The sequence below is a fragment of the Myotis nattereri genome (genome assembly GCF_964212035.1).
Source record: "Myotis nattereri genome assembly, chromosome: 19".
Taxonomy (NCBI): Eukaryota; Metazoa; Chordata; class Mammalia; order Chiroptera; family Vespertilionidae; genus Myotis; species Myotis nattereri.
In genome coordinates this window covers 25,797,619-25,934,360 of record NC_138095.1, presented here as the reverse complement: position 1 = coordinate 25,934,360, position 136,742 = coordinate 25,797,619, and the positions used below count along the sequence as shown (strand labels likewise).

Genomic DNA, 136,742 nt, shown 5'->3' with positions numbered 1-136,742 from the left:
GTAACCACTACCCCTTTAGCAGGGACCTGGGTCCCCCTGGATTGGGGGCAGGCTGCTTGCAGTCTGGGTCTGTGGAATGAAGGAATTGAACTAGCTGGTACCTAAAGCTCTGTCCCGGCTCACTTCCTGTGAACCCACGATCTGATTTACCACAGTCTGTTTGTCGACCACCTGGGGTCCGATGGGCCTGGTGAGCCTGCCACGGGTGAGGGGCTCTGCAGGGATTCCTAGGGATTTCTAGGAAAGCTCTCTGAGTTTCTGGGAGGCTACCAGGGACTGGTTCTGAGGCCCAGGCCCCATCTTGGAGCGCTTCTGTGGTTGGGGATACGGCCTGCAGGCTCAGTGCATTTGACCTCACTGCCCAAGGTCATGCATTACATCCCGTTGGCAGAGAAAGGCCTATCGGGGTTCCAGGGGGCAATTTCTAAGCACATAAAAGGGCAAATGTGGGCCAGAGCACTCCCCCGAGAGGAGCCATTCCAGGGATGGTAAACTGGGCCCGCTGGCTTGTCCATTTGACCAGCACAACGTTTATTAAAAAGTTTGGACTGGTTACTAAACATTTAAATATGGGAGGTTTTCCAGATTCCTAGATGCTCGTGGAAAACGGGAAGACCTGACAATACGGGGCCCATACTCCCAGGGCGGCGACAGGCCGGACTCTGGCTGCCAACTTCCTCAGCCCCCGGATGCCCACCTCACCAGGTGACCCTGGGCCCTGGAGGCCCTGGAGTTTGAGACCTCGATCTAGGGCGGCTCTGTCATTTTACGGGTGAGGAGGGTGAGGAAACGGAATCCTAGAGAGAGGAAGAGAGGTGCAGACGGGAGATCCCAGCTAGTTTCCAGGGTGCAATGGGCAGAAAACCGGGGTTCCTGTGCCTGCGGTGAAGGCTGAGAGCCACCCTGTGCCAGGAGTGCCCCCTGGGCCGGTACCTCCAGAATCCCCTGTAACCTGCCACTCCACCCACTCCCTCCCTCCTCCTTCCTTTCCTCTCCCCCTCCTCACCCACTGCTTCTCTCCCTTCCCCCACCCTCCCCTTCTCCATCCCAGCCCCACCCCCACCCCCAAGGGCTTGGGGATCACCTGGCACTACAGTATGCTACTTGCTTACTCAGAAAGGCCCAGCTGCCAGAAAAAAAAATACCCTGGGCCTTTCTTCTTCTCCTTCTTCTTTTTAAATGTTTTTGTATTGATTTCAGAGAGGAAGGGAGAGGGAGAGAGAAATAGAAACATCAATGATGAGAAAGAATCATGGATCGGCTGCCTCCTGCACGCCCCACACTGGGTAACAAGCCACAACCCAGGCCTGTGCCCTGACCGGGAATCGAACCGTGACCTCCTGGTTCATAGGTCGACGCTCAGCCACTGAGCCACACCGGCCAGGCCGAAAATGATTTTTTTAAATGTATCCGTTCAACAAATATTTATGAGTGCCATGCTGGGCAATGGAGACTCTGTGGGGACCAGAGAGTCGTCCCCACTGTCAAGGGAGAAAGGACAATAAGAGGAAATTATTGCCTCGAGGAGCAGTGGTGCTGGAGCTGCTGTGAGGAGGAAGGGGAAGCTTAGGGCACTCCTGGAAACAGCAGAAGGACCCAGCGACTCAGGGTGTCCAGCAGCCTCGCTGAGGAAGCCGCGTTTAAACAGAGACCAATCCGTACTTTGGAAATAGACTTGAGCTCTTGTCAGATCCTCTCTTGTGAGTTGCTTGCTTATGTCCTTTACACACTTTTTCCCTTTAAAAATATTTTTTAAATGGAGGTGAAATTCACATAACATGAAATTCGCCTCGTTAATTTAAGCGTTTTAAAGTGTAAAATTCAGTGGCATGTAGTACATTCACAATATTGTGCAGCAGGGAGTTCTCTTTCAGAAATTAATTTATTCTAACAATTTCGACCTCACAAAATGTTTTAAAAGCAGTAAAACAAATACCCTGCTTTTTGGGGTGTTTATTTTTTAGTATCTTTAAGAATTCTTTCTATGTTAAGGATGTTGACTCGTTCGCTGTCAAATGTGGCCACTTTTTTTGCGGTTGGCCATTTGCCTTTCGTGTGTGTGTGTATGAGAGAGAGAGAGAGAGAGAGAGAGAGAGAGAGAGAGAGAGAGAGGTATGATTTATCATCTGCCATGTTTCCTGCCCCCACGCCACCAGTGGCACCTTAACTCTCCTTCAGTGAATCAGGAACAAAAAAGAAAACCCTCATCGATGTGCATGTAGAAAATATAAAACAACTGCATACGAGAATTTTTTCTTCTTTTTTTTTTGCTGATTAACTGAACGAGTGAAGGGCCTGCTGGCAACACAGAAGCAGGAAACATGGCCCATGATAAAGCATGAGCCACAGCGTCCCTGTCAGCCCTCGGAGACCGCAGCCCGCACTGGCGGCGATAACCGGGTTGGGGTTGGCAGGGTAACCCTGAGCCTCTGCTCTTGCCGGAGCCTTGATGACACTCCAAGAGCTGGGCCTCCAGAACAGGCGGAGGATTGGCACAGTCTCCCGTCACAAAGGAAACAAACGCAATTTCAAGAAACAAAGGAGGCTCAGGGGTCGGTGGGAAGAGCCTGGCGATGGGAGTCGGGGAGGCCTGTGCCTCCACCCTCCACTGTGCAGGCGTGGATGACCCCCTACCGTCCCAGTTACCCGACCTCTAGAAAGGGGGCAATGATCCTACCCCCCAAGAAAGGTTGGGGGGCACTAAGTAAACCTCTGGCACAGCTCACCCAGAGCTCCGCTGTCAGCAAGGGGCAGAGCTGGGCCCTGAACTCATGTCTCTCTGGCTCCAAAGACTCAGCTCTGCCTCTGCACGAGGAGCCAGGACTGCTCAACGAATGAGCTTGTCACTCCTGTTAGGAAGCCGAATACTGCCCAGCATTGAAGAGCGTCAGGAGCAAGCCTGGTAAAGGCCAGTGGGGTGTTTGCTGTTGTGTGGCAGACACGAGGGTACCCCTCTCTCGTGCTTCCCTCCATCACCAACCACCTCCAGCTGGGTCCCTGGCTCCTGGCCAATCACTCCACAAAGCCGGGCAGCCTGGGCTGGTGGGAGGCCCCAGGAGCAGGCCAAGATCCAGGTGCCACCCTGTCTGTCATTCACAGGCTCTGGGCCGTGCCTTTCCTTTCCTCACCTGGCGATGCCTCAGTTTCCTCGCCTATAAAATGAGGATCCCGGATAGGGTGTTTCTAGGAACGCAGCGGATAAACCAAGGACGCTCTTAGGACCATGGCTGGCACGGTGTTCAAAAAAATGTCCACGTCTTGTCAATGCTCTTGGGGAACTTTGAGTGGTGTTGGAAGGACAATCCGATGTTACGAGACAAGACTATGAAGCAGAATAGAAGACAGGACCCAATTCAGTTAAAAACAAAACCATTCTACGCATGTAGACAGGGGAAAGGACCAGAAGGACATGTCCGCAGTGCTTAGCTATCGGTGGTGAACTCACAAAGGAATCTTTTCCTTTGTGTTTTCATGTATTTTCTGCAATGCACTTGTACAATCAAGAAAAGTAAATTAATATTGAATTATGTTGCATACCTGAAACTAAAATAATGCTGTATGTCAATTATACCTCAATAAAAAAGAGAGAGAGAGAAAAGCAAACAAAAGCTCTGAGAGCTGAGAGGAGCTACCATTTGGATCTGGGCTGCTGGGGGGAGGGGGGGGTGGGGGTATGGCCTAGAAGTGGGATGTGAGTGGGGCCTTCAGTGATGGCAGACTTTGAAGAACTGGGGAGCGGAGCCAGGGGAAGCCTTTTTATTTCTTTGGGGTTTTTTTTTTTTTTTGTAATTTTATTTATTTTTAAAATATATGTCTATTTTAAAAAATATTTTTCTTGATTTCAGAGAGGAAGGGATAGGGAGAGAGAGAGAAACATCAATGATGAGAGAGAATCATTGATTGGCTGCCTCCTGCACGCACCACAATGGGGATCAAGCCTGCAACCTGGGCATATGGCCTGACTGGGAATCGAACCGAGACACTCAACCACTGAGCCACACCAGCCGGGCCTCTGTTTTGTGTCTGTCTCCTCCCCTAGACTGTGGACTCCTTGAGGGCATGGTCCATGGCCTAGCTTGTTCACTGCTGTATTCCTAACAACTAAAACAAAACAAAAACCTCAAAAAAACCTGTTGCCTAGTATGTGCTCAATAAATATGGATCTGGCGACTGAATAACCTTGACAGCTCCTCTTAGGCTGGGAGACAAGGATGTTGTCCAGCTGGTACACTGCCAAAAGGGAGGTGCGTGGTTTCCATGACAACAGAAGAGAGCCAGCCAGGCCAGCAGCAGGAGACAGACACAGGAATTGGGAGCTCTGCCTCTTTTCAAGGTGCAGCCTGGACATGGAGAACATTGTGGTGGGCTTTTTCAACAGGTGTTGAGGGGAAAAGGAACTTCATAAATATGGTTAACTCAGTTGATCACTGGTCAGGTGTGTCAACTCAGGCAGGTAGTTGGATCTTTGATGGGGGGTGAAAGGCTCTTAGTAGATGGAAAGCCAGAAACTCAGGAAAGTTTGGTTCTAGTCTGGACCCTGCTGTGTGACCTTAGACAAGTTACTTAATCTCTCTGGGCCTCAGCATGTTCATTCATAAAATGGGAGGTTTAACAAGCTCTAAAATTACTTATACAAAGACCTGTGTGGTAGGAATGTAAAATGGTTACAGCTGCTGTTTTCAACAGTTTGATGACTTCTCAAAAAGTTAAACCTAGCATTATCATACAACCCAGCAATTCCACTTATAGGTATATACCCAAGAGAATTGAAAACAGGTAAACCAATACTTGTACTCGAATATTCATAGCAGCACTATTCACAATAGCCAAAAGGCCATGAATGGATGAATAAAGAAAAGGTGGTACCCATACAATAGAATTCAGCCCTATAAAGAAATGAAGTACTGATACCTCAAAAAAGTTACACAAAGTAAAAGAAGCCAGACTCAAAAGCTCAAATATTGCATGATTCCATTTATATTAAATATCTAGAGCAGATAAACCCTTAGAGACAGAATGCAGACTGGTGGTTGCAGGGGCTGGAGGGAGGATTGGGGAGTGACTGCCAAATGAGTACGCAATTTTTTCTTTTCGTTTGGGTTAACAAAAATGTTGTGGAACTTGATAGAGGTATTGCTTGCACCATATTGTGAATGTAATATGTGCTACTGAATTACACCCTAAAATGGTTACATTTTATGTAAATTTCACTTCAATTACAAAAAAAAAATGTCCTTTAAGAATGCCCTGAAGCCTGAAGTTATAGAATGGAATTCTGGGAGCCTCAGAGATGGGCAAGACTGAAGGTCAACTCATGGATGAAGTTGAGAGATCATTACAGTCCTGTACAATTATGCTGCCAAGATGACATGCAGCGGGAATATGAATTTGCAGAACTGGAGTGTGGATTTGTCTCTGGCTGCATCGCCATGGTGGCATCCTAGGCCGTTCAAATTCCCTCAGCCTCAGGCCTCCTATCTGCAAAATGGGGCTGATGCCTCTCCCCTTTTCCTCAGAGCACTGTGCACCTATCTTCATAGGGTGAATGAACCCTGTGGGGTGAAGCCAGTCACAGCACCTTTTTCTACCAGGGATGGAGCCTGCAACTGGGCATGTGCCTGACCAGGAATGAACCAACCTTCTGGTGCGCAGGAGGGACGCCTAACCAACTGGGCCACACTGGCCAGGGCTGGCACCCTTTTCTAAGCACAGCAGATTGAGAGCTATTCTTCCTTCCAGGAGGAGCCAGTAAGTAGGCTCAGAAGCCACTGGTAAGGCAGGGGCATGCTCAGGTTAACCGGTTGGATTACTGTCTGGCCTTGGGCAAGTCACTCATTTCCATTTCTTTAGCGGTAGAATGGAAAGAGCTATGTCCAGCTTAGAGAGAGGATGTGCGCAGAGCAATAGGCACTCAATAATGAAATCCCTTTCATCTTTTTCTGTGGCTGCTCCCAGCAGCACTCTGGAACACAAAAAAACTGCCCAAGAACCCACCCAAGAATCTCCGAGCTCTGGCTCAGGGAAGTTAAGGCTAGCCTGAGGTGACACAGCACGTTTTGGCTTAGAACAAACACAAATAGTCTGGCTCCGGGTCTAGGAATTTTCCTCAAGTTTCTAAGTTTCTTTTTTTTTTTTTCTCTCCAACAGTCTTTTAGCACCAGCTACGCCCTAGGAAGGTCCTAATTCATCCAGCCCAGAATTAGCTGCGGTGCAAAGACCCTCGAATCCTCACTTCCTGAGACAGGTGCTGCCATAGCCGGTGTACACATTAGGAAAACTGTTTAACCGAGGGGCTCAGAGAGGCCATCTGACCGGCGCCAGACCACCTAACCGGAGAGCGGAGTCTCGAATTCGAACTCGGGTCCTCCCGCGGCGCCACTAGCGGAAGCCCCCAAAGCTCGCGTGGCTTGGCGCAGGGCAGGCTGGCGGCGGTTGGAATCCCGAGTGGAGTTGGAAGCCGGGCCCGCTCATTTGCATGCTAATCCCCAGAATGCTTCCCCTCCCCTTCTCCTCCCCCGCCATCCCCCCTCCGCTTCTCTTAATGGAAGCGCTCAGTTTGGAGTTTGGAACCGTGGAAAGTTTGGAACACACACTTCGCTCCTTCTTTGCAACTGTGGGAACTTCCCGCCCGCACACGCGGTGCCTGCAGCTCAGAGCTCCAAGCCGGGCGGCCCCACGGCGGTCGCGTTTCTCCGGCAGCAAACCTCGGTGTCCAACCCGCGTGCGGCATCCTCCTCGGGCCAAACGGGGACAAAGCGCCCAGGCCTGCCCGCGGGGCCTATGGCCCGAGCGCCCCGGGGGCGCTGGGGATGCTCCGGCCTCAATAGGCCGAAGGGAGCGCCCCAGACCCTCCAGTACCCTCACTTTCCGGGGGACAGTGCTGGGGCGCGCGGATCCCTGCTCCGTCCATCGCCCTGGCATCTATATTGTTGCCTCCCTGAGCTGTTGACTCTCCGCTCCCCGGGCACAAGGCTCGGCGTGGGGTTTGGGGGAGAGGCTGGACGATGGCCTCTTCTCCCAGCTCCCGGACGCTCAGCCCCTTCGGGTCGGTCGGTGCGCGGGGTGCAGAAGCGGCTCGGGAGGTTCGGCCTGCCCCCAGCCAGGACCCCGGGCTCTCTTTAGGGTTGGGAGCGGAAAGGCGACTTCTGGGCATTTCGCGCATCAAAGGTGGGCTCTGAAGGGTAGCCGAAGCCCGTTTCCCTTACTGGTGCACATCGAAAGCTAGGGCTGGGGGCCCAGATCTGCACCCCTCAGTCCCCCTTCCCCCACCGGTCCGCACGCAGCCACTTTCGGCGGGGAGGGAGGGGCAGTGGGACCTGGTTTGCTGGCTCGGCGCTTCGTTTGCATTGGTCCGGGGGGGGGGCTGAGACTGCAGCCCCTAGCCCCGCGGGTGGGGTGGGGAGGCGGGGGCCGGACGGGGGCTCAGCTGCGCTAGCATTGGCGGAGCTGGAGAATGGGGGGGGGGGCAGGAAGCGGGGGAGCGGAGCCGCGGGGGGGTTGTATAAATAGGGAAGGGGGACGTGCATCCTCGCTGGGTGAGGGGGGGGCGCTCGGCACAAAGAAAGTGGAAAGTTTGCAGCGCGGGGCGGCCGGTGCCAGGAATCCGGGCGCGCACGTGCAGGGCCGGGGGCGCCGGAGACCCCCCACACCAAGCTCGCCTTTTCTTTTTTTTCCTGCAAGCGAGAAGGGGGGGTGTTGTTGGTATCGCCCCCTCCTTCTCCTCCCCCCAGGGGTGAAAGTGCAAGAGGAAGTGCAGCCGCTGCCATCTTTCCTCCGCTCCGAACACACGGAGCCCGGGGCCGCAGCTCGCCGCCGCCTTCGCCGGGCCCGGGGAAGGGCCCACCCTGCCGCCGCCGCCGCCCGCCCGCTCCAGCCTTCGCCGCCGCCTCCGCCCGCCAGGCTTCGGAACCCAGCCCGTGCTGCCGCCCGAGTGCGCGCCCTGCCGCCGCCGCCGCCGCCTTCGCCTTTTGTTTCCTCTGCTCCGGCGCCCCCGCCCCGGCTCGCGCTTTGCAGGGGACGCAGCGCGCGCCCCCAGCGGGCCCGGGAAAAGCCGCGGCGCGCGCGCGCCTGCGCGGCAGACCCCTCCTCCTCCCCACGCGCGCGCCCCTGTTGGCTGCGCGCCGGCGCCGCCTGGCGGGCGGGAGGGGAGGTGGCAGGCGAGTTTGCAGGAGGGGCGCACCTCTTTGCTCTGTTACCCCCGGAGGTAGACCACGAAGGGGAGGCGGGCGGGCGGAGAGGAGAGAGGAGCGCGCGATCCAGCAGGGGTAGGGGCCGCTATGTGGGGGGTGGTGCGCCCTGCGGTCTAGACAGTACGATCCGGGCAGGGGGCGTGTGCGCTCGGCGCACCTGCGAGACTACAGAGCCCGGGGCCGGCACGTGTGGGGAGTGTAGACACGTCCGCTGCGCCCCTCTTGTTCCTGCCTAGGGGAAGGGAAAGGGGCGGGCAAGCGCCGCGGCCGGGTGTGTGGGGAGGGGGCGGCGGACATGGAGCGGGTGAACGACGCTTCCTGCGGCCCGTCGGGCTGCTACACCTACCAGGTGAGCAGGCACAGCACCGAGATGTTGCACAACCTGAACCAGCAGCGCAAAAACGGCGGGCGCTTCTGCGACGTGCTCCTGCGGGTGGGAGACGAGAGCTTCCCTGCGCACCGCGCCGTGCTGGCCGCCTGCAGCGAGTACTTTGAGTCGGTGTTCAGCGCCCAGTTGGGCGATGGCGGAACTGCGGACGGGGGTCCCGCTGACGTGGGGGGCGCAGCGGCGGCCCCGGGCGGCGGGGCTGGGGGCAGCCGGGAGCTGGAGATGCACACCATCAGCTCCAAGGTGTTCGGGGACATCCTGGACTTCGCCTACACTTCTCGCATCGTGGTTCGCCTGGAGAGCTTCCCCGAGCTCATGACGGCTGCCAAGTTCCTGCTGATGAGGTCGGTCATTGAGATCTGCCAGGAAGTCATCAAACAGTCCAATGTGCAGATCCTGGTGCCCCCTGCCCGGGCTGACATCATGCTCTTTCGTCCCCCTGGGACCTCAGACTTGGGCTTCCCTTTGGACATGACCAACGGGGCAGCCTTGGCAGCCAACAGCAATGGCATTGCAGGCAGCATGCAGCCCGAGGAGGAGGCAGCTCGGGCAGCTGGAGCAGCCATTGCCAGCCAAGCCTCCTTGCCTGTGTTACCTGGGGTGGACCGCTTGCCCATGGTGGCTGGACCCCTGTCCCCCCAACTGCTGACATCCCCATTCCCCAATGTGGCATCCAGTGCCCCTCCCCTGACTGGCAAACGAGGCCGGGGCCGCCCAAGGAAGGCCAACCTGCTGGACTCAATGTTCGGGTCTCCAGGGGGCCTGAGGGAGGCAGGCATCCTTCCATGTGGCCTGTGCGGGAAGGTGTTCACTGATGCCAACCGGCTCCGGCAGCACGAGGCCCAGCACGGTGTCACCAGCCTCCAGCTGGGCTACATCGACCTTCCTCCTCCCAGGCTGGGTGAGAATGGGCTACCCATCTCGGAGGACCCGGATGGACCCAGAAAGAGGAGCCGGACCAGGAAGCAGGTGGCCTGTGAAATCTGCGGCAAGATCTTCCGTGATGTGTACCATCTCAATCGGCACAAGCTTTCCCACTCGGGGGAGAAGCCCTATTCCTGCCCTGTGTGTGGGCTGAGGTTCAAGAGAAAAGATCGCATGTCCTACCATGTGCGGTCCCACGACGGGTCTGTGGGCAAGCCCTACATCTGCCAGAGCTGTGGGAAAGGCTTCTCCAGGTGAGAAATGGCACCCTCCCTCCATGACCTGTCTATTTCTGACCCATGGGGTAGCTCCTTGCCAAGATCTGGGAGGGTGGGGGTCACTTGACCTTACAGAGGCCTGCCTGGTTTGGGGAGTGTTTTAACGGCCCTGCTTTTAAGATGGTGCGGCCAAGGAGCTTTCTCTTCCCCAGGGAAGTTCTCTGGCACTAGGCATGCCCTACTGTCTCTCTTCCTTGGGGTCTGGTGGGAAGGGGCCCGGATTCCTCAGGCCACAGCCCCTGGGCCTCACCATTCTTCTCCCCGGGCTCCCTTTGTGTTTCCGGCACCAGGCGTGGGGCCCCCTCTGGGGGCGGGAGGCTGGGCTCCTCCAGCGACTTTCCCCGCTTGAATGGCTGCCGGGGGAGACGCTGAAACAGAAACAAGTGTATGTCAGACTCCTGACGCTGCTGTGCCACCATCTCCCCCAGCGCACAGCACAGCGCTGGCGACCATAGATCAGTGAACTCCAGCTTTGCCCCTCACAGCCCCCTGGGCACACAGCTTGGCACCCAGAGTCTCTTCCTAACACCGAAATCTTTGATCAGCTCTGATCGGGTGGCTCCCAAGCCTCGCTGACCCCACAGGTCCCCTTTATGATCTCAGGACATAGAGGAAGGGGCAGGATGGGTCTTAGATGCACTTTTTAGTGGTCCTGAGAGGGAACTGAGGACTTGTCTGGGAGCGGAGGGTTGTTTTGTTCCTCCTCTGAAGAGAATATCCAGAATAAAAGGCTGGTTTTAACTTGCCTGGATACTAAGGACCTTGTGTGTGGAACCCAGGGATGGAGAACTCCCTCAAAGGGGCCCCAATCAGGAACCAGTCTTACCGGTCAGGCAACCCCTGCCCACCTGCTCTGGCGGGCATCTGGCTTACCAGCCCAGCTGGGGACTTAAGGCTCCATCCCTTGGCCTCTGGGGACTGAATTCCATCTGGGTGGCATTCATTGGCTGCCACGGCGGGAGAGGCTGGGGGAGGGGAAGACTGAGTTTCTAAGGGGCTTTAGTCTGGACAATGAATCACACATACCCCCTCCCGGAAAGGCTGCAGCAAGGCAGCTTGCCTCATTCTAAAGCCACCTCCTCAGGGTCCTGGAAATCATTGAGCTTCTGTGGGGGAGGGAGGTGGGTAGGCAAGGTCAGAGACAAACACTCACTTCCCTTCCCTCCAGAGAGGCCTGGGCCTGTGGAGCCAGAGCAGGGTAGTGAGGCTGTCTTTGTCATGCTGGGGGGCGGGGGTGGGGGGAAGAGGGAAGGGCGTGCTCTCCATCAGGGTTCGGGCAGGGTTGGGGGGTCTGGCCAGTTTGGCCAAGAGTGCAGCCCCCTTTTCTGAGGTCTGATTTTAAAGTCTGTCTTGGTTCTCTCTCTTCCAGGCCTGATCACTTGAATGGACATATCAAGCAGGTGCACACTTCTGAGCGGCCTCACAAGTGTCAGGTAGGGGTCGGGCCAGGGCAGCGCTGGGCTGCGAGAGAATGCTGCTGTTCCCACAGGCCGGCCACGAGCCAGCTGACGCGCGTGCTGGGCCGCTGACTGACCACCGCTTGGCACACCTCCTCCTCTGTCCCTCCACCCTCCGTCTGCTCTTCTTTGTTCTTCCCCTTGGCCCCCTCCCGCCACGGCTGACGGCCCCTCCTTCCTGGTTGTTGGGTCCTGGTTCCCACCCTGTCTCCTGTGTTGCTTAGCTTCCCTTTCCTGGTGTTGGCCAGCTCTGTGGATGGTGGGCCACATGGCACACGTGTTGCCCTGGGGGCACTGGCACCCCACTGGGCCTGGCTTCTGGTTCTCAGCAGTGTACAGAGGCCACTCAGCAGTGTACAGAGGCCACATGGGGAGGGGGGTTGGAAAGGGCTCCTGGCGGTCCAGCCAGCAACGCTTCCCCTTGTCTGTCAGGCAGCCCGACCCAAGTTGGAGTCCCCAGAGGTCGGCAAGGGGGGGGAGGGTGGGCGGTCTGATCTCCAAGCACTGGCACCCGTTTCAGCCTCCTGAGGACTGGAGAGCACGGTGGTTTCCTCTCCTGTGAGTGAGCTCTTTGCGCAGCAGTCGGTAGGGAGGGCCGGGCGAGGTTCTCACCCTCGGTTTGTCTGCTTGAGTAATACCTAGGGGCCCTTGGCACCCAGAAACTTGAGTGTCCTCTCTTGGCCACTGAGCATTCCTGTGTAGATGGAAAACATGCCTCTCTCTTCTTGGTTACCTCCCCTCTCCTGTGCCAAGTCCCCGCCATCTGAGGGGGCTCCGAGTTGTGGGGTGTTTACTGCAACCTCTGGGGGGTAGCCCGCTTCTCTTCATCCTGTTGGTGGCAAGGAGGGAGGGCTCAGGGAGACCTGCAGTGAGGGGTGGACGTGTGGCAGGCAGGCCAAAGGGCCCCCGGGGCCAGCGCGGATGGTGTTCACATAGCGAGGCGAGGTGGCCTCCCCGGAGGACGCTAACCCGGGTGGGGCTGCTGGGGTCCATCTGTGCCTGGTTGCCTTCTCTCTGTCTCTCATCTTCTCATCACAGAGCACATTCGGACTCTCCCAGGTAGTGTGCTGAGAGCCTGGCAGAGTAGGAGGAGCCCAGCGGGCAGTGGGGCCGAGCCCGGTGGCCTGGGGGGGTAACCTGCACTCTCTGCCCTTTTTCCAGGTGTGGGTTGGGAGCAGCAGCGGCCTGCCGCCCCTGGAATCTCTTCCTAGCGACCTGCCATCATGGGACTTTGCCCAGCCTGCTTTGTGGAGGTCGTCCCATTCGGTTCCTGACACCGCCTTTTCCCTTTCTCTAAAAAAATCCTTCCCAGCCCTCGAAAACCTGGGCCCAGCACACTCCAGCAACGCTCTCTTCTGCCCAGCCCCTCCGGGATATCTGCGGCAGGGCTGGGCCGCCCCCGAGGGCAGCCGGGCCTTTCCCCAGTGGCCTGTGGGCTAGCCTGGCCTCCCGGAGAGGGTTTTCGGTGGAGGGACCGGGAGCGGCGGTTGCTCTGAGACCCTTGCTTTTGGAGAGGCCAGCAGAGTGGTTCCCACCCACCACTCCTGGCTCCTCCCAGGGTGGCCTGGAGTCTTTCCCAGCTCAGGGACCCCAGATGGGACAGCAAGAAGCTCCTTGGTCCCCACCCACTCAGGCTCAGGTCCCCCTGGAGGTCCCTCCTTGCCTGGATGATGGTGGAGGTTGGTGCATTCCTGAGTACTAAGCCACTGGCTTCTGTGCTTCCCCTCCGCCTGGCATCACCTCCCCTAAGGCAGGAAGGGGTTTTCTAGAATGGGGCCTGGCCACCCCTCCCCCGACCCTGGGAGTGAATGCCCCTCCAGAGGAGACGCTGGTGCCACTCCAGCTGGGTCATCCCCCGCTGCCCTGCGCTTCCCTTCCCCCAAGACAGGTCCTGCTTTCATTTCTGGCTAGTGAATTAGACTTTTGTGTTTTCGAGGTTTATTAGCAGGTCTGCTCAGGAACTAGACTAACCAGTAGCTTTGTATTGGGTCACCCCAGCATATGGCTTTGGGGCTGATAAAGCAGATGTATGTAGACGCCCCCTCTCGGGTCCTGTTGGTGTGCCCTTTAGCCCCTGCGGGCTCCGTGGGGTAACAGGAGTGATGATAAAAGTTTTAATTCTAACATTTGAGGCTTTGTGTGTTTTGTCCTTGGTTTGTGTCATAACACTGACATCATTGTCCCTGGGTGTCCACGCCCTCTCAACCAGCCCTCGGGCAGACCTGCTGGCCCTGCCTCCAGTCCATAGCCAGAACTCCTCTACCGGTGACCCAGCAGGTAAAGGCATGCTGGCTCTCATGTGCGGGGCTGGCCCGTCAGGTGTGCCTGGGCTTGGTTAACCAGCAGGGGCATCTGTTTTGCATGGAGTATATTCTAAAAGCCTCAGAGGTGACTATCGCTCTCTGGGAGTTGGTTCTTTGGGCCCCTGGCAAAGCTGGGCATGTACCTCGCAGCCCCTCCTGATGCCACAGAGGACGGAGAGCCAGTTACCAAGGCTGGGCCACAGCTTGAGTGAAAGGGCTAGCCAAATGTCAGGGCATGAACCCTCAGGTTGGCAGTGACACACAAGTCGCCTCAGGGCTGGGCCTGAGAGTCCTTAACTGGCGGCATCTCTCAGTGCCGTGGGCTAGGACATTTCCCCCTTGGAGCTCAGCCTAAGTGGAGAGGCTAGAGCAGCTGAGAAATCTCCCATTGCTTCCAGTGGCCCCACTTCTCAGGGGCTAGTCGGGGGGCTTAGTCTGGAGGGGTAGCTTGTTAGAGAAGGAATGCTAGAGGTGGGAATAAGGGAGCTGAGCCCGGAAGAAGGCGCCAGCAAGGCCTCTGGTGCCAGGCCTCCATGCATTGCCCATAGCCTTCCCCAGGGCTGTGGAGAGGTTGCTTGGGACATCCCCTGAGGCTGGCCAACTTCAAAGCCACCCGAGGTCAGGTGTGATTAGTTCCTGGTACCATTGGGCTCTCTTTCTGAGCTGCTCCACCCTTGGGAAGAACAGCATTGGGAAGTCTGGGATAGGGAGAACCTGGGGGTGGGTGGGGAAGTGAGCATGTCTGGGGCTCAGTGTGGAGTGGTGATGAGCAGACGTAACCCAAGCTCAGGTTGGCTGGGCTGGGAGCTGGCATTTGTCCTTAGCAATAGCAGGCTGCCTAAGTACAGGGCGGCCGTTCCAAGCACCACCGGCAGTCAATGGCTCACTGCAGGCTCACTCTTGTCCCATCAGGGTCCCTCTCCTCCCTGTCTCCTGGAAGGGAAATGCCTTTCTCTGGAGTTGCCCCCGCATGGAGGTTCTGGGTGATCCCCTCTTTGATATGTCTCCCCTCAGCCACTGGCATCTGTCCCTCCTCTCCTGGTTCATGTGACCAGCCTCTTTATGTCCTGTATTCTCTGAACTTCTGGCAGGTGTAGACTCAGACTCACACACTTTCAAGATTCCCCCAGAAAACTTTGGGGACTCGGCCAAGAAGGGTCAACTCTGGCGCAGAAAAGCCAACAATCGCTCCAGTTTGGCTTTGTCACACGGTGAAAGTTTTTGTTGTGCTTTGTGTCTTTTTCCCAGCAGCAGATTTACATTCCTAATGATGTTTGCCCAGGCTGAAGTTAGCCTTCATTCCTGGAGAGATCATCAATGGAGGATGGGTGGGGGAGCCGGCCTGGTCTGAGATTTTAATTTTGCTTAGCTAATCCTCCAGCTGGATAATCCACTTGTGGATAATTGAGGTTTGGCGGTCCATTATCTTTAGCCAGCAAAGTATGACAAGCAGTGCTTTAAGGGACAGGTCCCAAAAGAAGGCTGGCGAGAGAAACAAGGCATCTCTTTCATACCCGTCTAGTGGCACCCTCTCCCGGGGAACGCGGGAGACAGTCCTGAATGCGCGCTTTCAGCTGCACGTTCTCACACCTGGGCCATGTGTGGTTCCTTTGAGTTCCGAGGCACAGGCCACACGCCTCTCATCATTGCAGGGGTGGTGGGTAGGTGACTGCGGATAAATCGACAGGTGCGCCCTCCGGAGGGTGTTGACAGCAGCCCTTGCTCTGGTTCACAGGCCGGGGGGCCAGGTGGAGATTCAGTCTCTCTCCCCCGAACTCTGGCCTGTAATTGGGTCTAGCGGTCGCGGAACGAGGCGGGGCCCACCTGTGGCCATGAGACCAAGCACCCATGATGCTTTCTGAGGCACCTAAGTGTTCGAGTTTCCCTGCACAGTCCTGTCACCTCTTCCTGTCAGGGGAGCCCTGGCCACCAAATACACGGTGTTAAAAAGTCTCGGCACCTTTCACTGACCAGAAGCGACCTCTACTGAGCCTAGAGATGGTGAGAGCACAGGCTCGGGTGGCTCACAGGCCAACTGTCCCGTGTCCTCTCAGGGCCTCCGTCTGCACCGCAGGACATCAGGGAAGACAGGGACCCCGGGGCAGCCGGCGGGATCGGTAGGGTACTGGGCTGGCGTGGCAGGGTGTTCAGACCGCTGCTTTCTCTAGTAGCCGAATGTGCTTTGGGCAAATCACTTTCTAAACTCAGGTTTCTCATTTGTCAAACGAATAAACTCAATATATAAAACAAATAAAAGCGGTCTTTTGTTAGTATACATTGTTCTGTTCAGATTTGTTACGTTTACTTAAAAGATAATGAGAACAGCAAGGCCTGTCCTGATGCACAGACACTGGGGATTGGGAGCAGCCATGGCGTTCGGCCTGCGCAGGATCACGTGGGTTTGCTTCTTGCTTTTGGTTGGACAGTAAGGAGATAGATAACTGTACTTGTGCAGTAAGGAAATGGGTGCGTGTATGTGATGACTGCACTGCTCACTTACCTTAAGGATCTCAGGATATGCTTCTGTTAAACAGACACAGTAGGAGCAAGTTAGCAGGGTAGCAGGTCTTCAGTGGGTTAACGTTCGATCTGTAATGCTCTTAAAGGGGCAGGCTGCTTTTTCTTGAAGTTCTACAACAGTAAACATACACAGAGAAATGAGAGACTCGACTAGGACCCCGGGAACACTTCCATAGAATCAAAATAGCCGGAGAGTCACCGGACTGAACTCTCCTGAGGACTTTCCTGACATTCCGTGGCCCCCAAGGCCCGTGCAAGCCCCAGCTGAGGAAAGGGTGCTGGGGGGAGATCAGGGACTGAGGCTGAGTCAGGTTCCAGACACAGGAAATGCCCGGGGCCTGGGCCTGCCCTCCCCGGTGCGGGTGCTGACCCTTATCACCTGAGTCATCTGCCCCTGGGACCTGGCCATGAGTTGGTGGTCACGGCACAACTTTCTGTGACCGCACTCTTGGGAGGTGATAACACAGCCTCCCCCGGAAGGCTGCTGTAAGGATGGACCTGGTGAGATAAGTGCCTCTAAAAGACTAAGCGTGGTGCCCGCCTGGCACGGAGTGAGTGCCCGATCAATGTAGGGTAGCATCACCTTCCTTGTTCTTACCAGCACTTCCCCAACTTAACATTTCACAAATGCTCCCAAAGCCTCTGGCCCGCCTTCTCTCTGCTCTTTCTCCTGTTAGCAGCATGGACGCTATCATGTTAGGGGCTGCTTTTTCAATACAGACTCGCGAGAATATGGGAGTAATCTATGGGCTTTGTCCTGCCTTTCCTTTTCCTTTCCCTGTGGCCAAGACGAACAGTCACTTTTGAATAAAGGGAATAAATGGAATTCTTTGTATAAAGCAACTAGGGAAACCCAGGATGGAGAACAGGAAGACTGGTCTGTTTATATGCCAGGAACTCTTGTGTAAATTCCCTTACAGTCAATGCATCTGAATGTTTACGAATGAACAAATGCATCATCTTCGTTTTGTAGGGGAGCATAGTGTGCCGTGCTGTGGTAGTCATGGGAACCAGGAATCCAACGCCAGTGTCCCGTGTGGGCAATGAGAGCAGCGGGCTGGCCTGTGGGGGAGAAAGCCTAGGCCGTGTTCTAAAGCTCTCTGAACAAGGAGTCGAATGCGTCGGCCAGAAGGGGTTTTGTTTCGCGGCGCGCTCGGTGAGGAGTCAGGCGTGGCATGCCAGCTTTCCCCTCATCCCGTTTTCCTTTCTGCCCGCAGACCTGCAACGCTTCCTTTGCCACCCGAGACCGTCTGCGCTCCCACCTGGCCTGTCATGAGGACAAAGTGCCCTGCCAGGTGTGCGGGAAGTACCTGCGGGCGGCGTACATGGCGGACCACCTGAAGAAGCACAGCGAGGGGCCCAGCAACTTCTGCAGCATCTGTAACCGAGGTAATCTCCCTGCGGTCCCCTCACTTCCAGAGGCGGGGCCTGAGCTCGTGTGGGCGGCTGGGGGCTCTGGACCACCCCGCCTCAGACTCCATCCTGCGCACGGCCGGCCTTCCCTTCCCACTGAGTGATAAACGGTCCTCGCCCAGCTAGCTGCTTGCCACCCCTTTCGTCCCAAGAGACTTAGGATGTTTGGAATGGGAGTTCCCAAGAGATCAGCAAGTGGGAACAGGACGGGTGTTGTTCCCAAGCTTTGCCCGGAACATCTGCTGCTCAGGTGGCAGGATGGGTGCAGTTGGAGAGACCACGGAAGTGTGGATGTTGGTGAGAGAGTCACTAGACCCCACGGGGGAGAAAAAGGGTTCCTGCTTGAGAGCTTGGCTGGCTGATTCCCTGGCATGTGGAATTCAGCAGCCAGGGGAGGAGGAAGTTGAGTCTAGCGATGGATAAGGATCAGAAAAGAAACTCTGTATGTAGCACAAATGATCAGAAGAAAGCCCAAACCCAGGTAGATTGTGGCCTTGACCAGAAAGGAGCGTGGAAGGTGTTCTGAGCAGGGGAGCGCGCTTGCTGCTGAGGTGGGCCGAGGCGGTTCTGGCTCTGGCCCGGGTGTTGTGTTGGTGAAGTCAGGCCTGTCCTGGGTCTGAGCTTCTGCCAGGGCTTGTCCGTCAGCAGTTGGAAGGGCTGAGGTTTGTGTTTTGCACGCGCAGTGTCAGTGGAGGAGGCTGGCGCCACGTCTCTGCTGGAGGAGGTTGGGCAGCTGCCGGTAGTGGGTGTGAGGATGCTTCTGCACGGTGTGCTGGCTCTGGCCGGGTGTGGACTCTGCTGGGAGTCCCGTATCCTGGGACACCCTTGTCTTGATGCTTCTGGAAGTGTTGGGTGTGGCTTAGTGGATTGAGTCCTAAACCAGGAATCAGGGGGGCCTAGGGTTTAAATCCCAGCCGCTTCCACCTCACCCCTCTTACCTCCTCTAAACGTCAGTTTCTTCATCTCTTAAATGGGGTAAGGACACCCCCCCCCCGCTTGTCCACCTCACAGGGATGTTGTGAGGATCCCGGCACAGAAAGTAGATGGAAGTTAACTGTACCCCACAAGGTGCTGCACACGTGGGAGGCCCCATTCTTACACTTCGTAACTGTTAGGAAAAACGTGCGGACACCCTGGCTTGGACAAAGCAAAACAAACATCCCTGCAGCCCTTGGCTGGAATCTCTGGGTGCTGTGCTATCTCCGTGCGCCCCGAGGTCGCTGGTGGGGGAGACTGCGGACAGCTGGGTGTTCCTGCTGCCCCTCCCTGAGACTGCACACTTGGGGTTCGCCTGAAGGCCACTGGGTGTCACTGTCTGCATCACCAAGAAACCTGCAGGAGGTGGTAATAAAAGCTGCTTAAGCATCTGTCCTATTTTCTGACATGTCAACAGAGCCCTTCTGGCAGGAATTTCCCCCGGGTAGCAGGCGGTGGGGTTGTGCATACAGGGAATTATCGGGGTGTAGCTGACCATCTTGACCATGGCTGCCCCAGCTCTAGAAAGTTTTCTGTCTTGTTTCATCCTAATCTGGCTTCCTAACAGCACCCCCAAATAACGCTAAACCTGCCACCACATGCCATCCTCTGGCCTTCTGTCAAGTTTTCAAGGTTGCAGTTCTCAGCCTCAGAACTGCGGTCAGAGCCCAGAAGCAGGAACCAACCGGAGTGGAGAAAGATGCTAATGAGGAAACCCAGAAAGCCTCGCCCGGATTGCAGAGTGGGGTGAGGATGGTGGGAGATCCAGGGCCACAGCCCGTGGGGGCTCAGCTCCCCAGGAAAGAAGAGCTGAGAGCAGCAGGGAACAGCAGGGCAAGTTGGCCCAGTTACAAGACAGCTGATGTGGCAAAGCCAACAACTATTGTCCGTGGGGAACTGTTTTTCCTGGGGCTGGGAAAGGCCTTGGGCAGCAGCCCGCAGGCTCCGTGACTGGGATGGAGACAACGGAAGAGTAAAAGCAGAGGCCACCTTATCTCAGAGAAGACAAGACTACATCTGGATCATAAGCTAAACAGCTTTGGGTCAGTCAGAGCAGGAAGTCCCATTCTTCTAAGAAGATAAAAGAGGGCTCTAGTTCAGCTTACCCTGGGTACTCAGAAGGAAGAGAAGAGAATTTCACTTTATGAGAAGAGAAGGAACAGGATTCTACCTCTGGACTCATTTCTTGGGCAGAAAAAGAAAGAGACCCCAACAGGGGAAAAAAAAAAAAGGAAAGAACACCAAAGAGGAAGGCAGTTTTTCCAGGAAGAAAATGCCACCAAAGACATCAAGGCACCGGAATCAGAATGCAGAGAGTCTGGGTCATCTTTTGCCCTGCCCGCCACCTGCCACCAAGGCTGTGAATTCAGGGAGGAGCTGAACCAATAAGTGGATGTTCTTAACTCTATAAGGGTTTGAGCAAAGGCTAATGTCCAGCCAGCTGGTCAGATGGTTGAGATTGGATCAAATGAATTTCCAAATGCCCTCTGACATGCTTCAATCCCAATAAGTCTTTTTTTTTTTAATTGATTCCAGAGAGAGGTGGGGGGGAGGGAGGGAGGGAGAGAGAGAGAAAGAGAGAGAAACATCAATTGGTTGCCTCCCACATGCGTCCTAACCAGGGATCAAACCTGCAACCCTTGGAGCATGGGACAGTGCTCCCACTAACTGCACCACACTTGCCAAGGCCCAACAAGTCTTAAGCAGTCAATTTAACTACTAATGGATCTGCCATTTTCAGTCTTTGCCTGTGAAGGATGGAAAGATTAGAGGCAGCCTGGCTGCTCTAGTCCCACACTTGAGCACATGACCTTGTCTTTGTCCTAGAGACCTATCAAGATGAGGGTCAGACCTTCTGGAGAGGAAGATAATTTGTAGTGGGAAGATGGTGAGAAAAGTTTGTTCCCTCCTTTTCAAGTTGAGGATATCAGTTAAGTTGATCAGTGGGAGGGAGAAAAGGATCCAGTAGGTCACCATAGTTTTCTACCTTTCTTTTAAAATTTCTGTAGCAGGTTCTTTGTGTATATGCATATGTTCCAATGTGAGGAAGAGGGGCTGCTTATTGAGAATGTGCCTCTGACAGAGACAACATCTGGTCTCCAACATCACTGCTTAAAAGGTAGAGGAAGTCTTCTCCCCAAAGGTGGGCGTATAGGTTGTTACCAATGCCAGTCTTGGGCGCAGATGGCCTGCCATTCTCTGAGCTGACACAAACCAACTAGTGCCCCCATCTGGCACCGCTCAGTTGAGCGTGGCCTCACCAAGGTTTGGACAAGGAGAAAGCGACCCCTGCGTGGATGGGAAACTTGCAAAGAAAGGATTTGCTTCTGGAGTGTGAAATGCAACGCGACAGACAAGGAAACGCACTGGAGGAGCAGGGTAGCCCTTTGGCAATGAAATCTTCATCTCTAGAATGCGAGGGAGGGCGGCTTGGTGGTTGTAGTGGAGTCACGTGTGTGCTCAGTGTCTCCATCCTTCTGGTGCCTGGATCCAGCCGCCTTGTTGGTTCTTGGTTAATCAGAGGTGAATGGGCAGGTGAGTTCAGAATTCCAACTAAATGTTTCTGACTTAAAAGATGTTTTCTTCTCAGAAACTCAGCTTCTGTTTTAGCTCAACAGTTGGCTGCTGAGTTGCTCTGTGTTTAAATTCTGGGCTTCACGTGGCAGCTGTAGATCCACTCCTCGCACCCTGCCATGTGGTTCTGCTATAGATAGTGCTGTCTGCAGCCGGGGAAAGTCAAGAGGACCCAGCCATGTGTTACTCAGCCCGTTTTTCAGGAAAAATAAGCAAGTTCTCATTGAGCATCTGCTGGATTCCCCTGGTACATAGCTCTTTCCAGAAGGAGTGACTATACTAATTCCTGGTGCCCCTTCCTTCCTTTCCCCTCCCCTTTCATTGCCGTGGACCTGCCTGGGGACACCACACCACTGCAGAGGCCTCACCAGGGATGAAAAACAAAGAAAAAATTTCCCTTCTACAGTGGCGGCATCGTATCATCAGAAAGTCCCTGATATCTATGCTGTGCTGAGTAGGGGGCTGAGATCCTCTTTCCCATGAGCCTCTTCGACTCATTCCTGACTACATCCTTCCTCTCAGGAATGTTCATAAGATAAGCCAGTTTGCCCTGTAACTGGCCCCAGGCAGACCCCTCGTCACAGCACAGGACAGCTCGCTCTGCCAGGCAGGGCAGGACACCGGCCCCTGGCCCAAGTGGGTCTGTGAAGGAGCTGTGTCAGGAAAGGAAGGAACCTTCACTCAATCCCCCATTTCCTCCAGAGCCACCAAGCACTGTTGTCAGGGGAGTGTTTGTTAAATAAGCTTCCCGCACGTCAGTGGCTTCCATTCTAATGGAAGAGAGATACATGAGTGTAAATGGTGATCACGAAACCGATTGCAAAAGTCCAAGGGATGTTTCTAGGGCCAGGGCCAAGACACAGGAACCATTAACAAGAGTCTGCCCCACCCAGCTGGTGTGGCTCAGTGGTTGAGCATCGACCTATGAACCAGGAGGTCACGGTTCGATTCCTGAGTTGCAGGCTTGATCCCCAGTGTGAGGTGTGCAGGAGGCAGCCGATCAGTGATTCCCTCTCATCAGTGATGTTTCTATTTCCCTCTCCCTTCCTCTCTGAAATCAATAAAAATATATTAAAAACAAACAAAGAGTCTGCCCAGTGGTTAAGGACCACACGGCCCTGGGGTTGGAGTCCAGGCTCTGCCATTTGGTAGCTGTACCTGTGACTGCAAGTTGCTTAACCTCACCAAGCCTCTAATTTTGTAATCTATAAAATAGGTATAATAATTCTCAGCTCATAGGGTGGCTGGGGGAATACTACAGAATACTGCATGCAACGTGCCGGGCCCTGGCACACCATCACCACTTGCTGAAGGTGAACTTTTTCTTTTTTGGCAAGAGAACATTTACTGGGTAAATTACTCGGGTCGAAAAATCCTAGAAGAAATGAGCTTAGGAAACAAGTTCTAGAGGGAAAGGAAGGACCCTGGGAGCCTGGGAGTGAGGAAGCTCAGAGTAACTTTCACTATCGTTCCAAAGGCCATGCCAGTTCAGACTTTTTAAAGGGAGTCTTGTGCAGACATTACACAGTACTTCCAGCCTCTGACCTGTTAGTCATGGATCCCATTGTTACCCTGTAAGTTTAAAGGGGAATGAAAGTACCTGAGAACATGTCAGCCGTCTGAGTGAATGAAAGGACATCAGCAAGGCACTGGCACTCCACGTGGGCCTTATGCTAAAAAGCTTCGCTTCCTGCTGAAGGCACTTGCTGATCCTTGGCCACGAATGGGGCTCGATGACACAGCTTCTTCCTGCGAAACCCAAGCCGAAATCCTTTGACCTGCCCACCTGGTTCTGTATCCTCAGGCTTGTGGGTGGTGTGGAAGTTGGCCCCAGATCTGCTCTTCCCAGCCTGTGATATCACACAGCGCAAACTGACTGGAGCATCTGGGTTGAGCTGGAGTGGCCCCAAGATGGCTGGACTGTCCCTTCCCCAAAATAAAGGCAAAGATCATCCCTGTTTTTTCCTTAAGTGAACCTGATGGATGCTCCAAAAGTGAACCACAAGACCACCATGAATAAGAGATGACTACACTCCTTTAACGTGACTTCCTATTTTTCTTCAAAAAGTCTATAAACAGTTACTAAATCCAGTTATTCTGAAGGTGGAAAACGTAGGAACCTAGAACATGTCCTAAGAAATAGAAGCAGGAGTGCTCCTGGAGGCAGTCCTTTGGGATTTCATCTGGCCTCCGTCTGATCTGTGGTACCTTTTGCCTTTACAAATGTTAGCAAGCGTTCTGTGGCTGGCGGCCCATGGCGGCCCGTATGCTTTTCTGACTCCATTTCTAGCTGTGGTCCCTGCAGCTGACGGACTGTGGGACCACTCAAACCACTCCTTACTGAGGGCCAAGCAAGCCTAGAGGCGTTTGGCCTTTGGCCCGGCCGGGGCAGGATCTGACCATCCGCCTGTCCAGGCAGCTGGCCTGGGCCCTCCACCGCAGCCTGGCAGAGTGGGCTCTACAGAGGAGCCCATTCGAGGACAGTGCCATCCTTCATCCTGAGCCAGGTGGCTCCTGTGGTTGCAGCTGCTTTTGAGCCAAGGCGGGCCCCCTTCTAGGTGCAGCTGACCTGGGAATGCTGGCCAGAGCGGCCAGAGGAGAGGCGTGGGGGAAGCAGAGAGGTGTCTCGGTGCTGGCCGCGGGATCTCATCTCCTTTTGTCTTGTTTAGGTTTCTCCTCTGCCTCCTACTTAAAGGTCCATGTTAAAACCCACCACGGTGTTCCCCTTCCCCAGGTCTCCAGGCACCAGGAGCCCATACCGAATGGGGGAGCAGCGTTCCACTGCGCCAGGACCTATGGCAACAAAGGCAAGCGACCCCTTGCTCTGCACTTTGCTTCTCTGCGCAGACTGTGTTGTGGGGGCGCTGGGCCGGGTGTGGGGAGGCGGGAAGGCTGCCGGCTTGCTGGCCGCCTCAAGGAGGCTCAGTGATCTGAGTGGCAGTGGCCTCCAGGACAGAGTCACAGAGGGTAGCTCACTCCAGGGCAGGGAGTGAGGCTTTAGGGCCCTGCCAGGATCCAGCCCCCGCCTCCTCTTCCCCAGCCCTCCTCCCTTGCTCCTGGCCAGCCCTGCTGTCTGGAGCCCCCGCACAACATGTCCCAGCCCAGGGCAGGAGGAGGAGCCCTGCATGATGAGTTACTGTGGGCCTGTCTGTTGCCTGTGGCCCTGGAAGGGTGGTGTGGAGCTGTAGCTGAACGCTTTCTCCTTTGTTCCTGCTGGGCAGGGGGAGCCCAGGGCTGGCTTCCCCCTTCATAGGTGTGACTGGTTGCTGTGAGCGCCCTTTCCATAGGGCCTCTGGCTGTGTCTGTGAGATGCATGGCGATAAGTGAACTACCTGACTGCCTCTGAGTTGGTTTGCACAGAGCTCCCTCAGCCCTACCTTCACTCGTTGATTCCGGTTGTTTTGTGGTCTTTTTACGTTGTGGTTGCCTTGGGGATGATGCCAGGGGCTTGGTGGATGGCAGAGATGGCATGCTCCACGCTCCCATCACAGACCTCCCTAACCAGCATGGCTCTCTGAACCCAGGCAGGAAGCTGCTGATTGGTGGAGGACTCCACTGTGGGCCGGGCAAGGCAGAGCAGTGAGGGTTGTCTGGCGGTCCAGCTTGTCCCGGGCTCTGTGTGGGACAGCCTGCCGGCTGAGTTGTTCAGAGTCGCTTTAGTCTCTGTGCTTTGGCCACTTGGCCAGGAAAGGTTTTGGCAGAAGGCAGGCGGTGAGGGCAGGCTTGTGTTTGCAGCCCTGGAAAAAGGACTGGCTTCTGTCTCCGCCATCTTGGTGTCTGCTGACTTGAGGATCCCCGGCTCTGGTTCTGCCTTGCTAGGGTGCAGCTAGTCTGGTGCAGAGGTGAGGCCACTGACATCCCTGCTCAGCAGCATCAGAAAAGCCGTTTGACCTTCAGAGGCACCCAGGACAGGGCCTAGGAACTGGGGGTCTTTGAGTTGTTCTGGAGAGAAGCAGTGGAGGTCCCCTCTCTGAACCCCCTTCCTTGGAGCAGGCTGAGATGATGATGAGCGATATGTGCGCACCTGCATGAGGAGTCCTCCGCGAGGGAGGCTGGCAGCCCCAGGGCCCTGCTGTCTCACGAGCCCCGTAGGTGGTCAGACCCCCAGGCTGACCAGCCGCACCTCGGTGGGTTCTGCCGGGACCGTGGATGGCTGCCGACCGCCCTCCACAGGCCTGCGAGCTGGTCCCTCACAGTCCCTCCAGGAGGGGCCCGCTCCAGAGCCTGGCCTCATCTCGGCTCTGTGTTCTGTTTTCTCCTAGAAGGCCAGAAATGCTCACATCAGGATCCGATTGAGAGCTCCGACTCCTACGGTGACCTCTCGGATGCCAGCGACCTGAAGACGCCGGAGAAGCAGAACACCAACGGCTCCTTCTCCTGCGACATGGCGGTCCCCAAAAACAAAATGGAGTCCGACGGGGAGAAGAAGTACCCCTGCCCCGAATGCGGGAGCTTCTTCCGTTCCAAGTCCTACTTGAACAAACACATCCAGAAGGTGCATGTCCGGGCTCTCGGGGGCCCCCTGGGGGACCTGGGCCCCGCCCTCGGCTCACCTTTCTCTCCCCAGCAGAACATGTCTCTCCTCGAGTCCTTCGGGTTTCAGATTGTGCAGTCGGCGTTCGCCTCGTCTTTAGTAGATCCCGAGGTTGACCAGCAGCCCATGGGGCCAGAGGGGAAGTGAGGCAGAGGCTGCGTCCCTGCGGGGATGGCTGTCCGGGGACTGCTGAGAAATGCTGTGAATGCGGAGGGAAGTGATGTCTTTGGGTTCTGTAGCTGAGAGGTTTTTATTCGTTTTTAAACCCCGCCCCCACACCTTATCATCCCATCCCTCTCCACCCCCCCCCCCCCCCAGTGGTCTTTAGATAGATCCTCATCTGATACTCTGCAGAAATGTCTGCGAGGCCCAGCACGGGGCAAGGGCAGGAAACACTACATAGGCCTTCAAGGGCCTTCAAGGCAGCACCAGTTCCAGTTTCTCCGCTAGTGAGCAGAAGCTGGAATCCCTGGTGCTCAGTTCTTAGCGACCCCCATCCCAAACCCACACCTGACGGCATTCTGGGACCTCAGTGGTTCTGGTCCCCTCCCACTTCGCTCATCCCTCATTCCCTCATCTCATATCCCTTCAGAGAGAACACAGTAGGGTCTCCACCCACGTATACAACTCTGATGCCCCACTGTCTTGAAGGAAGCTGGAAGCCTACAGCATCTTATGGACCAGGGGGCGAGTGTCCTCCAAGAGCCCCCTGAGCTTGACCCTTGACCTGGAGGGCCCCAGAATTTTCTGAGCCCTGCTTGGAGTCTAGCATTTTGCTACTAGGACAAGCTTAGCTGTTGAGGACACTCCCACCCCAAATTCCAGTTCTTACGTGATTTTAACCATTCAACTTGCTGTTGGGTTTTAATTCTCTAATTATTATTATTATTGTTATTATTTTTTAGGACCAGTTGTAGTGAATTGCTACTGAAAGCTATCCCAGGTGATACAGAGCTCTTTGTAAACCGCAGTCACAGGTTAGGGTTAGTATTAAACTTTGTTTAGATGTACCATAATTAACTTGGCTAGTTGATTGTTTGGAGTCTATGGAAGAAATAGTTTTATGCAAAATTTTAAAAATGCCAGTCTGGTCAGGGAGGTAGGGGGTTCAGTGCTGTTGGGAGGCAGGAAGACAGGAGAGCTGGCAGGTGGGGACATTGTGTACCTCAGTTGTGTCACATGTGAGCAAGCCCAGGTTGACCTCGTGATGTGAATTGATCTGATCAGACTGTATTAAAAACCTTAGTACGTTACTTTCCCTGCTCCCTGAGTCTGGTTTTTCAGCTGTGAGGGACCCAGAGGGTGGGCGGTCCACGCCCCTGCACCTCGGGTGGGGAGGGGATCCCAAGAGACCTATCTTCCTCTTCGTGGCACCGGTGGCACTGGGACTGACAGGTAAATGTTCCCACGGAGGACTGAGTTGCCAGCATTCACCCATTAGTTCAGTGGTTCTCAACCTTCTGGCCCTTTAAATATAGTTCCTCATGTTGTGGAATTATTTTCGTTGCTACTTCATAACTGTAATGTTGCTACTGTTATGAATCGTCATGTAAATATCTGATATGCAGGATGGTATTAGGCAACCCCTGTGAAAGGGTCGTTTGACCGCCAAAGGGGTCGCAACCCACAGGTTGAGAACCACTGTATTAGTTCAACAAATATTCGCTCCCGTTGTCTTCACTGCTGTATGCCATGCCCAGCCTCAGACCTTGGGGATACAGTGGTGAAAGGATACCCTTGTGGAGCTTAGTGGGAGACAGTTAACAAGTAAGCAGATTTAACTTGAGTTCAGATAACGAGAAGTCCAAGGAGTAAAACTGGGCAAGACAGGAAGGTGTGAGGTGGGGGTGGGACTGTGGGAGAGAAGATCTGGAGTTAGCCCTTGCTGGTTTGGCTCCGTGGACAGAGTGTTAGCCTGTAGACTGAAGAGTCCCGGGTTCGATTCCGGTCAAGGGCATGTACTTAGGTTGCAGGCTCGATCGTTGGCCCTGGTTGGGGCATATGCAGGAGGCAACTAATCAATGTGTCTCTCTCACATCAATGTTTCTCTGTCTCTCCCCCTCCCTTCCACTCTCTCTAAAAATCAATGGAAAAATATCCTGGGATAAGGATTAACAACAACAAATTATGAAAAAACAAAACCAAAAAAATACAAACCACACCTAGAGTTAGAGGGCACTGGCTAGGACCTAAGGAGGGATAATGTGCAAGCTGAAAATCCTCATGGCCTCGGGGCTCTAAGAAGCTTAGCAACTTGAATTCCCCACAACCCTGTGTTACCTATGGGGTAAGTAAAAGGTGGTTGCAACCTCAGCAGTGAATGCAGGAAGAGAGGGGGAGAAGAGAACAGCAGACAAGGGGCAAGAAGTGAGCATAATGGGGGCAAGAATCAGAGTGGGAACAGGTTGACTTCATAGCAGGCAAGAAGGAAACCCCTAAACTAATAGAAACAGCATTTAAGCTCCAAACACGTAGAAAAAAAGTGGTAAAGGAGAAAAACAGACCAGGAGGAACAAACAAAGCCCACAATGATCTAGACTCACATGAATATCAGTAATTACACTATTCTGGTTTAAAGGCGGACTCAGAACTGGATTTTAAAAAAAAAAAAAACCCTCTAAACCACCTACGTGAAATCCTGGGTAAATTGCTGGGCTGTGGAATGTGTGGGGTGGAGGCCTGGGCTGTTTGGTGTGAGTGTCAGAGAAAAGAGCCACTCCAGAGTGCTGAGACGCTGTGGGCAGGTAGCTTTGTGATCACCGTGGACTCTGCCAGCGGGTTACACTGCAGAGAACCTGGCCTTGAACCAGAGGCCTGAGACACGCCAGCTCCTGCTCCCCACCTGAACCTCTGGTTGTGTCTGTGGACAGTGGCAGGAGCGGAACAACAAAGCAAGCAGCTGCTGCTGCTTCCAAAGCCCTCGTCTGGAGGCCTGAGCAGCGAGTGGAGGTGTCCCCGCTTGCCTCCAGCACCACCAGCCTCTGCCCCTCCTCTATACGCCATGCCCTTCAGACCGTGGGGGGGAAAGCTGTGCAGGACATGGGTACACAAAGGTGGAATGGCTTCTCTTGCCATGGTCAAGGGCAGAGAACCTGAGCTTTGGCTGTCCAGCTCCACCATCTGGTCACTGCCAACCCTGGGCAAACTTCTGAGCCTGTCACCTCATCAGTGAAATGGGCTGTGAAGACTAAGGGAGACATCATAGGAGCTGCCGTTCTCGGTGCCTAATGCTCAGCATGACCTGGGGGGCTGGTTCTCTTACTCTCCCCCTCCTGCAGACGGACAAACAGAAAACAGGCTCAGAGGTGAGAGGCACCCTCCCCCACCTCAGGTCACAGTAAGTGACAGCCAGGATTTAAACTCGTTTGTTCTCTAACCTTTATTCCCAAGCCCTCAGCAACAGGGCATGCCTTTACACACATATAAATACCCAATTCAGTACTTGGCACAGAGGAGGCTCTGGTTGCCCTGCCAGGCCCCCAGCACGAAGGCCTGACAGTGTAGCAGAACATGGCCACTGAGGAGGTCAGGCTCCATGCCAGAGGGAGCGTCCGGAGACCGAGTGTGAGTAAGCATACGCTTCATACTCGGACTGACCGGGGATGAGCTGCACCCCACCCCAAGCCTCACTGGACCCCACTGGGTGAAGGTGTGCCAGGCACCAGCAGCAGCCTGTCTTCTAGGCACCGCCAGGCAGAGCTGTCACGCCAAGGAGCCAGTCCAACTGTAGTTTCTGGGCTCAGCTCCTCCCATTCTCAGTAAATACCAGCCGTTCCCAACGCCCTCCCTTTCCCCACGGAACACCCTCCACCTGGAGTCTCCTCCTTTTTAATCCTCACCCGAGGATATTTTTCTATTTTTAGAGAGAGAGGGAGAGACGGCGAGAGAAACACGGATGTGAGAGAGACACGTCGATTGGTTGCCTCCTGCATGCACCCCGACCAGGGCCAGGAGTCTGCAACCAAGGTACATGCCCTTGACCGGAATCAAACCTGGGACCCCTCAGTCCCCAGGTTGACGCTCTATCCACTGAGGCCAAACTGGCGATGGCTGGAGGCTCTTTCTTAACAGCTCTGTGCTTCTGAATCTTACTCTGTTCACGACCTTCTTTGCCTGCCTCGGCACTGCTTCTGCCCCTTCCCTGGTCATTGTCACTGTGCCCTGGTTCATGGTGGTCCCAGCGCCAGGGGCAGATTCCAGCACCACCCCCTTCTGACTGGGTGCTTCTCCGTTTGCTCATGTGGAAAACCAGGATAACAGTTCTCAGTCACATGGCTGCTTGCGAGGATTATGTGGACTCATAGCTGTAAAGCACATTAGGTAACACTCAGAAAGCTCCCTTTTCGTTCACCTCCTCCACCAGACTACACTCTCATAAAAATGAATGACAGCAGGGATAAGCAAACTTCTTCTGTAAAGAGCCAGAAGGTAGACACGTTCAGCTTTGGGAGCCATATGGTTTCTGTCACAGCTACTCAGCTCTGCTGCTGAGCAGCCAGGCAAAGACAATACATTCATAAATGGATGGGCATGGCTGTGGTCCCAGACAACTTCATTGATGGACACTGCAATTGAATTTCATTTAATTTTTACATGTTAGAAAATTCTCTTCTTTTGATATTTCCAACCATTAAAAAATGTAAAAACCATTCTTAGCTCATAGGCTGTGCAAAAACAGGTGGCAGGCTGGGTCTGACCCCCGGGACACAGTTTGCCGGCCACTGCATAAGACCCGCTTCCCTTCCTGCCTCTCCAGGCCCTCCCTGGTTTCAGATCTTGGATGTCACCCAGACTCAAATCCCAGCCAACCATGGGCTCACAGTTCATGTGAGTTAAATTAATCCGACACCCGGAGCTTGTGATTTCTTGGTCTGCCAATCAATCCATTGATCCACGTGGAATGCAATGCCACGTCCCCCAACCAAGATTGCTCTAAGGAACTCCAGAGTCCGCACAAAGATGGGCCGAATGTGTTCAGAGTAAGAATTGCCTACCCAGTTCACCCTCCTTTTGAGGGTAGGGGCAGGACAGTGGGCAGGGCAGAGGGCAGAAGGTCGGCAGGGAGCTGGCAGAAGACAGTCCTGGAGGAAATGGTGAATGAGGTCAGTCGTCGAATCCTGTTATTGTCCACTCGGTTCTCTCTGGCTGCTTATCTACCTCTGCTTTCTGGCTTCTGTGAAAGGCTGCACTTGGAGGCACCAGGGTTAAGGAGAGGGCGATGGTTTTGGCAGAGAAATCAGATTTTCACAGGTCTCTTGCAGGAGTAAACAGTCATGTCCTCTTACGCTGAGTGACAATGTTCCCAAGTCTTGCCGATCCCTCAAGCTCCTGGAGGAGGCGGGCTGGTGACTCCTCAGTTCACATAACTGAGAGCCTGGCAGCAGGGCCTCTAGGCCTTACGTAGCACATCTCCCACGGCCACCTGCCACCCTTCTCTGGACCCCTCCAAGAGCAGAGGGTGCCTCTTACACGCTGTGGACCGGTTCTCACTGAGGGAGGAAGAGACCGAGGGGGGCAGAATAATTCATGTCTGGATCTGCATCTCTTGATAAACTGATGTGAAAGGAAATGCCAAATATTTACCTAAGAGTCTAATCCATTCTAACAAAACAAGTTTCTGTTGAGGACAAGGCAGTGTGGAGGGAGGCGCCCCTGAATACAGCTGCTTTGTATCCTGTGGATGGGCACCTCAGGAAACAGCTTACTTCTGCTTCAGGGAAAGCCCGCCGCCTCCCTAACTGCTGCTCTAGCTGCGGCCAGTCCTCACCAGGCTGAGATCTAAGCCCGTGGCGGCACTGAGAAGGAAACTGCATGATTATTGACATCCCCTTTCCTCCTTCAAGGGCATTTCTTTTCTGAGTCAAAATCTGAGGCCTGGGCCTGCTGGAAGCTTCGGGGTCCATGTTAAGGGCCACAAATTCCATGAGTGGGGGCGCCTAGGTTAACTTTTTTTAAAGCTTTTCTTTGGATGATGATAAACGATTTGCTTATTCATGTAGTTTCCTCTGCCTACAAAGTACTTGTCTTTTGTTTATCTGAAGAATTCTTCTTCAAAGCTCCGCTCAGATGGCCCTCAACTGCACAGCTTCCCTTGCCCCCAGAAGGCAGACAACTTTCATTTATTACGTCACTACACGGTGTCACACCCGTGCCAGGGGCCCTCTGTACATCAGCAACCCTGTGGGGTAGACACTGCTTTACCTCCACGGAGGCGCTCAGAGGCCCGTGCCACATAGCTGTGAAGTGGCAGAACCAAGGCATGAATCCCGACCTGTCTGAGCATGGGGCCCAGGGCTCCATCACTGTCTTCCTCTAGGCCAGCTCCCTGTTCCACACACGTTCCTACTTTTCCATCACCTTTCTTATGGGTCTCCCCATAGGAGACCAGGTTTCCCTGCAAATGGGGTTCGTGCAAAGGCAATTCATCTCTGTATTCCCAATACCTAGAATAGTGTTTGACACTGAGCAGCCACTAATTCATTCAACAGGTATTCTGGATGCATACTGTGTGCCGAGAGAGACTTAATTCCTCAAAGAGCTTAAGCATACAGAGTAGTACAGGATTTGGGACATACACCTACACAATATCTGCACCACAAGAGAGAAAATGACATGAGAAGTGAAGGGAAATAAAAGCTCTGATGATTTGGAGGAGGAGATGCCGACCAGGTTTGAGAAGGTGGCGGCATCAGAGAAGAACCCCGGAGCATGCTTACGACTTGGACATAGAGGGCTGGGTGTGGGGGAAGCAAGGTGGCTCAGAGAAGGGAAAATATGGGCAAACTTGCCCTTGAAGTCCAAATACCAGCTGATGATCAAAGTGACAAGTCCCTTCAGGTCACTGAGGAAGAAAAGGGTCATTTCAGAGTGTGCAGGAGCTGCTGGGACAAGTCAGCCAGCAATCAGATTGTGAAGAAGAGCTGGTCAGGGCAGACCGCGAGGCTCAGTTGGGCGACTGACCCAGTGTCGAGGCCAGTTTGGATGAATAAAGACAATTACCTAAGAGGAATTCTACAGCCAGCTCTTAAAATAACAAATATCATTCTAATAAGAACCATCACCATTTATTGATCGGCTGCCTCCTGCACACCCCACTCTGGGGATCGAGCCCCCAACCCAGATCTGTGCCCTGACCGGGAATCGAACTGTGACCTCCTGGTATTTAAGATTTGTTTTAAATGTTTACACAAGTAAAAACATTCATTTTACAAATGTTCATATCTGCCCTGGCCGAGTAACTCAGTTGGTTGGAGTGTTGTCCTGATACACAAGGTTTCGGGCTCGATCCCCATTCAGGGCGTGTACAAGTATCAACCAATGAATGCATAAATAAGCGAACCGACAAATTGATGTTTCTCTTTCCCTTCCTGTCTCTAAAATCAATAATAAAAAAAGTTTAAATGTTCATCTCAGGCTTCCCTTCAAAGTTCTTGCTCTGCCCCCTCCCAGGGAAGCTGGACCTGGCCGTGGCCATGAGGGTTTAAGTGGAGAGTGGGAGAACGTGGTCTGTCCTCCACCACGTCCCCACCCTTTCCTCTCTGCGGTTGGTCTGGGACAGGGCTGGGAGGTGCAGTTCCTCCTACCTGACAGCCCTGGAGAAGCGGCTGTTTCTCTGTTGATTGGCTGCTACTCTTCGGGACTAACTGGCTGTGTCTTCCTCTGTGTGGCAGCTGAAAACTGGCTCTCTGTGCAATCTTTCTGAATTTCACCTTCTTCATCTGTAAAATGGAAAGACAGCAAATTTCCTTATGTGGGTGACGTGAAAACAGCGTAAGGTAATGTATATGCGGGAACACTGTCAACTGTACAGCACTATGTACACATTAGTAGCTATTATTATATGCTTTTGAGGAGCCTATTATTGGAAATATCTACTTTTTGAAATATATATATTTTTATTGGTTTCAGAGAGGAAGACATAGAAACATCAATGATGAGAGAGAAGCATCAATCGGCTGCCTCCTGTATGTCCCCCACTAGGGAGTGAGCCCATAACCTGGGCATGTGCCCTGACCGGGAACTGAACCGGGATCTCTTGGCTCACAGGTCGATACTCAACCACTGAGCCATGCTGGCTGGGCCCTGACATATTATATATTTATTTGTTTATGGTTTGCTTTCCCCCATTAGAATGTAGGACTTTGCCCACTGCCAGCCACATCCCCAACGCCCACTACAGAAATGAATTCCTTCCGAATATTTCTTTATAATGACCATGGCATAGTTACACCTGCCCAAGTCCAATGGCAATTTTCATACCCTGGGGTTCTGGAGTGGGCTCCTTTCCTTGTGTACTGGGGAAAGTCACATGCTTATCTCTATGTCCTGAAGGGGAACACAAGCCTATTCTCCATGTTCAACTTTGAGTGGAAATACACTGCGCTTGGGGGATGGGGTTGAGAGAAGGGGAGGGGATCTGCCCTTAGTATCTTACCATCTTTAACTCCCTTTAAAAAGATGCCTGCAAAAAAAAAAAAAAAGATGCCTGCAGCTGACTAGAGCCTGGTAAGATCCATCAGGCCCCAGCCCATTTTCTGGAAAGTTGTGCTGTGGAAAAGCCAAATATATATAAAGAACTGGAAATGGATCGGGGGGGTGGGGGGCAAGTATAGGGAACTTATTGCCAATCAACAGAGAAACGGGGAGGAGGCCCTTCCAGAACATCCGCCCAGGGATTCACAGAGTTGTTACTGGTCTGAAGAGTTGGGAGGTGGGATCGTGTACATCACATAGGACCACGAACCCTGGGGACACTCCCATCCACCTTCACCATCCTCCTTGCCTCAACTTTCACAGAGGCCAAAATAAAACTGTATCTCCCCCTCTGTGTGCATGGGACCAGGTTTGAGCCCAGGCTGCTTTGTCTTAAGGGAGACAATGCCCATCCCTGTGATCAATATAGGGTCTGATCCCCACATAATGACTAGCTCATTATGGGCCCATGTGGTCATGATATAGTCTTTCAGTGCTGCAGGCACCAACCCTGCCCTTGAGTTGGCAGTGGGCCACCTTATACCCTGCCCCTTACACAGAAAGCTGCACTTCCCAGAACTGTTCTCCACAAGCTGTTCTCTTCCTCCTCAGGCCTGCCTGAACCGGCTAGGGTATTCCACAACAATGTTCTAATTTCCCTTGGCAGAACTTGGCTCTGGCTCCAATCATATGTCCCCAGATGCACCTACTAGTACATGCAACTGCCCGGGAGGGACCAGCAGGGGGAGCCAGAAATTTTCAGATTGTTTAGCTACCAGTGATGGCAAACCTTTTGAGCTCGGTGTGTCAGCATTTTGAAAAACCCTAACGTAACTCTGGTGCCGTGTCACATATAGAAATTTTTTGATATTTGCAACCATAGTAAAACAAAGACTTATATTTTTGATATTTATTTTATATAGTTAAATGCCATTTAACAAAAATCAACCAAAAAAATGAGTTAGCGTGTCACCTCTGACACGCGTGTCATAGGTTCCCCATCACTGAGCTAGACAAAAGAGTCAAGGATAAAAGCTACTACTTCTCAAAAGGTTCAGGTAATTTTCTTCTCTTTTAGGTTACATTGCCCTCTCCGGTTTGGCTCAAGGGATAGCGTCTGCCTACGAACTGAAGGGTCTCGGGTTTGATTCCGGTCAAGGGCATGGACCCAGGTCGTAGGCTCAATCCCTCAGGAATCCAGAAAAGGGAAGTGAAAACTCTAGAAACTAAAAATACTAAAGTGACAACACTTTGACCTTTTTAAGATTCTTTGAGCTGACAATGCTCACAAAATTGAGAAGACACCAAATATTATCAAGCCTATTTCCAGATAATTTGGGTTTGCTTAACCAGCATAACAAGAGAAAAAGTAGAGGCTTAGTTAGGCGCTAGCTTCTGATCCTAGATGGTGGCAATAACAATAATATTAATAACTAGAGGCCCGATGCATGAAATTCATGCAAGAGTAGGCCTTCCATCTCCTGGCTGCTGGCACCGGCTTCCCTCTGGCACCCGGGACCCGGGCTTCCCTCACAGCCCCGGCTTCATCCGGAAGGTCGTCTGAAAGGACATCTGGTCTAATTAGCATATTGTGCTTTTATTCTTATAGATAATAGCAAAAGTTCTTAACATGTTCTTAACATGTGTGAAGTACTCTTCCAAATGCTTTAGATAGATGAACAATTCCGTGTTTACTGGAGCAGGTTTTCCTACTATGTCCAAGAGATTAGAAACTCAGAGCAGAAGCATGTTACCGGCTGATGGCAGAGCCACTGTAGGAATGGGAGGCTTTCTCATCCGCCTGATGACTCTTGAAGGTGACAAAAGGTTAGGCCACTCAGTGTGGGAGAGGACAAGATCCTAGAAAGTAGAAATATTCCACCACCGCCTGGGCGGCAGCAGCCTGGCCGCAACAGGGCAGGGATTTCTTACTTTTAACGTCAGGATACTAAGGATGCTGCTGCCAATACTGCATAAAACTCAAGAACACTTTGCAGTGATGGCGGACTTCCAACTGAGCCATCAAAGTAAATGTAGAGGAAATCTCCAGGTAGAAAATAGCATCATCGGGAACTCAGAGAGCACACTTAAGTATTTGAAGCTGGTACTTAATCTTCTATTATTGAACCGCGGGTCTGCCCATGCTGGGGTCAATCTGAGTCCATTTATGATACCACCCGTAACACTGCTCTCTTCTGGTGTCTGGTCTTCACAGAGGGCGGGAAGGGCAGTGATCAGAATGTAGGGCTGGGCCTCACAGTGATGTTGATTTCTCATGTCCTTACATTTCCTTTCAGCCACAATTATTCTATGATCTTGTTTTGAATTCTTTTTTTCTTCTCTCTCCATTTGACTATGAGACAGAAGTATATTATAAAATTCATTAGTACTTCCTGATTTTAGATTCTTTAAAGGATCTCTCTCTCTCTCTTTGTTAATCCTCACCTGAGGATATTTTTCCATTGCTTTTTTTTTTTTAATACATTTTATTGATTTTTTACAGAGAGGGATAGAGAGTTAGGAACATCGATGAGAGAGAAACATCGATCAGCTGCCTCTTGCACACCCCCTACTGGGGATGTGCCCGCAACCAAGGTACATGCCCTTGACTGGAATCGAACCTGGGACCCTTCAGTCTGCGGACTGATGCACCCTTCAGTCTGCGGACTGATGCTTTATCCCCTGAGCCAAACCAGCTGGGGCTAAAGTATATCTCTCAAGAGGAAATGGGATGAAACAAGCCATGGGAAAAGATGGGTGAAGAAAGTTTTGAAGAGAGTAATCCACACAACAGAGCAGAATGGGAGCGATGGCCAGTAGGGAACTGGGATGATGGTAAAAGGAAAAGCAATCCCTTACACAGAAGGTAGTGAGGTCCAGAAAGGCTGAGTAACTGTTGGCTGCCTGACAGCATAAACTGTAAAAGTAGAACGAAATACCATGATTTTAAAGATGGGCTAGAGGCATTTTCCCAGCTACCGTGTTTTCCCCCCACCAGGACATATTTAATAGATAAACATCTGATTTACATATTGCTTACATAAATACACGTTAACTACACTGTGTATGATCAAAGTAATTCACAACAAACAACACAACCAGGGCTTGGCATACCTAAGATACACAGATGAGCGTTTTTTTTTTACATTTTGGAGACAGAGCAAAGCTTAGGGCAAAAGCACTGCATTCCCTTAAGTTAACCCACAGAGCCCCTCATGCCATGTGACCGCCTAGACGGGGCCTAGCATCCTGTCCCCTTTTCCCGACAGCTCGGCACTCCTGGGCTTCATCTCTGAACTCCCCCGTTTACTGCAAATGCTCTAGTTAAGCTACGAAGTCTGGATCTGAGGTTATTTCCCACCCCGCCCGCATCAGGCACCACGGAGTTCACACACTCATTATATTCATGAATGCTAAGGCTAGACCCAAAGCTCTCTTATGCCTTCTTGCCAGCCTGCCTTTATTCTAGGACCTTCTTAACTCCACTACACTCACTCGAGTCTTACTTTGATTTTTCTGTCCAGTTGGTCCACCTTTAGTCCCATATCGAACTGTTTGCTGGGCGTTTCTACACGCATGTCTTGCCTTATGCCAAAACCAGTGAGGCCAAATCCATTGCTCGTCCCCTAGTCAGCTCCATTTCTTAACAAGCCCCCAAAGAACATGGTATCTATGAAAGAGAAAAATAAAAGGGTGAAAGGACAGTTGAACTACTGAGGAAGAAATCACCAAGAAATTGTTTAAAAAAATAATAATATGAAGTGATATTAAAAAAATAGCAAATAAAGTTTCAAAACATATAATAGAGAACTGAAATGCATAAATATGTCACAATATATGTTTATATACTATATATGAGCCCCCTAGAACCATAGGAAATGAAAAAAATTCAGTTAATAACTCATTCTCAAATTGCCCCCCCCCGCCCCCCCTCGTGGCGCATGTGCCTCACATTGGGAACCACTGTCCTAACTCCAAAAGGCCTAAGTCATAAGGATGTGGGGAGGTTTAATGATGGATATAAATCACTGCAAATGGATTTCCCATAGGGTGGGGGGAGGGGGGAGAGAAAACATTTAACTTCCTCTATATGAATTCAGGACTAGAAGGACAGACTACCAAGTACAGCTGCGCAAATGCCTCAATATTTGCATAACATGGAGATATTATGCAGCTCCATCTTTGCCATTAAAAACAAAAGCAAGACCCTAGCTGGTTTGGCTCAGTGGATAGAGCATTGGCCTGTGGATTGAAGGGTCCTGAGTTCAATTCTGGTCTTGGGCACATGCCCAGTAAGGGGTGTGCAAGAGGCAATCAATGATTCCCTCTCATCATTGATGTTTCTCTCTCTCACTCTCTCCCTTCCTCTCTGAAATACACACACACACACACACACACACACACACACACACACACACACACTAGAGGCCTGGTGCATGAAATTTGTGCACAGGTAGGGTCCCTAGGCCTGGCCAGCAATCAGGGCTGATTGGGGCCTTCCGGCTGCTGGCCGGGGCCTTCTTTCATTCCATGCCGCCCCCTGGTGGTTAGCACACATCATAGCGAGCGGTCGAACTCCTGGTCGGTCAAACTCCCAAGGGGACAATTTGCATATTTGCCTTTTATTATATAGGATTTTGAAAAAAAGAACAAAGGCAGGTAACCGCTTTCCCTTCCCTTGTCTGTGGCTCATGAGTGGATGGAACTGGGGATTCATCTCCTCTACTCCCTAAGTCTTCTTCTTTATAGAGGCTTTGCATTGATGGTGTGGCCAGAGCACAGCCCTCACTTCCTCAGCCTCTTCCTTTAGTTTCAACTAAAAAGACCCCTTCTGTAATCCTACTATATATGACACCCCAAAATCCAAATATAAGCAAAGGAATATGACTGATCTGAACCTGACAAAGATATACTGTTTTTTTTTAAAAAAGTTACTGTTCATAAACATGTATAACCCACAAAGGCCCTTTTTCTTTTATAAGGAGTATAGCTCGGCTGGTGTGGCTCAGTGGATTGACCATTGTCCCATGGACCAAGAAGTCCTGGGCTCAATTCCCAGTCAGGGCACATGCCTGGGGTTTGTGGGCTTGATCCTCGGTAGGGGGTGTGTGCAGGAGGCAGCTGATCCATGATTCTCTCTCATCATTGATGTTTCTATCTCTCCCTTCCTCTCTGAAATCAATTAGACACACATATATATGTATATGTATATGTATATGTATATGTATATGTATATGTATATGAAGGGGTACAAAGAGTTACTTCTACCTGGATACTGTTATTTGTGCCCTCTCTGTGGTTTTGAGTCCCTCTTGGTTGAAGCTAGCATGTCCTCCCTAAGTTGTTCTGCCTGGGTGGGGCTATACTTCCAGACCTCCCCCCACCCCCATAACGCCTCCTGACAGAATTGCTCTTGCTGTACCCTCACAGAGGGAAGCAGGGGAGATGAGGAGCCCTGCGGATGCAGCCGATGCAGGTCTCAGACGGATTCCCTGGGGAGCACAGGCTGGGTTTCGCTGCCCCTCTTCCCTTGGCGGAGCTCCTTCCTCTTTTGGCTCAGGGTTAGTGATCTTGCATGGCATAGGGCGCCAGGGGGCGCCAGGGGGCGCCTTTCAGCGAAAATAAAAGCACCTCCCTGCAGCAAGCGAGCTGGGAAGCTCCCAGTTCTAAAGAGAGGCTGTTTACCAGAAGAGCATAACAAGGGCAGGTCTGGCTGCAAGGCTGGGACCGCGAGGCTTCAACTGCCACCAAGGGGACCCCAACTGGTCAATCACCTGCAAGATGAAGGCGGTGAGGATGCTGTTGGCCTGGCTGCAAACACTCCTCCTCAGCAACCTGCTCCTCGCAGAAGCCTATGCATCTGGAGGTAAGATGACAATCTTTCTTTCCTGCAGCAACTCAGTGAAGCAGTGAGGGGCAAGCCCCCCGCTTCCCAGGCCTCACAGATGACAGGAAAGGAAGCTTTTAGCCGGTTTCTGTTGTCCCACGAAAACTACCCCCCCCTTCTTTTCCTGGCCAGGGAGCTTGCAGCTCCATCTTTGCCATTAAGAACAAAGGCAAGTAGCTACTTTCTCTTTCCTTTTTCTTGCCTGTGGCTCATGAGTGGATGGAACTGGGGATGGGGTGGGGGGTTCCTCTCCCCCTACTCCCCGAGGCCTGTTTTTTTGCAGAGGCCTCGCAGGGATGGTGTGGCCAGAGCACTAGCCCTCCTCCCCCAGCCTCTTCCTGGGGCTCTCCGGCTGCGGGCAGTGGGAGCTCGGAGTTACCTCCAGGCAGCGTACGAGGCTCCCCTGGTGCCCGCCCGCGCCCAGGCTTTTGCAGCCTTCTCCCAGGAGGGAGTGTCCCTAGGGCAGGATGGCCAGAGCCACGGAGAAGGCACCACCAGAGTTTATGTAACGTGGAACGACCACACGGGAATGAGTTTCAGGCCCGGCTGCCCACTGCACCGACACCCCCCGCCAGGCCTTCTCCTCCTCGGCGGCCACAGGGTCCAGAACAGCGACCCTCGGCACGTGTGTAGTGCTTTCCGGCTTTCAAAAAAAAAAAAAAAAGAAGAAAAAAACAAACAGCGAGAGCTTCGTGCAGCCCCGGCGCGGTTTTCCACGCGCCCAGGGTCTCGCAGTCCAGGGCACCCCAGCTCCCCGGCTCCAGTGTCTGAGGGGGCTCCTCGTCCTCACAGGCTGCTTGTCGGACAGCGGCCACCTGTACCGGGCGGACCAGTCCTCCCCGGCGCCGGGCCTCCGCTGCCTCAACTGGCTGGATGCGCACAGCCGCCTGGCCTCTGCCCCTGAGGCGGGTGAGTGTCGGCCCCGGGAGGGCGGGCGGCGGGCGGCGGCAGGGCGGCGGCCTCCGTCCCGGCCCCCGGCCCCCCAGCCCCCAGCCCCGGCCCATGGCGCCTTCTCTCCTCTCTCAGGCGCCGGCAACCACAGCTACTGCCGCAACCCGGACCGGGACCCGCGCGGGCCCTGGTGTTACGTCAGCGGCGAGACGGGCGCCCCCGAGAAGCGGCCTTGCGAGGACCTGCGCTGCCCAGGTACCCACTCGGGACCCCCGTGCCCGGCGCTGTGGAGGGGCGGCCGCTCCCGCCGGCCCCGCGCCCTCTGATTGGTCAGGACTGTCTCCAGGCCGCGGGGCGCAAAGCCCATTGGCTGCCGCCGCCCCGAATGAGCTCAGCTTCCGGGAGCGCCTTGTAAACAACGGAAGGGGGCGAGGCCCAGCCCCGCGGCCGGGTGTTCCCCGCGGGACAGCTCCCTCGGGCCCGGTCCGGCGCCCTTAGCGATCCGTTCAGCCTTGACTGAATGTTTGTGGGTTCCCTGCTGTGTGTTATCTTCTGCTCACAACCCCCCTCCGCGGGAAGAAGTTATTTTGGGGGGGGATCCGAGCCTCAGAGAAGTGACTTAGGGAGGCAGTGAATGGCAACGTTCAGATTTGAATCCCAGGTTCTTAGATTCCAGGGCGCAGGCTTGTTGCTCCCGAGGCAGCCAGACAGTTTTCTAGGCTCCAATGGATACATGTAAAGATGCAACCTGGGGATTGGCACACACACAGCGTGGGCTCCATAAATGGGAGCTGCCCAGGGGGGTCGGGGATGACGCTTGCAGAGGATGGCAATGGAGCTGGGTGTTGGAAGATGGCAAGGATTTGGACAGATGAAGACTTGTGGGAGGCGGGAGAGGCCCTTTCTTAGGGCCTTCCCCTCACACTGGCCTTGTCCCAGCGATGGTGTGGCCCTCGCAGGCCTGGCCTTGCCCAAAGGGGAGTTTGGTGTCAGTGTGTGCGGGTCATTCTGAGCTGGATCCCTCAGCTCCCCCAGCACACGCGAAGGAAGGTTCCGCTGCGGCGTTCACTCCGACCACCCTCTGATGAGAGTTGTTTTCCACTTACTTCGCCTCCAGAAACTGTGTCCCAGGACCTGCCAACCTCCAAGACAGAAACGGAGGAGGCGTTTGCAGTGCCAAGTGGAGATGAGGGGCAGCTGTTTGCTCCTGCCAATTCCCTGTCCGTCCGGAGCCAGGCCGCAACTGTGCAGCCCGTGATTGGGATCGTGCAGGGGGTCCGGGCGAACTCCAAGGAGAAGAAGGACTTGGGGATCCTGGGTATGACTGCTCCACCCCTGTCCTTATATGGGATTCATGAAGGAATGTTTGTGTATTGTCCGGGGCACGGCTAATGGGGCCTTGTGTCCTGTCCTTGGCAGGCAATGTGCTGGGCATGGGCATGATAGTGATCATCATTGCCATCGGAGTTGGCATCATCTTTGGATACACCTACAAGAGGTCAGTAGCTTCTCTTCTGGGCGTCCCTCAGAGGAGGGGAGGAAGATACACAAAGTCAAATCAGATTCCTTTATGGCATTCTTACCCCCCCCCCCCCAAAAAAAAGTGAGGCCCTAGCCTGTTTGGCTCAGTGGGAAGAGTGTGGGCTTTCGGCCTGAAGGGTCATGGGTTCAGTTCCCATCAAGGGCATGTACCTCGGTTGCAGGCTGGACCCCTGTCCCTGGTAGGGGCACGTGTGAAGGCGACCAATCGACATGTGTCTCTCACATCGATGCTTCTCTGTCTCTCCCTTCCACTCTCTCTAAAAAAAAAATGGAAAAATATCCTTGGGTGAGGAGTAACAACAAAAAAAGGAAAAGAAAGAGAGGTGTGGAGAAAGGGGAAACCAGCTCAAGATGTCTAGTAGACACTTGGTTCTAGTCTTTACCAGGTGACCTTGTACACAAACCCCTTCCTTTGATGCCTTTATTCCTCACCCCAAAGCCTTGTGAGGTAGGAGTTCTCATTCCCCTTTTTACCGATGAGGAAACCTTTGTCAGAGAGGTGAAGTGACTCACCCAGGGTCACTCTGCCTGGGAGTGGCAGAACATGGATTGAAGCCCAGCTTTTCCGACACCCAATTCCCCGATGTGTAATCCGGTGTGTCTGGTGTGGATGCGAGTGGCATTGCAGAAATCAGGCCCCACACTCACTGCAGGGATCCAGAGATTGCACTCTTTCTGGGAGCTAGAAAACTCTGCTACTAAAGAGCTCCTCAGCCACCACTTTTGCCACTGGGGCCTGAATTTCCTGAGCCGTAAGGATATCCTCTAGGACAGGAGGAAGAAAGTGAGTTGGAGGACAGAGAGCCTGTTTACTCACTCCTCATCGCATAGAAAGCCAAAGAGGCTACCTGGGGAACTCCGGGACGTGACCTGTGGCTGGGACAGCAGGAGGAGGAATGCTTGTTTGAGGGACCATGTGGGAAGGCTATCGAAGTCCGTGACAGGTGCATGATGATAAGGCCGAGTTGCGTTCCTTTCTACAGGACTGTCTGACTTTGGGGAAATTATTTGCCATTCTTGGGCAAAATCAGGGGACCTCAGCCCCGAGTGTAATATTCCTCTCCAGGGTCTGAGGAGGCTTTCTGTAAGGGAAGTGACATGGTAGCCTGCATTTCCCAGTGGCCAGGGCCATGTCTGAGTCCGTAGCCCCAGTCGATCAGCCAGCATTAAATAAATCTCAGGTGTCCTTAGAGGTGATACATAGTCAGTCTCCCCATTTACAGATGAAAAAAGGAAGTGTTTGTAATAACAAAAGCAACGATAGGAAACAGCAGATTCCAGACATTGGTTCAAGCAGTTTACAGGCTGTAACTCATTCTCACTATCACCTTTATGAGGCAAATGCTGTTATTACCCCCCCTCCCCCTTTTACAGATTAGGAAATTGGGACAAGAGAGGGGGTGTACCTTGCCTGAGATCACACCCCTAGCATTTGGTGAGGCCAACTCTTAGCACTGCCTCAAACTCGCTATCTGTGTGACTGTGGGCAAGGTGCTTCTATTTCCTGCCCCAGAGCATTGCTGTAGCTAAGGCATGTGACTGAGGCATGTGACGGCTTAGCTCTTTGGTCAAAAACTGTTTTTCTTTTCTGAAAAATGTGGGCACGCTTACTAGTGCCCTCCAAGCCAAGCCTTCTTCCTTCTCTGGTTTTCTGTGATTCAGGAAGCAGAGGTACAGAGAGGGGAAGTACTGACCCGAGTGACAGGGTCTCCTGATTGCCAGTCTAAGATTGTTGCCCTTGGGATGTCCTGGCGGGACGGTTGGCTTGTTCATTTCAGAGCGTTAGATGAAATGGTGCGGTGGCCCTGACCTACAATTTGTGGTCAGAATCAAACCATGTTGGCCGAGTGTAGCCCTCCTTTCTCAGCCACTGGCTGCAGTGGACTCTCCTCCAATCTTGTGAGCGTTTCCAGGCCTCCAGGTGAACTGGCTAAACATTTTTCCGAGGATGGAGTCGAACCCACGACCCTACAGTCCCCCAGGCGGATGCTTTATCCACTGAGCCAAACCAGCCGGGGCTAAATGTTCTTCATCTTGAGCTGGGTTCTCATGCCGGTGAGGGGGCCAGGCCTTTCTTGCAGGTTCACTCCTCCAGACTGTCATGTGATTTCCTTGAGGCCTAGAATTTACCTTCCGGTAAACTCAGGGCAAGGCACGGTAAACTCAGGGCAAGGCACGAGTCACCAGACTCCCTGTACTAACCACAAGACCCTCTCCTCCCTTTCCTCTGCAAAAGTACATTGAGTACAGTACATACAGGAAACCACACCTGGGCTAAAGAAAAGCTCTCCCCAGAATCGGAGAAAAGACTGTTTTGGAAAGAGCTGTTGAGTATAAATGTTGCTACTCTGCACCTCGATTTCTTGACTGTGAAATGGGGATATATCCCTCCTCCACACACACCATACCTACCCACCCCAAGAGTATCATAAGTTTTAAATGTAAACAGACCACCCATCAGGTTAAACAGTTATAGTAGCAGCCAACATTTATTGCATGCTTTCTTTTTATTTTATTTTATTGATTTTTTACAGAGAGGAAGGGAGAGAGATAGAGAGCTAGAAACATCGATGAGAGAGAAACATTGATCAGGTGCCTCCTGCACACCTCCTACTGGGGATGTGCCTGCAACCCAGGCACATGCCCCTGACCGGAATCGAACCTGGGACCCTCCAGTCCGCAGGCCGATGCTCTATCCACTGAGCCAAACCGGTTTCGGCTATTACATGCTTTCTTAATAAGGAAGGCTGGCCCTAGCCGGTTTGGCTCAGTGGATAGAGTGTCAGCCTGCAGACTAAAGGGTCCTGGGTTTGATTCTGGGTCAGGGCACATGCCCGGGTTGGGGGCTTGATCCCCAGTAGGGGTCGTAAAGGAGGCCGCCGATAGATGATTCTCTCTCATCATTCTCTCTCTCTCTCTCCCCCCTCTCCCTTCCTGTCTGAAGTCAATAAAAATATATATATTTAAAAAAGAGAGAAATCTAGTACATCAGCCACTGGGCTGCTGTGACTGCAGCTAGCACCTGCCCTGCCTGGGCCCATCAAATGAGCAAAGCCATGCAAGAGACACAACCTGAACGCGTCCCTCTTTTCTTGCCAGGGCGAAGGGCCTGAAAGAGCAGTATGACCGGAAAATGTATGAGCGGGAGATGCAGCCAATCACGTTGCCCTTGTCTGCCTTCACCAACGCCACCTGTGAGATCGTGGATGAGAAGACCGTTGTGGTCCACACCAGTCAGACTCCAGTTGACCCTCAGGAGGGTGATGCCCCCCTCATGGGCCAGGCAGGCACTCCTGGGGCCTGAGCCCCCCACAATGGGCAGGAGCCCCGTGCCGACACTGGTGCAGGATGGCCTACCCTCCTACCGCTGGGAAGATCTACACTTTTTGTTGTGGTTAAGACCCTCCCCCCCACTTTTTTTTTTCCCTTTTGGTTTTTGGTGAACCCTAAGACAGACGCGGGTTGCACTGTTGGCTGAGGGCGAAGTTGGGTAGGTTGCTACCAATGCTCTTTCTCCAACCCCTGGAGCAGGGTTTTGTCTGTGGATGGGGACAGTGGCAGCTGCCACAGCAGTGCTGCTGACAAGGGCTTGCGACACTGCCTGTGTCCTGGAACTGAATCAGGGACGGACAGGGAGCTCCCCTGGGCTCCTCTGAGCTTTATGATCTAGCGTGGCCTCAGTCTCCGCCTTTCCGTTTGTTCTCTGCGGGCTTGAGTGGCGCACGCTGTTATTCATAGTTCAGGTCAAGCAGCTTGAGAGGCAACATTTAAAAAACTGTATTTAGTTTAAACAGTATTTGGGATGGAACTCCCTACTGACCTCTGAGAACCAGAAATGAGTTTGTACAATAATCAAAAGTGTGGGTTGAGAATGGGATCCAGGCTGGGGGTCCTAGGTGTGCCCCAGCTTGCCGGCGGTGACATGCCTTGACGGTGGTGGCCAGGCTAGGCCCAGTGACTTCCTGTTTTGAAAGGAAGGTGCTCGCTTCGGCAGCACGTACACTAAAATTGGAACGATACAGAGAAGATTTAGCATGGCCCCTGCACAAGGATGACAAGCAAATTCGTGAAGCGTTCCGTATTTTTTTAAAAAAAGAAAGGCAGGATTGCACTGAACATTTCGCTTAGGAAGAGGGTGAAGGATGCCTCAGGCCGCACAGGACCTGAGGTGGGCCTGGTGCCCCCCCAGACAGCCTCTCTCCGAGGTGGACAGCCACCTCTTCCTTTTGTGGGGTTAAGACAACAGCTTACCTGTGGGAATGACACTGCGGGGCCTTGTGAACTGCCTCTGAGAGGTTAACCTGGAGACTACGCTCAGAGGTGAGGTGAGAAGGTTCTTTAGGGCTTGCCCCTGCCCTGGCCTGAGTTTGCAGGTGGCTCTGTGGCCTCCAGGCCAGCACTTCCCAGTTGGGGCAGTGGAGCGAGGTCACACCCCCTAACTTGTAAAACAGTCATAAAACCATTGGACGAGACCCTAGGGTTCCCCAAGCCCAGAGGGCAAACGGGACACCCGAAGTCATAAAGTGACCGGCATGGGCCAGAGGAGAGGACGTTTCCCCACCCACTGTGCTACACTGTGCCAGCAGCGGCAGGGCCTCCCAGTCCTGCCGTCGCATTTGGAGGCCTTAGCAATGCCACAGAGCTTCCTGCCCCAGGGCCCTGCCACTGCCCCACGTGGAGAGCGAGGGGGCGTTTGTGGGGCCCGTTCTCTCTAGCAGGTGGTTGTTCCTGGGGGTGGTTTGCTGAGGGAACCCAGGCCTCAGGGGGTCCTTTGGGGTTCAGTGATGCTGAAGAGAACATCACTGGTTTCTACTTTTCTATGAAAACATTTCTCTGTGTACATGTTTTATATACCTCATTCTGACACTTGCATATAAAGCGCAGGAAATTGCTCTGCATTTTACTTATATAAATAAATTTTTAAAAAAACAAAGGACTGCACATTACCAAGTCTGTGGGGTGTCGGGAATACTCCTCGCATGAGTTGAGGAACGTTTGGTTACCTTGTCAACACCTGTGTGGCCCGGGCCTGTCCCTGGGAAGTGGCCACCGCAGAACGGTTGGTGACCACAGTCACCCCCAGGAATCTTCCAGGGTGAAGCTGCCGAAAAGATGAGTGTGCGGGCATCTCAATGGGCGGTGGTCACTGCAAATCCTTTGCCCCTCGGCATTCTTTCCGAGGTGGAGGTAGTTCAACATCCAGGCCGCCCTTGGCTGGGGCTGGGAACCGGCAGTGGAGGTGGTGCTGTAGGAGCCATAGGAGGGATGGGTGTGCAGAGGGGGATGAGTCCTTGGGCTGCCAGGAGCCGCTCTGAGCTGAGAACGTCCCCGTGGGGGCAACTCCTAGGGCTCCAAGAACAGCTACCACTGGGAGTGTCTGTTGGACTTGGAGTAATGGTTTCTCAGCCTCTAGAACACCCCGTGATCTCTGCCCATGGCCAGACACTGGACAGTTCTATCAGCAAGGGGCACCCAGCCCTGTGGAGAGGACGCTACGACAGCCAGGCTTAAGGAGTGGACGCAGAAGACGGGCGTGTAGGGCCCCAAAGGAGGGACTCAGCTGGTAGGTGGGAGTCAGACCTGCTTTAAGGACTGGGCTGCCTCCGGTGGGATGAGCATGTTCTCTGGAGCAGGTTGGTGTCTACATGAGGGGAGGGGATGGGAACTAGGGAGCGTGAGAACGCCCCCGCTGTGGGGAGTCACGTGACCCGGACCTGGACAGGCCAGTAGCATTTCCTCTGGAGGGGAGCAGGGGAGGCCTTGCTCTTCCTGGCAGACAGGCCAGCAGACCCCCGACGTGTAGCTCCCTGAGCCAGACCCCAAGTCACATTTTCCTCTCAGTGTCGTCGGTTATGTTAACGGCTTAATTTATTTGGTCTGCTCAACGGCCCAACTTGGGCCCACCGCTCCCACGCTTGCAGGGGGCAGCTGAGGCACAGCCAGCCACACAGCGCGGACCTGGCTGCTGCTGGGAGCCCAGGGCTCCACCACACAAGCTAGCACACTCCACACAGAAGTGCGGCCTGTGTCACGTAGCCAGAGATGACATCTAATCCCACAACTCATCAGGTCTATGAACAGTATTTCACATATCACCCAACACATAGAACAGGATAGTATCAACAGCAACCACTCTCCTGAATCGCTCCCACCCACCTCCTTCCTCCCACCCCCAACACAACCGCCACACATCGCAGTAATATCCCAAACCCACTCCCAACGTGTTAAATATGGCGCAAGCTCGCTCACAGACACTTAGGAGGAGACAAGTCTACTTGTGTTGAGTCCCTGGAGTTCTGGGAGCCAAGGGTAGAGGCTGCCCCCAGGGCTGGTCAGCACCCATGGCTGCGGCTCAGGAGGCTGCAGCCAGGAGCTGGTGAGGTGGGCTAGCCAGCAGGGGAAGTCTGAGACAGACGGCCCGGCTCAGGGAGCTGTCTCCCCAGCATCTGAGTCCTGGGACTCCGCCGCCTCCTCTTCCCGCCCAAGTGGTGCCTGGACCTCGGCACGGTGAAGGGTGGGCAGTAGCTGCCGCTGAGATCCCCACTCCCCCAGCCTCACACACCGGGCTTGTGACAAGCCATACTCTCCTCCAGAATCCATCCAGCTCCAGGCAACCTGTCTCAGGCTGAGGGACAGCAGCCAGGATAGGGGCTTTCCAGAGGGCAGAGCCTCTTTCTTTTCTGCCCCAGCCTCTTCCTGCAGGTGGGTGACTTCCTGTTACAGGCAGAGATGCCGATGCACAAGTTCTCAGCCAGTCTCCGGCAGTGCAGTGTGAGAACATGAGGCGAAAGCTCCCCCTTGCGTTGACATGGCCTGGCAGGTGAACAGAAACCGGCCCTTCCCTGGATTCCTGGCCAGTTCCACCACAAAGTAAGGGCCTCTTCGAAACCTGTTGCCTGGACCTGCCCAGGGAAGGGCGGGACATGGAGTGAAAGGAGGGTAGCACCACTGTCAGTTCACATCCTTGGGTTGCAGCCTGGCCCCCAGTCTTGCTCTCATCCACCCGACAAACCGACCGACCGACCGGCCGCTTGAAGTGCTCCAGTCCTCAGCTGGACCTGAGACCTCGGAACCCAGTGGCTGGTTCACCCTGGAATCCTGCCTGGCAGGTCCAGATCACGCTGATTAGTGTAAGCAAGAGCCTGGAATCCCAGGGAATTCCCGAGAGGTCACGAGTAACAGATTCCTCCTGGCCCAGGACCAGCCTGTTTTTTTCTTCTTCTTCACAGCTTTCAGGCGAGTGTTGGATGTACAGACAGTAACCAGGCCCCAAAACGTGTGGAGAGGCATTTCCCTGGTGCTGCGCCCGGCTCGCCTCCTGGGGAGGTAGTAGGGATGGCTTGTTCTGCTTCTAAACAAGCTGCCAATCCACAGGAAGCTGGGATGGCCCTGCCCACAGCAGGGGGCTGGGCCAGGGCTAGGGGGGCGAGTCCCGGGTCAGGCCGTACTGCACGCTCACAGTGTGGTCCAGCTCCTCCAGCTCGGCAGGCAGCGGGATGCCCAGCTCTCCCAGGTACAGGGAAAGGGCCTCAAAGGAGTCCTCCAGTTTTGAGAATGCCGGTCTAGAAAGACAAGGGGGTTGGAGGCAGGTGAAACATGGGTAGGGCCATGGGGTGGTGTGGAAAGCACCCAGGCCTGTGGCTTCACCACTTTCTAATTGTCTGACCTCGGGCAAGCCCCTTGCCCTTGTGCCTCCATGGGAAACAGGACTGCTGTAAAGGTTAGAGAGAGCACTGTGAGAAGGCTGGTCTGGTTCTAAGGGACAGCGGAGAAACAGAAAGTGCAGGAGAAAAAAAGCTCCTCCCATGTCTTGGAGAAAACGTAATCATTACAGGTGGGATTGGACTAAGTGTCTTTAAAAATTTTCTTTTCATTTTTAAAAATATATTTTTATTGATTTTAGAGAGGAAGGGAGAGGGGGAGGGAGAGAGAGAGAGAGAGAGAGAGAGAGAGAGAGAAACATCAGTGATGAGAGAGAATCATTGATTGGCTGCCACCTGCATACCACACACTGGGGATTGAGCCCATAACCCAGGCAGGTACCCTGACTGGGAATTGAACTGTGAACTCCTGGTTCATAGATCGATGCTCAACCACTGAACCACGCTGGCCAGGCCTAAGTGCCTTTTTATAAAAAAAATCCAGTCATTGATTTTAGAGAGAGAAGGAGAGAGGGAAGAGAGAGACAGGGAGAGGGAGAGAGGAACATAGATTTGTTGTTCACTTATTTATGCATTCATTGGTTAACTCTTGTATGTGCCCCAACTGGGGATGGAACCTACAACGGTGGCGTATCGGGTCAATGCTCTAACGTAGCAGTCACCAACCGGTGGCCTGCGGACCATTGGTGGTCTGTGAGGTCCGAAAGGTCGGCGACCGCTGCTGACCAACTGAGCTACCCAGTCCAGGACTTAAGTGCCTTTTCAAAGATCCTTTCCAGTCCTCAGACTGTTTCCACACCATTGCATCTGCCTGGGAAGGGCATTTCATAGGTGTAGCAACTCTCCCCAGGGGAAAGCAAACAGTGGGCTCCTATCGCTGTGGAAACAGCTTAGGTGCCCTGGGACCCTGAGACATCTCAGGCTTCCTCCCCCGCCTCCTCCATGTCTTTACTTAAACATCTCGTCACCTTCTCAGCCTACTCTGACCAGCATATTTAAAATGACAACTTGTGGCCCTGACAGGTTTGGCTCAGTGGATAGAGCGTCGGCCTGCAGACTGAAAGGTCCCAGGTTCGATTCTGGTAAAGGGCATGTACTTTGGTTGCGGGCACATCCCCAGTAGGGAGTGTGCAGGAGGCAGCTGATTGATGTTTCTCTTTCATCGATGTTGCTAACTCTCTATCCCTCTCCCTTCTTCTCTGTAAAAAAAAAATCAATAAAATACATTTAAAAAAATAAAATGACTTGTGTCCCAAACAACTGTCTCTCCTTTACATTTTGTTCATAGCCTTTGTCACTTTCTGATATTCAGTACAGTTGATCTCTCTTTGCTGGAATGTGAGTCCCAGGAGGGAAGGCACCTTCGTTTTGTTCACCACTGTAACCACGTGCTTAGGAAAAATCTAGCACATGGCAGGCACTCAGTAAATATTTTTTAATGCAAAGCAGGCATTTAGAATTACTGAGAAGGGGTTTACCAAACAAATATTGTACAGCTTCACATCGTTTCCTCCTGCTCTTATTCTGGTGTATTATACTAAAGGACTGTGGTCTTTGGTCCCATGAAGGAACAAGATTTAGAGCCTCCCACCAGCCAATCCCGACTCTACAGCGGACTTTTATAAATCATCTGCATATATTAATATACTAAATTTCTGACCATTCGACCAGTCGCTATGATGTGCATTGACCACAAGGGGGCAGACACTCTGACCGGTAGGTTACTGCTGCTGGGGTTCAGCCGATGGGGACTGGGTGAGACAGGCTGGACATGCCCTGGAGCCCTCCTGCGGTCCCTCCCTGGCTGGCCAACCTCCCAGGGTTGTTGTTATGTTGTTAGTGTTTATTTATTAATCAATTTATATATTATTTTTACATACATTTTACTAATTTTCTTTCATCTCTGATACTTCTATTATAGATAAAGGGTAAACAGCGATATTAAAGTATTTCTACTAATTAATTTTCTTTCAATGTGCATGAATCCGTGCACTGGGCCACTAGTTTAAAAATAAAGATTATGTGCCAACTGGTTACTTTGGGGAGATGGAGTGGGGAGTGAGGAGTGTGTTGAGGGACACATTAATTAGATTATAGAACAGTGATGGCGAACCTTTTGAGCTCGGCGTGTCAGCATTTTGAAAAACCCTAACTTAACTCTGGTGCTGTGTCACATATAAAAATTTTTTGATATTTGCAACCATAGTAAAATAAAGACTTATATTTTTGATATTTATTTTATATATTTAAATGCCATTTAACAAAGAAAAATCAACCAAAAAAATGAGTCCGCGTGTCACCTGACATGCGTGTCATAGGTTCGCCATCGCTGTTATAGAAGATACATAATTCCCGTGCTAGGTATTTTGGTAGTGTGTGAATCTGTCTTTTAAAAGAAACATGATTTTTGTTAGCAGAAAAAAAGCACAAAGATTCTAGGTTTCTAATGCATAAACTTGAAAATTTCCGGGGTAACTTTGGTAATAATGAAAGTTATAACTTGAGGAAATGAAGGTAATTTTAAAAAGATTTCTTTCAAGGAAGAAATTAGCTAAATGCATGAAGATGCTCACTGTAGTAATACCTACTGTAAAGAGAAACTTGAAAAACCAGAACATCTACATTATGTATATTACAAGATGCTCAGAGAGTTTCCTAGAATAGAACTTCATGTTGTTAACAAAAATGCTAAACAGGAAGCCTGGGTAGTAACAAGGAAAATACAGGGTAAAATAAAATTTTTTTCTCTATTTTAGATCATAAATCTATAAAAAATGTATGTGTGATGTGTGTGAACATGGACAGGGGAGCATGGAGACATGAAGACGCTTATTCTGGTAGAAAGGTATAGGTTTGAGTGAGTTCTGTTAACATTTCTTTTAATGGCTGTGTCTCTGTTACACCCAGGTCACTTGCAACTGTGCCCTCATCCTCCCCACCCCCCACCTGGTATGTCAGCTGTCTGGTGCCTTCAGTGGTTGACAGTCACATCCTTGAGCTCAAGGCTTCCGCCACCCCTGTGCCTGGGAAGGGCATGGGGACAGCCAAAGGCGGAGCAAGCCTCCCAGGACCTTGTGGGCTGGGGCAAAGGGGAGGATACCAACCTGCTCTCGGGCTCCAGTTTGCAGCAGATGGTGGCCAGAGGGAAGAAGGCTGGGGGGCAGTCTGTGGGGACAAACTTCTCCCAGAAAAGCTTCACGTTGAGGCCATAGTCCAGTGTGCGGGGCAGGCAGTCAGGATCTGCATACACCTGCCCGATGATCTGCAGGCGAGAAGGTGGCTGGTCAGACAGGGACTATGGAGGGTGGGCCCATGGTAGGGGAGAGGGATGCTGGCGCGTGCACAGGAAGCACGGGCAGAAGAGGACGATGAAAACCGAGGTTGAAGAGCCACCCTCCCCAGCCCTGCCTTTTGAAGTCTTGTTGATCCAGACTTGTCTTCTGACCGAGTCTGTATACTGAGGAGGGTTTAGAAGGTCTTACTGCAGTGGAAGCACAGTGTTCCGAATCTGGAGGGGCAGTTTCCACACATCCCCCCTGCCCTGCAGTGTCCCCTGCCAGAGTTCAGGCTCTGTGAAATGAGGGGCTGGGTCTGATGCATGTCTGAAATCCTATGGCACCAGCCTACTGCTTTATACACAGTAGATACTCAATTGATCTCTATTAAAGAAAACAATTTTTGCTCTAGCCGGTTTGGCTCAGTGGATAGAGCGTCGGCCTGCGGACTGAAGCGTCCTGGGTTCGATTCTATTCTGTTCAAGGGCACATGCCCGGGTTTCAGGCTCTATCCCCAGTGGGGGGCATGCAGGAGGCAGCCGGTCAATGGTTCTCTCTCATCACTGATGTTTCTATCTCTCTCTCCCTCTCCCTTCCTCTCTGAAATCAATTTAAAAAAATAATAATTTTTAAAAGAACCTTTCTTCATTATTTCAATCGTCCGTTGTCTCTCTCTCACTCACCACTTTGTAGGAATTACAGAAACCCTTGAATGTATGTGTTGGGCCGACTGCTTCGAGATCGACTGAACTAAGCTCCTAAGGGCAGGACTGTTCCCAGGACTCACTCTCTCCCCTCCAGTGCCTAGCACTGTGCTGGATGCGCTGGCACTTCCTGGAGTGGCTGCTTCCACTTCCAGGCTGAGGGCAGGGGGAAAGGTTGCCTCGGGCTAGACAGGCGGCCACAGGAACAATCTGCCTTTCCTGGTGGAGTTCCATGTCTGGCCTGCCCCTTACTGACCGTGTGACGAAGAGCAAGCCACTCTCCCTTTCTGAGACTGTTTTCTCACCTGAAAAAAATCCTGCCCCAGCCTATGGGACCAATGCAATCCGACTGTGGCGAGAGACGTGTCATGAACCAGGTGACCCTACATTCGTGTTGACTTTATGGCGAGTTACTCATCTTTCGGAGGAGGAGCCTCCGTTCGGAGGAGGCAGGGCAGAGCTGCTCGGCCTGCTGCCTCAGGCCTGGCCTACGTGCGGGAGCTCACCTCGCAGAGAACGATCCCGAAAGAGAAGACATCCACCGTCTCGTCGTAGCTCTTTCCTTGGGGAACACAGGAGAGCGGGCTGTTAGGTTTGGTCCCTTACCTGCTCTGCACCGAGTCTCGGGCCAAGCCAGGCCACCTCTGAGAACCAGGACTAGAACAGGATCCGTGGGGGCGCCCCGAAGGCTTCCCGGGACTGGGACCACCGGGAAGTCGCCTTTCCTCGGCCCTGGGTGAGCTGCCTTGGAAGGATGTTATAAACCAACACTGCCCATGACGAAACGGTGCGGGACCTGGGTTCACCTGGGCAAACCACTGAGCTTCTCTGGGCCTCAGATTCCAAAAAGGGTTGTATCAGACCATTCATTTCTGAGGCCTCACAACCGTGTGGGTTTCAAGACTCCCAGCCAGCACCTCTGGCTGGTGTGAGCATTATCCACAAGAGGGCGCCACACTTCAGTTCTCAGCAGAGAGAGAGAAGGAAAGGCTGAATCAGGCTGTAGGTAGCCCCGGCCCTCACCTACCCTTGGGGCACAAAAGCCTCAGCCAGACCTCACCCTAAACCTCGGAGGGGACACTGACTAGCTCGTGGGCCTGCACCCAGGGAAGAAGGAGTTTATGAGGCCCCGTCTGTCTGGCGAGGGATAGAAATGCAGCCTTCAGCTCCGGGAACTTGGCCGTACCCTTCACAGGCCTCCCCGGGAGCTCCCAGGGCTCTGCTGTGAGAAGTGGCCCCCCACGCCCCTCGGGAGGCATGGCCCCTCAGGGCACCCGTACTCACCATTCAGCATCTCAGGGGCCATCCAGTAGGGGTTCCCCACCACCGTGTAGCGCTTCTTGCGGTCATTTTTGCGCAGCGTTCGCTTCTTGCTGGTGGCCTTCTCCACTGGGGGCTTTTTCCTCTCCTCTACGATGAGCCGTGACAGCCCAAAGTCTGCCACCACCACGGTCTTGTCCTGGTGGGACAAGGGCCAGGTCAGGACTTGGTGGGGACATTTCTAAGAGGGGTCATTGAGAAGGAGAGAAAAGATGGGCGGCAAAGGAGAATGAGTCCCAGCTGAAGCCCTCACTGACAGAAAGGATCAGCATTTTGTTTGCTAGCAGTTTGGTATCTCCACACAGCAGATTCCCGAGACCTGGGAGTGCTCACAGCAGAGCCCCTGGAGCCTGGAGGGGGAAGGCTCTGAGAACTAGAGAGCGGGACTCAGAGGCAGGGTAGGGGATTTCTTTCGTTTTATTTGTCCCCCATCCTGCCTTGTCCCCCAAAATATTTTTTAAACATGTTTTTATTGAATTTAGGGAAAAATGAAGGGAGAAGGGGAGAGAGGGAGAGAGAGAGAGAAACATCCATTGGTTGCCTCCTGCACGCCCCTTACTGGGGATCGCGCTGCAACCCAGGCATGTTACTGACTGGGAATCTGACAGGTGACATTTGGTGCATGGGACGACACTCACCAACTGAGTCACACCCACCAAGATTTAAGGCCATGGCTAGAATCAGGATAAGACAGAAAAAAGACAAGGTGGAGGCAGTCAGCGGGGGGGGGGGGGGGGGGACTTGGGGAGAAAAGCTCTTCAAATAGCTCTGGGGGCCCTGGTGTGGCTCGGTTGGTTAGAGCATCGTCCCATGCACTGAAGGGTCTTGTCTCGGTTTGATTCCTGATCAGGGCACATACCCAGGTTTGGGGTTGGATCCCTGGTGGGGCCACATATGGGAGCCTTCCAATCGATGTTTCTCTCTCTCCTCCTTCCTCTTTGTAGAATCAATGAAAAACATGTCCTTGGCTGAGGATTAAAAAATTAAATAAATAGCTAAGGAGTAGTCATGTGGAAAAGGGATTAAGATTGTTTGGGTCCAGAAGGTGAAGCCAGGGACAGTTAGTGGGCACCCAGGAAGCCAGACTGCAAGTCAACAGGAGGAATAACATTATAACAATCAGAGCTGACCCACCAGTGGGAGGAATGCAGGCCCCCAACCCGGTTACTACAAATGCACTAGCTCTGTGGCCTCAGGCGCCAGAGCTGTAAAATGGGGTCCACCATGAGTTGCTTTACAGGACCATCAGGGGGCAAAACCAGGAACGTGATGGGGCTGTCTGCACAGAAACACTTCTAACCAAAGGATTTCAAAGGCTGAGGCTGTATCTGCAAGTGTCTGAGAGCTCAGAAGACAGAGAAGGGCACTGCAGGCAGCTGGAAGGGCAAGGCAGGAGCCGTAGGCGAAGAAGGACAGTCAATTCTTTTGCGACCAGGAAGCCTGGAGGGCTGGCCCCGGGGAGACCCAGAACAGCAAGACATACCAGCTTGATGAGGCAGTTGTGTGAGTTCAGGTCCCGGTGGATGATGCACATGGAGTGTAGATAGGCCTGAAACAGAGTCGGAGCTGAGGCCGATGGCCAGGAAACCAACCACTCGCTGACTCCGGATTTGGGCCATTGAACTGGCTCTCGTCCGGGCCAAACCCACCCGCCTTCAGAACCCAACCTGGACTCCAGAGCCCAGGCCCCCCTGCCATCACTCCCTTGTCCCAACACCAACAGAAAGCCAAAGGCTGCCTGGGCTTCCTCTCTCCCTGCTGCCGCCTCCTGCCCATCCTTAGTTCGGTGGCCCCGAACCCAGTGGCTGCTCTAAGCTCTCCCTGCTGTCTCCTGAAATCTCCAACCGTCCTGCGCCCTGGCTCTTGCATGTCCCCATCTCCTTTACCCATTTACGTAGATCCGGGACCTCTGAAGTAAGCAGCCCTGGCTTCCTCATCCCAATGACTGGTTTCAGCTACCCTGGATCCTTCCTGCCTGTGAGCGGGGAATCAGCGACCTCCTCCTGAGCCAGCGGGCCCTGTATTCCTGACATTCCCCTTCCCCGAGACTCAGCACCCTCCTTGCTCTGTGTCTGCACCTTAGCCTCTCTTTCTTCCCAACCAAATGTTTCCAAACAGGCCTGTTTGCTATTTCCCCCTCCAGGCAGGCACCTACCCTAGCTCTTCCCAAACATGTCTCCCAACCGTTACTGCCACCCCCTAAACGTCAGCTAAATGAAACCAACATTCTTCTAACCAACCCAACTCTTCTTTCTCCCTTCACCTATTCCCTCACTGCCAACCCCTCTCTCCATTCAGACTCCACTCTGCCTCCCAATCTCCTGTCCGCCCCCAGCCATCCCCTAAAATTCAGAAACCTGAAATGTTTCATTAGCCCCCGACCCAGGTCTCCCTGCGCCGAGTTCTCCCAATCCTACCCCAACCTTCTGACCACACCAGACTCCTCTGCAAAAAAAGAAGAGCTCTGGCCACAAAGCTTGCTTTCTTAAAAATCTTTTAGCCCGGCTGGTATGGCTCAATGGTTGAGCTTTGACCCATGAACCAGGAGATCATGGTTCGAATCCCGGTCAAGGCACATGCCTGGGTTGCGGGCTCGATCCCCAGTAGGGGGCATGCAGAAGGCAGCCCATCAGTGATTCTCTCTCAGCATTGATGTTTCTCTCTCTCCCTCTCCCTTCCTCTCGCTGAATTAAATAAAAACATACTAAAAAAAAAAAATCTTTAACACCTGTCTTTTTGTCTTCCTACATAAAGCCTGACTCTTTAGCTTAAGATACAGGGGCCTTAATGTACCCCAAGACTAATATGGTCTTCATGGACCCACATGAAGAGCAGTGGTTAAAATCTCAGGACTGACTCCCCCAAACTTCCGGTTCTGTCCCTTTGTGGCCTATAGAAACCAGGGTTGCCATGAGGAATAGACACACACATGCATGCTAGTCCCTCAGCTCCTGCCTGGCGGACAGAAAGCACTCAGCAATGGTCAGTTACTGCCATCGTTGGTATCATTCTTTCCCAGGAACAGGCTGCTTCCTCCTCCTCAGCCTGGGGCTCCTCTGCCCAGAGGAACTTTCATCCAGTTCTGGCCCATCCTTCAGGGCTCAACTCGCACGCATTCCCCCTCCTCAGATTTCCTAGGCAGCGAGGTTCTCTGCAGGCTCCAGAGGCCCTCAGAACCTGGACACCCAGTGCCTGCAAGGCCAGGCCATTTTGTGCTAATTTGCTTCTCCAGTTCGCCTTGCCCATGTCCCGTTTGCCCTTGAAGATTTGGATTCTTTGAGAGCAGGGTTGTGAGCTGAGAACAGCCATCGGGGGTCAATTTCACTGGCACAGAGAGCAGCTTAGCACTAGCTGCCCAGCCCACACGAGCTGCCTTCTAATGCCTGCCCGCAATCCTTGCATGTCTCCCAACTGCCAACCCCCTCTTCCCCTGCCAACCCGCTGGCAAGGTTAGTGCCAAGACTCACCATTCCAGAGGCGATGCCTTTGGCAAACCTGACCTTCTGCTGCCAGGGCAACGGGTCCTGCAGGATGGGGGAATGTCCATCAGAGGCTGTTGGGCCCTGGACCACGAGTGGGCCCCAACATGGTCTCTGCCTGTGCCCAGTCCCACCCACCGTGGCCCTTTGCAGGTAAAGCAGTGAGTCTCTCTGGCTAGCATGGCTTCAGGGTGGTAGTGACATAGGTATCCCACTGACAACCCACCAAGCTCCTGGGGACAACGGAGGTGGCATACTCACCACACTGCGTACAAAGTCCTTCAACGTGCCCCCCTCAATGTACTCTGTCAGCAGGTTCAGCTTCTTGTCCTTGTATAGCACCCCGATGAACTTGAGCACGTTGGGGTGGTCCAGGCTGCGCATCACCTTCACCTGGGGGTGGGGAGGCCAAGAAGGGTGGGCAGTTACTTCACACTGTGTCTTCCTCAGCCCTTGCCTCCAGGCGGTCAGCATGACCAGTGTTACCTGCATCTCCTACCTCCTATGGTGTGTGATGGGGCGGAATACGCCCACGTGGATGGGGAGGGCCCCACGGGCCTTACCCTCAGGATCCTGCCTTTTTAGGAATTGCATGGGGAGTGGGGTGGGTGTTGGAGTGGGAGGGCAGCCCCTGGACCACAGGTGCACCCAGCTGCATTAGTGGAGCAACCCGGGAGAGGCGATGGAAATGCTCCGGGAGTGTGTCAGTTCTCTGGAATGCCCCGCTAGGCTCCCTTAGCAGGTGTTCAGGCGGTAATTATAGCATCTAGTTGTACGAAATCGGTTTGCTTTCATGTCCATCACCCCATTATCTGTGAGCACCTTGTAAGGTCTTCCTCCCTCTTCCAACAGTGACACCAAACTCCTAACTCCACGCCCTCTTCTTACCTCAGTCAGAAAGGTCTTCTGGGTCTCCTCGTCACACCGAATCAGCTCCTTCATGACCATCACTTTGCCCGTGGCTTTGTGTGTCACCTACAAGGAGGGCGATTGTCATGGGTGCAGAGACCAGAGGCAGTTCTGGAGAACTGTGTGAAAATCAGCGCAGCTGGCCATCCCATCCCCTGGAGGAGGCGCTGAGCCAGGTCAGATGGACAGAGTTCATGTGCAGAAGACACAGCACGGGGCACCAGGGGACTCAGAGAGGAGCACATCCCGGTCCCTGGAGAGCTGGGCATGCACAGAGGAGAAGCGAGAACCCGGAAAAGGGAAGTGTGGGATGAGGCAGGAGGGGCTGTCAAGCCAGGCAGGGGCTCCAGTCATCTGAGAAGGGAGTGAGTCCCTCAGGTGAACAGAAATCTAGGGGCAGGAAGGCCAATGCCACAGACATGCGCTAGGGAGGCTGAGGGGGTTGGGGGTGAGCTCTCCAGCCCCAATGCTCCAAAAGCTGAGACACATGGCTTACCTGACCCCCCCTCCCAGCTCTCAGTAGAGGAGGAGGAGGAGGAAAGAAAGAGAGAGAGGTTAGTCCCCGAGACTGCTCATCAGGGAGGCAGGAGCCACTCCCCCATGGGCTCCCTGCAGCATGCCCAGCACTGGGGCTTCTGGGCGCCTAAAAACACCCACCGCCTGGATATGGGTGGGCCACAGGCAGAGCTCCTCCCTACCCGGGGCTCCGGGTTCACCAAGGTCACTGCGACAGCAACGCTGACCTTAGGTCGCCTGGGAGGACTGGGGTGGCAGGTGCAGCCCTGACACCACCACCTGCAGCCAGGAAGGAGGCCTGGTGTCCTGCAGGGCGTACGGTGAGACCACATGATAAGAACTCCCCAAAAGAAGGCGAGGGAGGGAGGAGGGGCGGAGGAACAGAACAGCTGCTGCCTGTGCTTACCTTGATGGCCTGCCCAAAGAAGCCCTTCCCCAGGACCTCCCCGTGGATCAGGTCACACGGCCGAAAGATCTGCTGGGAGTAGCTGCTAGAACAGCGAAGGGATTCGGAACGGCTGATGTCACGGCTAAACAGCAGGGGTTCCTTTGGGGAGCTGGGGCCGGGGGACTTGGAGATGCTGTTACTGCGCCTGAGGATGAGGAAAGATGGTGCTAGGGATAGGGTAGCCCCCAGAGACTTGCCAGGAAACCCTGGGGGCAGGCACTTCAGGGCTACCCTGTCCTTTCCAACATATGTAGTTCAGGACCTATGACTGGGGAAAGGGACTCTCAGGTCAGACAGACGTACCATGTGGGGGCTGCAAACATCAGTATTTAAGTACATTCAAAGCGGGAACCCTGAGTACTTCTCACCTGGAATGAATGATACATGCTACTGGCTCATAGCACTCACTACAGGACAGCACGGTAGATGGTGATCCGCCGCCCATGCCTGCTCCATTCGAGGCACTAACGGGGTCACAGTGCTAGCCTACTGCCATCCCCCAAAATGACCAAGTGGGATTTGGGATATTCTGCACATCTTTGTATCTGGCTACCTTTCCTACATTTAAAAATCATCAGCGTGTATCATTTCTACAGCAATAAAGCCAGTATGTCTACATGTTTAAGAGCAGCCGGTCACAGTAATGGCTGGTGACTGTTACTTTGACTTCCTGAAGGAAGGACGAGACACTGAGTCAGCAGCACTGAAGGTGGACTGCAACCCTGCAACCTCCTCTCTGGGGACACACCTGTGTCATTGGGCTTCCCAGCAAGGACGGCCGGCAGCTTCCCAGCCCCTGCTCTCTGCCCCGCCTCCTGCCGAGTGTACCCGAGGGGCACCCAGGTGAGCTGGCCTCTCTCGTGCATGACGGCCCTCTAGGTATCTGAGCAGCTCTCTGGCCACCCCCACCCACACCTCCCTCTTCCCAGGCCTTCTCAGCCCTCTGGCGCTGTGCCGCCACCAGCTCGCTCCTGCTGACTGAGGCCAAGAGGGCAGCCAGGAGTGACAGGAGCCACCTGTCGGGAGGGCCCTATTTCCAACAGATGCCAGCCAAGAGGGCCCTGAGCGATTCGGCCTGTTTGGTCAGGAGGGTGGATCAAGAACCTGACTCCTAGTAACACTAACAGCACCTCGCCTTTGCTGAGTGCTGACACTGGGCTGCTTTGCATCCTTGCTGACACCGAGTCCTTACATAACTGGGGAGACAGCCACCTTTATCTTGCGTCTCCACCTCACAGATGCAGACAGAGGCCAGGCGAGATGGAGCGATATGCGAAGGGAGGCAGCTCAGCTAGAAGGTGCCGTCGGGGTGTGCCTGCCTGGAGAGCCAGTGCTCCAGCTCCTGCTCTCAGCCTCCCCACATACTTGGTTTTGGTCCCTCAAATCCAAAACAACTTGCATTCCTCCTTGTTTTATAGTTTTCAACCTCCTTATTTATATTTCTTAATCCCACCTGTGCCCCAGCTCCAGCCCCTAAACTCTGTGTTTTCCCCTCGGGCCACGCTGCCCTTCGGGGTCCAGCTCAGGAGTGCAGTGGACAGTCTGACCCCTTGGTTTCTATGGGAACCTGGCAGACAGCTGGGTTAGATCGAGCACAGGTCCTGGTTATGAAATTGTGATCTCCCTGCGGGGTGCTGGGTCAGCACAATCCTCAGAGCCAGCCCGTCTCTGGCCAGCTGGTTCCCTTCCTGACTGCTGGCCTCCGAAAGCCAGCTCTGCCTCATCCGAGGGACAGGCTTGGGGCAACACGGAGCCAGGGTGATGGGCGTGGGCACCTTAGGGAACGTCTCCTCAGAGTCCCTTCCAGGTTCTCCTTGATGTCCAGGGTGCTGAGGGTGTGTGAGTGCCCAGCATTCTGCAGGTGGGGAGAGAGCCGTGCATCCAGCCGCAGCTGGTCCAGGCGCTGGGAGACGGGGTCGTGTTCAATCAGGAGCTGAAGTGTCTGGCTCGTCTGGCTAATTGCATCCTCTACCTGTGGCCAAGGAGCAGCGTCAGGCTGGATCCCACAGGCTGGCTCCCCCCAGGCCACCCACGGTCAGCCCAGAGGATCCAAGCACAGTGCGGCCCAGGCTCAACTTGGCTAACAGTGGCCTCCAGATGCCAGTACCCCACAGTGCCCTCTGCCTGGCATCCTGTCAGCTTCCCCATCTGCCAGGCCAACCCTGCAGCCCTGGGGACATGCCAGGCTGACACAGGAGGTCACCAGTGGTCACAGGCTCAGTGGCAAGACAAAGAGATAGACGAGGGGTAGAGAAGGGTGACGGTCACAGTGTGATCTCCCAGGGGGTCTGTTCCATGCCCCACACCCATAGACAGACTGGACACACACTCTACCTCCTCTACGCGGAGTGTGCGGACGGGGGTCCCATTGATCTCCAGGATGCGGTCCCCAGGGTGGATGGCATTGCGGTTGTTGGGACTGATATGCATCCGGTTGACCCTAGGACCAGACGGGAGTTGAGACGGGTGAAGGAATCCTAAAAACAAGCCTGACCAATTTCACTTGTGCAGGGAAGAGTCACCTGGCCCCCAAGGCCCAGGCCATGCACAGAGAAGGGGCACTCACCCAGTGGCCTAAGCCAGAAACTTGGGCGCCATCCTCCCCATTGGAGTTTCCTCCCTGCCCCCAACCCTCACCATCTTGGAGAACCCTGCCTTCTCTCCATCGCCATAGTTACCAACGTCTCTCACCTGGATCATGCAACAGCCTCCTAACTGGTCTCTACATCTCTAGGCTTGCTCCCCTCCCACCCAACTTTCACACCCTCAATCCTTCTAAAATGCTAACCTGATTGCATCACTTTGTTGCTTTAATCCCTTAATAGACCTGCTGAGTCTTCATAATCCAGGCCCTCCATGACTTAACAACTCCCTCTCTGGCTACTCCCAACCACCCAACCTATACCAGACACAACCACAGACTCCTGCCTCTGCCCGAACACAATTCCCTCCCCTCTTCATCTAATGAGGCTTTGGAGCAGACCTCAGCTCTTCCTGACTTCCCCAAACCTAGTAACTCTCACCTACACTGTAAGCAGCCAGTGCGCAGCACACCATTAAGTGCACAATCACGATTGTACAGAGTTAGCAGCCACAGGCACCTCATTACTGATATTGAGGGGGACACAGACTCCTTCCCCATCTGATCTCTGGCCTGGACCTAGGGTGGAGTCTTAATCTCTTTCTCCTCCCTTCCCTCCGTTCATTCGCTCAACCAACAAAACAATAATCAATGAACACCTACCATATGCCAGGCACTGTTCCAGGCCCTGGGCATGCAGTACTGGACAAGACTAAGATAAGTTCCAGAAGGAACTCGTGGAGAGGACAAATGATAAACTAATACACATAATCAAGCCAGATAATTTCAAAGAGCTAACATGATCTGACACTTGACACGTGAAGGCTGAGTGGTTCCGGCATTAAGTATCTGGTGGGAAGCAGCCTGGGCAGACAGCACGGTAAGTGCCAAGGCCCAGGTGTGGTTACAGCAGAGTAAGCGCCAGGAGAAAGACAGAAGATGAGGATGGAGGGGGTTCAGCATAAGATTCTGGAGTTCTGAGCCCCTTGAAGCCCATCTATGGCCTCGGCTCAAGACCCCCTGCTCTGGGGTTCTCAAAATACTCACTCTTTTACTTGCACAGAGGTGGCGTAGTTGGAGCACGCACTCTCCACGGACACAGAGAAGCCCCGCCGGCTCTCGGTGGTGGCTGGCATGGACATGTGTGTGACGGAGTAGGGCAGCTGGTCCTGAACAGACTCCGTGGAGAGCCGCTCAAACATGGGTGCCAGCACCACCTCATTATGGCACTTCCCACTGGAGAGAGGAGCAGGAAGGGGGCTAAGGTCCCGGAGCCACACACCCCCCCCGAAGACCCCAGCAACCACTGCACCACGTGACTTCAAGCAATAGGACCCACAGCTAATTGTCTTGCTCACAGCTTCCAGAACAGGCTAAGAACACTGCTGTGATAGGAAGCCAGTGCTCTGATACCCCAGTAGTCTTTCCGCCCAACTCATGCTGCCCGTCCCTCTCTCGGCCATTCTTATAGGGGAAGGTAGACACAGGGCCAATGTCTTACCAGTAGAGGGTGGCATGCTGCACCAGGGCATATGCGTCCCCATCCTCGATGATCACCTTGCAGCTCATACAGGCAAAGCACTCTGGGTGGTACTTGAACTCCCCGGCCACCTGGGAGCAGGTGGGGAGAAAGATGGACAGATGGAGAGAGTGAGTCCTCGCTGTTGCTAGACTGAGGGCAGAGGTGGGTGAGTGACCTCTGATCAAGGATTTGCGGATCCCGGCAAGAATTTTCCTTTGCACTTCCTGCCCTAGAGCTTCCGGAGGAAGTGCCAGACTGGTGCCCCCCTATCATTTTTGAGATTGCAAAAACATGTTTTGGTCTCAGCCATGAGACCAAGTGCCCAGGAGTAATCATCCCCATTAGAAAGGCTCACAGTTTCTCCAACACAGAGCTGGCAAATCTGTGACTAGGCTCACAGCCCTTTGTCTTAGAGCAGGCAGGGGAGGCGGAACTCTCTCTGCTAGCTCATTCCAGGGTCTCCCTTTCTGATTTCCTGGCCACGGCTTGGGTGTATGTATCCTCCTCTCAACCGATAACGCTCTCCTTTAAGGCTTTCACCCCATGGTGTTGTGTCTCCTCCGTGCCTGCCCACCCACCCATACCCAACACTGGCTTGTTAAGTCTTTGAGGGTAGGGTCCCACCTGGCACTATTTCATAGGTGCTCAACAAACACCTGTTAGGTGATGAAATGAAGAGAGAGGCCTTGGCTGATGGAAAGACCAGAAGATGAATGACCACAGGGAACTGGAGGCTCGGTCAATGGACTCTGGTGGCCACGAGGAGCAGAGATGGAGGGACTCACTCACCATGACAGGCCCAGTCATCAGCAGAGAGCACCCGTGGCAGAATTCCCCAAATTTCCTCCAGTAGTCCTTGTGGCAGTACAGCTTCCCGTCCTTCTCGTAGTACCAGTTGGTGAGGGACTCCTGGCATTCCGAACACCTGGGAGGCAAGATAAGGAGACTCTCCTGGATTCTTGGAATCCACGTTTCTCGGATCCCGTGTTTCTTAACCTGTCTGGGTCTTGAAACGCTTTGAGAATCTGATTAAGAGCCAAGAAGCCTCTCCCAGAAAAAATGCACATCCAAGGAAAACGTGTATATCAAGGATTGAAGCCTAATCATGGCCCCAGGTGAGAGCCTCTGGGCTAGACAGGTATCTCGAGTAACCAAAGAAGTTCGTTCACCTCCACTTTTCAAAATGTACCCTTCACCAACAGCATTACTGATATGGCATTCTTTCCCTCAAAATATTAAGCTAAGGAAACAATTAGCCTGTCCAGTGTGACTCAGTGATTGAGTGTCGACCCATGAACCAAGAATGGTGTTTCTATCTCTCTTTCCCTCTTGCTTCCTCTCTCTTTAAAACAAAATAAATTTTAAAAGCCATATTATTATTTTTAAAAAGAAACAATCAAAAATGTGAATCACTTGGTAAGACAACTGGGCTTGACTCTTCCAAAAAGTTAATGCCGTGGGGAGTAGGGGCTACAGAGGTTAAAAATGTCTACACACATAGCAACTAAATGCAATGCCTAAAGCTTGGATTAAAAAAAAACACACCAAAAAACAGCTTTGAGTGACATTTTTGGAACAAGTGAGGAAATATGAATTTGGACTATACATTAGATTATATTGTGAATTTACTGTCAATTTTCTTAGATATAATAACAATATTTTGGTTACACAGAAGAATTCTTAGAAGAAGCACATTAATTACAGGTGAAAGTCAAGATAACTACAACTTACTTTTCAACAGTTCAGCAAAAATAAATAAATACTGTGGTGTGTATAGACAGATAAAGTGGCTTAAAGTTAACAAATGATGAATCTAGGTGAAGGGTACATGGATATCCTTGAACTACTCTTTTAACTTTTCTTCTTCTTTTTTTTAATCTTCCCCCGAGGATATTTTTCCATTGATTTTTTTTTCCTTCTTTTAAGAGAGAGTGGAAGAGGGAAAGTTAGAGAGAAATAGCAATGTGAGAGAAGCACGTCCATTGGTTGCCTCCTGTACGTGCCCCAACCAGGGTCAGGGCAGGGGAGGAACCTACAACCAAGTTACGTGCCCTTGACTGGAATCGAACCTGGGACCCTTTGGTCCACAGGCCGACACTCTATCCACTGAGTTAAACCGGCCAGGGCTCTTTCAACTTTTCTATGTATTTGAAAAATTTCAAAATTAACATATTGGGGGGCAGGGAACAAACTCCATTAGCACTGTGCACGCTGTATAAGACCCATGTATGTAGCTCCTTTCTCCTCCAGTCCCCTGAAGCTCCGCCCCAGTCAGGCTAGGTATGTGTTCTCAGGCCATGTCTGCACAGAGGAGGTCCTCCTCATTTCTGAGCCTCCTCGCAAAGAGCTCCCTGGCCTGCCGAGATCAGCTCTTTCCTTCTAGTTAACAGACTCTCCATTCCGGTTAAGGCCTCACACCACCGGCATTGGCCACACCCCTGCTTCCCAGAAGCGCTGCCTCTCGGTTTGAATCCTGACCCTGGGTTAGTTTTAGTTATGTCATCTTGGGCAGGTTATTTCACTTCTCTGACCCGGTTTCTTCATCCGTAAAATGAACTGCTGTGACAGTGAAATCCTATGTATCCAAGTGCACGTCGCTCATATAAAAGACCTAGGACAGGAGGGACTCAGCAAGGGTTAACTATGAAAAAGGACGGTGGTGGCAGCTCACGTTGCTGGCCCCTTACTGCCACTAGCGAGAGAGCTTTGGACAACTCTCAGTCATTTTTCCTTATTGACAACATGGGACCAGCGGCATCCACCTACCCAGAACCACTGTGAACACTGGGTAAGTTAATGTTGAAGGAAAGCCTTTTGCACACTGTGAAGGGTAAGACAAGTGTATTACTAGAGTGATTTGCTAGGCACTGCAGATCTAAAAGATAAATAGACAAGGTCCCATTCCACCTTCCAAGAACGTATAATGAGCTGGAAAAGAAAATGTCTAAACAAAACTCAATTTTCACAATGCCAGGCGAGAGTCCACAAAGAGCACTACTACTTTTAAGCACTGCGGGAGGTCGAGGAGGAGGACAGGAACGACTTGAAGCAGCTGGAGAAAGGAAGGAAAGGGAGACGTCTGTGGAGTGAGGGAGGTCTAAGAAGCAGGATCCTGAGAATCCCTCCTTGTGGAGGATCCAGTTCCCCTAGGTACTCAGCCCACACTGGTGGCTTCTGCCATCAGCCACCCCCATCCCGTAGCATTTCCTGCTCGTCCTATCATGCTGAATTTCAGGGTGTTGGGAGCTTAGTATGGCATCAAGAGAACGGGTATGAAGTGCCTAGGATGGTGCACTGAAAACCAGGCTTTATAAGGGGTCGAGGGGAAGACCCCTTTCTGGGCATGCAGCTCACACTCCTCTCCGTAGAAGGCACCGTGGATGAACTCTGGATCGGCAGACCCGGGTTCAAGAGCTTCGGTGCTACATACTCTTGGACAAGCCCCTTTCCCTCTCTAGGTTAAGTTTCCCCACCTGTAAAATGCAGACTACACCACAGATCCCCTCGATTCTGTGCATGTATGTCTTCCCCTAGATGACCCAAGGTTTAAACCTCAGTACCACCGCTGACCACCTAACTCAGTGGTTCGCAACCTGCCTAATGCCTCGACCCTTTAATACAGTTCCTCATGTTGTGGTGACCCCCAATTTCATTGTTACAAATTGAACATAATTAAAGCATAGTGATTAATCACAAAAACAATATGTAATTATATGTGTTTTCCGATGGTCTTAGGCGACCCCTGTGAAAGGGTCGTTCGACCCCCCAAGGGGTCGCGACCCACAGGTTGAGAACCGCTGACCTAACTGATCTTGGGCCAGCTGCTTCACTTCTTGTTTGTGACATGGTAACATCACGACCTACCTTCAGGGTAGGATTAAATGAGGTTCTGCATGACCATGAGGTGCCCAGCAGAGGGCTCGCATTAGAAGGAGGGGCTTCCTTCTTGCCTCCCACCTTCTGGGCACCTGTCTTTCTTTACAAGACTGTGAGCTCCCTGAAGATGGGAACAGTGTCCCATTTTACCTTGGTAGACTCAGCGCCCAGCAAAGGGCTTGAGACAGTCAGTAAGCCCTTAGCAAAGGTTTTTATGCTGGAAACAGTGGGAGTGGCGAGACCCATCATCGGACCAGGTGGGAGCGCAGCAGTTCTGTGGCTCATGGTCACCAGTTCCTGCCCGTCTCGTGGCTTTCGTGGAGAAAAGCCAGCGCAGACGTATTTGCACCCAACTGCACGCCTAGGCCCTGTTACGTCCTTGTAATGGCATGTGTGCTGCAGGGCACGGGAGCACCAGAACACGTCCTCCCTTCCATTGCCAATATCCTGCTTTTGTTTGCTGCAAGTGCCCCAGCCAGGCCCAGGAGAGGGAGCCGTGAGGGAAACGAGTGCAGGCATGCAGGGGAGAGACATGCCAGCCTGCTGGGGAAGAACACCTGGCTGGGGAACGACATCACCAAGGCACACATCTGTGCCTCTGAGAGGCACCTCCAGCAGCGTGGCCAACGTGGGTCGGGTCGCCGCAGGTGTCTCTGAAGAACAGGGAGGTGAACAGCTGACAGGAGGCCTGTGGGTCCCCAGGCTGTTTCGCTGCAGAACAGAACACAATGGCTTCTTGGGCCACTGGAGGAGTGGCCACTGTAGACTTGTCGCCCTAGCTTTGATGATTCACAACAGCTCCTGTTACCTGTTACTCGAGCGCCAGCCATATTTCAGGCCCTCTAGAAGGTGCCTCACTTATACACTCAGATTATCTCTAATCCTGACCACCACACCCTGCAAGGAGATAGGATTATCCCTGTGTTACAGACTGGAAGGCTGAAAAACAATCAGGACACTTCCACACGTTCCCTGATACTTGATGGAGCGGGAGTCTGAACCTATGTGTTGGCTCTGAGGCCATGTCCACCGGACTACATCCCCCATGAGGCAGCACAGCTACCAGGCAGGGCCTCAGGCTCCGTGTCTGTGAAAATAAGAGGCTGGGGCCCTGAGAACTCAAGTCCCTTCAGTGTTAACACTTCATGAGGCTTTTCCTTGAGTCCCAGTGATCATGTCATATGGCACGACTCTCCTCCCTCACTTAGTCTGCAGCATTATGTTCCCCAGCAGCCTCTGCCCTTTTAAGAAAGTCAGAACCATCACCAGCCTTTCACTCCTGGAATCCCACTGCAGCACTGTATCTTTTAGGACACGTGATATTTGCTGCCCAATATCTAGGCCAGAAATAAAGAAAAGAGTTATAAACTTAAAAAAAAAAAAAAAAGAAAAGAACCCAAAACACACTCTGGAAATGTAAGGTGCTACTTAAAAAAAAAAACACAACAAACCCACAAAAAACAAAAAAACAAAAATCCCACCTCAGATTCTCAGAAACCGCCACGTGGCCACAATGTGTCTTTCCCAAAGCCAAGGTGTTTTTTGAAAGTTTCAAGAGAAAGTGAAAATCTGCCCTGGCTGCAGGCCCCAGGGCACCCAGCTTGGAGGTGGGGTACCCTGCAGCCAGGGCCAAGCATGGTCACTGCACTCTTCTGAGCAGCCAGAGTGAATGGGCGGAAACCCTCCGGCCAGGGGAGAGCACCGAGAGGCCCCCACGCGCGGAGGACGACCTCGCAGCCTCTTCCAAAGCACCAGAGGCCTGGCAGCCACCCAGCGAACCAAACCCTGGCGGGCAGCTCAGCGGGCAGCTCAGACCCAAACTGAGGTATTCTGCATCAGCGGGGAACGGATGCAAATTTCACAGATTTCAAAAAAAGATAACCAGTTCAGGTGCTCACAAATCACTCTTAAGGTCCACGGGTCCCTGCTCCTTCTTTGCCATTTCCTGTGTGTCACCTAAAGCCAGTTACTTCATGACTGAGCCTCAGCTTCCTCCTCTGTACACTGGTGATGATAAAATCCCATGGGGCTATGAGAATTACATTATGACGGACAAATGCCTAACATGATGCCTGGCCCATAGCAGATACAAGTGTTCATTTCCCTACCACTCTCCTTTTTTGGGCGGTTAATCCTCATTTGAGGATATTTTTCCCCATTGATTTTTAGAGAGTAGAAGGGAGGAAGGGAAGCGGGGAGAGAAACATGGATGTGAGAGAGACATCCATTGGTTGCCTCCGCACATGCCCCAACCAGGGCCGGGGATCAAACCTGCAACCCAGGTACATGCCCTTGACCGGGAATTAAACCCATGACCCTTTGGCGCACAGGGTGATGCTCTAACCACTTAGTCACATGGCCAAGCCTATCTTTCTTTCTTTTTCTTTTTAATATATTTTTCTTGATTTTAGAGAGAGAGAGGGAGAGAAACACCAATCAGCTGCCTCCTGCATACCCTCTACTGGGGATCAAGCCCCCTGACCAGGAATGGAACCTTCGCTCAGCCAACTGACCTGCACCGGCTAGGCTGGACCCCTTTTTAATTTGAGAACACCAAGGGTGAACAGAGACAGATCCCTTTTCCTCTCATGCCCAAGCAATATGGACCTGCTTCTTGGCCCAGAACCAGATTTTTGTGAGTTGAGAAGATCCTAAAATGAATTATTTATCCAGTCAATTAGAAAATCGATAGATTCTAATCAGTTCCTATCAATTAGGAAATAGTTATTGTGCATCTTGGATGTGCAAGACCAAACAGGCAAGTGACTACGCTGGGAGATGCCAAGGGAAATGTGATAGACCCAGTCCTCACTCACAAGCAACTTATTCAGGCCAAATGTTTGCAGGTACATTTTCAACCTCATGCGGTAATGGAACCAAACAGTCATTATTACACTGGATGTACACAGGCTATAGAACAAGCCCTCCCATGTCTCACATCAATGTCTCCCTCCCTCCCTCCCTCCCTCCCTCCCTCCCTCCCTCCCTCCCTCTCCCTGAAATCAAGGGGGGAAAATATCCTGGGGCCTGGCCAGTGTTGCTCAGTGGTTGAGCATTGATCTATGAACCAGGTCATGGTTCAATTCAGGTCAGGGTAATGCCTGGGTTGTGGGCTCGACCCCCAGTAGGGGGCATGCAGGAACAGCCAATCCATGATTCTCTCTCATCATTGATGTTTCTATCTGTCTCTACCCCTCTCTCTTCCTCTCGGAAATATATATCTATATCTATATATCTATGTCTATCTCTCTCTCTCTCTCTCTCTCTCTCTCTATATATATATATAGAGAGAGAGAGAGAGAGAGAGAGAGAGAGAGAGGAAATATATATATTTCCTCTAAATATATTAGACAAAAGTCACTCCTTAATTTACCTCTTTTGTAAATTCCAATTTGAGGTGTTTTCTTGCTGGGAGCCCATGTGTCACTGCACCTCACCCTGACGCCAGTGGCACTGGCAGGGGGACGGTGCACTCGGCCCAGCACCACCTGCCCGGGCGCAGAAATTACGCTCTTCACTCCCGGCTCCCTCTCCCCCTCCCTGATGCTGTCACCCCTCATCATGTCTCCGTGGAATCTGGTTTCATCATTTTCCTTGCGACCACAGCCTCAGAAGTCCTGCAGACTCTGTACTCCCCCAGAGGCCTGGGGTCAAGGGCCAAGGACATTTATTTGTTCCGGGGAATCTGGCAAGGGTCATGATCAGAAGCCTAGGAAGTGGAGGGAGCCCCCCTATGCTCTGCAAAGGAGAACACACAGGGACCTGGTCAGGGATGGGCCCTCGCAGACACCCTGTAAGGAAGGAGGGGGCTGACGGTGGGAGCGGCTTTCTGGTGACTGATACCTGGGAGAGCGGAGGGTCTGGGTGGTCCCTCCTGTGGGGCACAGAGCCCAAAGTGCTGGCTGTCACTTTGGAAGTGGCTTCAGGAATGTGGCCTCTCTTTTGGGGGAGGGGAGAGGGTCTATAGTGAGTCAGTGAGTCAGTCAGCACTCCCCCCACCCCCAGCTGGGCAAACAGAGCTGGGAGAGGTGGGGGTTGTCAGGGACAAAGGACAGGAAGACCAGGGCAGCATCGCAGCCTGGCCCTCAGAGGTCCAGGTTGGGAGTTCATTATCTGCTCTAGCTCCTGAGAAATGTGGTCCTACCCCCAAGAGATTAAAAAGGGCCCAGCAGCCTGGCTCCTAAGGGGACAACTCCTCCCTCAAAGTGCCTGTCCAGGATTAGGAGTAAAAGGGATTAATGAGGTCCCGGCTTAAACTAGAGGCTACTTCAAACACTTGGCACCCTGACTCCACCTGGTAAAACCTGCCTCTAAACTCAAGATCAATTCCCATCTGCTTTTTTTTTTTTTTTTGATCCTCACCCGTGGATATTTTTCCATTGATTTTTAGAGAGAGTGGAAGAGAGAGGAAGAGACAGAGAGAAACATCGATGTGAGAGAGACACCTCGATTGGTTGCCTCTTGCCCGAGCCCCGACCAGGATCGGGGCGGGGAGGAGCCTGCAACTTAGGTATGTGCCCTTGACCGGAATCAAACCCAGGACCCTTGGGTCTGCAGGCCAACACTCTATCCACTGAGCCAAACCGGCTAGGGCCCCATCTGCTCTTAAGAAAAGAATCTCTGCATCCCTTTGATATGCCAGGCAAGCTCTCTATCCTCTCTGCTGGGAGAGGAAAGCAAACCTAGAGCACCCCTGGGGGAGGTACCAGACTTCAGATGATGTGAAAAACGCAGGAAGATGGAAAGGCTGGCCAGGGAGACTCCACATGTTAACAGTTGAAACCTTGTCTCATCTGAGAAATGGGGCTGCATAATGTCTTGCTTTCGGCCATTGAGAGATCAAACAATAAAGTGCCTAGCAGGGTGCCTGGAAGAGTCAGCACTGAGGACCAGCCCCTGCCCCGCCCCCCCCCCCCCCCCCCCCGCCCCAAATCCAGAGGTTTCCCACCACTTTACCAGGGTCCAGCAGTTCCGTGAAACCACATGGTGTTCTGCTTTTCTGCCCAGAGCCTGGCCACCTGACTGGTATCCTAGCACCGAGGTCTGGGCATGAGGCTGGGCTGGGGAAGCCAGAAGGGAGAAGTGGACCAGGACCACTGGGGAGGGGGAGGCAGCCCGGGGAACAACAGGCTGCTCCCAGCGAATGAAAACAAGCCCCACCCCAGCCAGGAATGACTCCATTCCAGGAGGGACCCTGAGGGCCACTAACCCCCTGGGAGTTTCTGTTGGAGGTGGGGTGGGGCGGAGAGCAAAGAAAGGCAGATGTGAGGTAGTGAGAAAGTTTCTACACTTCCCTCCCCTCCCAGGAGCTCCACGGACAGAGGGCCCCAGAGGTACTCAGGCCCGAGACACGAGGCCCGAGACCCGGCATGCGCGGGGGCTGCTCTTGCAGCTCGGGAACATTCCAAAGCCAATTGTCCCTGTCTGGGAAGAACTTTCCCAGGCCTTTCCCTAGCAACTGTATTCACCTGGGAGCTCAGGAGCCCTTCAAGGCCAGAGGCAAATGTGCTTGCCATTAAGAATGCCTGCTGTATACCAGGCTGCCCACACCCAGATCCTGTCAGCTTCCATGGTTTTGGCAAAACCTGTCCATCCTGCTTGTTGGGACAAATTCCTGGGCAGGCAGCACAGCCTGCAGGTAACATGCGAGCGGGGAGAACAGCACCCTGTTGGGGCTCTTCCCCGGAAGCAGTAGCACCGAGCGCAGGCAGGTCAGCAGCATCTTCTGGAAGCTGCTCCAGGTGTGTCTGGGAGGGAAGGAGGGCCCACGTTCCCCAGGAGCTTCTTTCTGGGCAGATCCCTCACCTCGCCGTTGCCAGAACAGATTCGACTGGCTTCTGCCTGACAGAACCGATGGTCAGAGGAGGAGCGAAATCGGAGCAGCAGATTCAGGGAGGACTCTGCCCTCCCTTCAGGACCAGGGGGGCGGGGGTGGGGGCAGAAAAGGAGATGGGAGGGAGGGACTCAGAGCTCAACTCACCGAAAGGGGTCTCTGGAGGTGAAGTAAGCCGAGATGGACAAGTAACTCCCCATCTTCTTCCCACACCAGACAAACAAGCTCAGCTGCAAACCCGTCTGGGAGCGCCTCAGGCCGGCTGCAGTCGGCCACCATGACAGGCCCGGGGCTCCCGGCACCTCTGGCTGCGGGCTGGCTGCCCAGCGCTCACCTCTCCCTCTGGAGCAGCTGAAGAGGCGTGAGGGCTCTTGCCTCCTGCAGACTCCCGAAGGGGCTCATGGCAGGGACGGTCCCCCCCTGCCCCCGCCCAGTTCTCAGCAGCTCCGGCGGCCCCTCCGACTCCAGGAGGACCACCTCTCTGCGGAGGCTACACACACACAGGCATTCTGGGGCCGGGCCGGTGACTAGCTAAGAAAGAGGCGCTGCTGTCAAGTTAGCCTTCCCCCTCGGCCCCACCCCTGATGAGGGAGGGAGGGAGGAAGAGGAGGGGCTCCTCGCGGAACCGAGGTGTGTGGTTGGAGCAGCTATTAGGAAACAGACCTTGCAGGCAAGGGGTGGAGCTGGGCTGAAGGGAGGCTGTAGGCAGGCGCCGCTGCAGACAATAACCAGGGCCGGCTGAGCGTCCATCCCCGAGCTCGGGGGCAGGGCAGGGCAGGAGAGAGGGTGCGCACATCAGCCCCCACGTTTCCCCAGCCCGAGAAGCCGCCCAAAGGATGGTATCGTGGCTCGAAGGTGCAGAAAAAGCCCAGGATACCAGTTCCAGGCCAAGCCACGCCCCCAGAAGGGGGGCTGGGCTCTCTGGCCGGAGAGACAGGTCCGGAGAGATGCCCTCTGGGTTCTGGCATCGCCTTGGTCCTGGCACTAGGCTCTCCATTCATCCCTTCCCACTGCCTGGCCTGGGGACAACTCCCAGAACTGGCCGGCGGGGGCTGCCACTCCTCTTCTGGGAAGATCTGCACCGAGGATGAGGAAACGGGGCCGGTGGGAACTGACACTTGGCGTTGCTCCATGTGGCAAGTGCTGCATAAGCACGCTCCTGTTTCTCTGAGGTGGCAATGACCTCCACTTTAAAACAGGGAAAGTTTTCCTACGGCCAGAAAAGCCAGTCAGCGGCGGGGCTGGGATTTCAGTGTAGGCCCACGTGACTCCGGAGCCAGGGCCCTCAGCCCCGGAAACGTCTCCCTCCACGCCCTTCTGCAAGTAGGAGCGAGCACGGGGACGAGAGCCCAAGTCACCTGTCCCCACTCTCTCATTCATTTGCTCGTTCCCAGAATGCCATCCGTCGGCCGTAGTGGGCAGCGGTGCTTCTTTGTGTCCATGGTAACCAGGCCTCTCAAACTGCGGGGATGATGGGCCTCGGTATCTGGAGTGGAGGCTTGCCTGAAGCCCCAGGGATGCCCAATCTAGAGCCCACCATTGGAAAAGCCCTTTCTCCCCTGCCGATAGGACGATGGAGAGAAAAGGCAGGGCTGCCGGAGAGGACTAGGGCACGGCCAGACCTCGTGGTTGAACTTGAGGGAATGACACCAGCCCTCTCCCACCGGGCGCAGACTCCTCTCCACTGAGTCACCCTGTCACCGTGACAGGAAAGTGTGTGGCAAAGGTGGTGGTGACTGGATTACAAAGGAGCCTCTTCCCATTCCACTACTGATTGGGCACAGGGACAACAATGAATGTGATAAGATAGTGTTTGCACCCTGTTATAAGCTACCACGTACTGAGCACTTAATACATGGTACAGGTCCTGCGTTACAGTCTCTGAATCTATTTTTCAAAATATTTTTATGGCGGTAAATATATATATATATATATATATATATATATATATATATATATATGATGTTACATTTGGCATTATAACCATTTTTAATGTATAACCTGGTGGCATCAGTGACATTCATAATATTGTGCAACCATCACCACTATTTCGAAACCATTTTTACCACAATATTTATATTTTAAAATGCACCTGTCCTTTGACCCTCCTGGGCAACTCCTCTACCCTATCCCAGTCCAACCCCTTGTCTGTCAGTTCTCTTGTCCATCACAGTTCTTTTTGTCTGAACTCTAGTTGATGTAGCCAATTCCCAGTGGGTTCTCAGGACTCAGGGCCAGTGGCTTCAAGGTGCACAGTCTTCCTTGAGTCTGGCCCCTGTTGGTCCTGCAGTGCCCTTGGGGTCACCCTGGTTGCAGTCACAGGGCTATGTCTGAGGTATGGGAAGGTGGGTGGCTGGCACAGCCAGAAGGTAACAGGCCCGAGCAGGGCATAGTCCCAAGAGGGGAAAATTTTAACACATTGTATGCAGGAAACGTATTTATACATTTTACGTTGACTGGTAGTAGAGCGTGGGACACGTATTAATATGTTTTTTATAGACTAGCGGTAGAATGCGGGTAACGTATAAATACGTTTATTTTTATACTTTTTTATTGCTCTAAAGGGATGCTAACATGCAGATATACGAATTTCAAACGACAAAATTTGGGTCTCTAACACATACAATGGTGAATTATGTATGTACTTCCAGGTATAATGGTAGGTAATCTATTCAACTGCAAAAATGGCCCTTGCGCTATAAAAACTACCCGCAAACAATGTGTTAAGCAGAGGGAGAAAAAAAAACATGCCTAGGAGCAACTATGAAGGGACTTGAACCCTCAATCTTCTGATTCAGAATCAGACACCTTATCTATTAGGCCCCGCAGACCCCCTCCCCCACAAAGACAACTGCACAAGCTTGTCCAGGACTGCATCTGCTGTCTATCATACTTAGGTTGTCAATGTATGGGGTAGATGTTATTATCCCCATGTAAGAGATGAGGAAACAGGTTCTGAAGGTTATGTCACTAGCCTGAAGACAAACTACAGGTAAGTGGTGAAGCTGGGCTTCAAACCTAGTAAGTGTGGTCCCAGAACAGGGGTCAGGACGCTTTCTCTCTAACAGGCCAGAGAGCAATACTTTAGGCTTTGCAGGCCTACACAAATACAGACCCTGCCACAGCTACTCAAGTCTGTCACTGCCGGACAAAAGTGGCCATATAGGAAACATAAACAAGTGGATGTGTTCCAATAAAACTTTATTTGTGGACACTGACATCTGAATTTCATGTGCTATGAAGTATCCTTTTGCTCCCCCCAACCATTTTAAAAATGTGAAAATCACAGGATGTACAAAAACAGGCAGCGGGGCTACAATTTGCCGATCTGTGCTCCAGAGCCAATGCACTCAACCACTCTGTTTATTGTCTTTTTTTTTTTTTAGACTCTCCTAGAGTGCATGCCTTTGACCAGAATCAAACCTGGGACCCTTCAGTCTGCAGGCCGACGCTCTATCCACTGAGCCGAACCAGCCAGGGCTGTTTGTTGTCTTTAATAGTAAAGACCAGCGTTGGCATTTGTCCCGGACTCGCCACATCTACCTACTGTCACACAGGCATCGCACTTCAGCTGCGGAGGAAGCGAGCACCGGACAGGCGCTCACCCTACACCACACACGGCTCGCAGCACTCACACATGAACGTTAACCTGCACTACTCAGCAGCTCGGAGACTCCCCTTTTTAGAGGAAGGAGTGAAGCACAGAGAGTTTAAACTGCTTGCCTGAGGTCACCCAGCTGTGTGAGTGAGAGGGGAGGCCAGGATTTGAACCCGGGCTATCTATATTGAACTCTACCGTTGCTAGGCTGGAGCCCAGCCTGGGCCCAGAGCCAGACTGTCTGGGTTTGAATACGACAATGCACTGCACGTAAGCCCTTGGCACGCAGTCTGGAACGCATTAAGGGTTGATAAATGTTCGCTGCTAATATCATTAAGACCATTGTTACCACCACTATGGGCTAGCCATGTGGCCTTCAGCAAGTCGCTGTCGCTGTCTGGGCCGTGGCGAGGTCTCTAAATAGCTTCCAGCTTCCACGTTTTTCAGCCCTCTGAGGTCACAGAGGGCTCCCCTTTTCCTTGTGTCTGAAGTTGAGTTCAAACTCCTTGAGCTGGCCCTGAGGGGTTCAAGATCCTGGCGTGGGGGCCCACACACGAGAAGAGGTGGGGCAGCACGCAAGGGGGGAACAGCGCCCAGGACGCTGAAAGGGCCGCACAGCTGGAGAGCCTGGAGCGCTTTCTCCCAGCCACAGAGCTCACTATTTCTCACCAAAAGATCAACTCCATTCCCCTGTAATTCTATCAGGCAAGAAGGGGGCCCCAAATTAAGTCTGGAACTAGCAAATGGTCTTCTAATTGCACCCTCTGATTTCCCATCTGATGAACAGAATGCAGATGGAAGAAAATGCAAGCCACAAAGAGACAGGGGCCAGGGAGCCATGAGCATAACTCCTCCTGACATTTCACACAGCTCTGCTGTTCCAGCGGTGGCGGGGCGCAGTGAGTCGGTGTCTAGGAATGTGAGCAGGAGGCTGCAGGCGTTCTCTGCTCCCCCCACTCCCCGCACAAAGGACTCAGTGGGTGGGTGGGTGGGTAACCAGTGAGAGGTCGTCTCAAGGCCACAGAAACTGCCTCCCCCTAAAGAGGGGCAGCCACGTCTCTTACGTTTTGAGCTGAAGCAGAAGCCCCGCCTAAGTGGGACCCATTTGCCTCCCGTAAACCCAGGCTTCAGGAGGAACCCCGAAGGACGGGTCACCAGATGTGACAGTGGCTGGCCATTCAGACCCAAGTGTGTTGTGGTTCCTCGGGGCCAACTTCCAAGGGCCCCAGCCACCCTGAACTGGAAGGTGAAAGGTTGCTCTGGAGGAGGCACTTCCCCCTGTTGCCCTTGGATACGGGTCCTGCATGGGAAGCTGCCCTTCTAGGTCCCCAGAACAGCTGGCAGGGGATTCAGCAGTTACAGCCGCCAGAGGCATCCGTAGGGATGCTTGGATGGGCAGTTAAGGACAGGATAAGATGGCAGGAAAGGTGTTAATCTCCTGCACATTTCACAAGTTGGGAACCTGGCTAGAAGCCAAGCAAACTGACTCCTCAGAACCAGCTAAGACGCAGGGCTGAACCAGCTAAGACGCAGGGCTTGAAGGCATCTATGAGAGGCCAGCAGCCCAGCATGAGCACTCTGGGGAGGAGTGGTTAACGAATAACCCCAACTTCTCCTCCGAAGAAGGCTCTGGTCAGGTAAGGTGCGACCCAAGGAACGATGTCCACCTGGGGCCTGCTATTGGCTGGGAGGACTCCGACCAGGGAAGGGAGCTCCCGGAGACACTGTAGCTTCTGAATCCTGAAAGGTGAGCATTGCCACCTCCATTTACTGACCATTTTTCTTTTCTTTTCCTTTTCTTAAAATGTATTTTTATTGATTTCAGAGAGGGAGAGGGAGAGGGAGACAGAAACATCAATGAGGAGAGAGAATCATGTCCCCTACTGGGGATCGAGCCCGCAACCTGGGCATGTGCCCTTGACCAGAATTGAACCTGGGACCCTTCAGTCCACAGGCCGACACTCCAGCCACTGAGCCAAACCAGCTAGGGCAAGGCTTGGACGATTTTAGACTTCAGAAATGACACTTACAGACAGAAGTCTTATTCCATGCCCCCACTTCCAAAGAAAAGCTCTTGCCTGGGAGAATGCTACAGAGCAAAGAGATGGTGATGATGCACACCAGAAGGGCTTGACCCAAGTGTCCAAAGAGAAAGACGGTCATTCGACAAAAACATCATTCGCCCAGCAAACACTGAGTACCCACTGGGTTCTAGGTCCTCCACTAAGCTCTGGGATACAAAGATGAACTGGATACGGGGCTTCAGACTTAAAAAATGTCATACTCTAAGAGTGACAGGGCTATCTCTGAGGTCTGAGGAAAATAACAAAGATGAAGGAAAGGGTCTCCTCTGATTGGTTGGGGAGAGGTGAGGGTAGATGTGGGGAGGCTCCTCCACAGAGGAGGGAATGTACCGGTTGACTCTAAGGATGATCGCCAGCCAGACAAGAATATTTCAACCTGAAGGCACCACATGTACAAACGCAACAGGGCATAACAGGGTGTGGCCTGTAAGCTTCAGTGCAGGGATAACCAGAGAGGAGTCTGGGATAGAGGAGGAGAGCAGGGGCGGAGCACCCAGGGCAGGGTCTGACAGGCCAAAGAGCTGCCCACAGGCAGTGAAAAGTTATCACAGGTGTTTATATGAGCAGAGGTTCCCAGTGAATAGGAGGCTAAGCCTGAAACACCAGAGAGAGCGCTGGTCTTTAGTTGCTCGTTTGACTCAAGTCTACCTTTGGCTGTGTCCATGTCCACATGACTGGTCTGCTGGCCAGCCAGTGTTCCTATCAGCAGACGATGGCTTCGTCCTCAGGCCACATCGCTACTGAATTGGTCATTTTAATAGCTGAGATTTTTCTGTGTGGGCTGTAAGCTCATAAGAATGAGATCGTAATCTCTTGTAGATAACCATCCACTGTTGCTCCGTGATACTAACGTTAGAAAATGGAACAGCCGACATTCGGTGTCAAATGCGGTGTTTGCATCGATGGTCTTCTCCTGGCTGTCCTGGGGGGTAAAATGCCTTGGACGCCTTAACAAATCTCCACGGAAGGCCCGGGCCTGGCAGAAAAGACCTTAGAATGCGACCTGTCTGAAAACAAACTGGCTGTGTGAGCTGAGGGAAGCCATTAAAGCTTGTCTGGGCTTCCACTGATTCCTCTGTAAAAGGAAGGAGTGAGGTGAGCAAAAATATTCCACGCCGGTATGTCAATGCTGAAGGTAGCCATGAGGAAGGGGTTGTGGTCAGAGAAAGGCTGACTGGCTGACCACCAAGAGGGTAGCGTCATCCTGGAGAAGGACCTGAAGCCAGGCCTCATTTTTGGCCTGATAGGTCCAGAAACAGGCCTTCGCAGTACCCAGAGAGGCGCAGACATGCTAGGATGCTTCTGCGTAACCATCTGGCAATCCCACTGTCCACTTACGAACTAACACTTGAAATCAGAACACCCACATGCCTTATACAGGTACTACCTCCAGCCCCTTCCTGTTATCAAGAGTCCCAGGCAGCTGAGTTAAGCATGAGAAGGTCCTTCTGTGAGCATGGACTTAAAGGGAAATGAGAAGCCATGGAGAGAAATTTCATGCTGGCAGGAATGAGCCGGCCAAACCAGCCCTGCTTGTAACAAAGAACCCCTTTCTGGTAACCAAATCCAGATTCAGTATCTGGACACACTACTAGTTTTGCCTCACTGACTTTTCACTTTCTGTTTCACTGCTGGCCATTCCGTATTCTATTGGCTTTTTTAAACTAATTGTTAATGGGGAAAAATCATTACTTCTTTAGAGGTATAACAATCACCAATTCGCATATTGTTCAGCACGGGGAGCCATTTGGCTCTGCTAATAAGAAATGGCTAACTCTCATGAGTGCTCACTCTGTACAAGGCTCATTGACCCCTTGCAATAACACTAGGAACTAGGGAGTAGGTCAGTACCTCCATTTCATAGATGAGAAAATGAAGCACAGAAAGGGTGAGTAACTTGCCCAAGGTGCACAGCTAAGACATGGCAGAGCCAGGATTTGAACCAAAGTAGAGTCTGTGCTCTTATCTACCACACATTACTGCTCTCCTAACATGGATCTCCAACTAGTTTAGTCCCAGAGGACAAACTTCCATTTCCAAGTTCTTGTGGAATCATCAACCTATCCACCCGTTCCGAACATAAGTCACATTTTGGTAAAAGACACTTGGTAAGTATCCCGTTTCCTCCACTCTCTACCTACTGGGCATCTTTAGCTAATGCCATCCTTCAAAGATGTCTAAAATGTAAAAAACAAACAAACAAAAACACTTACTATTAGCAACGAGACTTGTCACATTTCAGAGCAATTCACAATTAGATTGGGCTAGAGTAGCTGAACTCCTTCCTTCTACTGTCTCTCTCCCTCCAGGGTTGGCTCTTGTCTGGACTGCACCTGAGAGAAGTGCTGCTGGCCAGGAGACTCTGACTCCTTTGGGGACAGGAGACAAATCCTTATAACTTCTCACCTCAACACTTACAAGGAATTTTCCAAAACAACCCAATGTCGGGAACCAAGTCCTCCGTGCTGTTTACAGTAACTGCCCCGTGGTGACTGCGAAAGAAAGGACAGCAGGGGAGGGGAAGGGCAGGGAAAGGCCTCTCTTACATCATAGCTCTTGGCCACCCTGGCAATTCATCCAACAGTGCGCTCGGTGGTGACACAACGAGGGGCAGAAATCCCCCTGGTCCCTGACCAAGGTACGCTTGCAGAGTATTCTCAGTCTCAGGATGTCATTAAGGAGATGATCGAATAAATGTGAAATTGAAACCGCAAAAAGCAGCTTCAAAGAGAAGCTCCTTATGAAAGCATAAGACAGGGACCATGACTTATTCTGTAACTATTTCCCTGAGATATCCAGGTAAAGATCTGAAGAATGGGCAGGAGTTCATTAGGCCAGAAAGGGGAGGGAGCATTCCAAGCAGAGGGAACAGCAGGAACAAAGGTCTCATCAGAAGGAAGGAGGGTGAGTGCTGGATCCTGTGAAGAAGAGCAGTGAGGCTGAAGCAGAGAGAGCAGGAGGCAGTAGGGAGAGGCCAGACCATGGCGGGTGGGTGAGGGGTGAGATAAGGGGGTGGGGGCTCCGTAGGCCACATTAAGGACTTTGGTCTTTACCCAAGAACACTGGAAAGTTGTGGAAGTGTACAAGGACAGAGAGATGACATAGTGTGATGGGCTCAGATATTTTCTTTAAAGATCACTCACTCTGGCTGCCTCTCTGTGGGGAATGGAGTGGGGGTGCAGAGTGACTGTGGACAGTTACAAGGCTATTGTAGTTCTATATGTAAGATGATGGTAGCCTGGAACAGGGGGTGGAAGGAGAAATGGAAAGAAGTGGACGCAGCCCTAGCTGGTTTGGCTCAGTGGATGGACCGTTGGCCTGTGGGCTGAAGGGTCCCAGATTCGATTCCAGTCAAGGGCATGTACCTTGGTTGCGGGCACATCCCCAGTAGGGAGTGTGCAAGAGGCAGCTGATCGATGTTTCTCTCCCATTGATGTTTCTAATTCTCTATCCCTCTCCCTTCCTCTCTTTAAAAAATCAATAAAATATATTTAAAAAAAAAAAAGAAGTGGACGCACTCAAACATATAATCTGGAGATAAAACTGACAGGCTTGGATGTGAAGAATGAGAGAGAAGAGGTATCAGAAAGACTCCCAGGTCCCGGCTCGGGTAGTGGGCGGATGGTGGTATCTCTATTCAACGGGACAGGCTGGGTCTGAGATGCCTGCAAGACATTCAACTAGGTATGTGAAGATGACAGGAAAAATAGGTCTAGAGATCAGTGGAAAGGTTCGGACTGAAGATACTAATTTTGGGGTTTATCAGTGTGGGGAGGACAGCAGAAGCCTGGGGAAATGGCAGCATCTCACAGCTAGACAGAGGAGGATACGCAAACTGGAATGACCAGAGAAGTGGGGGGAAAACCAGGAGAGTGTGGAATGACATGAAAGCCAAGAAAAGAGGCTGTATCAAGAGTGACAAAGAGCCCTGGCCAGTAGCCCAATGGTTAGAGCCTTGGCCTAAGCACCGAGGGATCGTGGGTTTGATTGCCATTCAAGGGCATGAACCTGGGTTGTAGATTTGATCCCCAGTCCCCGGCCTGGTCGGGGGCACAGGGGGAAGTCAACCAATCAATGTGTCTCTCTCACATCAATGTTTCTCTCTCTCTCCCCCCCACTCTCCCTCCCTCCCTTCCAGTCTCTCTACAAATCAATGGTAAAGCCTGGCCAGTGTGGCTCAGTGGTTGGGCATCAACCCATGAACCAGGAGTTTACCCGCTCGATTCCCAGTCAGGGCACATGCCTGGGTTTCGGGCTCAATCTCCAGTAGGGGGCGTGCAGGAGGCAGCCGATCGGTTTCTATCCTCTCTGTCAATGGAAAAAATATCCTCAGATATTTTAGTGACACAGACACTAATGACAACTGCTAACATCTATTAAATCCTAACTATGGCTCGGCACTGATCAAATTCAATCCGCATAACAACCTTTTAAGGTGAGAATTATTTCCCCTTTTATCGGTGAGGAAACTGGCGAAGAAAGATTAACCAGCTGACTCAAGGTCAGGTGGCGAAAAGAAGCCGGATGGAAACTCAAGCAGCCTGACTCCAAACGCAGATTCACTTCACTACCCCCGGTGCAGTCTGGGAGGTCTTAGAAGATGAACACTGAAAAGTGGCCAGTGGCTGGAGCCAGGAGTCCGTCTGTGGAACATGGCTGAGAGAACACTGTTTCAGGGAGAGACAGGGTGGAAGCCAGACTAGAGCCCACTATTGGGAGCGCTTCACATTATTACCCGTGTTTCTGTTTCTTTAAACTGTGTTTTTATTGATTTTACAGAGAGAGGAAGGGAGGGGAGAGCACCCGTGGGCTGCCTCCTGCATGCCCCTACTGGGGATCAAGCCCGCACCTGGGCATGTGCTCTGACTGGGAATTGGACTGGTGACCTCTGGGTACATGGAATGACGCCCAAACAACTGAGCCACACTGGCCAGGGCTATTACCTGCTTTTCAGCGGTCTGAGGGAGCCAGTTAGGAGACCAGGCCAGTAGGTCAAATCTGCATCCCCAACAGCACTTAGTTGGGTGCCTTTAATATAGCAGATGGTGCTCAAAATTGTATGTGAACAGCTGGTTGGTTTAAGGAGCACAGTGTTGCCATGTGCTGCTGCTAACCCTTCACATTGTGCCATTCTACTGTCTTCAGAGTGCTTTCCTTGCCGTTACCTCCTTAAGCCTCACACCTACTCCCCGAGGGGGATTTACTGTCACCGCAGTGGCACCGGAGCTTGCCCACGGTTACACAACTAGCCTGGCTCAGCTAAGGCTAAAATCCGGGTCTTGTGATTCCAAGTCCACTATTCTTTCCTGGGAGCCTCGGTGTAAAGAGAACCCTCTGGGGGGGACAGGATGACTGGAGTTCAAATGTCAGCTCTGTGTGACCTGTTAGTCCGCCTTTCTGGGTCTTCCTATTTTACTATAAAATGGGGTTGCAGGGTTATTGTGAGGGCTGAATCAGATAATATAAGTGAAACTCTTAATACAATGCTTAATAAATAGCCATCATCCATCCCTGCCCCCCCCCTCCACCTCTGCCCTGAATAGCAGCTGTGGGGCTTCTATAAGGTCTTAGTTCTTTCTTCCCAAAGAACAGAGCAGGATGGAGGCACACTGAAGGTCACATGGAAGGAGTCCCACTGTGTGTTAATGCTGGAGTCGCTTGTGGGGGCAGAGAAAGGTCCAGGTGTCCGTCCTTCCCTTCCTCTGTCAGGAAGGCCCCAGCCACCTGTCCGACAGCTAGCCTTAATGACCGGCTGGCCGGCTGTTTCCTTAGAGATAAACTAGACAAAGGAGCACATCAGAACCATGGGCGGGCGTCCATAAATGCAGCAGCAACACCAACAGTACAACAGCAGGTGGCAGGGTTGTTCCACTGACTCCCAATCCAGGAGTCGAAAAATTTAAGAGCACTTTTATTTGACACTTGAAAATGCATGAATCCTTTATTGTTATCTGATACCCAGTGTGGGGCAGGCAGGGTGAGTGTTCTTCCCCTGAAGTTACAGAAGAGGAAGCCTCTGAGAGGTTAAATGACATATAAATGACATACCCAGACTCAAGAATGCAAAGAGACTCTTATAAGCAAGGATTCAGAATGCCTGGGTTCAAATCCCAGCGATGCTACTTACTAGCTCTGTGACTGTGAGCAAGTAACCTCCACTTCCCTATTTGTAAAGTAGGTTAAGACCAGATCTACAGTTACTAGGTTGCTGTAGGAATTAAATAAGATAATGCATGTGAAATGTATAGGACAGTGTCTAGAGCAGAGTAAACACTGAATAAATGTGACCTATTACTGTAGTTTTAATTGTTTCGAAGGGGGTGTGGGTGAGAAAACGAGCATGATTTTCAGCACCACAAAAAACACTGTCATCAACCTATTACACCACTGTCACCAGCCTCTTACACCACAGTTGCTGGTCGCCACGCAGCTGCGCGTTCAATTTCTTCACTGGACTTTCCTGGAGTCACAAATTAGCGGAAATGGTTTGTCCTCTGATGAAGTGATAACAGCTCTCTATCTGCATTACCTCTTTTCTAGAGTATGGGCATGAGAACTCGCTTCTCAAAAGAGAAAGCTCAAATAGTCTGCGTTCATAATCCTGAGAAAGGAGGCCCTGAGCAGTTCCCAGGAGCCTTAAGAATGGTGGCTTTTCCCCTCTGATAATGCTGCTAGGAACCAGGTCAAGTAACAGAGCCCCAGGTAGCGGCCACAAAGACTAAGAGAGGCAGCTTTTCCTTCCTCCCACGACCCCTCCCCCGGGGCCAAACACCTCTGATGAGGGTGAAAAGAACAATAGTCCGAAAACTTCTCAAGGTTCTTTGGTTTGTAAACATGCCAAGCGGCCAGGTCACCATTCACAGCTCTACCCTTTAATTTCAGCTACAAAACAACATTCAGTCCGGCTGCTTTCCAGGCCTCCCCCAGTGAGAGGGAGCCAGTTCCAGAGAGCTTCAGAGAGAATGGGCCCAGCTCTGGAACCAATGGCACTGCTCAAGGAAAGGGAAAGGCCAGAGGAGTATTAGAATCCAGAGAGGCCTGTTGTAAAGGTCGAGGGGAGGAAGCAAGAGGACTGGTCAGCCAGGCGTCCAGAGTGACCAGAGGGGTCCTGGCCAGGCGCCCAACTGCAGCAGCACAATTACAGACGGGGCTGCTTCCAGGAGATCTGTCAGCTGGCCTCCACGGGACAGTTCCGGGTTCCAGCCCTAAGGGGCTTCCTATTGTCCCAGGGACCTGACAAACTGGCGGAAGGCTGTGAGCGGCAGGATTCAGGATGTGGCTGCAGATGGAGGATAGGGTAGGACAGTGTAAGAAGAAGGGGAGGAGAGGAGACGGGGAGCCAAACCCCAGCAGTTTCTCCATTCAATATCCAGCCCCACCCTGTGATTAGGAAAACAAAGATGTGGGGGGAGGGGAGAAGGAAAGTCACTTCCTTTCTTGTTCCTATAACCCAGCTGGGTAAGCGCAAGCTGAAAGGGAGTCGGGAAGAATGAATGCCTGGGGGGGAATGAAGGGAGAGGGTCCTGCTTCTGACAAAGAATCACAGGTGAGCTGGGGTGGAAGACGTGTCAAAAGTCCATTCGGGGCTGCTGCTTCAGGCTCCTCGTAACCCAGGTTACTTCTGGAGTCAGACAATACAGTCCTTCCTTTCATTTGGGCAAAAGTCAAGCAGGCTCCAAAGCAGCCTTTCTCCCCGGTGCAGGCTCTGAAGTCACTGAGTTAGTGTGGGAAGGCTCAGGTGTGGGGAGCCCTGCTCCTTCCATGGAGCTGGATTAGAGGGAATCTGTGCTTGAGGCCGCGCTGCAAACAGCAGACAATCTGGATGCTCTACTTCCAGCCTGAGGCCTGATCTCTGCTTTAATTATGCCAGGGGAGCTCCAAGTTAACCTTAATCCCTGAGGTCCCACATCGGGGACAAATGGGTGTGTATGTAATAAGAAAAATAAATACATGAATGGTAAGTAGACACACACTCACAATAGAAAGCAACAGCTTCTGATTAAGAGTTTTCTATGCTTCAGGTGCTAATCTTCCCCAACAACCTTGTGGGATGATTACTATTCTCTCTTAAAAATTTTTTTAAAAAATTGATTTCAGAGAGGGAGAGATAAACATCGATGAGAGAGAATTGTTGATTGGCCGCCCCCTGCACTCCCCCTACTGGGGATCAAGCCCACAATGTGGGCAAGTGCCTTGACCAGGAATCAAACCATGACCTCCTGGTTCACAGGTTGACACTTAACCACTGAGCCAGCCATGCCAGCTGGGCATGAGTATCATTCTTAGTCCCATTTTATAGATGAGGTGCCTGAAGCTCAGGGAAGTCATCTAAGGCCAGTTAATAAATTGCAAAGCCAGGATTTGAAATCAGACAGTCTCAGCCATAGCCTGCACTCTGATCTACCATGATAATGTGCCTTACCTGTTTATGCACACGTATTTGTGTATGTTTCTCTCTCTCACACACAGTCCTATCTAACAAGCTAGCATCTGATCAGACCTACAAATAACCCAAGACTTCAGGTCTAAGGCCAGCTCCTGTCATCCATGGCCTGTTTGTGTAACTCTTTTTGTCTTTTTGGTTTGAGGCCTCTCATCTCTGATATGAAAGGGTTATATCATACAGTAGGTGGTCCCTTCTAGTTCTTAAGTTCTTTAGCTATAGGAGAATCCCAAAACTCCAAAGATTAGCTTCCCTAATTTTTAGAGCTTTTGGTCTTGCTTATTTTGGATAGGAAATATTCATATAAATAGAAAAATAGCAAGGACAAAATACGACCATATGGATTAGATGCCAAGGCCTGGGAACTCAGGTTCTGATGTTGTTCTTTAGCCTCAGATCTAAAATAAAAGGGCTAGCCCAAGGCTTTATCTATAAGGTCCTTGATAGCTCTGACATTCTGCTGCTATCTCACTAACAGGCAGAGTAAAGGTACAATCAACTTCCCTGGGAGTGAGAGGAGGAGGAACCAAGGCAATTAGATCCAGAGAAGACTGGAGAGCTCTGAGTTAGAGCTGAAAGGGCAGAAAAACGCTGGTTCCCCTCCAACTCTTCCAGAGGCCCGAGCTCTCCAGGCTAACCCCCCACGTAGTTCCCGGTGGAGGCAAGCGCTTAAAGGTCAATTAAATTACTTGATATCAGCATGTCTGTGGGCGCTGGAATTTAGAGTGCGTGGTGCCTGTCTAGCCTGTCTCATTCTGAAGATGTGAGCACTGCCCCACAGCTTCAGGACACGGGGCCCCACATGTCCACCCAGCTTCCGAAGAGAAATGGCTGCAGGCCAGGCACTGTTTTGTGTTCTGGAGGATGCAAAGACAAGCTCCCACTCTTGCGGATTCTAACCTCACAGGGGAAAGGAACAACTGTTCAGTGGGTGCCCTTGCCATATATTATTTCACTCAATCTTAGTAAGGCTGAGATAGATTCTGGACACCTGTATTTTCCTGAGGAGAAAACGGAGCCACAGACAGCAGGAACAAATCTGACTTTAAAGTTTCTGTTATTTTCAAGAAACTGAGCTGTCTTTGAACAATAAGAGCTATAATAAAGTTAATAACAAAAAGCAGGAGAGGATAATCAACAACCCCCAAGGAGCAGAAGACAGTAACCCAGTAGTCAGGACCTGACTAATAGTCACAAGTTCTGGCAGGCTAAAGATAACATCTTTTTAAAAAATATACATATGTATATATTTTATTGTTTTCAGAGAGGAAGAGAGAGAGAGAGAGAGAGAGAGAGAGAGAGAGAGAGAGAGAGAGAGAGAGACATCAATGATGAATCATTGATCGGATGCTTCCTACATGCCCTCCACTGGTGTTGAGCCCGAAACCATTCAGATGCCCCAAACAGGAACTGAATATGTCTATGCTCAACTACTGAGACATGCTGGCTGGGCTTAAGATAACATCTTTTCTTTTTTTAAAAAAATATATTTTATTGATTTTTCTACAGAGAGGAAGGGAGAGGGATAGAGAGAAACATCGATGAGAGAGAAACATCGATCAGCTGCCTCCTGCACACTCCCCACTAGGGATGTGCCTGCCACCAAGGCACATGCCCTTGACCGGAATCGAACCTGGGACCCTAGAGTCCGCAGGCTGATGCTCTATCCACAGAGCCAAACCGGTTAGGGCTAAAGATAACATCTTGACCTAAGTTATATTTCAGCCCCTGAGCCCAACCCCCTGGCTACTTGTCCATGAGACTGGACAGAGGGACCTAGAAAAGACCTCAGAACTGTCCTTAAGACCTGAAGAAATGATTTATTACCCTTACTTCACTTTTGACCAATCAGCTCCCAGCATGACCCCAATCCCTAACCCACAGGTGTCTTGTGATTTTGCCCTCCATATTCTGTAACCTACATCCTATCGGGGAGTCGGGTCTTTAGAGCATCAGCTCCCCATCTCCTTATTGCCCCATTCGATCTTAAAGCTATTTTTTTCTTTCTATGCTGCAAGCTCCTTTTCACTTCTTTGGGACAGTGTTCACGGACAGGCACACTAAAAAAACAAACAAACCATGCAACAAAAAACAAAAAGCAGGAACCTAGGCAGGCAGCCTGCTGTGAAGAAGAGCTGGCTTTGCCAAGTGCACTCCAAACAACCCTTGAAGCACCTGCGCAGTCAGTAGTGTAGGCCTGGGCCTGTTTCCTCACCTGAACAGTGAAGGTGGCCCTGGCCAGGTAGCTCAGTTGATTAGAGCATCATCCTGATATACCAAGGTTGTGGGTTCAATCTCTGGTCAGGGCACATACAAGAATCAACCAATAAATGCATAAATAAGTAGAACAAATGTGTGTGTGTGTGTGTGTGTGTGTGTCTGTCTGAAATCAATCAATCAAAGAAGTTTTTATTTAAGTGAGAATGCTGGGACTCCCTGGGAAGACTTCCTCTCATCCCCCCATCACCTCTAGCTGCACCTGGTACATTTTTGGCTCTTGCACCTTCACCTTGGCACATCCCTCCCCACCCCACCCCCACTGAAAAGGGAACTTCCCAATCAAAAGCTTGTTTTCGTAGATTCCAGACAATGAAATCGTTCCTAGCCTGTAATGCACTGGCAACACAGGAGGACACATCCACTTACCTGAAGCAAGAGCTGTGCCAGGCTTCGTTGACAGTCCTGTACAACCTCTGGCTTGGAGCAACATGGTCCCCACAGCCCCGACACCTCCAGGCATCTTCACCTGCACACAGAACCAAGGGGAGGGAGGTTCAGAGGCCGGAAGTACCAAGGGTGAAGGGACATTGACTCCTACTGTGTGGAATAAGACTCAGTTAACAGATTCTCATATTGAAAGGGTTAATCCAATGTCGGCCAGATGCACAATTCCTTTTTCTATACCATCTCTGGAAGCACTGCCTGCTCATCTCCCTAGGGAGAGAGAATTCATTTTAAAAAATGGTTCTGATCGTTCCTTTTTCTACGGAAACAAAACCTGCCTTTTCTATGTGTGCCCTGCTTATAGTTCTGAGTTGATGGAATGAACAAGGTCTTTTTTTTTGGATCAGCGGTTCCTACAACTATTCTCAACCAGCACCCAGAAATGGCTCCTTTCTAGGTTAATCATGTTATTGCCTTTGGCTGTTCCTCAAAAGCCCTGGTTGTGCAGATTTCCACCACCTAGTCCAGGAGCTCCCACATTCAACCAGCTTCATGGGTCCTCTCGTTGGACTCATGGGTCCTCGCCAAGCTCTAGATTGGAGACTGTTGGATAATGCCATCCCTGCTCCACTGGGATGCACATCCACTGGGAAAGGAAACATCCTTCCACGTACTCATTTTTCCCTTAGATGCTCTTCCAAGAAGTAGAAGCAAAGTGCTATTTTAGTTCGGAGAAAGGTGTTATAGGTGTAGAAGGGAAAGAATAAACATTTAATGAATACCTCCTATACGCCAAGAATTATGGCAGGTGCTTTCTCACTTAATTCTCAAAAGAATCTCGCGAGGCAGCTGTTATTACACTCATTGGATGGATGGGGGAATTGAAACTTGGGGCCACGGGTGACAGGCCAAGCGGCAGATCTAGTATCCCAACCCAGGTCCGGCTCGTCGGAAAGCCCACGCTCTTTCCGCCCCGCCATGTTAATTCCTACGCGTTCCACTTAGGGGAGCCAGGAAAGTCTTTGTAGGGGAAGCTGACACTTGAGCTGAGCCTTGAAAGATGGGAAAGATTTACCGAAGGCTGAGATAGGGTGGAGAAGGGCTGTGCAGGCTGAGATAGTAGGATGGACAATAGCAGAATTGGTCCATGTCCCTCCAAAAAGGACAAAACACAATACGCCCCGTGTGGCTCGGCTGCCAACTTCTTGAAATAAAGAGGGCAGCTGAGATCAAGCCGTGGTACCTGCCTCAGCCCTAGAAAGCGGGACCAGGTTGTTACAAGACTCCCTTGTGCTCTGTGTGTGTGCAGCTTTGTTCTCTCTGGGTAACTCCAGACTGCCACAGGCACAGCGGCTGTAAACAGACAATGCATGGCTCCGGGCATTTCAAGATTGGTCAGCAGCATTCGGGGCAGCCAGGGCACAGACAGCTGTCCTCATACCCCAGAGAACTGAACACACTGGCAGAAGTCTTCAGAACTCTTCCTCACCTGCTCCTTCCCTCTAGTTCCACGGTGATGGGCTATACATGCCCATCGCCTCCAGGATCTCAGCTTCTCAGACTCCCCTGAGGGGCCTCTTTGGTCTTTGGGTGGTAGAGGCCAGAGAGTGCACCATCACCCATCCTCACAGACTGCAAAGCAGAAAGTCTGAGAGGCTCATTCAAATGGGTTATGGACGGGGGTGGGGGATGAGGGGGTGAGAAAGTGAATTCGTGAAGGAGGGTTTTGGATGAACACAGACATCCAAATGAACCTCCCACGTTCTGGAGGTACCAGCTGGAAACATTTTTTGGAACAATTACATGGAAGGCCTTTCGGAGTCTCTTTGTGAACTGCCGCCCCACCCCAGCAAATCTCATTATGTTAAGCCACACCTTGCTTCTTTGTTTTTAATTTTTAACCCAAAAGTAATAGTCTCTAACCTGACCACCCACTGACTCAACACTTCAATATCTTGGCTCGGAATGACTTCTGGCTGCTCCCAAAATGCAAAAAGGACCAGGACTTTGTATGATGAGGATATTCGAGAGAGAACTTGTTATTGCTACACCCTCCAGAGCCCGCCCTGTTTTCTCCAGTCCGGAGGAATTCAAAGCCATTTAACACTTATGTAGCACCTGCTCTGTGCTAGGCACTACGGGCACAGAAATCAAGATTTCTCTAACAAACAAACAAAAAATGATCTCTGCTCCCTTCTCTCACATTTACCTGGTTTCAACTCCCAAATGTCTCTCCAATCCTTCCCTGCCCTTGGCCGCAGCCGAGTGTAGGTCTTCGGCTTCCCTTCCCCTGTGTACTGCACAACATCAGCCGGTTTATCCCGACTACCCAATGTCTACAGAGCAAAGGCTCAACTTAGCATGGCCCTGCTGTTCTGCATTCCACCTTATTCCCCCTCTCGGGAGACGTGCACTTCCAGTTATCTCCACCATCACTCCTTTCTCCATTAGCTCCTTCCAATGATCACTTACACAAGTTCAAGTCTTTCTCATTAAAAAATAAAAAGTAGATCCCGCCTTGATGGGTTTGGCTCAGTGGCTAGAGCAGTGGCTCTCAACCTTCCTAACGCCTCGACCCTTTAATACAGTTCCTCATGTTGTGGTGACCCCCAATTTCACTGTTACAAATTGAACATAATTAAAGCATAGTGATTCATCACAAAAACAATACGTAATTATATATGTGTTTTCCGATGGTCTTAGGCGACCCCTGTGAAAGTTCGACCCCCAAAGGGGTCACGACCCACAGATTGAGAACCACTGGGCTAGAGCGTCAGCCTGGGGGCTGAAGAGTCCTAGCTTCAATTCCGGTCAAGAGCACATGCCTGGGTTGTGGGCTTGATCCCCAGTAGGGGGGCGTGCAGGAGGCAGCCATCAATGATTCTCTCTCATCATTGATGTTTCTATCCCTCTCTCCCTCTTCCTCTCTGAAGTCAATAAAAATATTTTTTAAAAAAGTGGATCCCATTTTCTCCTCCATCTACTACACTCGCTTCCCTCTTCACAGCACACATATTGAAAAGATGTCTACACAAAACTGCCCTTATTTCCTCACTTCCTACTTACCGCACAATCCACCGCAATCTGACTTCCACCTCCACCATTTCTCAGAAACTGTCTCACCAAAGTCAACAGTGACTGCTTATTGCTAAATTCAGTGGACACGCTTCGGTCATTCTTTAAGCAAATATTTATTGCATGCCACCTATGTGTCTAACATTGTGCTGCAAACAAAAGTGAGATTAAGCAGCAGATATTGAACAATAACATAAATTATTTTAATTATGAGTGGGGCAAGTGGTGTGAAGACCATATCAAGTTCTTAACTAGGAAAATGGGGTTAGGGTAGAGCAAACAAATGTTCCTCAAGGGAGTAATTTCTAAGCTGAGCTCTAAAGAATGAATATAAATTTAGGAGGCAATGCAAAAAAGGAGGAGGGAAGGATTACATTGGAGACTGAGATGTGCAAAGGTCCTGAGGCAGGAACACAATCTCCTCACACATCATTAAAGTTGGCTCTTATTAGCTCTGAAGGACTAAGGGAACCAAGAGCTGTCTCTGGCCTACCACAACCCCTCATTAACATATTCTGCTTTTGCTTTTTTTCTCATTAACATTTATTGAGGGAACGAATGGCCCTCCACAAAGTGGCCCCAAAGAAGCTTTATTTCTCATCATCCCTTACAAAGGGGTGCTCTGGTCACATCTTGACCTATTTGCTACTCCTGCCACTCACATTCATGTTCTTGCATCCTAACATTAATGCAGCCCCTTGAGCATGATGGATTTCTGTGCAGCTTTAAAACCTTATAGTCTTCTTTGGGGGATCTCAAGGCTTTCTGTGTTTATAATACTTTATCAATCTTTTCCCTTAATCAAACTTCTATCCTTCCTTGATGGTCCCCCAAAGGCAGTCAGTGTTTGGTTCATTTTGCCTATACCGATTTTATATCATTGGTTCTGTAATTACAGCTCATTATGTTTTTCTGCCTCCCTCAGTTCCTCCCTCTGTCCCCTTCCCTCCAGCTCAAAGGGGCAAAGATCACATTTTGAAGATCTTCAAATCTCTAGGGCCTAGCACAGGGGTGGGCAAACTTTTTGACTTGAGGGCCGCAATGGGTTCTTAAACTGGACCGGAGGGCCGGAACAAAAGCATGAAGTGTTTGTGTGAACTAATATAAATTCAAAATAAACATCATTACAGAAAAGGGTACGGTCTTTTTTTTTAATAGTTTTATTCATTTCAAACGGGCCGGATACGGCCCGCGGGCCGTAGTTTGCCCACGGCTGGCCTAGCATAAAGCCTGGTACAGTACAGACAACCCTTTGTGTGGTGAATCCAACTGCAAAGTTGTACCCACCTGTCAACTATAAAGGTACTTTCTAAAGATAAGCTCCAACGGTTAACAGGGATGATTTCACTGGAATAAGTGCTCTGAGCCCTAGCCGGTTTGGCTCAGTGGATAGAGCGTTGGCCTGAAGACTGAAGGGTCCTAGGTTCGATTCCCGTCAAGGGCACCCGCCCGGGTTGTGGGCTCGATCGAACCCCATTGCAGAAGGCAGCTGATTAATGATTCTCTCATCATGGATGTTTCTCTCTCTCTTTCCCTCTCCTTTCCTCCCTGAAAAATCAGTAAAAATATATTTTTTAAAACAGAAATAAATAAGTGCTCTGACTCCCAGGGTGACTACCTACAGGTGAAGTCTTATGTAGAAACACAGGCCTCAGTCTATCATATTGTACTTGAACAAAGATATTTACCCAGAGCCTCTGACCTCCCAAAGCCCGGACACTCTTCAAGAGAATACTCTTGGAATTTTCAGCTTCCTCGCAGCCCTGAAAGTCAACGATCCTAACTCTTTTACAGCCTTCATTCTAGGAAATGTAAGATAAATATAATAACACGAAGTTTATGGAGAGTCCCATGAGGCCTAATGGAAGACCAATCCAGATTCCAGTGCAGTCGGCCTGGGACATTCTTCCTCTGGGAAAAGACCTCATTGTACCAGGCTGTTCACCCGCTCCTTTTATTGTGTTTGCCTCTCATATTTGCAGACTTATCAACAGTGGCTACTGATTGTCAGAGTCCAGAAAGGAAGCTTGATTAAGTAAATGTCCCCCGCAGCCTCAAACAATTGGGGGGGGGGGAGGCTTATTAGGTGCTTAATAATCAGAAAACTATGCCTTGATTATGGGAATCTGTTGCTTTTAGGAAGCGGTAAATGTGCCATGCAAACAAGGTAACAAATGGCTCATTACAGAGGGTCTTACCTTCAGGACCTTTTGGATTTTATACTGGTATAAAATATATTCAGTTTATATACACTTCTCTCTCCCAACTTAGTAAATAATTGGTGATGTGCCCCTCCAACAATCTGTGAATCCATGGGCAGGCACTAGGATGGCAGGATGGTAAGGTTAGAATGGCCTTTAAAAATCATCTCCTCTAGCCCTAGCTGGCTTGGCTCGGTGGATAGAGCGTCGGCCTGCGGATTGAAGGGTCTCAGATTTGATTCCGGTCAAGGGCACATGCCTGGGTTGTGGGTTAGATCCCCAGTGTGTGTGTGGGGGTAGAGGTGGGGGCGTGTAGGAGGCAGCCAATCAATGATTCTCTCTCATCACTGATGTTTCTATCTCTCTCTCTCTTCCTTCCTCTCTAAAATCAATAAAAATATATTAAAAGATAAAATTTATAAAAATCATCTATTCTAATCCAACCCTTTCATTCTTCTGAAAGAAAAATGGGCTTAGAGGAGGAGAATCAAGTTTCCTAACCATCAGAAAACTGGTCTAGGAGGGGCTCAAAAGGGTTCTGAGACTACCAGATCAGTTGCATTTTATTACCCTCTGCAGCCTCAGACAAGGTAAAACTTGCTCAAGACTACACAGTCATTCAGTGGCAGGGCTCGGTCTGGAACCCCAGCTCAGAGCCAGTGCCATTTCCCACAAGACACTCATATTCACCTTAATCGTGGTCTAAGAGCTGGGCTTCTGCAAACTAGTCCTTTTCAGACTTCAAAGTGGTAAGAAATCCCCAAGGCCGGAGAGCTCACGAGACCATAAAGCCTAGCCTGAACCAACATGCACAGATCCTACCCTTTCATTTGAGAAAAATCCTTGGTGCTTCTCATATTCCACTAAACAATGAGAACCGGGAACAACACCCAGCCAGTTCAGGGCAGCACAAAACAACAAGCAGGGTAACCGCTGTGCCCGCTGGGAACGGGCAGGTCAGGTGTATAAATCCCACTTGTTCCGGGATAAAGCAGGAAAGCTGAGGGGCAGGGGCAGCCACTGGTGGGGAACAGCCGAGAGAGAAAAGACCACATTCTCATGCTACCAACAAGAAAGACTAACAGTAATGACTAACGTTTCTCTAGATCAGTGGTTCTCAACCTTCCTAATGCCGTGACCCTTTAATACAGTTCCTCATGTTGTGGTGACCCCCAATTTCATTGTTACAAATTGAACATAATTAAAGCATAGTGATTAATCACAAAAACAATATGTAATTATATATGTGCTTTCTGATGGTCTTAGGCGACTCCTGTGAAAGGGTCGTTCGACCCCCAAAGGGGTCGCGACCCACAGGTTGAGAACCACTGCCTAGATACTCTCCCCTGTATCCCAAAGGGTTTTCCTCCTCCCTACCTTACCAAGTATTGCCCAAGGGAGTGTCTAAGGAAAAAAAGATTAGATGATTTTTTTAAAAATATATTTTATTGATTTTTTACAGAGAGGAAGGGAGAGAGATAGAGAGTTAGAAACATCAATGAGAGAGAAACATCGATCAGCTGCCTCCTGCACATCTCCTACTGGGGATGTGCCCGCAACCCAGGCACATGCCCCTGACCGGAATCGAACCTGGGACCTTTCAGTCCGCAGGCCGACGCTCCATCCACTGCGCCAAACCGGTTTCGGCTAGATGATTTTTTTAAAGGAGCTTCTGCACTTCCCTGGACCTTAGATTCTTCCCCCATGAAGGGAGGGATCCAATTATTCCTCTGGCTCTGAGAGCCTGCAGCACCAAACCAGGGGGGCCTCTCATTTTTCAGGTGAAGGCTCAGAGGCATCTCAGAAGGTTTCATTCTTGCTGTTGTTCTCGCCGGCCCTTTAGTTTCTTAGGGAACATGTGTAAGGGGTCAAGCAGAAGAACTGGACTTCGACCCAGGTTTGAAACTTGGCTGTGTCCGTAGGCAAACCATTTAACCTCTCTGAGCCTGTCTCTTAATCTCTAAAAAGAGGGTAACAAAGAGGATTAAAAGAAAAAATGTCATCTATGTGAAAATACCTCCCACCCTTGCCGGGCACTTAGTTGGCAGCTGAATTTTGAGTAGCTTTTCTTCTGTTTTTCGTGTGTATTTAGGGGGTTGGCCAGGGAAAAGGCTGAGCTGACAACACTAACCTCCAAACTCTAAAGGGAATGTTTTCAAAACAAATTCAGAAAATGTTTTCTATGTGCCCATGTGCAAGACACAGGCTAGGACACTCACTGCGGGGAGCCCTTGGTGAGTACTCCTGGGGTGTGAGGGACAAAGGTATGCAGAAATAACCCATGTCAGAGAGGGAGGAGCCAGGTGCTGGGGGCAGGGCAAGCTAGGTAGAGAAATAAGATCCTGGGCAGAGAAACAAACAAGACAGGTGGTTCCTGTGGCTTTTGGGCCACTCAGGTTCTCCCTTCCAACCACACGTTCTCTTGGCTGTGAATGAGTTGGCAATTTCTATCTGGAGGAAGGCCTACAAAGAATCTCTATCAGAGAACAGGTTAACCAATGCATACACTCCCAGGCAGCAGTTCTCTACCCCTTATCAATGATGGGGGTAGGAGGGGAGGGAGGTGAGAAATCCCAACTACTTGAGTCCTTATTATGTGCCAGGCAGTGTCCTAAGCACCATGCAAGCATGAATTAATCGAATATAAAGATCCCACGAGGTAAGGACTAGTATTGAAGAACTATTATTGTTCCCATTTTACTAAAGAGGAGACGAAAATGCTCAATTAACAAGTGTTAGAGCTGGGATGAGACCACAAGTCTGCTAACTCCAAAGTCTATGTATCTGACTGCATATTAGACTTTCCTGAAAAAATAAATTATCAGTAGGAGCTGCCGAAACAGAATCCCAGGATGGACGCTCAAGGTATGCTTGAATAGAACCAAGCAATGGTTTCATGTTCTAGCTACTGTTGGGTATAAATCAATAGGTAAAAAAACCACACCTAATTCTTGCTACTGTATAAAGAAAGGTCAAGAGTAAGAAAAAGGACAGACTTGTAAGAGACTGCTACAGCTGCAGGTCTTCTCACTGAAATGCTAACGCGATGCCCCACCCCTCGCTAACTTGTTCTTGAAACTTAGCTCCCCTCCAGGCTGCACTGATCAGAAGCTAGCCCTGCGCTGGGAACCAACCCAGCCTCCAAAAGATGCATCAATGTGGGAAGCTTAATGCAGCCCCTTGAACACGATGGGTGTCTATGCAGCTTTAAAGCCTTAGTCTTCTTGAACCCTACCTTGACCCCTCCATCACATACCCAGAGCTATTCAAGTCACCCTGCCCTGCCCATGACATGAGGCATTTCCTACTGGTCCGTGCCTTCTTCTCCATTCCTATCCCTGACACCCCAGCTCAGGGCCCACAGAATCCACCTCCAGATTAGTGCCCTTCCTTACTCTTGTCCAATTCATTCTGCCTATCAATGCCAGATTGATAGTTTAAGAACAAATGCCCTAATCATGACTCTTCTTACCTCTAAACCTCTGGTCTCTACTGCAGACGGGAAAATTCCACCAGCCTAGCATTAAAACACTCCAGTCTGGCTTCAGCCACCCTCTGAGCCTCACCTTCCACTTCCTATGACTCCCCCACCTCCCCATCCTTGCCTCTATCACATGTATCAATTCACCATCTTTTGTGAAGACCTTGAACCTTGCCCAGCTTTGACTCGTACTCCAGTTTCTTCCCCACCAGGATACTAACCTCCCCACCCCCCCTTTTTTTTTTAAGTCTTCTCAATTTTACCTCCTTTAAGCAGCATTCGCTAAGCAGACCTGGTAGCCATCCTGGAGACCTTGCTGGTCTTCAAATATGCCAAGCGCATTCCTGGCTTAGGGCCTTTACTCATTCTTTTATTCTGTCTAAAATGTTCTTCCCCCAGATATTCAAATGGCTCAAGTCCTTGCTTCTTTTCTCTGCTCAGATGTCACTCAGAGTGGCTTTCCTGACCTCCCACTGCTCCTACGCTCTTATCTTACTTTATTTCTCTTCGGAGCATTTATCCTTGACCTGTGATATTCATATAGTTCATTATTGGCCATCTCTCCCCACCAGAACAAGAGGGAAGGGATTTGGTCTATTTCGTTCCCTAAGTACCTCCAGGGCCTAGAAGTGCTTGCAGACAGTACGAATTCAATATATATTTGTAGAATGAATGTATGAAGAGAGTTCTCCCTCACCTCTGAAATTCCATAATGTTATCATATACAGGCTTTATATAGCTTGTCTCCCCCCCTCCGCCCCCCGCCCACCCCGAGAAAAGGGGGCCTGGGGACGAGTTCAGGGGTTTGCCAGGGATGAACTGCTCATTGCTGCCCTGGTTGCAAGCCTCATGGGGTGGGGTCTCTTAGAGTCTAGGAGACGATGCCTGTGGGGGAGGGGAAAGGCATCCCCCTGGGAGGGAGCGTGCACTATACAACTTGTCGCGATTTGTCTGGTTTTTTTTCCCCCCCTTCATTACTCTAAGCAGACAGGGAATTTCTCAAAGGCACAAATCACACGTTTATTTCTACAAATATTTATTAAGGGCTCACTGTGTGCCAGACTCCACATGTCTCAAGCAGCCTGGAATATTACAACGGGAACAGGTAAGTCCCAGGTCAGCCCTGGCTCTAACGCTAGGTGAGTGAGCCTCGCTCGACAAATCCATTTTCATCCCTGGGCCTCGGTTTCTTCCTCTGGAAAATGAGGAGAGTTACACGAGCCCAAGCCTCTCCCTGGCTCTAGCATCTGTTAAAATGCCTGAGAGGTAAACCCTGTCCCGGCCCAGTGCCGTAGACATCACAGGCGCTCGGTAAATATTTGATTTCCTTGTCACTGATTCTCCTGTTACACGGGAGTCGGAGTTGTCTTGAGACGGCTTGGCCAGAACCAGGGAAAGCTGAAGCCCCACTTCCTTCTCTAACTCCCCGTGCAAACTTGTTCTGGTGTTTGAGAGAGAGAGAGAGAGAGAGAAAGAGAGAGAGAGAGAGAGAGAGAGAGAGAGAGAGAGAGAGAGAGGATATGAAGCCCTCAATTTCAGGTTGGAAACATGAACTCCGACCACCGCCGCTTAGCTGGCTATGGAACCGGGAGGTGGTTTCTGAGCCGTAGTCCCCTCACCCATAAAAAAGCCAGAGTGACTTTCTCTCGGCTCCTCAAAGGTACTCCCTGCCTTCCTACCTCGGGGCCTTTTTACCCTGTCCCTTTGGCCTGGAGTGTTCTTTGCCCTTTCTTTGCTGGATGAATTTCTACCGAGTCTCAGGGGGAAGCATAAACTTGCTTTTTAAAGAGAAGCATTCCCTAGCCACTCAGCCCAGGTGCATTCCTATTACCTCATAGTTTAATTTCAGTTATTATAGCATTTATCTCCATCGTTACACCTTGATTATTTGCTGTCCATCTCTAGGGCTGTAAGCTCCACGAAGGCAAGGCCTGCGTCTGTGTAGTTCATCACTACGCTCCTCCGTGCTTGGCTAAGCGCACGGCACAGAAATACCCAACAATTATTCTGCCAGCAGAACGTACAGACCAGCGGTTCTCAACCTGTGGGTCGCGACCCCTTTGGGGGTCGAACGACCCTTTCACAGGGGTCGCCTAAGACCATCGGAAAACACATATATCATTACATATTGTTTTTGTGGTTAATCACTATGCTTTAATTATGTTCAATGTGTAACAATGAAAATACATCCTGCATATCAGGTATTTACATGACGATTCATAACAGTAGCAACATTACAGTGATGAAGTAGCCAACGAAATAATTTTATGGTTGGGGGTCACCACAACATGAGGAACTGTATTAAAGGGTCGCGGCATTAGGAAGGTTGAGAGCCACTGGTATAGACCAATGCACCGAGGGACAGCTTTTTCGTTCACTCAGAGGAAACCTAACCGACACTTGGACGCCAAGATCTTTCACACGTTTCTGAGAATCGAGGTGCAAGACAGGGAGCCTGTGTTACACAGAGGTTAGGAAACCTCATAGGAAACCATCTGAGCCCTGGCCGGTGTAGCTCAGGACAGAGCATCGGCCTGCAGACTGAAGGGTCCCAGGTTCCATTCCCGTCCAGGGCAAGGACCTCGGCTGCAGGCTTGATCCCCAGCTCAGATCAGGGGTGCATGCCGGAGGCAACCAATCGATGTGTCTCTCTCATATGCACGTTACTCTATCTGTCCCTCCCCCTCCCTTCTACTCTCTCTAAAAATCAATGGAAAAACATCCTCGAGTGAGGATTAACAATAAAATATCTTAAAAAAAAGAAAATCGAGTTGAAAAACTCTGAAATCTAAAAAAAGAAACGAAAGGGACAGGGTGCATTCCATCCCTCTCTCTCTAGAAGCCCATCATCAAGAACGAGGAGAGAACCCCAGGCTCCCACGCCGAGGAAGTGAGGAAGTGACCGCCGGTGGCCTGGTCCTTGCATTCAGGAGGGAGGAAGTGACTGTCCACGGGCTGAAAGCCAGGAAGTGGGGGGCAGACATGCAGGACCAGCCCCCGCCCCCCTGCTCTCCGGCCGCCTCTAGAGAGCTCCTGGACGCTGACCCGGGCGGCCTGCGGGCCGGTGGCTGGGAAGCCCGGGCAACACCAGTCCCCGGGGCAGGGGGAGCGGGCGGGGGCAGGAAGCTGCCGGGCGGTGTGTGAGGGGGCCGAGGGGGGGGTGCAGGCCCAGCTCCCCCTCCCCCTCCCCCTCCAGGTGTCTGGCCACGTGTCTTGTCTTAGGCCAAGGGAGCACCCCGCGCCCCAGGGGCCCCCTCCCCCGGGGAGGACGCTCCCGACCCCTCACCGCCAATCCGTCCCACTCCCCGGTTTCCTGCAAAGCGCCCCAGGCACCGGCGGCAAGGAGCTTGGAGCCTGTCGGGGAGTCAGACTGTCCCCCATTTCCCACAGAAAACCCGGACCCCGGGGAACGTTCCATCCCCTCTGAACTGCCCCGAACCCCAGATTCCCGTACTCTCCACACCCCACAAGTCCCCGCTCCACGGGGACCCAGGCCCTCTGCTTCCTCTGAGAGGCGTTAGTTTGGGGATCTGGGTGCCTCCGCCTGCCCCGGGCGCCCTCCGTCTCCAGCGCCCCAGGTCCCCCAGCCCCACCACCTCCGGGTCTCGGGGAGCGCGGGGCTCACTCCCCTAATTCGCCTTCTAAGGAGTCCGAACGCATGGGGTTCCCCTCAGCCCGAACCCCCTCAGGCGCCCGGGCCCGGCTTCCGAGAGAGAGAGAGAGAGAGAGAGAGAGAGAGAGAGAGAGAGAGAGAGACAGACAGACAGACAGACAGACAGAGGCAGGATGGCGCGGCCCGCCCTTACCCGCCGGCGCAGCCATGGTCCCGGGCGCGGAAGTGCGGAGGAAGGGGCGGGGGCCGCAGCCGCTCTGCTCCGCGCCGCTGTCGCCTCAGGCACCGAGGACCTTGGCCCCGGGCGCGAGCGGGATGCACCGCCTACGGCGCCCCGGGAGGACCAAACCGCACCTGGCACCCGGGCCCGCCCGCCGAGGCCCCGCCCCGCACACAGGCCCCGCCCCACACAGGCCCCGCCCCTTGGCTTGGAGGCGGCCCTTAGCGCCCCCTAGTGCGAGCGGCTCCCTCGGTGGGGGCCGGAGCTGGTAAAGATGCAGCAGCGCGCTCGGGGCGGGAGGCATCAACATGGAGGACTCTGCCCATTTTACAGATGGGGACTGCTGAGGCCCAGAGGATATGCTCCACTACCTCGAAATGGCACAGCTCATGAGGAGCTGAGCTGGGTTGGGAACCCTCCCGGAATCAAGAATAGGAATATGGAGAAAATAGGTCTCCATTAACTAGCTTTGGGGGAGGGGGGGGTTAAGCGTGGACTTTCTTTAGAAGCTTCCAGCTCAGAGAAGCCACTCCTCTGCGCCGCTATGGATAAACAGACACTCAGTAGATAACGGGGGCGGGTGCAGCCACGACTCCAGAGTCAGGTCCTTAGCCAGACCAAGGAAGGATATAAATGAACTCAGCACATCCCATCTGCCCAGTTTTTTCAGACAAACCAAAAATCCAGATGTTTAGGTGAAATTTTCCACTTTTTAAAATGTTGGGAACATTAAAGTTCTAAAAATGCCATGTAGGCCAAAGTAAACACACCTGTCTACTGGACTCGTCCTGCAGGCTCCTCTTTACGGAGGAGAGAGCACTGGACTAGGAGTTAGGACAGCAGACCGGCTTCTGGCAGCTGCTAGCTGGCTGAGGGGCCTTGAGAAGCACTGAGCCACACGACTAATCAACTTGGTAACTATTAGGTCACAGTGGAAGGGAGAAAAGAGCTCCACTCTGAGGGATGACCTGTAGGTCTGGTGTGCCGGGAAGCCTGAGGATGGGCAGGGTTTGTGACCTCACCATCTTCCATCTCCCATTCTGCTACCGAGGAATTCCGGAATTCCGTGGAGCAGCACACCCTGCTGGGCAGGCCGCCTGCCCTGTCACAGAGCATGCAGGAAGCTGCTGACAGTAACGTCTGTCCTCCTGCTCTGATGGGCCACAGCTAAGCTCCATGTAGCAGCCTGCGAGCTTAGGAATTCCACATACTTGTCGGGGCCAGTGCTGCCTGTCAGATCAGTCACCCCTTGGGCAGGGCTATGGATGAGGCCAGGCCTCCAGCCTACTCCTCGATGGCTGTTTGAAGACTTTGTCTTCAGGGTGACATTCCCAAGGACACACAGGTGTTTTCCAGGGGCCAGGCCAGTGTGACTCTTCCCTAACCCATCCCCCTGACCCCATGACACGGATAAGAAGCCCACAGCTCGCAGTAATGTAAAACCATTTAATTCTAAATCAAATCACTTTCACAACAGTGAAAATTAGCAACTGGTCAAGGTGTGCCGCTGTACATGGTATCATTTTCTGTCTGTGGTTGGGAGCTGGTCCTGATCCGCAAAGGCGGCAGGAGTAGGAGTAGAGACTAAGAACATAGAAAACACACACAAAAGAAGGAAAACTGCCTTGGCGGGGGGTGGGGGGTGGAGGGGGGGGTGTCTGTGAGCCTGCAGAGGGGTTGTGGGAGGGGGGCTCCCTATCAGGGCTGGGCCAGCAGTCCCAAATCGGCTCTCCTGCCCCAGCCCCTGGCAGAGCATGAGTGGGGACCTATAAGATGAAAATTCAAAGGGCAGGTAGCCAGCCTGGCTTTGCTAACAGGCTCCTGGGATACCTTTGCTGGTAGAGCTCATCTGGGCTCACTTCCTTTAAGAGTCCAAGTGATTATACCTTTGCTGGTAGAGCTTTCCTGACTCACTCCATTTATTAGAGTCCAAGTGATTCATCTTCCTACCCACATCCCTTCCTTAACCTTTTTTCTGGAAACCCATTTTCTGTTGGGCCCAATAGATTGACGTCCTCTCCCCCACCACTAGGTGGAGGCACTGCACTGAGGGATCCCACCCGCCTTCTCCAGCTGAGATACTCCAGGGGCACCTTCCACTTCGGGGATTTCTAGGTGATAAAAAGAGCACGATTGAGCGGGTGCCCCCAAGGTATTTAAAATCCATGAGGCACACTGTAAAGCTGGTGGCTTATTCTTATCAAATGGATTCAGCAAATGAACCACTTATTCAATACTTATATTTTGTCTTTTAACACTGAACTCTGGCATTGACAGGTTATAAGGAGAAAGGGATGGGGGCTATGGAGAGGGAAAGAGGGCTTCCCATCTTGGATAAGGTCCTGGTTTCCATATGCTATGCAGAGCCATGTCTGGGAAAGAAAAACAAACCATTAGGTGGGGCTTTCTACCCTCTGTTGCTATTGCTGGAGGTAAGCCAGGAGCACTGTGGCCCGGTGATGCGACAGAGGCTCCCGAGGAAGGCCATCTCCTCCCAGCCTTGGGGTCTCTGGAATAGACTGGATTTCTAGGAAGAGGCCTGACAGACTATTCCACCACCAAGTAAACCGTCTTCTTGCCTGGACCACACTCCCTCCATCAGACTCGGACAAAGAAGCTTGTCAAGTTGAAACACAAATCAAGGGCTTCACAAATCAAGGGCTTGGGCAGCATGATTTCCACAGAAAGGCCACCCCATGTGTCACCGTGCTGAGGCCTCCAGGCCCCTGCCCGACTTGAACAAATCACCAGGTTTCCTGCTCTGGAGGCACAGGCTTCCCGGGTTTTAGCACATGTTCAAGGAGGTGTCCACAATCCGTATCAAATTAGGGGCTTCCCCCTTTGCCGCCTCTTCATTAAGGACAATTTGGCGGATGGTCTTCAACATGCGGCGGGGCTGACTTGACAAACCCCCGTTTCCTTTGGGCAGGTCTGCGAGGAGATGCACGCGGAGCTTCTGTGGCCTTGGGGACAGGGCTGCTGTGCGGCTGTTCCTGCGTCGGAGCTCTGAATCCCTCTGCAGTCCCAACTGCAGGTCTTTCCTCATGCACGGCAGCAGTGGAGGCTGTGCCCTCTGGCAGAGAGGAACATGTGTGTGGTTTTGGGGGGAAAGGTGATGAGAAATCTGTGAGTGGAGACACGTCTCCCAGGATGATCTATGCCAAAAAACAAGGTCATTCAAGCCGCTCTCGGGCCAAAGACGCTGAGGATGGCCAGAGCCAATAAAGATCTTTGGGTCTCTGGTGAGTTCATGATGCGCCTCCAGCTTCAGCTGCTGCAATTAGGATCTTTATAGGACAGCAGTTTCTTGCACCTCTGCCGAGGAGGGAGAGGAAGGAGGGAATAGGGCAGAGCAGCATTGAGATCTGGCAGGGGAACCTCTCTGTATGAGAACCCCCACTGACCTCAGAGGCCACTTACCAAGGGGTATTTAATGAGATGAGAGGAAGTTTCCACAATTAACATTTGGTTCATCCCTTTGTTCTTATAACATTAAACGCAGGTGAAGTTGCACCGACAGTTTCTCTCTTCTGCCTCTTCCCGGTGCAGAGTCAGGAGCTACTGAGCTGGCTGGAACAGGATTTCATGTTGTAACCCAGGAGAGACGACGCAGTGCCAAGGCCTGAGGGTTTATGGCAGTGGCCACACTCCAGGGTTCTCGACAACAGTCTTGAGTCCTAAAGCTCTGGTGGAAAAGCAAGATTCCTTGATGTGTCACGGACCCCACTGATTCCAGGGCTCGGGATTATCCAGGAAGCCAAACATCAAGAGTGGGGGTGGTGTGGCACCAGTCCAGGGGCCCTGCCATGGGTGAGGCCGGGAGCCCAGCACTAGGCAATCAGGAGCCAGAACATGATCACCAGGGCCACAAACAGGAAGAGGCGTGACAGGAACTGCTCATCCACGTACTGGGGTGTTCCGGGGACAGCTGGAGACAGGAGGGAGAAGAGAGGTGTTAGCGTGCTGCAGCGGTGCACACGCCCACTTGGGACCGAAGTCGAGAAGCATCAACCTTCATCTCTTTACAGAATCCTGCACACTAAAAAGATTTCCAAACCCCAAATAACATCAGGCAAAACAAGACTGGAATTGTGAAAATATGTGGAATAATGTAACTATGAGGACAAGATCTCCAACGTATCCTCAGAGGGTTTGGCCTATAGGTGCCAGTAAGTGGGGAAACTCTTAGAGGGAATAATGAAAGGAAAGCTACGTTTGTTAAGCACCTTCTGTGTGCACAGTGTTTGCACACACATTATTGCTTGGTGAGTACTATTCCCATTTTCTGTAGGAAGAAATCAAAGTTGGTGGTGAACACACAATACAATATGCAGATGATGTATTACAGAATTGGAGAGCTGAAAGCTATATAATTTTATTAAGCAATGTCACCCCAATAAATTCAATTTTAAAAAGGAACCAAAGCACCGCCTCCGAGTCATGGAGTCTCTAGATTCTGGCACTGCTGAACCCGGAGGGTCTCAGAGAGCCCGGCGTGGAGTGCCTTCCTTTTCCAGAGGAGGGCGCTAGGGCCCAGACAGGCAAAATGACCGGTTTCCCTCACCGCCTAGCAAACTAGGGGGAGAAGTGGGCTGAGAACTTGGGCTTTGAGAAAGCTGCTATGTATAGCTCCCCTGTCCTATTAGAGAAAGAGAGCTAAGAGCACCTCCACCCCAATGAGCAAGTGGTATCATAAGAGAAAACTGTCTGCTTGTGGCAGGAGGATCCAGAGATCCAGAGGGCAGCCTGTTTTCCTGGGGAACGCGAGGTGAACCTTGGACCAGGTTAGAAGGAAGCGAGCTACCAGGCAGGTTCCTGCTGCCTTCACGGGGCCCTGCCCTTTGGGGCCTCCTTCCTCATGACCTCTCGGTGCTGTACTCTTCTCCAATGAGGTGCTCTGACGGATTCATGCAGGCAGCCAGTCAACAGACTCGGTGATTGCCTGCTAGGCACCAGGGTGAGGCCAGGGGACACCTGGGATGGCCCAGGAGTGGGTTACTGTCCCTAGAGCATAAGCTCCTGGCCAGGAAGTACGCACTGGTCCCTACTGTGCCCAGCACACATAAGGCTCCTAGGACTGCAGCAGAGCTCAGCTGACCTGGGCGGTTCTGCAGGTCCCGTGGTAAGGATCCTGGCCTGGGTGTCATGTTGTGACAGAGTACAGAGCACCCACCTCGTCACCCTGCTCTATACAGACTGCAGCTGGCATTCTCAAGCTGACTAGAGGCAGAAAAGCAGCAGCAGGTGGCAGACATAGGCATAGTTCCCAAAGGGTTGGGGTTTGGGACCAGCCCCATGTGTGTCCCGGGGGGAACTGGACAGAGATGCCAGAGAACAGAGAGGCCCTGACTCCTTGTGGGTCACACACTGCCCTTTCCAGCCCCCAAAGGTCCCAGTGAGGATGGGGTACATGTGCAGAACTAGGCTTTTCTTCAGCTGGGTGTGGTTTATACCTTTTCATTTTATGAACACGGGGTACATCTTGGGAAACATTACCTAAGTATTTTCTGATTTGCAAAATGGAGCTAATTGCACATCTGTCCCAAGGGTTCTCATGCGGATCCTGAATTTTTAATGGAAAGTACTTTGAACATGCCTGATACTTGCTAAGTATGTATTATCGTTAGCACGACTACCAGTAACCTGGAAAGAGTTTAGCACATTTTGAAGGCTGATTATAGTAACAATCATCTATCACCTACATACTGCTGGATTCCAGAGAGCCTTCAAGCAGGATTACCAAGGAAACAGAGTCTTACCTGGAGGAGGCCGCCCATCATTTATGTTAAATGCTGTGGCAAATATCCCAAAGGGAAACGCCCCAATTCCAAAAGACATCTGGAAGCCACCATCTCCAAATCCAAATCCTTGAAATCCCTGTACAGAAAAAATGCAATTCAGAAGTGGAACAAGCAGGTCTCTCTCGCACCTGTTAAACACGTCACCTTACATGTGGCATCCACCTCTCCTCCCTACCCTCTGCCGCCTGTTTCCAAGGGGGGGACATCTTTTCCTCCCATCTAGATCCCGAGGCAGAGGAATCTGGCGGCCCATCCAGCCTACAAGGAATCCCAGTGAAGGAGATCTGAATGCCAGAAAGATCGGGCTCTACCCAAAGAAAAACTCTCTGCGAAAGCAAGTCAGGTTCTTAGAGCTCCCGGTTCTTTCCAGAGTCCCACGCTAGCCAGTAAAAGTTTCTACATGTTTTGTAACAGCAAAGTTGGCGATAACCCTTATGCCCAATAATAGGGAACGTCAGTATAAGCTACACATGCATATAATAACCATTCAACAAGTGTTTGTTGCTGTTACTATTGAGGGTAATCTGGAGAAGAGACCCTCAATTTCAAGATCCCTGACTCAGTAATCACGCTCCTGGGAATCCTAAGGAAATGCCATAATTCAAATAGGGGGACGGGGGTGGGAGGGAGGAAATGTGCCAAGTTGGTCACTATAGCATTATTTATAAAGCAAAACCTGGAAGAACCTAATAGGTCCTTCAATGAGAAAACCTAAATTATAATGCATCAGTATTCAACTAAATAAATAAAGAGGACAGGCCAGAGCATCACAGGACATATTGCCAAAATTAAAATTTAAGCAACAGAATGGTGACGACTACCTAAAACACACACACACACACACACACACACACACCATACACACACCCCACATAAAACACACACACACACCACATAAAACACACACACACACACACACCACATAAAACACACACACACACACACACCACATGAAACACACACACACACACACACACACACACACACCATACAGAAAAAAAAAAAAAGATGTGGAAAGCCCTAGCCGGTTTGGCTCAGTGGATAGAGTGTTGGCCTGTGGACTGAACGGTCCCGGGTTCGATTCCGATCGAACCCGAATCAATGGTTCTCTCTCATCATTGATGTTTCTCTCTCTGTGTGTGTCTCCCTTCCTCTCTGAAATCAATAAAAATATATTTTAAAGAAAATGTGGAAATAAAAATATACTTGTGCGATTCTGGAAGAATGAATAAATATTTTGCTAATGCCTGATTTAAATGCACAAAATTTTTGAGCTAGTAATTCTACTTCTAAGAATTTATCCCAGTAAAATAATCATGAACCTGCTCAAAAATCTATCTCTAAGTTCATCAGAATATTTTTAGGTTAGGGGAAAAAAAAAGGAAACAGCTAAATGTCCAAAAATGAATTAAATGAATTTTGTGAAGTCCATACATTGGAGCATTAAACAGCTACATAAAATATTACTGACATGTAAAATCTCAAGATATATCAATGAAAATCTACCCCTCTTTGAGAATGTAAATTCCGTAAGGGCAAGATCTTTGCTATATCATCAGTGCCTAGAATGATGCCCAGCACACAGAAGGCACTTAGTATAAAATGAATGACATTTTAAGAGGGTTATAAAACAGGAGCCAAATAGTAAATATACATATGCACAAATCTATAAGTAAAACACATAGACATAAAAAGATCTATAAAATGTGTGTGTGTGTATATATATAACTATAGAAAAAGAAAAAAGAAAATAGACCAAAATGTTTCCAGTGGTTATCTCTGGATGGTGGGATTATAAGGGTTTTTTTTCTCCTTTTCCTTTCTGTATTCTACAAAATTTCCTTTACTTTTAATCAAGGAGGAAAAAGTATAGGGCCAACAGAGAAACTTCTGAAGCCATGCACTTATTTCTAGAAGCTTCCCCTAGCATTTTCCTCACCCCTCTGTTCTCCGGCTCTGGCCTCTGGCCTTGAGGACGGGGCGGGGTCTTCTCTCTGAAACAGAAACGGTGTAGACAGGTTTATTACATACTGCTTTGAGCTGCTCCCAAGTGAAGTGGGAGTTCTTCACCAGGGCCCGCCCCCTTCCTGCCCAGCACGCGTACCGATGCCAAAATAAACCAAACACTAAATAACTCTTTGTTCTACCTGCAACTGTTCTCTACCTATGGAGAACCAAGGAGAAAATCAGCTTGTTTATAAGATGCTCATCAGACTGCACTGAGCCTACTCCTCTCACAGACAGCATGACCCAGAATGCCAGCCAGACACCTACCCCTGGACCAGTGTGATATAGGGGTCATGAAATAAAATTAAAAAATCCCAAATCCAAACTGAACCAGTGGCCTGTCAGCAGAGAGGGCTGAGCCTCATGGTCTCTCTGAGCCGCCCATTAACTCCAGCTTCACCACCCACTCCTCTTGGGCATGTCCTCTATCTTGCCTCTGGGCCCCAGCCTCTTCCATCACGCGTCCCACAAATACCGGACTGAGGACTTGCTACCCATCAAGCACAGATAGGTTGTTACCAATACTAAGGCTGAAGACAGACCCTACTCTTGAGGTGTTCATGGTTTAAAGGGGGCTACCACCAATCACAATACAGTGTGGGAGGGACTTCTTTATAGAGGTATGAACCAAGTGGGGTGGGAGCATGGGTGAGAGCAGCTAATGTGGGGAATAAGTGCCATTTCAAGGAGGAAGTAGCTTTAGGGCTGCTCATTCCAGATGGGCAGAAGTTTAAGGAGGAGGAGGGGTGGAACTGGGGCAGGCAGAAGAGGCAAAGGGACAACAAATACAAAGGCTCATGAACGTGAAAGGGTAGACCCTTTAAGAGAAGTCCAATGTGTCTGACCACTGGGTGTGCTGGGGAGTTTAGGTGTGTGTGTGTGTGTGTGTGTGTGTGTGTACGCGCCACATCACAAAGGGCTCTCAGTACTTGTGTCTGGAGAATGCCAGACCCACCCACACCTTCATTTCCAGAAATTTCAACTCCACAAGCCTCCCAGACCCCCGTCCCTTCCTCCCCCATATTTTATACGGCACTGCTACAGCAAGCCACCTCCCTGCAGACCCCTGTTGGGACCTTGCTTCCCAGGCTGCTCCTTCACAGCACTTTGCACACTTGCAACTGTGATGTCTTGTGCACCGAGTACATCGCCTGCCCCCGGCAGACGCTCAGTGGATATCTGTACTATAGCTCAGCAAGTGGCAACCTGGCTCCCGTCCCCTCCTGGCTCCCGTCCCCTCCTGGCTCCCGTCCCCTCCTGGCTAACTTCCATCTGGACTCCAACTGCCTCAGAACGGAGGGTCTGCGAGCACGAAGTAAAGCGAGGGGTGAGTCGGTGCGAATGGAAGTGAATTCGTGTCCAAAGGGGAAGACTGGGTGTGAGAGGTGCTCCGAGGCCTCACCTGGGGTCCTGCTGCCCAGTGCTGCCCCGGCCGTAGAGGGGGATGACCTTGTCTCGGCTGATCCCAGCTTTGCAAACTGGACACACCTGTCTGTTAGGTCTGGTCTCCAACCACTGCAAGCAGGAGAGAAAAATGCGTTCTATAAATGTGAATCTAGGACTTCAGAGCCAAGGAAAAGGCAGTGTTTAATGGTTTTATATCTTATCTCCTTTATCTTACTGTCAAAAGCCCCAAAACTTATGTACACTGTGCTCTTTATAAATTTATAGCAGACACGTTTCACCAGGTTCCACTGGGATCAGAATGCACAACCTGAACTTAGCAGGTAAGTTTCCCCTACCTTCTCCCATCCAGATGCTGAGGCTCTAACTTCTGGAACTTCTGTTCTCCCCCCACGTTCCTAAGCCCCCACTAGTGTGGGGCTCCACTGACAACCACCGTGGAGGCAGCCAGCTTGCAGGGCTTACTCACAGGCCGTTGTGAATGCCAGGCCTGGGTCTTGGTGAATACTTACTACCTGGTTTTCATAATAACCTAAAGCTGGGAAAACAGACGTTTCTGTCACAATAGCTCTCTGTTGAGACCAAAATGTTTTCCCCTTCCTAACATTTTCAAGACCTTTAAGAGTAGGGGGAAGGTTGATATGATAGGAGACACTTTCTAGAGGCACAATCTCAAAAATAAAAAATTAACATATTATCAAATCCAACCCCATTTTCAGTTGAGGAATTGAGACCCCGAGAGGCAGTGGCCTGCGAAGGCCACAAAAGCCACTGGCAGCAGTCAGGGCCATCCCGGGTACCACACTGATCCGTTTCCTCAAGTGCCTGTCAGCGGGCAGGTGGATAATGGGGGCTGAGGGAAAGCGAGCCAATGAGCCCACAAGCAGGGGAGATTGCAGTTTCTGACAGCAGTCTCCTGAGACCAGGAGTGTCTTGTGCAACCATAGGTGATGAAAGACAAAGTAAAATGAAATGCACCTTACCTGATGTAAACACGGCCAACTGTCAGAGTCCCCAGGGCAACCAGCCATCAAGGAGAAAAGAGAGGGAAAGGAAAATAAATGTTCTCATTAGCAGAAACATCGGGGCAGGAGCAGAAACACGGGAAAACTGGGGAGAAGTGTGGAGCACGGCCAGCCCACTGAGCAGGGGAATCGCTGGAGCCAGAAATTAGAAGAGGGGCTACAAACACGGAAAAGTGAAGCCATGGAGGCAAGACGCCCGCCTCCACCCCGGGACCCCACTACTTGTGAAGACGCCCACAGTCAGACCATCCCAGACCCAACTTCTCTACAAGTAAAACTCTGAGGGGTTTCGGCCTCTAAAAGAATCCAATAAAAGCTAAGGAACCCAGGCCTGAGCAGTGTGGCTCAGTGGGTTGGAGCATCATCCCATATACCAAATGACTGCGGGTTTGACTCCTGGTTAGGGCGCACACCCAGGTTGCAAGTTCAAAACCTGGTCAGGGCATACAGGAGGCAACCGATCCGCTTCTCTCTCAGAGTGATGTTTCTCTATCTCTCTCTCTTTCCCTTCCCCTCTCTCTAAAATTAATTAAAATATATATCTTTGGGTGAGGATTTAAAAAAAGCTAGGTCCCTCTATGTAGAAAAATTCATAGGAACATTCTCATGCCCTCATTCACACATGTACACATGTAATATTTTGGACTCAATTTCAGTGGATTCATAGCTTCCTCAGACTCAAAAGGACTGTGTGGATCTAGATCCAGTTTAACAACACTTTCAGGCTGTCCTCAGCCTTGAGAGCTCGGCCGGCAGTAAGTAGCTTCACGTTCAGGTCTACTGTTAAAAACATCTTTAAGTAACGAGAAGGGTGGGGCTACCTTCAGCTTAGTGAGCTACACTCCATAGGTTGTTGCCCAATCTCTCATTTTCCAAATGAGGAAACCAGGCTCAGAAATATTAAATGACTTGCCTATAGCACCAAGGCTAAAAAATAAGTTCCTGACTTCCAGTTTACTGTCCCTCTATCACCCAGCCCTAGGTGCAAAAAGACCCCCAAAAAACTGACATTTACAGAATTGAAGGAAAAGTCCCTCTAACTCCGGATTATTAACTTTCCTTTCTCTCTTGATTCACTCATTCAAGTAACAAATGTCAATTGCATACCTACTATGTGTCAGGACAGTGGAAAATATGGATATGATTTCTGCTTCTCAAATACCACGTTTCTTTACCTGAGTAAAATTTAAACTCAGAGGACAATTCCTTTCCCAATTCCTGAACCACAGTTTAGCCTCACAATCCAGATACACAATCTCCCTGGACATAACAAACACCTGACATCTGTCTTCAACATTAATCTTGCATTGTTACTCCAAACTAGGCCTGAGACACCCTAAATCATGGCAGATCTCCACTGGCAACTTCCCACAAAGGCTGTGGGGGAGGTGGAGGTAATGTCTCCTCAGGGGAAAATGAAAGAGTATAGCAATGATGATGATCACTCCCATTTATAAAGCAACTACTGTGTGCCAGCCTGTGGCTGAATAGCTTTGCATTTGTTCATATCACTAGATGGTCACACTAACCTCTGAGGAAGTGCAATTATTTCCATTTTACAGATAAGGAAACTGAGGCACAGAGAGGGCAGCAGATCTGTCCAGAGACAAACCACTCCAATGAGAAGTACCTGTTTCATTTTAGAGTCTGTGCTCTTTCCAATGATACCCTGGCTTAATTCTTAAGATCTAAACATTTACCCAGATTCTCAGAGCCAAGAGGGGCTTCTGTAACCATCGAGGCTGAACGGACACTGACTCTGCCACTTCATTTTGATAAGCTACGTAAAATACAGTAACAATTATTAGGATCCCAGCTCACACACAATATTTACTCTGTGCTATGTGTTCTTCTAAGCCTTTGACATATTTCACATCATCTAACGCTCACAACCCTATAAAATGAGGCAGTGTGTAAGTACCTTGCCCAAGGTCATCCCATAGGAAAGTGGAAGAGTCGGGATTCATAGCCAGGCAGCCTGGCTCCACAGTCCTTGCTCAACACCATTGCACTACCCTGCCTCTTGGCTAACAAGCAAGCAGCAAGCAGTAAGTGCTCACTAAATGGGGAGCTGTTACTTTAGAGATGGGGATACGGAGCCCAGGGTGGGGACTGGATTGGCCCCCGAGCTGGGATGAGAACCCAGGTTGCCTGTCTTTGGACCTGAGTATGGCAGGACCCGAAGTGTGTGGGAACCTTCCCCAGCTCTGTCCAGGGCTATGAGCTTTCTGAAACCAGCAGTGTGCGCTCTGGGAGGGGGCACTGACCAGAAGAGGTGGCCGCATAGGCTGATGACGGCATCCTTGGCTGTGTCCAGGCAGATGTTGCACTCGAAGGTGCTGTCCTGCCCTCCGCTTTCGCCAGCACCATTGCTGCTGCCGCTGGGTCCCCCCGCACTGGAGTTCTCGGGGGACGCAGAGGCTGAGGGCCCCTTGCTTGCCATACTTGGCTTGGCTGTCAGCAAACTCTTGAGTGAAGACGCTCCCAGGAAAGTCCTGAAAGGCAGAGAGCCCTTGATTGCCATTTCTGCAGCTCACCCCCTCACCTCCATGTCAACCCCCCCACCATCTTCTCTCATTCCAGATGTTCAGATTAGGACTGAACCCCGGAGGGGACTTCCCAGGAGCTGCAGAGGATGATAGTCGTGGGGCACTAACCAGACAGCAAGGACTCAGAAACTTTCAATGAACACGGCCCAGAATTTACCACACAAACCGCACAATACAGAGCAGCTTCCGATGACTCCATAGGACTGGACCTCCCTGTCCCTACATTCTCCCAGGATAACGCCCGGCTGATAAAGACATGCTCAGTCTAACTGAACATTCGCACGCTGTCCCCTAACTCTGGATAGCCTCTGTATTGCCAGGGGAGTCTGGTCAGGCCAGGAGGATGGTGACTGGCATATGCCAGAATATGAAGAAAACCCTGTAACTCTGAGAGGTGAGGAAGCGAGGAAGGACCTGGAAGGTCATCTGGTCCAATGCCTTCCATACTGCCATCTCTGCAGTCCGCCTTCTGCCAGGTTAGAACATCACCTACTTATTTTATCTAAATCTACCAACTCAATACCTTTAAAGAGGAGGTTTATGACACTGCGGAAAATAGAAAACCAGTACTGCTTACCACAGGGATAAATAAATATAAGTATAATGAAGGGAAATCTTTTATCCTCATACCACCGAAAACCATTTGGCACACTCACACCATGCTTTGGGCAAACCTGGTCCAATCTTTTTAGGAAATTGTGGCTTGAGAATTCTCAGCAAACTGATTAGTGTGGAGCTGAGACTGGGACTCACGACACCCAGTTTGTACTCAAACCACTGTGCCACCACAGACCACGCTGGCCACCAAATTCTAGGAGAAAGTGGCCACGTTCATCACCTCTTCCAAATCAAAGACCCTGCCAGGAATTGAACAAGAAGGACGATAAGGCCAACACCAAAGGGTACTCGGACATTCTGGGTGCAGATGGTGAAGAACCTCATCGGCCACCCTCACCACCTCAGAAATTCCAAGCAGGAAAGGCTAGCTGGCCGGCACAGTCGGAGAACCGGAGGCTGGATGCTGGTTCCAGGGGATGGGTGGTTTGGGGAACCTCCCTTCTCCTCTCTGGGCCACAGTTTTCTCATCTGTAAATGGAGGCACCCTTTCCAGCCCCGAAACTGTGCTGCGAAGGGTCCTCTTACCCACTCTCAGCAAGCAGACAGCCCGCCCCCATCCGAGACTCACCACTGGAGCACCAGAAGGCCACCCCGATCTCAGCTCCCAAAGTGTGAGAAGGCAAGGGCCGAGAAGCCGCAGTCCTCAGACCCAGCAGCTTCCGCACACCGCCACCCAGGACTCCGCACTCACGAGTCTCCCTCCCCACGACAGCAGCTCAGTGACTGGAGCTCGGAGAGGAACCGGCTCACGGCCACTTTTCACTCCGTTTCATCATTTTACGTGAGGTCCCAGAAGGGCAGCTCGCTGGCTGCCGGCAGCCCGGTGCTCTGCGGGCCGTGGCTCCAAGACCTTCCTCACGATCGGTGCTTCCCCTCCTCACACGGAATGAAGCCTGCGTGGGGGGCCACATCACGGCCTTTCTTTGTCATTCTAGCTCAACCACCCCAACACCTGTGTTTCTTTAAAAACAAACACAAAAACACAAACTTTTAAAATGAGAGATTTTTTTTGCCCTAGCTGGTTTGGCTCAGTGGATAGAGCATGGCCTGCGGACTGAAGGGTCCCGGGTTCAATTCCGGTTAAGGGCACTGCCCGGTTTGTGGGCTCAACCCCCAGTAGGGGGGCATGCAGGAGGCAGCCAATCTATAATTCTCTCTCATCATTGATGTTTCTATCTCTCTTCTTCTCCCTTCCTTTCTAAAATCAAAAAAAATATTTTTTAAAAATAAATAACATGAAGGATTTTGTGTGTACATATGCAGAAAGATAACCATAAAGTCAAGTTCATGGACCAATCTTAAATGACAGTCTTCTTAAATGATGCAATAAGAAGTACACAGCTCCAACAATGACGCATGCTTGTCTTCAAAAAGGAAACAGAGTTTAATCGAATCTTTAAATGAATTACCCATTTACAGAAAATGTGGGGCATCGATGCATGTGTTAAACAAATCCAGGAGGAGGCCATCAGCAAATCCAGAATGCGGAGCTTTTTACAGGGCAAATAGCCCAAGTTCTCCAGAAAACAAATCGCATGGGAGGAGGTAGAGCGACTGACACTTGAGACATGCCACCCAGCAGCAGTGTGAGGGGCCACGGGAACCAAATCAAACAAACCCCTGTAAAAAGGCATTTGTGAGGTGACTGACAAAAATTAGACTTAACCTGGATATTAGTTGATATTAAGAATTGTTCAATTTTGTTTAGTATGATAATTTTGTTTAGTATTGTGTAATGTTTCTGAAAAATTCTTATCTCTGGAAACATACTTAAGTATTAATGAAGAAATGATAAGATGTTTGAGATTTGCCTTAATCCAGGGGAAAAAGTGAAAGTGGAGAGAAAAGATTACATAAGAACAGGAAAATTGATGGTTGTTGGAGCTTGATGATGAATGGGGATTCACTTTTTAAATTTATTTTATTTTTTTAAAGTATATTTGTCTTTATTTCAAAATATATACAAATTGAAGCCCTGGCTGGGTGGCTCAGTTGGCTGGAGCACTATCCTGTAAACCAAAAGGTTGCAAGTTCAATTCCTGGTCAGGGCACATACCTAGGTTGTGGGTGTGATCCCAGGTCAGGACGTGTACGGGAGGCAACTGATCAAAGCTTCTCTTTCACACTGATATTTCTCTCTCTCTCTCAAAACAATAAACATACCCTCCAGTGAGGATAAACAAATAAAAGGAAATTGTAAAATATGTGTATAATATTACACTTGCTACAACAAGAATGAATATAAATATTAGTAAATGTCTTGTCTTTATTTTTTCATGAATTCTTTCTCTTCAATCCCTTCACACACACCCCCCACAGCTGGCAGCCTGCTCTCTATCTATGAGTCTGCCTATTTTGCTTGTTAGTTCAGTTTGTTCATTAGATTGCAATATGAGTGAAATAACAGTGAATGTCTGTGGAGAACATAACAAACTGTGAACAGGGATTATCTCATACCTGTGGGGGTTTAGAGGTAGTGACTTACACTTTATAAGTCCTCCCCATTTATAAAACTGACATTTTTACATGCATTAATTTTGAAGTCAGACAAAGAGTACATGTTTTTACATTTTTCCCAATATTCCAGTATTCCCCAATCTGAAAAGCTCTGACTTCAAGTCCTGGCTCCACCACTGACTAGCCATGTGGCTCAGGGTTGATACCTTGATGGCTTCAATTGTTTTTCTCACCTGAAAAGTGAGGTGTCATGCCTCCTACGAGACTGCTAAGGTGGCCCTCGATAGCACAGTGACTTGAAGAGCCCACGAAGGCGGGAGGGCTGTTGCTGCTGGGGAGATGCACATACTCGCCACTTACTCTGGTCCACTGCCCTTTCCATTCCCTGGGCCCAACCAAGCTCTGCACGGTGCGTGCTGCTACACATACGGAGACAATCGGGGTTAAGGCAGATATCAGGTGGGAATGGTCAGGGGACAGTAACAGGTCAGCCCAGAGACTGCAGGGAGGCCAGGCACTGGGACAGGCCTGCACGTCCCAACTCTAGGCAGCTCGCATCGCTCTCATTCAAATTCTCAGTAGACTGATCACGTGGACTAGGTTCTAGAGTCTCATCCTGGGAGGCACTCAGATATTTGCTGAGTGGGTACAGGCATGCATGACTGGTCTTGGTCAACTCCCAGGCCAGCTGCTCACCCATCCCTGGAGCGTCCTCTCCTCACCTCCTCCCTACCCTAAAGCACAGGACCCTCACCCTAAAGCCTTCCCTGGTACTGTCCATGGAGCACCTGTGAAGCCACAAAATGTGGCCACAGCCTCTGGGGCCCAGCAGGACTAGGACAGTGGCTCACAGAACGGAGGGCCCTGGTTGGCGCAGGAACCGGAGAGAACACAAGGGAAGCAGACCTGGAGCAGGCCTGAGCTGCCATCCCACTCAAACTCCTTCCTGGTTCCTGTAGAGCCTAAGGCCTTGGACCTGACCACACAGCAACCTTGTTGTGCTGGTTCTGTGCCCCGGTCCCAACCATGACTATTCTTCACTCCTGATTTGAATCCACTTTCTACTTTTAAAAACACATTCACACCTATTACCATTTCTGACCTGCACTCCAATTTACAGAGGAGGACATCAGCCGGGAGGTTAGAGGATTGCCCAAGGCCAGGCCATCATACAGTGCCAAATTCAGACTTTCCAGCATGATAGCAGCACTCTTTTCCCTCTTACATGTTCCCCCTTTAATAGCTTCACAAAATTAAGTACCTGCTGTTTGTTTTCCCTCGAATTCATTGTGCAATGCAAATCACTCATCCACTTATGTATTCTACCAACAGAACTCTAGTACCAACTACATTCAAGGCCAGAGGTCGAGGGGGGGCGGGGGGGTGGGGGGGGTGAGAGGGAGTCACAAAGAAGAACAAGGCCAAGTTGAAGCTCTGAAAGCCAGAACAGGAGTAAAGGAAGATACAGGGATAATTACAAGAATCCTTGCCAGGGGGCTCCATTAAACTTGCCTCTTTTTCCTAAATAAGGCACCTTCACAGAGCTCTGGTTCCTAGATCCCCTCGGGGGTTTAACTAAAATCTGGACTGGATAGGGCCCAATAACCTGTGTCCCCCACCTTCCACTCCAGATGTTCCCTTGACGAAGAGTTTTAGAAGTCCAGCTCTCAAACAGGGGATAAAACTAGCAAAAGCAAAAGCAATCCAGCACAGCACCGAGTATGGGAGGGGCGGTAACCTCAGGGCCTGTCCTTCAGAATACATGACCCCTAACTACGGACCTTGGGGACCATGAAGAGGCCAGATAAACTTGGGAGGTGAGGGACCAGTCTGCTGAGACCTCACACCACCCAGCACCTACCTAGTCCGTCCAGGGCAGACCTGAACAAAAGTTCACACCTCGCTTTGAAAAACATTCCTAACTTTGAGATGGCCAGGGTGGCACATGTGGTACAGGACGAAGGCAGGTCTGCAAGGCTTCATGATTCCTCAGGAATGCGGAGCCTGGAAGCTAACGCGGACCAGCGGACTGCCCCAGCATCCTCACTCCCATTACCTTCCCGGAGCTGGCCTGGTCCACTTCACAGGAACTGGGAGAGGGAGAGAAGGGAAGCGATGCCCATCCCTGCAGGAACCACTGGGGAACTCAACCTGGTGAAGCCATCTTCAGGCTCTAAGTGTACTGCAGACATTTACCATCTGCCTTCTGTCTCTTTAGGAATTCCTGGGTCAGGGTGCACAGAGGCATCTAGAAATGATAATCCCAGTTAGGAAGCTTACAAATTTGGGTGATAAACAACTGGCATGATCTGAGAGGGGACCCAGCAGAGGTCTCGTCCTGCTGGGCATGCGCTTGTCCGTACCTGCCAAGAACCGTGGTGCGCCTGAGCCTGCCTGCGCTGGTCACTAGGCGGCTGCTGGCCCCCGTGGAGCAGAGCCGGGGCCTGCATTCCGAGAATGTCTGCATCACACTCACAGGGCTGCGGTGGGAAGTGATCTCAGTAAGCCAATCGGAACTTGGAAGACACAGAAATGAGGCTCAGAATGTTAGAGTCTAGAGCAGCCGTGGGCAAACTACGGCCTGCGGGCTGGGTCCGGCCCGTTTGAAATGAATACAACTAAAAAAAAAAAAGACCGTACCCTTTTATGTAATGGTGTTTACTTTGAATTTATATCAGTTCACACAAACACTCCATCCATGCTTTTGTTCCGGCCTCCGGTCCAGTTGAAGAACCCATTGTGGCCCTCGAGTCAAAAAGTTTGCCCACCCCTGCTCTAGATGGAGTTTAGGTCAAAGCCGGCTCCGAGAGGCCTGGCCCGCAAATTTAGGACCATGGGCATGAATGGCCTTCCGGGTCCAGCAGGACAGAGCAGGCTCCAGGCCAGCACCTTTTCCTCGGGGCTGCACGGGTCCTTTCCTCTGTACTATCTCATCTCCCTGCTGTTCAACCAACCCCTCTCCTACCTTCCAAGATTTACTAAAGACCCGCCTGACCGGGCATTCAGGATACAGAGAGAAAGGATTCAGTCTAAAGGGGGACATGAGGGGACATGGACACGTAAACCACCAAAGCAGCCCAGTGTGCTGGCCACTGACAGGTGTGTACAGAGTATGTGAAGGCCCGGCCTGCTGGGGAGGATGCAGACACAGCACACAGAACAAGTGGATAATTCACGGTGTCACGTTCGGTGTGGCTGGGGCCCAGGGCACATAGGGAGGTGGTAGGACAGCAAGGGCCAGGACTCAGGCAGGCAGGAAGGCCCGTGCGGCACAACCTTCCCATCTGAGTAGGGGCTTGGGGTCAGCTGTGCCTTCTTTTTCACATTTTCTCCCACTATCTCTGAACCAAAAGGGTTTTTTGTTTGTCTGTTTTCTTTTAAGCATCAATGCTTTCTCTTAAAGCCTATCAGGTCTGATGGGAAAGGGTGAAGTAGGATTTGAACTGCCCTGGCACAAGCACTTAAGGGTCATCTAAAGAAGCTGTCTTTTGTCATCCCTTATATCACTGTCTTACAATATTACTTTTTATTTGGGACTTTTGTCCCTGAAAACCAGCATGCCACAGGCCACAGAGGAATTTGATGGCTTTGCTTTCAGATCTCAGTTCTGCCCCTCTGTGACTCAGGCAGTATCCTCTCCCTGAGCCTATGTTTAATTCACATCCCCCTTCACAGGAAGGTCTCTCCGGGGGTACATGGAGTGTAGTGTTTCATATTCCCCACAGAGCTATGCAATCAGCAGGTACTTGGTTACTCTGCTGAGTGGATGATTCACAACTTCCCTTTTTGACAGTGTCGTTCCTTGAAGGCATAGTAGGTGAGACATCCGAATTGTGAATGAGGAAATCCAGAGTGGAACACACTTAGTCTGAGCAAGGCAAAGTCAGATTTTCCCCCGGAGGTGTTTCAGTCAGGACGCACCTGCACCTGTTATGTTTATTACACTATGAATAGCATAAATTAACACTGCTCAGTTCATTACAGGAACTGTTTCACTTCATCTCTACAGCCCGCCTTTGAGGTAAACACCACCACAGTATCGTCAGCATCCCCTGGCTCGGAGTAGTTAAGTCACTGGCCCATGGACACAGAGCCAGTCAGAGGCAAAGCTTCCCAACTCCCAAGCCAGGGTGCTTAACAGACAGTGCCTGAGTGATGTGTTCATGTGTCTCTCTTCAAACCTGGACCTACCTTCCAGCTGCTTTACTCAACACAGGCCACGCACCTCACGAGCACCTCATAAATGTGTGTGGGTTGATGGATCTGATTCCCAAAAGTACTTAGAACCATACAACTCAATGTGAATCAATTTAGTCAACGAAGTTGTGGAAAATCAGTATCCTAAAAGAACAAGACACTCTTCAGTGATGTTTTTTCAGAACTGGAAATGTTACATAACTACTTTAGAAAAAAAAAAAATTCTTAAAGTATTGCCCCAAACTCTTAAACAAAGGAAAAGATGAGGGAAACCTGGCAACCAGAAAAAGGTTTGAGTTTTCCCAAACTGGTACCTACCTCTATTAGAAATAACATTAACACAGAGTATTAATTATTCACTAAATTCACTTATTCCAGTTAGATATCTCCTAGAGCCACAAACACAATGCCTGACAAAGTAAATATTTGACATCTGTATGCAAATGAATGATGGTAATTTGCCAATTTCAATTCAAACCAATATAACTGGTAAAATATTGTGTCAAAGAAAGATCTTTGACTGAAGAGATCCTGGCTAAGGGCTGTGAATCTCTAGTATAATACACTGAAAGGAACAATCTGGAACTAGAGGACCTAGTCTGACACTCAGCTCTGCTACTGGCTAAGCCAGGATCGTCACCTGCAAATGGGGTAACTGTGTCTGCCCTTGTTATGAGAAAAGTTTCAAAACGAGAGGCTTGCTTTTGTTTCCATTGTCAGTAAATCCTTTTAAATTCAGATTCTGTAAAATCTCTTTAATTCAGATTTTATCTGAGATTGAGCTAAAGACCTGGAACATACTCTGACAGTGAAGTATAAAAAGAAAATGAATAAGGTCAACAAGATTTAACCAAGTAAGGAGAAAACTTCCTAAGAGTTGAATAATATCAGCATATCCTTGACAAAACAATGACCTCACTTCTCCTTCAACAGGAGATCCAAAGGACCATCAGGGGAGCATATACCATAAGACAGACCAATCATGGTCAAAAATAATAAAACCAAAATGACACCACTTTGAATAATCTTTAATATTGAATTTTATAAATCAAAATCAGGCTGTGTCCAGAGCCACCTGATATTAATTGTTAGTGCAGTCTGGGAAATATTTAAAGAATGCCAATGATGAAAATAAATCAAACAAGCTTCCCTGCCCTCAAGGATTCTAGTCAGAACTTAACTGCTATTTTTTAAAAAAAGCACCTCACACAGAGAAATGGCTCTGCAGGGATGTTAAGAAAAAACAAGTAATTTTCCTGGGCTTGTGCCCAGGATCCACTCCCATAGTCAGAGAGCTGTCCATCTTTAAAACTTCCCGCCATGCCTACAGCACGAGATGCTCTTGACAAACAACTGTGAGTGTGAATACTGAAGAGTCAGAGACTACACAGGAGTCAACGTAGTGACTGGTTCCAGGGTGGAATGGCCAGTGGTCAGCAAACTCATTAGTCAACAGAGCCAAATATCAACAGTACAACGATTGAAATTTCTTTTGAGAGCCAAATTTTTTCAACTTAAACTATATAGGTAGGTACATTGTTATTAACTTAATTAGGGTACTCCTAAGGCTTAGGAAGAGACACACTCAAGGGGCCAAAGAGCAGTTTGCCGACCATGGCCCTAGGCCATTCCCAAAGAAACAGGCATGGCTGCTGCTTCTGACCTCCTGACTTGGGGCCTGGCTCGGGGCCCAGCATGGTGGCACAGGGAGGCATTCTGGTTCCAAAATGTGCAAGCTCTCCAAAAGAAGAAGGGCCAATAAGGTGTCCTCCCGGGTTTTAATGGGGACTTCATTAGTCATTGGCCATTAGCAAATGAACTCAATCTTCAGCCCCTCTCCCTTTCCTGGAGGCGGTAGGATAGGTGGGACTGAAAGTTCCAACCCAGTAATCACATGGTTGGTTCAACGGGCAATCAGCTCACAGGAGCCTTCCGAAAGTCACCTCATTAACATAAAAGATCCCCCCCCCCCCGGAAAATCCTAAGGGTTTGGGGGAGTTGTGAGCCAGAAATTGTGGTAAAGGCAAACTGTCTTATATATCACGATATCAAAGCTACTATTAAAACAAAACAAGACAAAACAAAAAATGACAAATGTTGGTAAGGAGGCGGAGAAATTGGTGCCCTTGTGCACTTTTGGTGGGAATGTAAAATGGTACTGCTGCCGTGAAAAACAGTCTGGTGGTTCCTCAAAAAGTTGAATATTGAATTATCATATGATCCAGCAATTCTGCTTTTGGACATATATCCAAAAAGAATTGAAAGTGGGGCCCCAAAGAGATGCTTATGCACCCATGTTAATATCTGCATTATTCACAAGAGCTAAAATGTAGAAGCAACCCAAATGTCCATCACTGAAAGAATGGGTAAGCAAAATGTGGTATAAACATATATTTAAAAATATATTTAAAAAGTAATAACATAAAAATAAATAAAAATGCAAAAAACCATTCCCAGCTCCCAGGCCATACAAAAACAGACAGTGGGGGCCAAATTTGGACCATCGTCCATAGACTGCAAGCTCCTGCTCTAGGTCAGAATTTGCCAATGTCTACTTCAATTAAAAAAAACAAAACTGCTTCACATCAATTAAGTTTGGCAACACTAGATTAAACAAGGTTAAGCACATTTCTTTTTTTAAAATATATATATTTTTTATTGATTTCAGAGAGGAAGGGAGAGGGAGGGAGAAATAGAAACATCAATGATGAGATGGAATCACTGATCAGTTGCCTCCTGCACACCTCATACTGCAGATCAAGCCCACAACCCGGGCATGTGCCCTGACCAGGAATCGAACTGTGATCTCCTGATTCATAGGTCGATGCCCAACTGCTGAGCTATGCCGGCTGAGCAAGGCATATTTCTTTATTGCAGGATGTTGCAGTGCCTTTAATGTGGTACTATAGAATGAGAAACCACCAAAAGGGATGTGCCATGAAACTTTTCCCAAACTTATTATGACCATAAAACACTTTTTTCAGAGACATCTCTTCAGACTAGTGGCTTGAAAAAACACACTATGTAAATGCGAATTTGACACTTTTTTAAAAAAAAGAAATTTTCAGATTGAGAAGTTTTAAAAACACCACCACCAAGTTAAAATCATTTTACCCAGCATCTGGAAAATATCTGAATAAGCATTTCACAAATTTTTTTTTTTAACCCTAGGAAACACACACAAGGCAGGAAGATAAATACAGGGAGTCTTGGCTGAAACCCAACCTTTTGGGGGTGGGAAGCATGTCAGCAGAATTGGGTCATAATATGGAATCTTTGTTCCATAGGACAATGTAAGCATTCTATCAGCTTTTGACAAAGCAACCTGCTTGGGGTTTTAGAAATCCCAAAATAAGGCGCTTTGATGTTTGACTAGAAAACTAAAGCTACGCTAGAACTATCTGCAGATTACCCATACGTGAAGATGAACTGGCAAGTCAAGTCCATAAAAGGACTGCTTTAAATGTTACATGGAATGTTAGCTAACAGACTGCAAAAATCCTCTTGGTAGACTAACACCATCTATACAACACAATGCTGGAGAGAGGCTTACAGAGGGATTTATGTCCCAGGAAGAAAGGCTGGCCTGAACAACCCCAAGGGACCCTTCTGTCTGAGACACCTCAATTCTGTGACTCGAAGTTTCCTGGCTTCTGATCAAATACAAATTCTTCAGAGGCATTTCCAAGGTGTTCTGAGAAAAGAAGCTACAAACCCATGGGGTGCGGACCCTGCTCGGTAATTCATTCAACAACCATTTTTAAGGAGCCCTTATCAGCTGAGCCATTCCAAAGTCCTTGAAATGGATGGTTCCCAGGAAAAGATTACATAAGATGCATTACATTAAGGCTCACTGGCCTCAGTTGCACAAGATGTAAGCTGGAAGCGTCAAGAAGAGGGCAGTAAAAAAGCCAGCCAGCACCAGAAAGATTCAAAATAACTACTCAGATTCAGACACTTTAGAGCTGGGATGATCTACAGTGGATAGAGCTCAATGGATAGAGCATCGGCCTGTGGACTGAAGGGTCCCAGGTTGGGTTCCCGTCAAGGGCACATGCCTGAGTTTCGGGCTTGAGGTAGCCGGTCAATGATTCTCTCTCATCATTGATGTTTCTATCTCTCTCTCTCCCTCTCACTTCCTCTCTGAAATCAATAAAAATATTTTAAAAAATAATAATAATAAAATAAAGTCGGAAAGGGCTGCCATTTGACACCTGTATCCCTCCTTCAACGGGGAGTTCACTACCTTTGGAGGCAATTCCATTCCTGGTCACCTCTGACCAGCATTAAGTTCTTCTATTAGATGGAAATCTTGGCTTCCTGTAGAATCCACTATTGGTCCTAGTTCAGCCCCTTTCAAATCCGAAGATGATGTGGAAACCCTCTTTACCGTAACAACTTTGTCAGTTATTAAAAGACAGTTCCCTTCCATTGCTCTCTTTTCTGGGATAAACATCCCAATTCCTTCAAAGAGCCTGGACAGGCTAGGCTCTCACTGCCTCAGAGCAAATCCAGTGCCCACAGCACTTAAGGTCAGTGAGCTTCAGACATCAGTGGGCACAGGACCCCCAGGTTCCCACCCAGGTTGCAAATACGAGGTCCTATTTTGAGTCCCCCTGGCGAAAGCCTGCACGCCCAGGGCATTTCAAAGAAGATGGTGTGAGACCGGCACTGCATTCGGAGAAACACTGCCCAGGTTGGCAGATGAGGAAACGGAGGCCGGGCACAGGGAAGGGATTTGGCCCGGAGCACACAAGTGGCTGGAGGCGGCCAAGTCTCGAACCCGGGTCCCTCACTCCCAAGCCCAACTCTGTTCACCCAGCTTCCCGGCCTCGGCTTCCGCACTTGGGGCAAACTCATGAAAAAGTACTAGGAGCAGCCCCGAGAGGGGGGTGGGGGGTGGGGCAGCAAGAGTTGGAGTGAGTCCTTGCCAGAAAGGGGGAGCTCGTTGGGGAGCCTTTTGCCTTTCGGGGCCTCAGTTTCCCCAAGTTGTAATCACGGGCTGGAAGACCACAACGCCAGCCCGACCTCTCCTCTGAAGCCAAGGGCCCCGGGCAGAACCAGGCGTGATGTCTCCGTGACCCTGGACTCAGGTGTCGCAGCCGGTGGGCCCCGCGAAGGAGGAACCCGGTCCCCCGCCTCTCAACCTCGACCCCCCCTACCGGCCCCCTGCTCCCCACCAGCCCCTCCGGTACGTACCGGCCGCCGTTCAGCTAAAGCCGCCGAGCCCGACCCAGTCTCTCCGTGCGCCGACCGCTCCGCCCAGTCAATCTCTACGACGAGACTTCGGAACCCTCCTACGCGGACTTTGGTCACCTGACCTGGAGCCGCCCCTTTCCGAGATACTTCCGGCCACAACCGGAAGGGGTTGGTCCCCTGCGCTGTGGTCCGGGCCCAGAGCCGGGCTCTAAGGTTCCGCCTGCGGGCAGGAAATGGAGGAACAACCTGGGGCTCTCAAAAACTTTACAAAGAGCTTCGATCCGGGCAGGGGAAGCACAGCGTAGGCCTGGAACAACTTGTAGCACCAGAACGTAAGTCTGATGGGAATCCGAAAGGCAGGAATATGTCAGAAGACACAGGAGCTAACTTGAAGGAGATCCCATTTAGCCAAATCCGAGCAATTTGAGCATCAAAATAGGTAATGATAGCAATAGAGTTTAATGGAGCAAAATGTTAACAACCCATGAGTCTGTACTGATATAAATAAAGAAGTGGAGCCCTAACCACTGAGAACACCGGCCAGGGCTGTTCTCCAGAATTCTTGATACCCATCTTCATTGTTTCATTAACTCAACCAACATTTATTCAGTGCCAGCAGTTGTCTCAGGGATTGTATTAAGGGCTGGTTCTGAGTAGGGGTGAGGGTAGTAGATGAAATAAACTCCTAGATGAAATTCCTCATCTGCCAGCCCTCTTCTCAGGCTCCTATGGACAAGGGAGTAACACAAGGTGTTTCCAGTCATACAAACATGGATTTGAGTCCAGGCTCTGATAAAAAGGAAAGTAGTCCCTGATATCCAGGAGCTGGTCTGGCACTAACCAGTAGGCATTGGCATTCTGGTGAATATAAAAATGTCACAGAATAAAAAAACAAAACAAACAAAAAACAAAATGTCTACAGGACATCAGACAAGGCCACTCTGTGATGGTGATGAATCAAAACAATAATAAGACCTTTCCCATAGTCTTCCATAATCGTGTCTAAACCAGACAAAACATGAAGATTGTCCAAACCACAAAAATGACCAAACAGTTCCCTATCCTGGCTCATAAAGAGGTTGCTACGTATTCACCAATACAGCTTTAGACGCAGTCTAATCTTCCCTCATTCTAAACAAGGTTTATCAAGATACCCAATCATAGACAGTATCCAACCTAGATCAAACCCTACTTCCTTGGGGGGTTAGAGAACAACCAAAGGACTTGCATGCATACATATTAGCATGACCAATGGACACAGACACTGGGGCGGTGGGGGCTTTCCCAGGGTGGGAATGGCTGGGAAAGGGGGGGCAATCAGGGAAAAAAGAGACAATAAATAATAAAATTTAAAAACCCTGCTTCCTTAACCCTCCTCCAAATTAAATCATAAATGTTCTTTCTAACACTCTGTTACTGAGATGCCTCATCATTTCTCATGGGTTGCATTACCTACCCCCACCCTCTTGCTGTAACAAGGCATAAGCCCAACTTGTTCAACCAAGGGTGTGTCCTAGAGGTCTTTCATTGGAGAGCTTTGAAAACCCCCATGCTCACTAGCTATGTGACTTTAGACAGAAGTTTCACTTACACGTCTCTGTTTCCTCATTTGGTAAAATGACGAGATTTATTCCAACCTCAGAAGGTTGTTGTAAGGGTACAGAACAGGCTTAGCACTGAGTTAGCTCAGTATACTTTAAAAAAAATTCTGCTTGAACTGTTACCTTCTTCAAAAAAGTCACAGAGTACCATCATTATGAACAGACATTGAAGCTATCAGCTTCAATTAAGACAAACTTGCTGCTCAGCCAGCATGGCTCAGTAGTTGAGCATTGACCTATGAACCAGGAGGTCACAGTTTGATTCCCTGCTTGCGGGCTCGATCCCTAGTGTGGGGCGTGCAGGAGGCAGCCGATCAGTGATTCTCTCTCATCATTGATGTTTCTACCTCTCTCTCCCTCTCCTTTCCTCTCCGAAATCAATTTTAAAGACAAACTTGCTGATTATATTCCCCTTTGCTCCTTGGGTTTACAAGGCAGACTAAAGGCGAGAGTTGAACTTTTCCTTTGTCAGAAACGAGGTCATTCTCATGTCTTCTTCTGGAAAGTGATAACCACATTCCTGAAACGTTCATGTTGGGGAATCAGCACTGCATTGTTTATTTCCGCATGTTCTTGTTATTAGAAACACCCCCGAGAAATAACAGAATTGGAACTGACACATTTGGGAAAACTTCAGCTTCAAAAATATATTAAATATCTTCTCTGCTTTAGCACAGTAAGGTACTTACAGACCCCAGCAGCCCTGTTGGTGATGTTTGCATCTAGCCCACTAGAACCCAGCGTGGATTTCATATTATTTGATGCCTACAACAAATTGTACCAAATGAAAAAATATTCATTCCAGTGGGAAAAAATAAAATAAGTGGAAATTTTCTGATTCCTTTCCCTGCTTTGCTCTGAGCATCTGAAAGTTCTCATTGGGATAGCCCTAACCCCCCACCCCCGCCTTCATCCCCACTTACTCCTCTAATACTAATACTAATACTAGCAGCTGATATTTATTGAATGTTCATTAATGTGCCACAGGGATTTATGCAATTTAACCCTCACCCCAAATTGTGAAGCAAGTATTACTACTTATGAGGAGCAAGAGGCCCAGTGAAATTAAGCAACATACCCAACATCCACATAGCTGGTAACAGTCTCAAGACTGGAATCTGCCTACAAAATCTGCTCCTGTTGAAATGCCGCTCCCCACCTTGGGCCAGGGGTCTGTGAAGAGATGGAGGAAGGGATAGGGCTGGGAAGTAAGGAAAGGCCCTACTGGGTTTGGCTCAGTGGATAAGAGCGTCAGCCTGTGGACTGAAGGATCCCAGATTCAATTCCAGTCAAGGGCACGTGCCCAGGCTGCAGCTGGATCCCTAGTGGTGGTGGTGGGGGGGGGTGCATGCAGGAGGAAGCCAATCAATGATTCTCTCTCATCATTGATGTTTCTATCTCTCTCTCCCTCTCCCTTTCTCTCTGAAATCAATAGAAATATATATATATTTTTTTTTTAAAAAAAGGAAGGGTGTGGGCAGGGGGATATGGAAGTCCATGCTGAGGCATTCAGATCTCCAAATCTGGCCTAGCCCCACCCCCATCCCATTCCACTCTGGGCTTAGTCTGTCCTTTTCCATACAAGAAGCTCAGAGAGAGGAAGGCCATGTGTGCAGGCAGAAGGGAGAATAAACCAGAGGAAGCACCATCGAACCCTCCTCAACCCCAACCCTTCCATGGAAGAGGTGCGCTGGTTAGGATCATGGCCTCATTGGTTACCCAACCTGGTGTGTGCTTTCAGGCATGTTACCTAACCCCTGGGCCTCAGGCTGCTCTCATTCTTTGTGCATGGGTCCTAAGGTTAAGCCAAAGGCCACTGCCGTCAAGCTTTCTGACCCAGGACAGCTCAGGGTCCATTAATTCTGCCCCTCCCCATAGGGAGCCTACCCCAGGGCACTGTCCACAGGGTGGTCCTGCTGACCAAGGGCAGGGTCTCACTTGGGTGAGGAGCAGAGTGAACCAGCCTGACTTCCCGGTTCAGGTCTGGAGAGTATTATTAGTTTAGAGACATGGCCATTAGGTGGTATCAGGGCCATATTCTGGAATTTTCTGAGAGCTGGGTCAGGAGGACCCTATTCCTGGGAGTTAGACTCTTCCCAAAGGGTTCTGGGATATTCCCAACACACATGAGGCATGGACAAAAATCTAGGAAACTAGGTAAGGGAAAGACTAGTAAAGGAGAGAAAATCTGGAAGGCAGTAAGAATTCATGGGGTCCAACCCCTGAGCTGTGTGGGGAGGGAGGTGGGGCACTGCTTGAACAGGCCTTCTCTGCCCTGCACCTACAGGAGCCCAGGAAGGAAGGAAGGAATGTTTACTTAGGGCCTGCCACATGCCAGGAATTATGGGGAGATTGCTTCCTTATATTTTTCTCAGTGAGTTCTTTTAATAGGTCATTGAGGAAAGAATTATTGGCCGTTTTGCAGAGGAGGAAAGTGAAGCTCAGAGAGGTGAAGAAACGTGGTCAGATGTCACACAGGGAGGAAGTAGAGCCGGATTTCATGCTTCTGAGTCCCGGAGAATGAGCTAGAAGTCGGGTGGCCAAGTAAAATACAGGGTGCCCAGTGAAACCTGAACTTCACACACACAACAGATGGGACATGCTTATACTAAAAAATTATTTGTTGTTTAATCTGAAATTCAAACTTAAGTCAGTGACTTTAATTTTTGCTCATCTGGAAATCCTTGATAGAGGGGATGTCCATGGCCCCCAACAGTGAAAATGGGCCGGATGTTGGACTTCGGGGCCCAGAAAAGAAGTTTGAATGACACTTCAACGCCCTCTACCCTCTCGGGGAGAAGGCCTAGGTACCAAGGCCAACTGGTGCCTGCCACCTGCTGCGTGGCCACCAGGGGGCAGCGGAGGTATGCACAGCTACTGATGTGGTGACTGGAAACTTTCCCAAGGCCTGGGGGCAACCAAGACCCAAGGGACAAAGATCCTCAGACTCTCAGATTTTCCCCACTCTGCACCCCACCTGTTCACCTTCAGCCTCCCCCACACCAGCAAATTTCCCCACCCTGTGTTCATCCATGTTCAGGCCGGAAACCTGGGAATTACTCTTCTCTCTCTCTCTCTCTCTCTCTCGTAATTTGCATACAAAAAAGGTCAGTCTTAGGTGTTCAGCTCCATAAATTTTTACATACACGCTCATGTAAACATCTCGCAAAGCTATACTGTCTAGGACAGCGGACTTTAGCCTCAGGTGGATGCTGAGTGCTTGAAATGTGGAATCCAAATGGAGATGCACAGTAAGTACAAAATACCCTCCAGATGTCCGAGACTTGGTATATTAAAAAAGGATGTAAAATAAAGGACCTCATTAATGATTTATGAATACTGATTACATGTTGAAATAACACTTTACACATGGATATCATCTACAATGTATTATAAAATTTATTTCTTCTGTTTCTTTTACTCTTTAAACGGTGGCTAGATGATTTAAAAGTACACTTATGGCTCACATTAGAGTTCTTCTGTTCAGTGCTAGAGCAGACAGGATCTGATTTATTCACGTGTAAAATAGGTACTCGGAGAGGTGGAGTCATTGGGTGGGAAATCAGGTGTTTGAACCCTGAGCCCATGGCTCCCCACAGTGTCCCCTCTCCAGTCCCCTGACCTGAATGGGCTGCTATTTTATTTGACTTCTTCCAGGGTCATATCCCATTTGAGACTTCAATCATCCTCAGTGGGGACCTAAAGTACGCTTGCCCACCCTGATGGGGGGTGTCAGGTAGGAGGGCTTCCTGTAAGAGGTGATTAAACCGACGCTTGAAGGACGAGTAGGAACAAGCCGGGTGAAGGGGAGGGAAGAGTGTTCTAGGGAAAGGGCACAGCATGTGCAAAGGGCCTAGGAGGGCCTGGTGATGGAGGGAAGAAGAGTAGCTCTGTGTGGCTGCAGCAGAGAAGGGGGGAGCTGGGGAGGTCAGCCAGGCTCAGCTCCTGCAGGGCAGGACCGGCTTCAACCTGGTGGCCAGGAGAGGGGCAGGGGACAGACCTGGCCGGGCTTGTGTGTTGGAAAGATCAGGACTGCTGCTCTTTGGAGAACCCTTATTCTAAGACAGAAAACTGAGAGCGAGAGAGGCAAAGGGCTTGTCAGGATCATACAGTGAGTCCGAGGGTAGGCAAGAAAGACCAGGCAGGGGCAAGAAGGGACCAGGAAAGGAGCAAAGAGCGATCCTCCCTCAGGAGTTTCTCGAGATGGTGCTGGCTTTGGGTGCCCACTAGGTGGTAGCAGAGACTGGACCAAATTCTGAGCGCTCAGGCAGGGCCCACGGTGCTGTCCGGCAGGCCTTCCTGCTTTCATCTCCTGGTCTGGACATAAAGGTACTCCTCCCTGAACCCTCTAGTCGAAATCCCAGAGCAGCAAGGAGAACCCTGGGTGTCAAGAGGCTCAAGGCCTGGTCTTAGCTCCAGTCCCCCTCTGCCATTGACCTTGGGCAAATTCACAGATAAAACCGTGCTTCAGAAACCTGAGTCCTCGGCTATAGATATGGGGGAGTTATTATTTAGTCTCGCAGGGGCCACGTTCTGCAGTCAGATCTCCCTCTGAGCCTCTTGATCCTCCTTGTTATGCTCCCTGCCCACCCTCTTCATCCTGTTGAGTGAATTAGACTCCCAGGGCCTCTCCAGGACCCCAAGGGCCAGGTCAGTCCCAAGAGGGGAGAGGCTGTGAGCTAAGGTCGCTTAAGTGAAAGCCAACAAACAAATCCAGGCTCCAACCTCCGCCAAAGAGCCCTGCGTGGAATGACAGGGTGGATAAGCAGAGAACTTTGGGCACCTGGCCCTGCGGAGCTGGTTGAGCGTCAACCTATTCCGCTTCGGGTGGCCAACACCTGCACAGCAGCTCGCACGCTGTCGTCAGGGTTGATCCTCACAGTCAGCCAGCCTGTGGGACCCCACCCACAAACAGGCCAGTAACAATCAAGGACTCAATGACAAGAGGAGGACCCGTGTAACCCACACAAGGGACATTCCTAGAGCACCCAACCCCGGTTATAAAGGAGACTGTGCCTCTGGGTCCCATAGGACATCAAATGCCTAAGGCCACCCTCCCAAGACTGGGAGTCATAGCAGATCTACCCGATACCTAGGAGCAAACACAAAGAGGCAGCCAAAATGGGGAGAAAAAGGAAACATGCCCCCAATGAAAGGACAGGAGAAAGCTCCAGAAAACAAGAGCTACATGAAATGAAGGCAAGTAATTGACCAGATATAGAGTTGTTGTTGTTTTTTTTAAAAAATGGTTATAGTGATGCTCAAGGAACTTAGACTTGAAAACGGACATAGAAACCATATAAAAGAACCAGTCAGAAATGAAGAATACAATACCTGAAATGAAGAATACACTGGAAGGAATGATAGTAGGCTGGATGAAGCAGAGGATCAAATCAGCGATTTGGAGGCCAAGGTAGCAGAAAACACCCAATCAGAGAAGCAAAAAGAGGAAATTTTTTTTTAAAAAAATGAGGAAAGTGTAAAAACATCCGCCCCATGTTGCTCTCACGTCCTGCTCTGGCTGTGTCTCTGCCTACTTGTGTATTAGACCAGGGGCATGACTTCTGAACTCGACCTCTGCCTGGAGTTCCAGGAATCCCTGGGGCGCTGACCCCTGGCTATGCCAAGAGCCAGGATTTGGAGGGAGCGCCCTAGGTGGACAGGCCCGGGCACACCTGGCCCCTTTCCCAGTATTTGGGGGGCGGAGGTGGGGGAGGGAGAGTTTGTGGCCACAGAGCCTCAGGCCTGCCCTCACCTCTTTCACCCAATGCATGGCCCTGCAGCTTCATGGAGGCGGGGTGTGTGGCAGCCTCCACTGGGATAGGGAGATGAGGATGAGTTCCAGAAGCCTCCTCGGAGGCCCTGAGCCCGCTCCCTCCCCAGGGAGGAGGTGTAGACCTCTCCTGGCCCCGCCCCGGGGCCCAGGGCTCTGGCTCCCACAGTCCCTGTCCAGGCCAGGCTGCTAGCAGGTGACTGGATGGCAGTGAGAAAGCCGAGGTGAGTGGGGGCGTGGGCCTCGGCGAGTGCACTCTCA

The 136,742-nt window shown here is 51.1% G+C and overlaps 4 protein-coding genes across 10 annotated transcripts; 2 read left to right on the top strand and 2 right to left on the bottom strand.

Annotated features, from left to right (window-relative positions):
- Nucleotides 1–8,145: 8,145 nt before the first annotated feature.
- On the top strand, nt 8,146–26,812 carry PATZ1 (POZ/BTB and AT hook containing zinc finger 1). Of its 4 annotated transcripts, none has more exons than XM_081113411.1 (5): nt 8,146–9,755; nt 11,149–11,212; nt 17,277–17,448; nt 23,756–23,828; nt 25,284–26,807. In XM_081113411.1, exons 1-5 carry the CDS (start codon nt 8,485–8,487, stop codon nt 25,315–25,317), a joined length of 1,614 nt encoding a protein of 537 aa, XP_080969537.1. In that variant the 5' UTR covers nt 8,146–8,484; the 3' UTR covers nt 25,318–26,807. The 4 variants fall into 4 exon arrangements, with proteins under 4 accessions (XP_080969537.1, XP_080969535.1, XP_080969536.1 ...); XM_081113409.1 differs by having other exon boundaries at nt 8,300–9,755; nt 23,691–23,828; nt 25,284–26,812; XM_081113410.1 differs by lacking the exon at nt 23,756–23,828 and having other exon boundaries at nt 8,300–9,755; nt 25,284–26,812.
- A 12,852-nt stretch (nt 26,813–39,664) lies between these two features.
- PIK3IP1 (phosphoinositide-3-kinase interacting protein 1) lies at nt 39,665–47,269 on the top strand. Its single transcript, XM_081113408.1, has 6 exons — nt 39,665–39,893; nt 40,707–40,823; nt 40,941–41,060; nt 41,923–42,123; nt 42,225–42,303; nt 45,447–47,269. The coding sequence occupies exons 1-6, from the start codon at nt 39,809–39,811 to the stop codon at nt 45,649–45,651; spliced, it is 807 nt and encodes a 268-aa protein (XP_080969534.1). The 5' UTR covers nt 39,665–39,808; the 3' UTR covers nt 45,652–47,269.
- Nucleotides 47,270–48,194: 925 nt separating this feature from the next.
- LIMK2 (LIM domain kinase 2) lies at nt 48,195–103,961 on the bottom strand. Of its 4 annotated transcripts, none has more exons than XM_081113404.1 (16): nt 103,824–103,961; nt 91,243–91,342; nt 65,552–65,687; nt 64,742–64,851; nt 64,288–64,476; nt 62,994–63,099; nt 62,435–62,631; nt 60,618–60,804; nt 59,675–59,761; nt 59,048–59,179; nt 58,775–58,831; nt 56,791–56,856; nt 55,272–55,446; nt 54,494–54,549; nt 53,113–53,270; nt 48,195–49,909 (listed from the first exon to the last, which is right to left on the bottom strand). In XM_081113404.1, the coding sequence occupies exons 1-16, from the start codon at nt 103,837–103,839 to the stop codon at nt 49,765–49,767; spliced, it is 1,917 nt and encodes a 638-aa protein (XP_080969530.1). In that variant the 5' UTR covers nt 103,840–103,961; the 3' UTR covers nt 48,195–49,764. The 4 variants fall into 4 exon arrangements, with proteins under 4 accessions (XP_080969530.1, XP_080969533.1, XP_080969532.1 ...); XM_081113407.1 differs by lacking the exons at nt 91,243–91,342; nt 103,824–103,961 and adding exons at nt 60,192–60,338; nt 74,619–74,694; XM_081113406.1 differs by lacking the exons at nt 91,243–91,342; nt 103,824–103,961 and adding an exon at nt 74,619–75,302.
- A 1,322-nt stretch (nt 103,962–105,283) lies between these two features.
- Nucleotides 105,284–116,576, bottom strand: RNF185 (ring finger protein 185). The gene is made up of 6 exons (XM_081113540.1): nt 116,355–116,576; nt 114,046–114,064; nt 113,061–113,173; nt 111,591–111,645; nt 109,610–109,727; nt 105,284–107,778 (listed from the first exon to the last, which is right to left on the bottom strand). The coding sequence occupies exons 1-6, from the start codon at nt 116,528–116,530 to the stop codon at nt 107,681–107,683; spliced, it is 579 nt and encodes a 192-aa protein (XP_080969666.1). The 5' UTR covers nt 116,531–116,576; the 3' UTR covers nt 105,284–107,680.
- Between the last annotated feature and the right edge of the window lie 20,166 nt (nt 116,577–136,742).

Bases quoted from the DNA above. Each gene is read 5' to 3' on its own strand.
- PATZ1 (XM_081113409.1), top strand. From the start codon at position 8,485: ATGGAGCGGGTGAACGACGCTTCCTGCGGCCCGTCGGGCTGCTACACC. The intron at 17,449-23,690 runs GTAATCTCCCTG...TGTCTTGTTTAG, and splicing joins CTGCAGCATCTGTAACCGAG to GTTTCTCCTCTGCCTCCTAC. The intron at 23,829-25,283 runs GCAAGCGACCCC...GTTTTCTCCTAG, and splicing joins CAGGACCTATGGCAACAAAG to AAGGCCAGAAATGCTCACAT.
- PIK3IP1 (XM_081113408.1), top strand. From the start codon at position 39,809: ATGAAGGCGGTGAGGATGCTGTTGGCCTGGCTGCAAACACTCCTCCTC. The intron at 41,061-41,922 runs GTACCCACTCGG...CTTCGCCTCCAG, and splicing joins CGAGGACCTGCGCTGCCCAG to AAACTGTGTCCCAGGACCTG. The intron at 42,304-45,446 runs GTCAGTAGCTTC...TTTTCTTGCCAG, and splicing joins TTTGGATACACCTACAAGAG to GGCGAAGGGCCTGAAAGAGC.
- LIMK2 (XM_081113407.1), bottom strand. From the start codon at position 74,671: ATGGGGAGTTACTTGTCCATCTCGGCTTACTTCACCTCCAGAGACCCC. The intron at 53,271-54,493 runs GTGAGCTCCCGC...TCTCGCCTGCAG, and splicing joins TCGGGATCGTTCTCTGCGAG to ATCATCGGGCAGGTGTATGC. The intron at 49,910-53,112 runs GTTGGTATCCTC...TTGTCTTTCTAG, and splicing joins AAACTGGAGCCCGAGAGCAG to ACCGGCATTCTCAAAACTGG.
- RNF185 (XM_081113540.1), bottom strand. From the start codon at position 116,530: ATGGCAAGCAAGGGGCCCTCAGCCTCTGCGTCCCCCGAGAACTCCAGT. The intron at 111,646-113,060 runs GTGAGGCCTCGG...TTTCTGTTTCAG, and splicing joins ACTGGGCAGCAGGACCCCAG to AGAGAAGACCCCGCCCCGTC. The intron at 109,728-111,590 runs GTGAGGAAAATG...TTTTCTGTACAG, and splicing joins CAGAGCCGGAGAACAGAGGG to GGATTTCAAGGATTTGGATT.